This window comes from Pteronotus mesoamericanus, unplaced genomic scaffold, assembly GCF_021234165.1.
Source record: "Pteronotus mesoamericanus isolate MK-2021 breed Mesoamerican mustached bat unplaced genomic scaffold, CSHL_Meso_final contig_78, whole genome shotgun sequence".
Lineage (NCBI taxonomy): Eukaryota > Metazoa > Chordata > Mammalia > Chiroptera > Mormoopidae > Pteronotus > Pteronotus mesoamericanus.
In genome coordinates, this window is record NW_026555258.1 from 18,696,882 (window position 1) to 18,841,060 (window position 144,179).

The following is a 144,179-nucleotide window of genomic DNA, read 5'->3' on the forward strand; positions in this document are numbered from 1 at the left end:
ATCCTGTCATACACTACAAGAATAACTTGCGGACATCGGTTATTTACCTAAAAGAACTGAATGCAGGGACTCAAACATATTTGTACACCACTGTTCACAGCAGTGTTATTTACAGCCCAAATGGTGGAAATGACTTAAATGCCTATCAACAGGGGAAAGGGTGAACAAAATGTAATATATACATTCAATAGAATGCTATTCGGTCTTAAAAAAGAATGAAATTCTGACACATATTACATGAACCTTAAAAACATTATGTTAAGTGAAACAAACCAGGAATAAAAGGACAAATATTAAATTAATCCATTTACGTGAGGTACCTAGAAGAGTCAAATTCATAAGAAACAGAAAGGTAGTGGTTGGTTATCAGAAGCTCAGGGGAGGAAAGAGCGGGGAGTTACTGGTAAATGAGTAGGGTTTCAGTTTGGGACGACCGAGAAAGTTCTGGAGATGAATGTGGTGACGATGGCACAGTAACGAGAATGTCTTTAATGCCACTGAAGTGTACACCCAGAAAGGGTTAAAAAGGTCAGTTTCACATTATATATTTTTATCGTATTAAGAAAAGAATTCTAAAACAAGGAAATTCGTCCTGTGGTGTGACTTGAAATGAATTTCTTCAACAGAAATTCATTAGAAAACAGTTTTTAAAGCAAGGACATCATTTTAAAGTAAACATCCTGGAATAAGCTTCAAGAATTTTATAGATTTAATTATTTCTATAAATTACATCTTTTCAGAAAAAAAAACAAACTAAGGTTTAGATCTCAGAGAAAAACAAACCAGGATTTATATCTTTAAAAAAAAAAACAAAACTTAAATCAGGATGAATAGTTCTCATAAGCCATAGTTCCTTATGGCTAAATGTCTCTAGATGGTCTATTTAGCAATAACTGTGCAGATCAATTTATCACACAGCAATACTTGAACTACAGGCTATGGGGGAGTGAGGGCACAAGGAAGAAACTGAAAACATTATCCAGAGGTAGCAATGCAAATCTAAACCCACTAAATCACAGCAAATATTGCTGTGTCTCAGATGTGCATTATGGATCTCTTCGTTTCGATAAGCCAAGTGTTTTTTGCTCTTTTTATACACACTGCCTCAAATTTGAACTTTAGGAACTCCGTACTGCTGTTGAGTCAGTGGGGCTCCTCCAGAACCCTGTCACCTGAGTCCCAAATCAGACTGACTCAGGGTTTTTAGTTCCTTTTTCACTTAGGAACTATTATTCAGACTCCACCAATGAAATCAGTAAGGGATAATTCACCAGAATCTGTATCCTCTATTCCTTTGAGGTCTGATCTCACAACAGAAAACTTAAGTGAAAATTTATTGTTATCATTTTTAATTCCTTTTCCTGAATTGTACTTACTATCAATAGGGCACCTTTAGATTTTAGAGTATGTATTCTCCAGATGGTAGGGGATCAGAATGTCCAATTCTTACAGTGGGCAAGTCAGGTTACGTAATTGAGAGAACTTGGCAAGTAGTAGATTCCCCATCTAAAGGTAGCAGCTGCTGTCCCAAGCCACCTGGCTGTGCCACTGAAATATGGGCCTACTGTTGTCATCACTTTTATTTTTCAGGACAAGCTTTTTTTTTTTTTGGTATGAAATTTCCTATCTTTTAAATGGTGGCTACTAATTACACACACACACACACACACACACACATACGTACATACATACATACATACATACAACCTTACCCTGCAGACCAACTAAAACACATCAAAGGGCCCAACTTTATCTTGTGGCCTTTGCCATACAGGTTTACACTCCAGTTACTGGAAGCCACACTTAGTATAGGCAAAATTTTAAAAAAATAAAATTCTATATTGCAAAAGGCAACCCATCCAGAATAGCTGTTTCAGCATCCGTTTCTTCCCACCACCCCACCCCTACCCCCACCCCCAATCTATTTTCCTAGGACTGTAACTCTCTTGTCCGAGATGGCTGGGGTGCACACCCTCTAGAATCTCAATCTTCTTAGCCAACGGCCCAAAGGAAAAACAGGTTAGGGTGCTCGGTCCAGTTAAAACATTCCCTGAAGGCAATTGTTTCAGCTTCACTGACTTGTTCCTGTTAATAGTATTCTAGCATCAAGTATTCAAGTATTCAAGGCATCCAGTATTCAGAAAGGATACTACAGTCTCACGAAGCCAGAAGTTCAGTATCCTAAATAAGTAATTTTCTACTATAGAAACTTGAAAATTCCAATGAATCAAAAATGTTTAACTTATTTCCATAGCTTTGGAAAATGAGGTACAAAAAAAACAAAACAAAACAAAAACCGACAAACTTAGAAATTATCAGTCCCAACCCTTCGTTCTACCAGTTCAGAAATGGAAATTCAGAAAGGTCAAACTTGCCCCAGGTTATATAGTGGATTGGTCAGCAAACTGGGACAGAATGCAGGTGATATAAATCCAATCAGGTTCTCTCTTGCACTACATGGTAGTGGAAGGGGAAGCTGGAAGAGAGGGAAATCTTCTGAAGAGGTTAAAAAGGTAGGTCCTGGGCATACCTCCCTGCTTTTTAAATTCACATTTGGCCTTTTACAGTCATTTCACATTTCATACTATTTTGATGTTCCATGTGACTTTACCAGCCCTAACTACAATCTTCCAAAGTTAACATACTTGCAAAGAAAGGTGAATGGGGAAGAGTCTGTTTTTCCTGGCTGACAACCCATCAAAGTTGCAGCTACTCATCAATGTGGTGGTAATTTACATCCAGGTCCCTCGTAAGGGGCAATTTTGATTCAATTCCCCCCCACCTCACTGTAGCCTAAGAATTAATCTCCAGAGTGAAATCCCCGATGTCTGAGGAGGCCCGAATTACTTTTAAATGTCTTCTCACATTCTTTACATTCATATTCTTTTCTTCCAGTATGAATTTTTAGATGCTCTACAAGGATTGAGCTTCGACTAAAGGTTGCTCCACAATAGTCACATTCATAGGGTTTCTCTCCAGTATGGATTCGATGATGTTCATTAAGAGATGAGCTCTGACTGAAGGATTTTCCACATTCCTTACATTTATAAGGTTTCACACCAGTATGAATTCTCTGATGACGACTAAGGAGTGAATGGGTAGGGAAGGCTTTCTCACACTGACTACATTTGTAGGGTTTTTCTCCTGAATGAAGTCTCTGATGATAAATTACAGATGTAAAATGGCTAAAAGTCATTCCACAATCATTACATAAATATGGTTTTTCTCCAGTGTGAATTCTCTGATGTCGAGTAAGGCAAGAATTCTGTCTAAAGGCTTTCCCACATTCGCCACATTTATAGGGTTTCTCTCCAGTATGAATTCTCTGATGCTTGGAAAGGGATGAGCTATGACTAAAGGACTTCCCACAATTGTTACAAGTGTAGGGTTTTTCTCCAGTATGAATTCGCTGATGTTGAATAAGAGATGAACTGTCACTGAAGGGTCTCCCACATTCTTTACATTTATAGGGCTTTTCTCCAGTATGAATTCTCTGATGTTTAATGAGGTGGGCAGTTAGGGTGAAAGTTTTTCCACAATCATCACACTTGAAGGGTTTCTCACCACTATGAGTCCTGTGATGTGGTGTGAGGGATGAACTGTCACTGAAGGCTTTTCCACATTCATTGCACAGATAGGGCTTTTCCCCAGTGTGAATTCTCTGATGTTTGGTCAGTGAGGCACTATAGCCAAAGGCTTTTCCACATTTGCTACATTTATGGGTTTTTTCTCCAGTCTCTACTCCTTCATCTTTCTTTGAGGTTTCATCCTGACATTCATTTTCCCGACATTCATTTTTTCGACATTTCTCACATATAGGAGTTTTTCTTCTCTTAACAAGGGATAAGCTTTGAGTAAAGTCTATCCCACAGTTAGTGCACTTCTGTGGCTTTGTCCCCATATAAATTTTCTGATGTTTCTGATGTTCAGGACGAGATGAAGAGTGACTTAAAACTTTCCTGCCTTCCTTACGTTTCCGTGGCTTTTCTCCAATGTGCTCTTTGCGGTTCATAATAAGGTCTGAATGAAAACTAAAGCGTTTCTTGCTTTCATTATACTTCCGAGACTTCTTCTTTAAGTAGCCTCTCACCTGTTTAATTATATCTGAAGTTTCCTTGAAATTACTTCCAAAGGGGCCCTTTTCTGGGTCAGATTCCTCACCCTTACTGCCTCTCCTATGAGTTTTCTTTTGTGTGCCTGCTACTTGTGAACATTCCCTATTGCTATGATTTTCCTCTAACCTACCATGTTTCGAAGATTCTCCCATCAAGCCATCATCGCCACCCATTAGGTACCTTTCTATTATTTTATCTAAAGTCGATTCATCCATAAGAACATCTTGATTTTGAACAGATTTCTTCAATTCACCTCTAGGTTCACACTCTAAAAAAAAAACAACACAGAATATTTCCTGTTTGTAATAAAGGAAGGTACTGTATTTGGGACTAAAATAGGAATAGGAACAGTAATACCTATAAGGATTATGACTTGGACAGTTCACAAATAGTCTTATAAAACAAGGAAGAAAAAAATGATACAGAGAAAATGATATGATGTAGGTCAGCATAGGGGTTAGGAAAAATATTGAGGAAGATGAAACGTTTATACTTTATAGTTAGAAATACAAGTTCTCACCCTCAGTTCAAATTTCTGTAATAGGTTCAAACAACAATAATAGTACAATCATTTATTGAATACTTACCAAATGCCAGGCCAAACAGCAAACACTTTACTTGTATTTCACTTAATTTCCCAACAACTCTATGAAGTAGGCCCTATTATTATCCCTGTTTTACAGATGTGACAAGCAGGCACAGAAAATCTCAGTAGCTTACCCAAAGTCACATGTATTATAGTTGCAGTGCCAGATTTTGAACCTAGTCTGACCCTAAAGCCCAAGCTTTTGATCCCTATACTATATTACCTTTCCTGAGAGCAGTCCAATAGCACTGTTTATAGATATCATTGCATCGTAGGTACGCAATAACATCTATGCCAGACTTTCAAAGGTTACCACGATCTGGCCCTAATAATCTACTCAGGCATCCATTTACTGTTCCTAATATACTACAGCATTTTCAATCCTATTGTTTTAGTCCTGATACTTCATACAATCTAGAGTGAAATCTCACAGTACCTTCACCATCTCAAACATATAAATTTGACAGGGCCTAGGGTTTAAGTCCCACAATCTCCACAAGCTTTGCCCACTACTACACTATTTATGCCCTTCTGAAAATTTTGAATTCACTTATTAATCACATCATTCAACATGGCTCTTAATCATGAGATTACTTTTATAAAGTTATTTTAAAACAGATTACTTTAAAACACAAAATCTTATTGCCCAGAAATTAATTGTTAACAACTGTGTATTTTCTTCTAAAAATTTTTCTATAGTTTAGAACAGAAAAACCATGTGTAATATGTAGGGTTACTTTTCTTGTTCAAAAATTCTCTCCCATCTCAGTAATTTTTTTTAAAGATTTTATTTATTTATTTTTAGAGAGAGGGGAAGGGAGGGAGAGAGGAGGAGAAACATCTACATGAGTGAGAAACATCAACCAGTTGCCTCTCATATATGTCCTGACTGGGGACTGAACGCACAACCTAGGCATGTTCCCTGACCAGGAATCAAACCTGCATCCTTTCGCTTTGCGGGACAACACCCCAACCAACTGAACCACACCAGTCAGGGTTCACTGGTAATTCTTCATAAAGATAATTTTAATTAGTTAAATAATTCATTCTATATTATTATATTTATATATTATATAACATATATTAGTTTAATGATTCCCTTATTGAATGTTTATCAAATGATTAGTATTTCCTGCCCTGACTGGTGTAGCTCAGTAGGTTGGGCTTCATCCCAAAAAGTGAAGGGTCACCAGTTCAATTCCTGGTCAGGGGGCACAGGTCTGGGTTGTGGTTCGGTCCTGGTCAGGGTGTGTACGAGAAGCAACTGATCTATGTTTCTCTTTCACATCGATGTTTCTTTCTCTTTCTCCCTTTCTCTAAAAATAAATAAACTTTTAAAAAAATCTCCTCAAAAGAGAGTCATAAAAATGAAATTACTGAACCAATGGGTAGAAAAGTTGTATCATATGAAGAATGATGAGCAGAAGTACCTGAGTAATCATCTCTAGTCAAATGATCTTTTAAGTTTTTGTGAAGCTGACCTATAATAAATAGTACGGTTGCTTTAAATGTATATTTCATTGTTGACCAGTGACTTGGAGCTTTATTGTCACATCCACAGATATTTAAATTTCAATACTGCCAGTTATTTTTTATTTTATCAGCTGTCTGCTCAATTTCTTTTCCAATTTTTCTAATAGACTCAGTATTTCTTGTTTTACATGGGCTTTTGATAAATTATGGTTATTGACTCTGTTTTGACTGTCAAAAACTTTTTTCCCCAGTCTGTTTTCAATGACTTTTTAAACAAGTTGTGTGTCTAAATGGCTTCTTTAGTACAAGGGGGCGAGACATATATTTATACCAACACTGCTACATTTTACTCAAAACATTTTTAGAATCCATTTTTGGCAATACTCTCCCAAATGCTACTTAAATAAAAGGTAATTGCTGTTTTTTATTTGTGCAACTATACTGAAAACAGCCAATAAGTTGACCAAAATGAAGAGTTAAGAAGATGGATTAGTGTAAATTATTGTTTTTTCCTTTAAAATAAACTAAGATATTGATATATAAGTAATTATGTCTTAAATGTAAATTTTATATATCTTTTGTTAAATTTTTAAATGAGGGAAAGATAAAGAAAAAATATAATCCCCCAAAGATAACCAGTAGTAACATGAATGTTCTCCAGACATTAAAAATCCACACATATATCTATATTCAGACATATATATGTGTTATGTGCTATTCCTTTAAACAAAAATGGCATTACATTTTCTATGCTGTCCTCTGGGTAAATTCGTATTTATCCTTCAAGATTCAACTCAGATGTTAATTAAGCTCCTGCTTCTATGTTTTTCCACTGCTCCTTACACACGCCATTATCATAGCATAAATCCCATTACTAACACTTTCTGTTCTGATGTCTCTATCGATGGTGTCCACAAAAACGCACCTTTCTGAACTCTGAGGCACTTCACTGAGAGCTAACAGCACCTACTGCTGCTCTATGAATTCCCCGTGACATTCACGCCAAGGCCACCTTCCCACAGCTGGTCAGTGACAAGTATAGCAGGGATACTCAGGCAGGCCCACTTCTGTGAGACACAGGACTCTGAGAGGTGACTCTGGCTTGAGGACTCTTATGGCATTGCCAAAGCTTTTTTTTTAATCCTCACCTGAGGACATTTTTTTTTTCATTGATTTTTGCAGAGTGAGGAAGCAAGAGAGAAACATTGATGGGCAAAAGAATCATCCACGCCCTGACTGGGGATCGTACACACCCAGACTGGCAACCAAACCTGCAACCTAAGTATGTACCCTGACTGGGAATCGAACCCCAACCTTTCAGTTATAGGATGAGGCTCCAACCAACTGAGTCATACTGGCCAGGGCCCAAAACTTTCTTAAACTGCATTTTAGTCTAAGACTCTTCCTACCCACCCCTCCTTGCCTCTCATTCACAGGTGTTATACCTGCATCATGCTCCGACATCACTCCCTGCCTCTTTCAGAGCCCACCCCCTTTTCTTTCACTGGAGTTTCCCCCAGTAAGTCTCTGGCATAGATGATCATGTCTTGGCATCTACTTCTGAGAGAACCCAAACTAAGAGAGTCTCCTGTTAAAATGAACATTCCAGGAGGGCAAGCTGTATATTCTAATCATCACTCTATTTTAATTTTAGCATATGGCCCACCCAACGTTTCAAAAGCTCTTCCTAAATGGCTTGGCAAGCAACCGTTTTAATTTCCTTGTCTACCTTTCACCAACTTACCTGGTCCGGAGCCTTTTGAGACCTCTTTTTGCAGCAGCCTTGGCAGTTCAACCCACTTAAGCTGTGAAATCAAATCTAGTTTGGAAACTGGAAAGCCTGCCCATAGAGAAAAGAATAAAAAGCGGCTGTTTTCTATAGAACAAGACAATCCACATTCACACATAGCTTTGGTTTCTCCAGGGAAGAGAAGATGCTGTCAGACACAGTCATCAATACGGAAATTTGACAAGAACGTGGGGAGAGGCAAGGCCTTGATGACAGCAAAATGATGCTCAAGATTTCCAATTCAATGAAGGAAAGGCACTTTTTTTGGAGAAAACACTGCAGAAAAGTACATTCTTAGACCCATTTTTAGAATTAATCATATCACCCCTGTATGCCCAGCTAAAACAATTAATAGCGCTTATCTTTCAATAACAGCAGGCAAAAGGATACCCAGGTTAGATGCTAGATCATGAAAAGAATGTGTCTTTACCCACAAATTCTAGGTTCCTAACGTTTTCCAGTAGCACTTCCTTATACAGCTCCTTCTGAAAAGGTTCCAGCTTTCTCCACTCTCCTCTGGAAAAGCTCACAGCTATATCCTTGAATGTCACGGGTTCCTAGAACAGCAAACACAGTCTTTTTGCATTGGCTTATTCCTAAACAGATCCTAAGATTTCAGAGAACTGGTTAGGTCTGATAGTATTTAAGTTTCTAACAATTCCAAAGCAAGCTATCAATACTTACCTCATTTCTTTCTTATCTTAGTACACTGGCTAGAATATTCAGAAAAAATATTCATTAATAGCATTAAGGTTAAAATATCCTTAACTTTTCACAAGTGTTTTAAGGACTGCCTTTTCTTTAAATTTTAATTTTTTTAAATTTACTGATTTTATAGACAGGATGGCCGGGGGGAGAGAGAAACACTGATTTGTTCTTCCATTTGTTTGTGCATTTGTTGTTGATTCTTGTATGTGCCCTGACTGGGGATTAAACCCGCAATTTTGGTGTATTGGGTCGACATTCTAACCAACTGAGTACCCAGCCAGGGCCTGCTTTTTATTTTCCAACACTATCCAGCTGGGATATTTTGTTATCGTGTTAGAAAATATCATTCTGTTTTCACCTAATTTTTATCAGGAATAACTATTAAATTTTAGCAAATAATTGTTTTTGTTTTTGTTAGAGTCACTTGTGACATATTCTCCAAACTGAAATAAAACAGCACATGAAGAATAACTTTGAAGAATGTGAACAGAAGACTGTCTTAATTATCCTGTCTAGTATTGTTATACCAATCAGTAGGAGGTCAGCAAGTATTCACTTGAGAACGAAAACCAGTGAGAGGAAGCTTACCCCGGACTCAGTATTTGGAAGGACAGAAACCATTTTATCTTCTTCAGGGTTCTCCTCTTGGGAAATAGCAGCATCTTGAGAAACTGGGTCTGGGAAGGGAAGAGAAAACACTGTCCGGTCTTTGAAATGAATTCCTCAGACTAGAAATTCTTAAATATCTCTGGAGGAAATGGTTCTAAGAAATAGAAAAAAGTTTTCCCCAACTTTTTAGAACAGAAAGAACCACAGATAGAGTTCCTATTACACCCAAACTTTTTCCCCATCCCATAAAATATCCTTTGAATTCCTAAGCTCATAAAAAACTGATTTCACTCATTCCATACACCCATAGTTTAATGTATTTAATTGGCAAAATATTACTTTAAAAATATAAGATGTAGTAAAGTAAAACCACATATTTATTTAATGGTTTTTTTCCTTCATAGTCCTACCACAATGCCTTGCACAAGAATCATTCATTAAATGAAAATTACCAAACTGGTGTCAAGAACTGATTCCACCTCTGAAGTCACCAACAATTCCTAAAGACAGAAATCAGGAATCTGAACATATGAACTAAATGTGTTAAATACTCTGAGACATTAATAGCACTTCTAATAAGAGACAAGAATTTTTTTTTTAAATATTCACTTTCTTATGGAAAGAATTTTAGGCAGCTTGATTAGAGGCAAACATGGACATTAAGAATCAGAATTATGCTATCAAGTGAAAAGAGGGATCATTTTAAGGAAACTGTTCTAGCTCACAGAACGCTAAAGCAATCAATTCACGAACTTCTTGACTGCAGGAGCATCCACACAGAGGCCCCAGTTTTGCAAAAGCACCATGTTGCAGTGACAGGTAAGTTAGAGAGGAATCAGGAAGCCCGAATGCTAGATACACAACTGAGCTGTGTGACCACAAATTAAGTCTGTGGAGGTAAACACTATTTCCCCATTTATCTCAGAACTCCTAGTAGAATACAAACTGTTGCACACATGTATTGAGAGCATTAGGGTAAATAATATACAAAAATATGTGGAATATTTGTAGCATATAGAGGGATTTTATAAAAGTTGAATCACAGCTCTCAAACATCTAGCCACCCTAGAAGCCTTTTTATCAATATTTAAAAATGTTGTAATTCAGTTTATTTTTATACATTTACATATATAATGTATAATAACGTAATTATGACAATGTAAGCCAACTGTTCCCTAAGGCTAAGGAACTGCACTATCCAACAGGGTAGTTGCTGGCCACATATGGCTATTTAAATTTAAGTTTAATTAAAAATTAACTTCCTTATTTGCACTAGCCACATTTCCTATGCTTAACCTGAAATGCAAGAGTGCAGAACACATTTCCATCATCACAGACACTGGAGAGCTCTGTTCTAGGAACATGTGATTGCACACACTGGAGCAAGAGGTCACGGCCTAGCTGGATGATATGCTTGTGACTCCAAACACTTTCAGATTAATTTCTTTCTCTCCTGTGTTCTAAAGTCCCTTCTTGCTCAAGGGTAAAGAGAAAGAAATATTTTTGGAGCACCTACCATGAATGTATCATACCTTACCTTATTTAATCCTCATAACAAAACTATAGATAAGACAGGATTCCCTTTTTACAGATAAAAAAAGTAAAGTCCTGAGAGGTTACACAGCTTGCCCAAGATCACACACTAAAGAAGGCAGGGCCAATTCAAACCCAGTCTCACGTCTAAACTTAGACTTAGTTTCCTCTTTAGCAATAAATTACTGTCTTTTGGGGAGTTTACTCTCTTATGCTAAGGAGATCTTAACCACTTACTCCCTCCATCTATAAATCTCACCTTCTTTTTCTTCAAGTGTTTGGGTCAAATCCTCTATTAAGGTTACCACTTCCTCACTATTCTCAGGATGTTGTGACTTTACCCAAATCCTGATCTCCCCGGGCAAAATGGTCAGGAATTGCTCAAACACCAAAAGCTCTAAAATCTGTTCTTTCGTGTGGATGTCTGGTCTCAGCCACTGAATGCAGAGCTCCCAGAGTTGATTCAGGGCTTTTCTGGGTCCAGCCTCTTCTGAGTAACAAAACCACCTGAACCTCTGTCTAAAAGACTCTGGGTCAGTAGTGCTTCCTCTTAGGATGGCTTCTTCATTCCCACTTGTATCCATTCTTAGGACCTTATTTTGTTCATTTGAGACCAGAGTCTGAGGCTCGGGGGAGATGGCCGTCATTTTGTTCACGGGCACGGCGCTGTGGCTTGCAATGTGCGTCACCAGCAGGAATTCAGTCCCCGTTAGACTCTAGTTGAATATCAGTACAGTTCACCAACCGGCACTATGCACAACAAATATCACGATTCCACAGATTCAGTTTATGGTCTTGCAGAAACTGTTAAGAAATATAAGATATTAAATAAGTGAAACAAGTCAAAAATCCCAAAAACTTTGTTCATGGTTTGGTGTGTATGTGTGTGTGTGTGTGTGTGTACATACATGTATATAGTCAGAGGCCTAAAACAGCACTGCCCAACTACTGTATTAAAAGAATAATTTTCCTTTTTTTTTTAAAGATTTTATTTATTTATTTATTTAAAGAGAGAAGGGAGGGGAGGGAGAAAGGGAGAGAAACACCGATGTGTGAGAGATACATAGACTGGTTGCCTCTTGCACGCCCCCTACTGAGGGCCTGGCAGGTAAACGCAGGCATGTGCCCTGATGAGGAATCTAACCCCACAACCTTTTGGTTCTCAGGCCAGCACTCAATCCACTAAGCCACACCAGGCAGGGCTAAAAGAATAATTTTCTTTGCAGGTGAAAAGCCAGGGAGTTACTAAGGATAATTAAAGGTGCCCTCCAAGGAAACAGTTTCTTTAGAATTTACAGCTCCTCCTAAGCAAAAGTGATCAGAAAAGGCTCGTGGCTACAAGGAGATCCAGTCACAAAGCTATTCAACAATTCCTGCCCTCTCTCAGTGAACGGCCATACATTTCCACAAGTTGCTCAACTCAGAAGCCTGATTTCATATTTGCCTATCAAATTTCTCACATAATCAATAACCCAACAATCAATAACCCAATCCTGGAAGCTTTATTTCTTAAGATCTTCTCCATTCTATCCTACTGAAACTACCTAAGACCAGGCTTCTCTAATCCAGTATCACAAAGCAGCCTAAGGATTCCTTCTAGTATGCAAAATACGATCCCTCTCCAACTAATTCAAGGTAAAATTCAAAGGCCGGGTGTGATGATCTAGAGACCCTGCCCTGAAAACCTCACCTCTTGAGCTCTACCTGCCCCTGACAGACACTACAGCCAGAGAAAAGGACCTCCTGGTTCTCAGACACACTATCCCTCTTCCTGAAATGCTGTCTTCTTTCCCTATCGAAGCAAACGTTTTTCCATTCTTTAAAAATGTCACCTCTTGGGTGAAGCTTTCTCTGATCCCCAATTGCTTTTCTGCAAAGAGCCTGCCCTGTGTGCCATGCATTCTTTCATTCTACAAATAACCAAATATCTTCAATGAGCTGAGAACAGAGCACTAGGGAGGCAGGTCTAGGGAAGCAGGTGCAGACAGGTCAGGCAGGGTCCCTACACTTACAGAGCACCCAGGAAATGACAATGTAGCTTGAGATATACTACACTGAAGCAAGTGCCAGAACAATCTCCTATTTCAACCCTGGTACCAATTATTACCCACCTCCAAGCACAGCACTCAGCACACAGCATGCATGACGTCATTTATTCCTCTGCCAAATATTAGGTGCTTACCCCGTATCTGGCGCTTTGGTGGGCACTAGGACTCTGTAGTGACCAAGACACTCGTCTCAGTCTCCAGGAAGCTTACAGGAGGGCCCCGCGAAAATGTGACGCAGACAGAAAAAAGTTCTACAACGGGGGACAGATAGGAATTTGCCTCATAGGGGACGTTGGCAACGTCTGAACACACTTTGGTTATCACGACTGGCTTGGAGGGGTGCTATGGTACCCAGCGATTAGAGCAAAGGATGCTGCTAAGCATCCCGTAATACATGGGACAGCGCTTCTCACCCCCAATGCACACACAACAAAGACTTTTCCCGCCCAAAATGCAAAGGTACCTAAGCGGCGAGACCCCGGGAGCAAGGAGGGGATGGAGGAAAGCTCAATCATTTAGTATAGTGCCCACCTCCCACAGGAGCTGCGGCATTGGGAGCACAGCCAGGTAGGTCGGCTGCCCTTGGCCCCCACCCCGTCCCAAGTGCGTCCTCGGAGCCGGCGACCTGGCCATGGGCCCCAAACTATGGGCCCGGGAAAACCACTACCTGCATCAGAACCCGCAGCCAGGACCAACGCTACCGCAATGAGCTTCTAGAAGCTAGTCCTGCAGAAGCTGCGCGCGCAAGCCGGCTAGGAACCACTGCGCCTGCGCAATGGCGCAGAACTACGATTCCCGGAGTGCGCTCGTCTGGCTTTGCGAAAGTCCTGTGCTTTCCATAGGCTCTCATCCTCGCCTGTTGCGCCCGATCATTGGGAAGTAGCTGGTGGGCTCGGCCACAGAATTATTGCTGCGCCAGAGGCCTAAAGGCCTAGAACCTTCTGAGGTTTTCAGGTCTATGATGTTATATCTCCTTGGTAACTTCACATCATCCCGCCCCCCTCCCCTCCCTCCCCTTCCCTGAAATCGAGGCTGGAAAAACCCACCGCAGAAGCATATTACTGATGCATTCACTGCAAACCATGATTAATACTGCAACTTGAATTCAACAAACATTAATTTTATGACTTTCATCCTGCCACCATGTTCCGAACCACCATCATGCTTCCCCTGGATTATTGCAATAGCTTCTTGATTTCACTCTTCTTCACAGCACGGCCAAAGAAATGCTTTAAAAAAAAAAAAAAAGTATGTTTCTTCTCTGCTTAAAACCCTGCAAGTATGTTTTTACAGCAGTCTATAAAGCCCATGGAGTCCGGCCACCATGACTTACCGGTCCTTCCCCCACCTCCCTGCTCCGGTCACAACGGCCTCCTCGCTCGCCCTCTCCCTCCAACCTGCCTGGCCCTTCTGGCTGATGTGTTCCTCCCCGAGGAAGCCGTGTGTTTCACTCTGCCACTCCCTCATGTCTTCCAAGTGAAGCTCTCCAACCACTATATTTATATTGGAACCCATCCCCCCACCCATGCCCACTCCAGTTTTCCCTTCTAACACGTCATGTAATTTTCTTATTTGTTTACTACTCATTGCCTGTCTTCACTAGACTATCAGTTCCACAAGGATAAGCATTTTTTATCTGGTTTGTTCCATGGAAGTACAATCCCCAAGTCCTAGAACAGTGCCTGGCATATAGTAGGTGCTAAATATATATTTGTTGAATATCTAAATGGGCACTGCCTTGTCTGGATGACTAGGGACATAGCAAAAAGGGCTGTGGAGCTCCAGAAAGATTATTGGGAGGGTCCTGATAACTAGATGACTTTTGGAGGGGTGGAGTTGTGAGAGAAAGACATTCGAGGTTGAAGGAGTAGGGTGGGCCATGGCCTTGATAATTTAAATGGAAAGACCAAGCTTGACTAAATGAAGCCACTGGGTTCATCTCAAAGGCAGCAAGTCTAGCTGAAGAGATAGGGATGCCGGCAGTCAAGAAGAAGCCTATCCCAGTCATAGGTGGAAGTGCATATTCTTCTCCACCTAGCTCTGCGTGGCTGGCTGAAAATAGAGGGGACATCAAGGAGAAGGTGGGGAAAGCAGAGGAACAGGAAATGAAATTGGCTCATTTGTTTAACTGGGCAGGTCAGAGAAACTTTTAATTAGTAGTTCTCAAACTTTATTGGACCTTACAATCACATGGCATTCTTTATTTGAACACAAAGTTTGGGACTCTTCCAACACACAAGCTACTGCAGGTAATCCTTGGATTACACGTTGGGAAACACTGTGCCAGTTAAAATATTCTGTAATCAAATGACAAGTGACATATGAATGAATTACCAGGAAAGAACAACCCCTTCTTGGAACTGGTGGCCAAGCTGTACCTTTTGATTAAAAGCAACCATTGTGGTAAATTTTGGTGGACTGTGCATCAGTAAAAAAAGAGCCAGTGACAAGCCAGTTAGTTTCACTTGCAAACAAGCTGGTGGGATCTCTAACCAGGATAGGTGGATTTGGGAATACTTTAAGCAAATAAGAGGGTTTCTTGCTTGTTTGTGTTTTTAGCTATTTGGCTGCAGGATAGAGAACAGGTTGGAAAGAGGTAAGACTGGAGATAAAGTTGATGCACCATGTAGCAAATCATGTTTTGTAAAGATGGCTGCAGCAATATATACACATCCCACCTGGATATATATTCTTATGGTGTGATGTTAATGTTCTTCCATTGAGAGCCAATAGAATGCAGTGGAAGTGATGACGCCTGACTTCTAGAACTGGGTACATTGATGTAACTAGCATCCAGCATCCCAGAAGCCCCACTTCCCCTGTACTTTCTTCCAGTCACTTTCCCAAGGGTACCACTATTCTGTCTTGCAATGGAATAGAATAGTTTTATTTATTTTCATAGCCTAGAATCTGGATAACGTGAATCATATATCTCTGTATACAGCTTCTTTCATTCACGTTATGTCTGTGAAATTTATCAGGCTTGTTGCATGTGGTTATAAATCAATGAAAATAATTTGCTTTCATTGCTGCATAGTATTCCCCCTATGGCCTGTTATTTATATTAAAGTTCCCTGATTTTTACAGCTACTTGCCCAGCCTCTGATCCCCTGTGCAGAGATGGGGAGTAAGTATGAGTGTGTGAAAGGGCATGTCTGTCTGTTTTTCCTGCCTCCCTTCTAGAATCAGCCACTTTAAAGACTCTGAAGAGCCACGGTCCTGCCTGCTCCTCCCCACCCATGCTGTATAGAAAATGACACCCAGTGCAGGGAAGGGTCTTGCCCAGAAGTCACTCAGCTGGTAACTTGGCAACTAACTGGCTTGGAGCAGATGCCTTTTAGGAGGAGGAAGCACATCTTCCCCCATATCTGGAGGGAGAAGGCAGCCTAGGAGTTCAGGGTAGGAGTTTTAAAAGCTGCTGTTTAAGTGCCAAACCCCATCCAAAAGAAATGTTACAGGTGGAAGAGGTGCATTCCTGGCTGAAGCCCTGTGTTCCCCACCCAGGCAGCCTTTGAGACCTCTCCTTGGGACCCTGAAGGCCCTTAAGCTCCTTCAGCCTGAGCTGCCTCAAGGACACCAAGTCCTCATGTTCTGGTGCCTCTGGCCTTGGCTCAGCTGAGATTCCAAGAATCCCGGAGTCAGTTAAAAGCCATGATATTCTCTCTGGAGATCTGACCATCTCCTGGAAAGAAAACAACAACAACAAAAACCTCTTCCGCCTGGCTCTGTAGAGCTATAAAGGGAGAGGACAGTGGGAGTACCTTCCAGAAAGAAATAGCAAGCTAGTTAGCAAGCTAGTTAGCAAGCTACAGTACAGGAAGGATCTACCAGCGAGAAAAACGGTGAAGATGTAGAGCATAGGAGAGTTGTATAGAATAAAGATTGAGAAACTAGGAGGAAATGCACAGATGGAGAGATTAGACCTGCACCCAGAGCCAAGGTTCACAGTTCATTGTGGCAGAAGGGAAGGAGGCGAGAGAGAATGCAGATGCAGGCAGGTGCGTGACCAAGGGCATCTGAGGGAGTCAGCTGAGAGACCACCTCCTGAGACCTCAGCAGGAGAAGGGGGGTGGAAGTGGGAACTGAAGCTTGAGAGGAATAGATTAGGTTTGATATAGCTTTCTGGAGAGAATATGAGCTAACTAGGAAAACACTGAAAGATTTCCCTACAGTGTTAGATGCCACCGATTTATGTCACATCAATATGTGCATTGAATGATTTTTCTCAAGATATGCAAAATAGTCTCAGAATAGGTATAGAGAAAAGGGATGTTTGGGTTGATTCAGGAGATGGAGTTTTGTAAGGTGAGTTTGGCAGAAAGGTAATGGGACATGGAGTTGAGGATATGAACGACAGATGTTTGAAATGAAAGATGGAATCTAATTTAGATGAGGAAAATGAAGAGTTAGCTAATATAAAAGAAGGACATAGATCAAAGTATTAGAAAGCAGAGCTTAATTATCAATGTACTTATAAACATACACTTATTATGTGACCAAACAATCCCACTTCTAGATATTTGCTCACGAGAAATGAAAATACATGCTCACCTGTATGGGAATATTTATGGCTGCTTTACTAATAATTGCCAAAAACTGGGAACAACTCAAATGGGTAGCAACTAGTGAACAGATATTCACGCAATGTAAGATACCACATTCCATTACTAGTCAGCGACAGACAGGAATAAACTACTGATATGTGCAAAAAATATAGCTGAATCTCAAAATCCGTATGCTCAGTGAAAGAAGTCAGACACGAAAAGGTATATACAGTATGTGATTCCACTTATATGACAGTCTAAAAATAAAAATACAGAGCTACAGAGACAGAAATGAGATTGTGGCTGCCAGGCACTAGTAGTAGAGAAAGGGGGCTCAAGGGAAGTATTTAGGGTGATGAAAATACTCGAAAGCCTGCCTGTGGTGGCGGTTCCATGGCTGTGTATACCTGTCAACTTGTATGCTACACGCATTTGTCAAATAGAATTGTACACGTTAAAATGTGAATTTTATTATAAGTGAATTGTATTTCACTAGAAACAAAAGCATATTCATAAAGGACTGATCACAGCAGCTTTTTTTTTTTTTTTGGTAGTAGTTAAAAACTGGAAACATCTCTAATGTCCAGCAACCGATAAATGAGTAAACGGTAAACAGCAGTGGAATAGCCAGACAATAGAATGTTACCCAGCAGCAAAAAGGAGCGCTCTATGGATACTTGCCACAGCCTAGAGGAAATCTCAAAGAGGAAGAAGTCAAACAAACAAGCAAACAAAAAAGAATACATCATAGGTCATTCCATTCATATATAATTCTGGAAAATATGGACTAATCTTTAGTGACAGAAAACAGGTCAGTGGTTGCCTGGGAAGGGAGAGAGGGTCTAGGGGTAGAAAGCGAAGAATTGCGAAGGTCCATTAGGAAACTTGCGGAGGCGACAGATAGGGTTGTGATGTTGATTGTGATGATGTTTTCATGGGTGTACATGTATGTCAAAACTCATCTTTACTCTTTAAATACGTGCCGCTTATTTTTTTTTCCAATTAAACCTAGATAAAGCTTAAAAACGTGTAACTCAATACACCTAACTTTGAGTACAGAACGCATGTGTTGGAATAACTGAGCAAAAAGCGGGGTGCCAGTCGCCGGAAGGGAAAGCTCTAAGCAGTAGGACTATTGTCTAAGTGGTGACCAAGGCCAGGGTGTGCTTGGGGGACTGGGGCGCTGCAGCCGAGTGAAGGAGAAGGGGAGGGAGGAGAAACATTCAAGGAAATGAAAGGCCCACGTGTGGGATGTCTCCGTCAACGGATGTTGACATCCAAGATGCTCCAGGACTTAGGATGGAGAGGAAGACTTAGGTAGAACTGTGGTCTGGCAGTCCCAATGAGGAGCTAGGAAGAGACTGATCCTACCCTCTCGCCCAGGGGAATGTGAGAGGTGGGAGACTTGGCAGTTTGCACTGGAGAGGGCTGCAGGGGTAGAGGCATAATCAGATGAAGTGGGAAGTGAGAGTGAAATTCTGGGAAGCTGTCGAGGGCGTAGGGGCATTTGTAACCACTCAACTGGTTCCAGAGGGCTCAGTGGAGGTTTTGGGGGTGACTATGAGAGATTGGATCAGCCTGAGAGGAACGCACGAAAACATGGGGATTGTAGCGCAGGGACAGAAAGACCCCGGTGGTGGGGGAGGGGGAGGACTGAGGATTGTAAGAGAGACAAAGCATTCCTTTGCCTGGGGTAAGTTCAAATTGGGTTTCAGCCATTGTTTTCCCTTTGTCTGATAGTATTGATAATATTGTTTGCCTACAAATCTTCCTTGCCTCATTAGCTATTGGCCCCATCCAGTTCCAAAGGTAATCTGGGCAGAGGCATAGTGTGCCTATTTCCGTGGGGCTTGGATTTAAACAATTCTTCGAGCCCCTGAATACAAAGCCTGGAATCCCACGAACACATGCTGGGCACTCTTGACTCAGAAATTAGTTCTCATCCTCCGTGCTGGCTTGTTGCTTGACACTGGGTGTCAGTCTCCTCCTCAAGGCCCCTTGTGTGGGCCTCGATGCTCTTAGAGACGAGACAGAGACGGGCAGGCTGTAATGTGGCCAAATGATTTTCTGAATGTGTCTGTCTTGCCCAGTGACAGCTGATGTCCTTGCTGGCTTAGAAACGTTCACCTTTGCTTTGACCTCAGCTGGTGTGCTTCTATTTGCTTTACAACTTGGCTTTTGTCTTTATTGACAACTGTTGTTTTCTGTATCGCTCATTATAAGGCACTTCCACTACTTTTTAAAAGTAAGTAGGTGGGAAGGGAGAGATAATAAATATGTTTGCTTAGCTCAGCATATTCAAAATCCATCTTTTCCTCTAGCCTCCATTCCTCTAGGTTGGTTAGGGACATTATCTACGTTGTCACTTCTCTGAACTGGAAATCTCAGGAATGGTCCCCCTGTTCCTGAACCCCTACATCCCATCTGTCTTTGAGTTACCTCTTGAATTTGAAATTCAACTCTCCATTTCTATTAATTTTCACCTGAACTGTTGCAATAGTTGCCTTCCCTTCCTGAACATTTGTCAAACATCTGAGGATACAAATGAATTGAGTAAGGTATGAGAGTTTAATGCAGTTGGAAACTAACAATCAAGACGAAAAAAAGAATGACAATAGATTATTTAATTCCTATTGTCTCATAAAAGACAGCAGAGAAGTTTCCCTGAGATTCAAACATTTTCCTGATACCAAATTCTAGGAAAAGCTATTCCTTGGGTAAAGGATATTAGACAACATAATGCTCAATTTCTTCAAATAGGTCGTCTTTTTCAGAAATTTTAAACATGTTACTAATAAAGCAAAAATAGCTCCGTGAGCCCAAATAAAAGCCTAAGGCAGAGCACTACCTCTGGGGGAATCTGAGCTAAAGAAAACAAGGCATGTGGAAGATAGAAAAAAATTGAAAATTACCTTCCAAATTATGAGAAGATATTGCCAATTTAGGATTCTGTCTCAGGATCCTGGGGGTGTCAGTGTGCATTAGAGACATTTTCCAGCATACAAGTCCCTGGCATCTGCCTCCCGGTCTGTCTTTCTCAAAAAACTCCTGGATGAGAAATTAGCGAACTATGGCTCTTAATAAAAATCCAGCCCATTGCCTGTTTTTGTAAATAAAGTTTTATTGAAACACAGCCATGACCATTTGTTATGTTATAATTGAGTAGTTGTGGCAGAAACTGTGTGGCCCACAAAGCTTAAACTATTTACTGTCTGTTGCTTTACAGGAAAAGTTTGTGAATAAGGTGCATGAGGGAGCAGAAAAGGGAGATAATGATGGAAATGGACAGACTAGAGGGAGATAGAATAAAAATGAGTCAAGGATGGCAAGAGAGGATGAGGCTGCAAGAAATGTTTGATCTTTGAGAGTTGTTAGCAAGGCTGTCATAAAAAACAAACAAACAAACAAACAAAAAAAAAACACTGAATATTCGGTTGGCCAAAAAGTCCGTATGGTTTTGTCCATAAAATAAAAGACACATTTTTCATTTTCACCAATAACTTTATTGGTTTGGATATTTTGAGTCTGTCAGCTATCTCCTGCATGGTATAACGCTGACTGTTCTCAATTAATGTCTCAATTTGATCGCTATCAACTTCAACTGGTTTACTTGACTGTGGAGCATCGTCCAGTGAAAAATCTCCAGCATGCAATTTCGCAAACCACTTTTGACACGTTCCATCAGTCAAGGCAACTTCTTCATACACTGCACAAATCTTTTTTTGCGTTTCAGTTGTGTTTTTACCTTTCTTCAAATAATAAAATGTAGTATGCCAAAAATGTTGCATGTTTTCTTCCATCTTCAGTATTAAAAATGGCTACACAGAAATTCACCAACTTCCTTGTTTTAAAAATGCTGGCGGATGGGACAGCTCTCACAATACAATCTAACAAAACTGTTTCGAATGAAAGTTAAAGACAACTAAGTGCTACTAGAACCATCTTAGGCGGGGTGGGAGAGTGGAGGGAACAAATGAACTTTTTGGCCAACCCAGTGAGAGGGTGGGGATGGGCAAAAATGGGTGAAGATGGTTAAAAGAAAGATACAAACTTCCATTTATAAAATAAAGTCCTGGGGATGTAATGTCCCGCATGGTGACAATACAGTAATACTGTATTGTATATTTGGAAGTTGCTAAGAGAGTGGACCTTAAAAGTTCTCATCACAAGAAAAAAACTGTAACTATGGTCATGAATGTTAAATTTATTGTAACCATCTCATAATATGAACATATATATAGTATACCTAAAACTCGTACAATGTTACATGTCAGTTATATCTTTTTAAAACTTTTAAAACATTAGTTGATGAGAAAGAGAAACATGAATTTGTTGTTCCAATTATTTATGAATTCATTGGTGGGCGAGGGGGTAGAGGACAATCTTTCTATTCTTCAATATTGTATTGTTTGCAAATAGTTCAATGTACATGGACTTTGTGTCAATATCAAACAAAAGAGCCAAAGTGTCCTCAACAAAAGGGACTGGTTAACTTAATGTGCTATGAAGGCATGAACAACAACAAAAAAGTGTGATGGCGTAAAGCTTTTGAATGAACATGGAAGAATGTTTATGCGGGAAAATACTGATGGGGGATTCACAATACCTTACAGTGACTGTGGATCTCCACCCCATCCAAGTTGCATTTGGGGCTGCACATAGGTGTACGGAGACAAGGGCTTTGGAGGATATGCGCTCAGCTGTGCCTGTCTACTACAGTTTTCTCTGCAGAGTGAGACGGGGAAAGGGCTTTCACTTTTCATTTTATGATTTTCCGAATCATTTTTTTTACAGAGATCATGTGTAATTTTTGTAATAAAAGCAATAAAGGAAATAGTGTCTTTAATGTCGTGTAAGTACCTTTCCTTTTTTTTTTTTTGGCCGACGTTACACCTGGAATGACATATTCAGCTTTCTAGACATTAACTAGGGCTTTGTAGATGCCCACTTTTAGGAATAAATGCAATTTTAATACATTTAGAATCTTAATTTCTTCCTCTTATTAAAAAAAACGTATGTGATCTTTTACCTAATTTGTTAGGACAGTACCATCACCTAAAGCACAACAGTTATGCAACCCCTTAATTTGAATTCCATTTTGCAAGCTCCCCCCCGCCCCCCAAGTACATGGCCTCAAGGACAAACTGAAGGTATAAAGTTAATACCTGGTATATTCAAAGCAAATCACTAGGGGTACCAGAAGGAACGTAGGTATTAGAATAAACACATTAAAAAAATAGCTCGTATAAGTATATATACTTGAATTTGAACTTTAACACTTCTTGGTTCACTTAACTCTTAGCAGTGCTTAGTGATTTTCCTTCACTCGGTAGTCCTAGTTCCTAAGAGCATCAGAAACCTACACTGGATCGCTGTCTTTAAGGGAGAAAAGGAGCCCAAGGAGCGTGGTCCGGGGCGGCTTGCAGCGCCCGGGCTCGCCCGCCCGGGACTGAGTCAGCGCCCCGGCCGAGAAGTTCGGCGGGAGGCGCAGGGCGGGGCTTCCTCCCGCCGACTCTGAGCCCGGCTCTACTTTTCCGAGTCCACGTCCCTTCCTTTGAACAGGCGTGTTTCTTCAGGTCGGGACCAGACAACGTGACAGCCACAGACCGTTCAAAAAAGAGCTTCGGCCACGCCTCGAGGATCTCCCCCGGTCGGGGCAGTCCGGCCCAGCTCGGTTGGAGCCCCTCGCGGACCGCAGCGCGCGTCTCTTCGGAGTCGAGTCCGCCGAACGCCTGGCTTCTGGGTGCCCCCCGCGCGGCACCGAGCGCAGCATCCCCAGCATGGAGACCGGCTCGGACTCAGGTCAGAGACCCGCGCGGCCGCCACGCGCCAGGGCCGCTGCAGGCTGCGCCGGCGCGGCGGGGCGGCTAGGCCAGGTCGCCCGTGCAGGCCGCCGCGTGCCGGGTCCGCGCGGGGAGCGCTCACGGGCCGGCTCCGGCGCGCAGGGCGGGCGGCGGCAGGTGGGCAGGACGATCCGCGAGCGAGCGAGGGCGGGCGGGCGCGCGACGGGCCCGGCGGGGGGGCCGCTGGGAGGATGGCTCAGCTCTTTCTAAATATAAAACCAGCGTGAGTTGGGCGAGCGCGGCGCGGAGCCGCAGAGCCGCCGCGCGGGCCGGGCGCACCCGGACTCGGCCAACTGACGGCGGCGGCTCCGCAGAGGCGCGAGGCTGCGGGAGCGCCGGAGTCGCGACCTCGCGGGGGACGGCGAGAGCGACGCGTGCAGCGAGGAGGACGCAGGCAGCGGCGGCGGGCGGGCCTTGTGGGCGCAGCGCGGCCCGCGCGGAACGACCTGAGACGGCTCCGGGCCCCTGCCGCACCGTGAGCCGCGAGCCCCCAAGCGCCGCCGGTCCGCGCCCTCCCTCTCCGGCCCCTCCCTCCCGCCGCGGCGCAACATGGCTGCGGCCGCCGCCTCCGCCTCCCAGGACGAGCTGAGTAAGTGCCTCGGCGAGCCTGCGGCCGCGAGCCACAGAAGGCGCTGCGCAGGGCCCGGGGGCAGAGGCCGGGAGGGCCGGGGCGCGCTGCCGCCAGCGGGGCGCCGGGCCGGGTGGGCGGGCGGCGGCCCCGGCGGGCCAGGGGCTGGGGCGTTCGGGCCTGGCTGGCGGGCGGGTGGGGCGCTGGACGCCGCCGGCGGCGTTTGTAGGCCTCAGGTTTGCACCGTCACGTTGCGAAATTGAAACCGGAGCCCCAGGCGGAGCCACCTCTGTCCGCGATCCGCCCCACCTCTGGGGTGGGGGGAGCCCAGCCCCCTGCCCGTGGTGCCTGGGCTGGCGGACCGGCCCGAGCCCCAGCCCCAGGGTGGTGTTGTGTCAGCCCGTCCCGTCTGACCCCGCTATGGCCTCCCGGTCCCAACTGTTGGGCGAGTTCTAGAAATAGAGCTTTCAGGGAGAGGGAGAAGGTGCCTTTTTGTGACACCCCAGAAATCGGCGGCAAGGCCAAGAACAGGAGGTGACCGTCCCTCAGGTGGAGCAGGAAGGACGGGAGGGCAGAGAGGGTAGTGGCGCTGGCTGCAGGCGAAACCGCGGAGTGACAGCGCTGTCAGAAAGGAGAGCCAGTGCACACTCGACCTTAAACGTTGCAATTTTCCAGGGGACGGCGACCCACGTTCGGGGAGAGCGGTGGTCACCCCGAATTCCAGGCCGCCACGCCCGCTGCCCGGGTTCGCCTCGATGCTTTGTGGGAAGTGTAGTCCCAGGGCGTCTTAGGTCCACGCTGGGGTCATAAAAATTGAATTTTCCTCGGACGTGTAAGATAGTAATTTCCAATTGCGTTTGGGGTGGTTAGATGACATGCCTTCAGTTGAGTTTCTGTTGTTGTTGCCTCAGTGTCGCCCTTCAGTTTATGGCCAAAGCAGGAGAGGTGCTACTTAGGGATGCGTGTGTTTTACACGGGATGAAGCATAGGTGAGGTGTCCCAAGCTTTGTGAAGTTTCTGTTGTTACAGCCCCTTCTGAATTGTCCATATGTAAGGCGCTATAAACCTAATTTGTTTCTTTGGGGCTTGGCAGTTTAAAGGTACTTTCATGCGCATGATCTCACATTTGCCCTCGTAACAGCCTTACAAGGAAGGTAGGTATGAATTATCCTCATTTTAAAGAGGAAGCAGGTAGAGAGATTAAGTTCCTTGCTGTTTTAACCCAAGACCAGTGTGGCAGGAGTAATGTTTGCTCATATTGAAGCTGAAATAAACAATTGGTATGACCCTGGGCAGGATGAGCAGAGGAGGTGTCGTGGTTAGAGACGGACCGTGGGCTGATAACCAGGGAGCTGATTGCTTGTCTGTCATTTCCAAGGTGGAGTGTCATCAGGCCATCCAGGGAGATCCCTTCCCTGATTTATTTCTTCCTTTTTTTTTGGTTATTGCGGTGAAATACACTTAATATAAAATTTACCATCAAAACCATTTTAAAGAGTACAGGTCAGCAGTATTCAGTACATGCATGGAGTTGTGCAGCCAGCCCCACCGACTGTGTCCGGAACTCTATCATCTTGCAAAACTGAAACTCCATAGGCCTGGATCCCTGACTCCCTTACTCTTCCCTGCTCTCAGCCCCTGGCGGTCACCATTCCGCTTTCCGTCTCTCTGATTTTGGCTACCCTAGGTATCTCATGGAAGTGGAATCATGCAGGATGGGTCTTTTTGTGACTGGCTTACTTCACTTAGTATAATGTCCTCAAGTTTCATCCACGTTGTAGCATGTGACAGGATTTTCTTCCCTTTGAAGGCTGAATGATATTCCATTGTATGTCTGTATCACAGTTTCTCATCCATTTCATCTGTCAATGGAAACTTGGGTTGCTTGTACGCTTAGCTATTGTGAGTAATGCTGCTGTGAACATAGGTGTGCAGATATCTCTTTGATATCTTCCTTTTCATTCTTTTGGGTATGTACCCAAAAGTGGGGTTGTTGGATCATATAGTAATTCTATTTTTAACTTTTGAGGAACCACCACCCTGTTTGCCACAGCGGCTGTACCATTTTGTGTTCCCACCATCAGTACACAAGGGTTCCAATTTTTCCATGTCTTTACCAACAGATGTTATTTTCTGTATTTTTGATTGTAGCCATCCCAGTGGGTTTGAGGTAGTCTGACATTAAACACTTTTTAACTGTGTGACATCTGAGTTCCTACTGTACCACTAAACATGTTAAAATCTCAACTGCCAGTTGGAATGGGAAGCAAAACCAGAGGAAGAATTGGATCATTTGAAAGTGGCTGGCATATTTGTATGTCAGGTATCTGTTAAAGTGCTAAGAGTACTTCTAGTTAAGGAGTAGTTTGGCTTTAGCAGGTACTGGAAAACTATGAACAAAGAGTTGTAATCCTTTGTTTTCCAGTGTGTTGTTTGGTTGAATTATTAATCATCAACCACAGATACCTGTTGACTTGATTTTGTATTTCTTCAGGAAAGATTAAACACTTGGCAGTTGGTACCTTAGAATAATTTAACTTGAAGCTGCACGCATATACACTGTCCGTTGCAGGTAAACCACTTTTAGTTTCAGAATGACTGTAAATACAAGGGTAGACGGACAGCAAAAAGGTGCATTTTAAAATTCTGCCATAAAAAAGGAGTGAAGTATCTGAATATTTTACTGGCTATTATTTTTGACTAGTAGATGATAATAAAAGCTAACTGCTAGATAGATGCTGGCATTGTTTTTTTCCCCCAAATATTTTACTGTGGAAATCTTCAAAAATACAGGAAAGTTGAAAATGAGCATTCATAACCCACTACTTAGATTTTACATGTCATATTTTACCAGCTTATCACATCTGTCCCATCTTTTAAAATCCATGTTTTAAAATTTTATTATAATTATTTTTTTTATTCAAAGAAGACTGGTAAGATACACATAACATAACCATTTTTAGTGTGCAGTGACATTATGTACTGAATCCATTTATTGATGCATTTCAAAGTAAATTGTAGACATCAGTACCTTTCCCCCTAAACATATTGCAGCACTAGCCTTGTTTTAAGTGCTTTGTATATATTCTTTCATTTGTCAAAATAATCCTAACAGCTAGGTAAAAGTATCACTGTTTTATGGAATGGAAAACAGGCTTTTTAGGTCCCCGAGCTCCCACAGCTGGTAAGCGGCAGAGTTAGATCCCGATGTCTCAGACTCCAGTGTGCACTCGTAAGCAGTCTTTGAGTTGAATTACCTCTGTGTACCACAGTTAGAGTGTTCATGCTGATGAAAAGACGCTTTGCTAAATTCTCTGACAAATGTTACTTTAATTCAGCTACATATTTGACTGCTATTTAACATTGCTGCAGGGGACACCAAAGTATTATAATACTGTTGAGAAGAAAGAGGAGGAATACATATAAATAGATATAAGGGGCCAAAATATATGATTATATGATATAGACAATGCTAAAGTACTATTATCATTTGTAGTTCCAGGTCTGTTATTTGGAGATATATAGCTGGTAACACTGAATTTCCATAGATTGAAATAAACATTATTTACTTTTACATTTGAAATGATATACCTGTCATAAATTTAAATTAAACCTATCTCTGCTTTCAAATATATTTGTCACTGTACTTCACAGGAGCTGCTGAGAAGAATTGACTGTTCGGGTTGTCTTATTTTACTTTAATTTTTTATTTTTATGTACATACATATTGTTGAGCAGCCAGTTCCTTGCTGTTTTATTTTTTTGGAGTAGTAAGTATCACTGATGTATGAGGGTTGGAAGAAGGTAAGCAGGATAATCCTGAGTTGGGATTTGTTAGAATTTGTTTTCACAAATGTCGTGTAATTGTCACTTGGCATCATAGTGTAATAGGATAATAGTAAAGCTGATGTTAAGTCCCAACTGTGTGTTCTGATCACTTTGTACATATTGCCTAATTGAAGCCTTACAGCAGCGTTCCCTGTGAACTTGCTCCTGTTACTGCCCGGCCGTGGGGCATCCCTCCTGTTACAGAGTTACGGCTTGAACTCAGATGCTCTGATTCCTGTGTGTGCTAGTTTCTGCTCTACCCCCGTATTTATTCTCTCTGGAAGGGAACGTATACAATTTATAAGAAGATCAACATGGCTCCCTCCCTCCCCCGTCTTGCTAGCTTCTAGAAGAAATCTCCCATAGTGTATAAAATGTGGCAATATTCTGATGTATACTGAACAGAGAACATATTAGAGTTTGAGGAAAGATGGCAAAATAGAGAACATTTAGTTCTGATTGTTAAAGACAGTTCTGAAATCTAGTTTGTGAATCACTAAGGGTTATAGTGTATAGGTTTCTTTCTTTACATAATTGTTTGGAATGAAATGAAATTAAATGCAGAGCTTGTGAGCTGGTTTTTCTTCTAATATTATCCTCTGCCAGTTCATGGAAAAGGTGACATTGTAGTTATAGTTTAGCCGTGGGCAGAGAATTCTGACAGAGAGGAGGAAGCGTTTGAGACTTTTCACCTGGTCAGCTGTTTAGTGGTTTCACACTGTGGGCTCTATAATTATAAGGCATCCTTAGTATCTGATCTTCATTGGGATAAAGACAGCTTGTGAAGGAGCAACAGCCTGTAATCTTAAATCACGCTGATACTATTCAGTTTGACCGTTTGACACAGCCATGGGAAACTTCAGCTGCAGAAGTTAGCCAGATAACCAACATGTCAGGTACTTTTTGAGAGGGTTTCTCCCTGTGCCAGGAATCCTTGTGGCTTTTAGAGGACGAGTCATGGAAAGCTGTGTAGGTGATTATGATTCTGTGGGCATGCTGAGATGGTTGCTTTCATGACAGCCACACATGCAAATGAACTGTTCTTTGGCAAAAGGCTAAATCAAGCCTGTATCATTTAAATTTTGGTTACTCAACCAAATAGTAACGTTAAAATGGGAAATAATAGTATTTCTGTCTTTTTTACTTCTGATTTTTCACTTCCATACCGTTCTGTTTGGCGTATGCTTTCAGTAAACTAACACTCAATAAAGGCCAATGTCTGTGAGAATAGCCGGCACCAGGGCATTCGACCTTGTTCAGAAGATAGATGTTAAAATTGTAGGCACAGCCAGTGTGCTCAGATGGTCTGGCCCGAGTTGCTCATCTCTGGTTTCAGGCCTGGCCAGCCTCTGCCTTGATACTTGCCATCTGTATGGCTTGTTTTCCCCACACATTTATCAATTCAATAAGCAAACTTTAAAATTGAGTGACTAATTTATGGCCCTGTCTTCACAGGGCTTAGAATGCAATGTAGAGACAGATTTGTATGTAAATGTAAATAACCAATACAAAGTATGATATGAAAAATGCCTGGCACCATTCTTTAGACACATCAGAAAGTGAGACTGGCATTCTGGCCTATGGGGACAGTGGCTTGAGCTAAGATAGACCTTGGAAAGTATTTTGTGTTTACAGAGAAAGTTTCAGTATGTCTGATATGCTTTGGAACGGGGTTGCTGTGGCTGTATGAGGTACTGTGGAAGGAGGTAGGATTTGGAGTTTAAGACTTGGCCCTTTCTGCCTTTTACTATTTGGGATCTTGGGCAAATGACCTTACCTTTGTAAGTCTCAGTTTCTTTATCCTAAAACTGGGACAATAAGAGATACTCATAGTGTCATTAAGATTAATGTATGTCAAATGCACTGCACAGACAGTTAAGGTCTGTGTAGATCATTATTATTTTTAGAGGTGGGGGCAGTAGGAGAGGAGGCCGGGGAGGTAGACTGAGACCAGGAATGCCAACACAATTAGTTTGGACTCTGTCCTGCAGTCAAGAGAGGACCGTCAGAGGCTTTTAGGCGGGGGTGTAACCTGAGTAGATCTGTTTTAGAAGGATAACAGGTGGCAGTGGTGTAACATTGATTACAAGGATCCGGAGGCCGGGGGCAGCAAGACTAATTAGGAGGGTATTACAGTGGCCAGGGGAAAAGTAGTGTAGGGTCTGAATTGGCAAGGAGGTAGGTGAGGGTTATTCAGGAGAAGAAGGAGTTAGAGATGATTCCAAGAAACCTACCTGAGAGATGGGAGAGATGGAGGGTGTAGTCTCTAGACGGATGTGGGGAGGTAGAAGTGGAAGAAAGAGAGAACAGGTTTGTGTTCAACAAATAAATTATTTGTCAAGTGAGTACATCAAATTATTGAGGCACCTGTGTTGAGTTGTTTAGGGAGACTTTTGAAACAGAGGCTAAAGCCTCTGGCATGGAAGTCAGAGCTGGTTTTGAATCCTGGCCCTGCCACTTTTTATAATGTCCTAAACGAGGGACCTGACTTCTGGGTCTTGTTTTCTTACCTGTAGAATGGGATAATAACAAAACCCATTCTACAGGGTTGTTATAAGAACGGGAAGAGATAATGCATGCTAAGAACTTGGCACAGCGCTAGGCAGGTGGATAGGAGGTGTGTGAGAACTTTAGCTCTGAAGCCTGGGGGAGAGTGGGGATGAAGGCGGAGTCATGGGAATGGACAGATGGCCCAGAGGACAGCTGTCGGGGGCTGTGTGTATGCAGGAGGGAGACGACAATGGAGAAGGGCCAGGCAAGGGGACTGGGAGCGCTGAGAATGGTTCTCAAGACTGTGACTGTGAACCACTTGCATTCTCAGTTAAGCTGTGCTCATAACATGTGTACCTACCTACCAATAGTCTTCTTGTAAAACTATTGTAAAATTCAGGTACTTTCTTTGAATTTTAACACAAGGTTTCGTATGTTTATGATATATACACATGTACATATATGTAACATACATGTTGTGTTGGTAAGAGTGTTTCGGTCTTCAGTGACTAATTACCAGTCTATTTTTAAACCTATTAGTTTATTGTACATATTAAATTTTATTTATTAACCTGTTTCTTACTCTTTCTCCAATCTGGCAATCGCTATAATTTTCCCCCTCATTCTGAATTTGTGAACTGGGACATCAATGCGGAGATCTTAGTGTAGAAATGAAAAATGCCTTTTGAAAAAAAATGGTAGCAGTGAGTATAAATCTTTAATTGTTTTTTTCCTGGTGTTCTAAATAATAGATTCTTTATATAATTGCATATGTACGAGTGGATGAACATACCATTGGTGATCCAGAAGATTTTTGTCAAGGTTGGATAAGCCATGTATCACATTGATTATAGAGGTTAGTAGATTTGGTTCCTTAGGATGTGTGCATTTTTTTTTTTTTATGTTAACATTTAGAAATGCGTCGATTATCAAGCAGCAGTTTCCCCTCTAGATCTTTGTGGGCTTTTCTCCTTTTCTAGCTCTCCTGGGAGACTCAGTTTAGTGCATGTTAGTCTGTAACAACCTGAAGCCTCTCTTTTTTGTCATCACATAACCATAAATTCAAAAAGTTAACGAGAGAGAGAAAAGGATAAAATTTGAAGATGTTAGCAGTGTGCACAAGGAAAAGACTATGGCTTTTAAGTTTATGTGTAGTATTTTCTGCCACAACCGCAAAAAGTGATTTTATTTGCTCCAGGAATGTCATCATGGAGTCAATTGTTTTATTTGTGAAAAGAGGCATTGAGAGAGTCTGGTAATTGGATAGTCCTAATTCTGCCATTTTGACATGCACCGTGATGGAAAAGCCACTTGATTCTACTTCATTCTGCGACTGAACATGAGTATGGTGTCAGTTTCACTCTTGGATGATATTGGATGGTCCTTTGATTGAAACACTGTAAGTTCAGATTGTAATTTTCAGATATCATGAGCTCAATATCCAGTGAGTACCTGGGATTTTGTAGCTTTGACCCAAAGGCGCATTTTGTTGCTATCTTCTAACTTAACTATTTGGTTTGAGTTCCCCCTCCCCCAGTGCATTTTTAAAAAATCTTCACCTGAGGACATTTCTTTTTAGAAAGGAAAGGAGAGAGAGAAACATCGGTGTTAGAGAGAAGCAGCATCAATTGGTTGCCTCCCGTATGCTCCCAAGCTGGAGAATTGCATGCGCCCTGACCGGGGATTGAACCCACAACCTTTCTGTTGTGAGATAGTGCTCCAGCCAACTGAGCCACATCGGTCAGGGCCATTCTGTTTTTTAATATATATATTGCTGATGCCTTAATTCATTTAGGTGGAATTTTGAGGGATGGAATGAATGCAATATTTATAAACCAAAGTTCAGCTTTAGAACAGCTTTTGCTGTTTTACACATCTTCATTCCATCTCAGAGAGATGGAAAATTGAGAGGTTGGAGGAATTGTTTAGAATTGTTATAAGAGAAATGAGAACAGTGTTTATTCAGTCTTAGATTCTTTCTTTCTTAAAGCTTTTGGGCCTGTAATAGATGTGTTAATGTCACTTTGATAATAGTGAAGGCAAGCAGGTCAAACCACAAATGTTGGGATTTAAATGCTGTGATTTTAAATTTACACATCTAGAGTGATGTGTAAACACTCTAGAGTTTACACATCAAGATGAGCATTGTCCTAAATAATTAGCCACTTCAGGTGGATCTTACCTGTCATGCACTTGACTTTTATGCAGAGTGCACTCTTGCACAGTATATATTACCTCCTCTAAGCAGCTTTCATAAGATGGTAATCTGTCTGCTGATCAGTTCACTAACACTGATATCTAACTGGGTGTCTGCCAGTGAGTGTCCTGGGGAAAAGGGCCTCCTTGGGAGGTGGGAGTGTTTGTGGACCTCGGTGCATCTGGAGTCTGGCACTTATTCATTAAACTTGGGGTGCACACGTGGGCTGCAGCCTCCTTGTCTGGCCCAACCCTGCCAAACTAGCCCTATGACTTCTTCCCTCCCTGAGCACGCGCTTGCGCGTGCGTGCGTGTGTGTGTGTTTGTTAGGGGATGAGGGGCATTGAGGATGGATGTGTGAGCAGGGAGGAGTAGCCTTGCAGTGGGCTATGCTGGGTTGGTTGGTAGGGGACTTAAAGTAGCCTGACACCATATGCAGATGGCCAGGACTTCTGAAGTGGCAGGAGAAGAAAGACTCCTCTTTCCTGCTCAAAGAGCCTCGTCACTGGTGCATCCTGATGCAGGGGTTTCTGTCTTGGAGTATCTGCCTGGGCCCTGGGAGTAAGGCTGGCGGGCTAGGGCACAGGAAGACGGCCTGATTGCCATATTTCTGGATGGAAAGGATGCCAGCAGGGAATGCGTTGGCAGGAACCTCTTGCTCAGGACCTCATTGCCTGCAGGGGTCTTATTCTTATTTGCCACCCCCTTGAGCTGCCCTGGCTGGAAGGAGGCAGCTCCTACAGGATGGATTGTCTCTGGGAATGGATCCTCTCCCCACCTCTGACTTAATATATTTGTGTTTAGTGCTGGACTTCCTGGCATTCTCCTTTTTAAGTCCATTTGCACTTAAGGAGTTCTTTTGAAAAGGGGGAGGGGGGAGGAAACAAGCCTGTATTTTAAAACTAAGGAGTAGAGATCACAATTCTAAACATTAATTCCTAAAGGAGTATCCTGCTGACCTCATTTGGATTTTGTCAGGTGGGTTTTGTCTAATTTATTAATTAGAGGGGCTTTTAGTAAGTTGAAATGGTGTATAGGAATCAATAGATGATGTGGATTTTAACTACCAGTTAGTACCTGGTTAGATTTATAATTCACAGGATTTACCTACCAGAAAAGATTGTGTTACATACAAAATATAGATGCCAGTTAGAGCTTCCTTATTCTTCATAGTTTCATCCTCAAACTCCTAATTGCAGATATTGTGAAAATTCAGAGGTATTTATCCTTCCACCATCACATCTAATTTTTGTGAATTTCCTGTAATTTAGTTTACTTACACTTTCCTTAACTCCTGGGCTCTTATTTCTAAAAATGGTGTTTTTGGTTCTACCCAGGTCAGCTTGGACATGAAACCCCTGTTTCACGGGTATGCGCACACAGGATCCCCTTTTCCCAAGCATTTCAGGAGTTTAGTTAACTCTTGAAGCTGTGGCGAGTCATGGGGCAGGAAAGGCCTTGCAGTGGAGCCTTGGTTTTTCTCCCCTTTCACTGGCCTTTTCTTCTCTCTTCTTCTTCTCTCCTCAAGAACTACTGCACTCCTGAGTTGAAGCACAGTTTTGCCACACAGTCAGACATTATGGAATTTCTCTCTTCCTTCTCGTTCTCCTCCTTTTCTTCTTTTACTAAAAAAATCCTAAGCACTTGTCATATGTTTAAAAAACATACAGTCTCCTTTTCCAATAGGTTCTGATGTCAGGGGTTACAAGATGCCACCAACCCCCTTCATTCCCTTGCTGCAGATGTTAGCTGTATGAACTTCTAAATAGCTTTCCTAATGCAGAAGAAGCAAGGTTTCATATATTCAACAGGTATTTGAGCAGCTACTGTCTGCAAGGCACTGAGTTAAGTGCTGGAATAACCAAGGGATTTAGGTCACAGTTTCTCAGCCTGGGGAACTCTAGAGATGGCTGGAACAACTGAGGGAGTTTGGGGGAGTCGGATTCGAGGCACACCTCAAAGAGTTGTTCTGGTCCGGGGACAGGAAGATCGGGGAGTTGCATAATGGACAGCAAAAGACAACAAGTGGCAGGAGAGATGTAGAAAGGTGTGTGGGAGTTTGTAGGGCCAGGATGGGTTGTGTAAGTGCGGAGCATGTTGGATTTGAGCTGGACTTTGAATAGGGAGGATTTGGATGTGTGGAGATGAAGAAATGGTTGGGAGAGTATTTCTAGTTGAGGGACTGGTTGACAAAAAAAATTGAGCCGGGCCCTGGCTGGTGTGGCTCAGTGGGTTGAGTGCTGGCCTGCAAACCAAAAGGTCACCAGTTCAATTCCCAGTCAGGGCACATGCCTGGGTTGCGTGCCAGGTCCCTAAGTGGGGAGCGGTGAGATGCAACCATACATTAACGTTTCTCTCTATCTCTTTCTCCCTCCCTTCCCCTATCTCTAAAAATAAAAAGAAATTAAAAAAATCTTAGAAAAAAAGAATCGGGCCAGGAGAACATATGGTACATTTAATAAGGTATTGCAATTTGGATGGCAGTTGGGGAATGAATGGGATGCATGGTTGAGAAGGTCCCTTGAGGCTAGAGTCTTAGAAAGGACTTCCTCTCTGATATGATAGTCATCCTAGGCATGTGCTGTCTGCTTAATTTTTAATGTATTTTTCTAGAAGTACATCTTTTTTTTTTTTTCTTTTCTCTTGGCAAAGATCTTCCATTTGTACTTGGACCCAGTTGTGAGCTGGCTTAAGCAAAAACTGGGCACTTAACTATAAGGAATCAGGGCGTTTATGGAAACAAGAGGGTCCCGCAAGAGGGGTTTGGAGTGAAGGACTGGAGTTCTTCCAGCTTCTCTCCGTGCCTCCATGCGGTTCTTTCTGCCGCCCAGCCTCTGGTTTTGTGCTCTATGGGGCAGGCTGAAGGGCCCGTCTCAATTCTCTCCTGGCGTATCTTACAGGTTCAGGCACACAAGGGAGGGCCAACTCTTTGGTCCCGATCCTGACCCTGAAGGAGGGATGAATTGAGGGAGGGACCCGTTCTGACGACAGCGGCTCTGTGGCCAGGGTGCGAAGTCATGTTGTACCTAGTTGTGTCATAAGGCTTAGACTCATCTCCCACTTTCTTTGCTTCACCCTGTAATTTAGCATACAAGTAGGAACACTGGGTGTGGAGTTAGACTGCCTGGAGTGTGACTCCGAGCCCTGCCACTCACTACCTTTGTAATCTTGGTCAACATTTTTTTTTTTAAGATTTTATTTATTTCTTTCTAGAGAGAGGAGAAGGGAGAAAGAAAGAGGGAGAGAAAACATGGATTTGTGAGAGAAACGTCAGTTGGCTGCCTCTTGCACCCCGCTCACAGGGGACCTAGCCCCCAACCTGGGCATGTGCCCTGACTGAGATTCAAACTAGCGACCTTTTGGTTCTTGGGCTGACACTCACCCCACTGAGCCATACCAGCCAGGGCTTGGTCAACATTCTTAATGAATTCTAGACTCTGTTTCCTCATCTGTAAGTTGGAGCTAGTATTACCTACTTTAAAAATAGTACTTCAGAGGGAGGTACTATGTTCTAATGTATATTTGGAGGGTAAAGACCTTTCTAGGTTTAACTTACAAGTCTATCTCATTAGCTTGGTGACCTTAGGCAATTCAGTTAGAGGCAGAGCCCCAGTTTTTCATGCATAAATGCAGACAATAGATGCACACCTCACAACGTTTTTTTTGAGGCCATGTGAAACTGCTTTGTGACTATAATGTATTTACATATGTGTGAATCAAAAGAAAGTAAATATCATTAGGGAGACTATTTCCTTGTGAAATTGTTCTGTTATAGTCTAGTATATTCCTTTGGTAACTTGACAGATCTTTCTCAAAATATCCTGTAGCTTTAGGTTGTTAATTGATTTATGATGCGGTAGGCAGCTTTCCCTTTCAATCTCAGCTTCCCATTAAGGCCTCTAACTTGATTTGAAATTTAAAATTTACTTTCATATTAAAAAAACTCTTTGTAGAAAATTTAAGCAACTTAAAAATCTGAAACCTATCATTATGAAATATAACCATTTTCTTTTTTAAAATCAAACAAGTTATTCATGCTCATAAAGTAAATTAATGATGACATAGAATTAAACAAACAAGCCAAAAAAGAATCCTCATATTCCACCACACTGGAATACTCACTGCTTTATAGTCCTTTCCCTGTTCTTTTTGACAGTGTATACTTTTCTTGCATACTTCCCAAGGAGTGTTTTGATGTTTAAGTTGTCATGAAAAGACGACACCTCTAAGGAAACTGATTTATTGCTTTTTTTCTTTTATGATTTTTTTTTCTTAAGTGATGATGTGAGTAAAAAGCCAGTCTTTGCCTTTTGTAATCCTGTGAGAAAATAGTTTTTCCGCCTTAACTTAGAATTCAAAGTTGTACTTTTTTTGGAAATATCTGGAGAGTGAGTGATTTATGTGGACAGTTTTATTTCTCAAGAATAATTACAGGTTTTCAGAAATACCCGTGGCTGATGGGGGATGACACCGAAGTGTAGTCCTTAACCCTTTCTTGGTGATTTCTTCCTTGGGAGCGTGGGAGGAGGGAAGGCCTCTTCTTTCACTTGAGAGAACTAAAGACAGGCGAATAATATGAATTAGAGAATTATTTAATGGAAAGTGAATGAATGTATTTGTTTTTAGTAGATTTTTTTCTACATTAGTGTAATAGTTGACATAATCTAATCTGGATTTTTTTTGTTTTGTGTTGGGATTTAAGATTTTCAGTGTTCTTGATGTTTCTTTTGAGACTAACTTTTTTAAAGACTTTATTTTTTTTTAGTTCAGTTTTAGGTTGACAACGAAGTTGAGAGGAAGGCACCGCTTTCCCGTATACCTTTTGCCCCCGCCATCGCAGTAGCCTCCTGCATTGTCAGCGTCACTGTCCAGAACGGTGCCTGTCTTTTTTTAAACCAAGGATAAACGTACATTGACACATCATAATCACCCAAAGTTCAAAGTTTATATTACGGTTCACTGTAGGTGTTTTGTATTCTGTCTGTCTGGACAAATGTGTAGTGACATGCATCCACCATTGTATGGTGTGCGGTGATTTTGCTGCCCCCAGATCCTCTGTGCTCCCTCCTGCTTTTCAGGCCTCCTTCCCCCCAGCCCCTGGCAACTACTGATCTTCTCATTGTCTCCATAGCTATGCCTTTTCCAGAATGTCAAACAGTTGGAAACAGACAGCATGTGGCCTTTTTAGATTGACTTCCTTCACTTAGTAATATGCCTATAAGGGTCTTCCTTGTCTTTTCATGGCTTGATAATTCATTTCTTTTTAGCGCTGAATAATATTCTGATGTCATGCACCAATTTATCCACTCACCTACTAAAGGACATCTTGGTTGCTTCCAGCTGTTAGCAATTATGAATAAAGCTGCTATAAATATCCACGTAGAGGTCTTTGTGTGCATTTAAGTTTTTCAACTCCTTTGGGTAAATATCAAGGAGTGCAATTAATGGGTTGTATGGGAAGAGTGTGTTTAGTTTTGTGATAAACCTCCAACCTGTCTTCCAAAGAGGCTGTGCCATTTTGCATTGCCACCAGTAAATGTTCTTTTTGCTCTTCTGTGTTCTTTAGGGTTCCTTTTAAGCTTTAAAATTCTGTGATTTAAATTTATTTCCTTATCTTTGAAACATGGCTTCAAGCAAACATGGCTTCAAACAAGCAAACATTTCAAAACATTTGCTCTGTATATTATTTTTCTAAAACATGTATTTTTATTGAAGAATATTCAAAGAGTATATGAAAGTATAAAGAAGAATTGCTGATGTATTTTTCCCCTTTTTATGTAGTTGTGCCATAAAATGGAATTATTATGGTATGTATATATTTACCATATTCTTTGGTAAATTTTTATGGTATGTATATATTTACCATATTCTTTTGGTAAATTTACCATAAAAAGAATGTATATTATTTTTAAAATAATGAAATATTTCAAGTATGAAGAAAAATATAGAGAGTAATCTTAGGAACACTTATGTATGTGCCACACATCTTTGACAAGTCTTTACATTTTTTGATACTAGCTTTAGATCTATTATTTGTAAAAAATAAACGTTATAGATACAATTCAAGCTCCCTGTTACTCCTTACAAGTTTTTCTTTTCTTCCATTTCCTTTTCCCTTCTTGCCCAGAAGTTGTCATTCCTGTGATGTATGTATCATATGCAATATACATGAGTTGCATTTGAAACTTTACATGAGAGGAATCATATCCTTCTGTAACTTACTTTCTTTGTTTGCTCTTAGTGTTTTAGATATTGTCATGTTGGTCCATGTGACTTTTTAAAGAAGATTTTATTTATCTTAAAGAGAGGGGAAGGGAGGGAGAGAAAGGTTAATGTATCAGAGATACATTGATCTGTTTCCTCTTGCAGGCCCCCAGCTGGGGACCTGGCTGGCATTGTAGGCCTGTGCTCTGACTGGGAATCAAACACGCAGCCTTTTAGTTCGCAGGCCAGTACTCAGTCCACTGAGCCACGCCAGCCAGGGCTCAAAGGGAAATGTTTTGCTGATGTGGAAGAGGTGAAACAAAAAACTGGCAGAAGCACTAAAAGGCATCAAAATCGACATGTTCAAAAACTGTTTTGAGCAGTGGAAGAAAAGTCTTGATAGGTGTATTGCATCAAATGGAGAGTACTTTGAAGGTGACTGAAGTTTAAACATGTAAGAATATACACACAGTTTTTCATAAACAAATTCTGGTTTCATTTGGGTCTTCCCCTTGTGTGACTCCCTCCTCAATTTCTTTATCCAGTCTCCTGCTGAGTTAGATTGTTTCCTTTTCCTTCTTCCTCTTCTTTTTTTTTTTTTTTTTTTTTTTGCTTTTACTGACCCTGTGGCTGTGAGCAGTTCCTTACAGGTATTGTTTATTTGTCCCTTCCTTGGAAGAGTTTTTCTCCAGGACTGGGATACATGAAGTGTGGTCTGAGGACTGAAGAATTACTTCTTGTGGACAGGGAGTTTAGGACGGAATGTAAATCAGCTGCCACTGTAAACTTATTTAACGTTTCTTATCCTAGTAAAACTTTCTCAAGGAAGAAGTATTCCTTATTTCTTTGCTGACTGGTGACAGACGTTGTACTGCTAGGTTGCTGTGAATAGCGCTGCCCTGGAGTACGTTGCCTGATGTAGCATTGCCATGTGGAAGGGTATGTGCCTCATGCGCCTCTTCAACTTCTCTAGAGATTTGTTCTTCCGAGATTACATTGGGTCTACCCATCAGCAGTGAGCTCAAGTACTTCTTGTTTTGTTTCCTTTTTTTCCGTCAACATTTGGTAGTCAGTTTTGTGAAGGGTGCAAAGTTGTATCTCATCTTTGTGCTAATTTTATATATTTCTGATCAATCTGATTGAGCATCTTTTTATGTGTTACTTAGTATATGAGGCTCATCTCTGAATTGGTTGCTTATTCAGATATTATCCTTTTTCTTTTTAAAGATTTTATTTATTTTTAGAGAGATGGGAAGGAGGGAGAAAGAGAGGGAGAGAAGTATTGATGTGAGAGAGAAACATCAATCGGTTGCCTCTCATATCTGCCCTGACTGGGAATCGAACCAGTGACCTTTTGCTTTGTTGGACAGTGCCCAACCAACTAAGCCACACTGGTCAGGGCAGCTGTTATCCTTTTCCTTTCAGTGTGCAATTACCATGTACGTATGCAGTAAACCCGCACAACATCCTTGCTTCTTCCTTTACCCGTGACCACCGTGTTTGAATGAGAGTGTGAATGAGTGTATGCGTGACTTGGGTAAGGGGAGTCAGTGCTTCCCAGTGAGAGGAGGGTGCTGAGCCTTGAAGGGTTAGAGCATTTAGATGAGCAGGGAGCATTGAGGGGAGGTAGGGTGAACTGCAGTTTGACACATTTGGGGGCTCTCTTCTTATGTGTAAGTAACCAGGTTTCTCTGGTGGTGTTTTCTGATCTTTGAATTTTTTCCCCCTTCTTTTCCATAAATACCACCTGAATAAGACAAATTCTTATGACCTTTTGGAGATTCTCTCCAACTGGGCTGCCTGCGGTATTATATATATAGCACAGTTCCCCATAGAAAATCGAGTCATGGTTGTAGACATTCGCATGATGTAGGCAAGGATTTTTAGATTGAAGGTCAGAAGACCCCATTCTGTTTCTTGCTCCACTGCTGATCACCTCTGTGACCTTAGGCGAGCTTTTTCTGTTAAAACAGTTTTCCGTCCTCTCCAGCTCTGAATCCAGTAGGAATCCTTTTATGTACATATCACAATAAAATTTTTTTCTTGACTTAGGTGGTAGTTACATAGGTGTTTATAATAATTCATTAAACTATGTACTTATGTTTTATATATTTTTCTAAATGTTTAATTTCACAATAAAAAATTTTAAAAACCCACAGAAGACTAGGTTCCCTACAACCCTCCATGTGCTCCCCCCTGCCCAAATAGATAAATAAAAATTCAGCTGGATGACAGACTTGCCACGGCTGGGTAGCCCAGTTGTTTAGAGTGTCGCCCTGATGCGCCCAGGTTGTGGATTTGATCCCGGGTCAGGACACGTACAAGAATCAACCAATGAATGCATAAATAAGTGGGACAACCAATCAGTGTTTCTCTCTGTCTCTCTCAAATCAATAATAATAATAGTAATAAAAAGACTTGAATGCAGAAAGCAAAATTGTAAGAGCTAGGAGGAAACAAAGATAAATACGTGTGCCAGACGTCTCCAAGGCCACCACCAGGGTCAGTGATCTTCACAGGACTCGGCACTTATTTGTGCAGGGAAAAGAAACAAAGCAAAATCAGCAAAGGGGAAGGCACATGGGGCAAAGTCTGGAGGAAACCAGGTGCAAGCTTTCAAGTGTCCTCTACCAGTGGAGTCACCCAAGACGTGCTTGTTAATTCTGCCAGCAATGAGCTGTGGCAATGCATGTGAAATGTTGTCTACCAGAGATACTCAGTAGAGACCCTGTGCTGAGGGTTTTTACTCGGTGCTGGTCACATTGGTACTCTCTGCCTAACGTGGACCAAAACTCCAGAGTCACAGACGGAAAGCAGGTGCTCAGCATAAAGCATATTGTTTGTGTAAACAGTTTAGATACAGAGAGTCACTCTTATCAGTTCTGAAAATAGTGGGGACCCTCCTGAAATCCAAGTTCCCCGATGCCATCCAAGGGCCAGCCTTGCAAGCATAGGTTTTGAAGGGCAGCAGTCCCAGGCTTGGAAAATGTATGTCAACATTTCTCTGCAGAATATAATATGTTTTTTATAATCTTGGAGTGTTGGCATTTTTAAGCGTGACAAGAAACTCAGAAGCCATAAAAGGAAGGAAAGGTAAATTTATATTTTATACACTCAGATATGAAAAGAAAATGCTATAAAATCAAAAGACGTACTAGGAAAAAATATTTGTAATGGAAGAGAAAAGGGGGAGATTTTTCCAATATACAGGGTGGGGCAAAAGTAGTTTTACAGTTGTGAGTACATGAAACAGTTTATTCTTGTATTATTAAGTGTTGTATTATTTTCCATATGAACAGCTGTAAACCTACTTTTGCTCCACCCTGTATAAAAGCTTTTACAAGTCAGTGACTCAGGAATAATGAGTGGTTTGCTGAAGAAAACATTTCAAATGACCAGTGAATATTCAAAAAGATACTTTATCTCAGTAATAAAATAGATATAAAGCAAAAACAATAGTGTGATCTTTTTTCATCTATCATGTTCACCTAATACTGGTTACTTACAATCTTTGTAAGATTGATTACACAGTGTCGGAGTGGATATAGGGCAAATGGCACTTAAATATACTGCTTATGGTACAAATTAACACAACTTTTTTGAGGAGCATTTTTCCAAAATCTACTGAACTTCATGATATACTTGCCCTTTGACTTAGCAGTTCCATTTTAGGATTTTAGCTTACAGAAACCTGTACAAGTGCACAGGTATATGAGGATAAGAATGTTCTTTGGAGTGTTTATAGTACTATAAAACTGGTAAAATAAATAGAGGGTTAGTTAAAGAAATTATACAACTTTTACAGACAAAGTTGCATGTAACCATGATCAATTAGGTCTTCATGAAGTGCTATGGAAAGATATTTAAGATTTTGTAAATATCCAAACATTTTTTAGTGTAATTTATCTGGTATTAAAACCTAACCTGAATGGATATGAAGTTCTTTATAATCTTTGATGATCCCACTTAGTGTGAACATCCTATGCTTTATTGCAAAAATAGGAATGTATTTGATCCTAGGTTCCATCCTAGAACCCACAGGCTGCATGGGGTTATTTTAGATAAATAGCATTCAAAAACCCAAAATGATCAGAGTCAGGTATTAGTTGAATGGCTTTCAATAAAGGATTTGTGTTAGCTCAGTATGTAAAGCTCAATTGTAAAACAGTAGGTACCATGTTCCAGTTTTTAGGTTACAGTAATGTCTGTGTATGAATAGGATAAAGTAGTGGTTCAGAATATATTCCCCACATTTAACAGTGATTATCTGAGGGTAAGGCAATATTTTTAATTTTCTCATAAATGAAATTAATTTGATATGAGTTTGAATAAGATATCGTAATTGTGGAGAAGATGGAAATTACTCCTGACTCTTAGCTGCTGTTTGTGATCACCGGACAGTCTTGGTTCCTACAACTAAAACCTGAACCTCTGTGAAGCGTGAACTTGAGTTTCAGATTCCTTTTGTGTTTTTAGAAGTTCTGGTTCCATCCCTTCTTGTTTCCGAGCAGACACTTTGAGGGATCTAGGCCTAATTTGAATTGCTACTCTTAAGAGGCATAGGATACAAATTCTCTCTAAGCCTCTACCACAGGCATAGGAATCATACTGTTGCTAAATTTCTGCTCTTTGTTTTGTTAACTTGGGACAGGCTGAAAAATTTAGTAGTTGATTATATCTATATTTATTTACATTTCTTTTCATAAAGTTTGAACATGATTGATTATCTTTTATTTAAAGTGTATATATATATATATATATGTGTTTACAGAGATGGCATAACAGTGTTACATTGATCCTCTTTGGAGGGTGCAGATGGCTTTGTCTCTTCCCCAGGTGGGCTCAGGCTGTTTACAAGGACCCCACATGATGTTTGGCACCCTTTTGCTCACGTTCCCATTGTATAGTTTTGTTGCGTTTGGGATGTTTCCTTTTTCTAGTGAGGGAGAGCAGGAAGTGTTAGGTACTATACAGGGGATACACAGTTGTGAAATTGATAAATAATTTTATGAGAAATGAAAGGAACCAGATATCACTGGGATTTTTAAGTCTTTGGCCCCGACTCTCTAGATCAGTTTATTACGAAGAATTTAACTTTCTGCCCTCTTCCACAGAACAATTTCTCTACAGTTTCTGTAGCTAAAATATGTAGGCAATTGCTGTTGCCTGCGATCTGGAAGGCACTAAGGCAGAGCTGCCTTACTGTAACTTTCACAGGTGTTGTGGACTGAATTCGCTTTTCCTGAGAATGAAGAATCACTTGGTTTGGTAATCTCAGTCAGCCCAGTCACCTTTTCTCCCTTTCTTCCTTTATTATGAATTTTAAAAACTAAACTCTAGATCGTATTTGGATTTCACGAGGTTTTCTCCCCCATTAACATTCTCTTCCTGCTCTAGGATGCAGCCCTGGGCACCACGTTGTGTTTAGCTGTCGTGTCTCCTCAGTCCCCTTGTGTCTACGACAATTTTTGAGTTTTGCATTATTTCCCATGTGAAAGTCTTGAGCAGTACTAACCAGGTTACCCTTGTGGAATATCTCCAGTTTGGTTTTTCCTGTTGTTGTTCTCATGATTGGCCGGGGGTCTCGGGTTTGGGAAAGAACATCGCAGAGGTGAAGTGCACTTCTTGTCGCATCCTATCAGGGATCATGGTGGCCACCTGACCTCGCTGTTGATAACTGTCATCACTTCTTTAAGATAGTATTTGTCAGCTTTCTCCACTGTAAAGTTATTTTCCTCTTTCCCTAGTCTATTCTTGGGAAGCAGGTGACTCAATGTAGCCTACCCTAAAGGAAGGTGTGGAGGCAGGAATTAAATTCTACCTCCTGCAGAGGGAGGTATCTGTAAAAAACATTTGTCTCTTTTCCAAAATGTATTTAAACATTTATTTATATCAGTATGGGCTCATGTAGTTTTTTAAAATACTTTGGGTTATAATGCAGTACTATGTTATTTATTTTGTTCTTCGAATTGTTCTAGCGTTGGCCATAATGGAGAACTTTCAGGGGGATTCACGTACCCCCTGGATATGTTGCAGGCCCCATTTTCTTTCTGACATCACGAGATGCTTCGGGATCATTGTGGTGTTTGTTTTTCCCCTGTCTCAGCCCTAGAATCAGCCGTTGTTTCAAGGAGCCTGGTTCTTTTATCAAGATCTGGGTGTGAGGCGTGCTTGTTGCTCTTAGGGCGTCATTGCTTCAAGACTCCTTCAGGAGATTTTATATATATATATGTGTGTGTGTGTATATATATGTGTGTGTGTGTGTGTATATATATATGTGTGTGTGTGTGTGTGTGTATGTATATATAATATTATCATAGAAAATTTCAAGTGTACACGAAAGTACAAATTCTCACGATCACACGCTTGAACAGTTATTAGTTAGTGGCCAATCTTGGTTTCATTTATGTGGCCGAGACCAGCAGAGCATGGGGGGAAGAAGACAAAAGGCGAGGGAAGCTTTGCCAGTAGCCACAATGAAACCAGGGGGCCGGAAGAGACCCCAGGCTTGTGGTTGCCTGTGGTTGCCTGTGGTTGCCTGTGCTCCGCGTCCTGTGCAGAGGGCGTCTGGTCATTCTCTCACGGCACTTGTGTTCTTTCTCCTTCACATACCTAGACGACTCGATCCTTCATTGACTTTGTTTTCCTAATAGTTCCCCTGGTGACCACTTTGACCATTTTGCCTTCATTTATCTTCCTTGAACACCTCACTGTAATTATCTTTGGGGCAGAGCTATTCTGTCAAACACACAGCCAGGGAACTTGCTATGCCAGAATGCCGGTTCAGAAAATCCTCGAGAAATTCTTAAAAATTAGTCTAGAATCCGAATGCATTCCAGCCATGTCCTGTTTTTGTGTAATTAACAGTGCACTTACTGCTGTTGCTGCTTTGGCCGTGGACTTTCCACTTTTTCCCAGATTTGGCAAAACCGAGATCTGTGGGATAAGAGCAATGGATTTTGGAATAGGAGGCTTTGTTTTTGGGACTGCGATGGTTTGTCCAGAGATTAGGAGAAAATGTATGGAAGGGTCCAGATTTTATTATTTTACAAAGCGATTGTACTCGTTTGGCCATTAGTCTTCCCAAGAATAGGATGATTAATCATTAAAGAATCCATAGGCTGTGAGGAACATTTGACTGAGTATGGCGTTCACTGTAACTTTTTCTTTTTCTTCACCTTAATAGTTGTGAAATTGGTAACATTACAGTTTTTGATTTTTTCCCCCCAAACAAATCCTGGATTGTGGCTGCCAGCATTACTGCATTTTACCAGCCAGCCCTCGACCCCGTTGAAAGGCTAATTTTGTATGGTGCTGATGGCAGTGGCACGGCGTTGGCTTCTTAAATGTCAACCAGGAAAGAATAACGCCTGCCTTGGGGCATGCGGCACTACACGTAGCTGTGTGCAAGCGGGGTCATGTGTGCTTAAAAACAGCTCATCTGTCAAAGACTGAGTACAAGTGACATTGTATGCTACTGACAGCTATTAGCCTCTTTGTATTTCTTTACACGGTTCAGGTAAATGGAGAAGTAGCACCTTGAAGAATGGCCAGGTTAGCCTTTTGTATTTGGATAGTTGCTTCTAGCCTGGTCCTTCTTAGTGTTTTCTTAGTACTTTATCACTGGGTGATATAATTTTGAGTTTTGCCAAATTTCTAATTCAAGGGGCTCTAGTACTGTGTTCTTGGAAACTTATTCAGTCTCCTGCTACAAACAAAACAAACAAAACAAAACAAAACAAAACAAACTATTCAGAATCTCTGGTGTCTGAAGTTAACAGAAAGAAACCCAGTCTTTGTTTAATCACAGCTATAAACAGAAACCGGCTGATTTTATTTCTTGCTGTCAAATATAACAACTGGCTTAATCAACCTGTTGGTAGATATTTGCATGGCACCCCCAGTACCTTGTGGGCCTTATTTGTACTCAACCACTGTATGTTTACCAACTGTTTTAATTGTATGTATACTACACTTGCAAGATAAGACTAAAATTTTGGTGATGGGTAGGGGTTGGATGTGTGTGTTTGAGCTATCAATGAAGAAGAATAAATATTAAATGTGAAGAAAATGGGCTTTTCTCAATCCATTGTTACTTTTCTATATTTTATTGTAAAATTTAAAGTTTCAATTCTTTTCTATAACATTAGTGAGGCTTAATATTTTAATCTATCTCTGCACTATGTAAAACAAACAGAGAAGAAACAAAGCCTTGTGACTTGTTAGAATATTAAAGTACATATTTTAAACAAACTGTTGTGTATAGTTGACACTGGAGTATTGGAGGCTAGGGAGGGAGGTTTTTACTTTCTATCTTATATCACCTTATACCATTCTTTATTTTTTATTGTATGTATTTTATAATATTTACATTAAAACGGTGCAAATTGTGGGGGAAAAAGGATGTTATCACCAATATATATTTTCCCTGGTGTCTGATTAAAGTTCTCCTGCCTTGCTCTGCTAGATAGGTCTAGAAGATTTCTTTAACAATTTTGTATCCTTTCTTGTATTGAAATCCTTTTAAGAAAACAAAATAACTTTGTATGTAGGAGAGAATTGTGTTATTCTTGGCTTTGTTTTCCTCTCTTTCGATGTTAAATGGCCAGGACAGTTGTAAGACAGTGTAATTGGCTAGTAACCCTTTTCAGTGTTGTTCCATAGCTGTGTCAAAATCCTCTGCCTAGGGGGCTGCCCTGGTTAAAGGTCTGGCTGAAGGATCTGCAGTGCAATAAAAGGATTAAGCCATAAAAACAATTAGTCTTGGTTGTGTTTGATTTGCTGAATTCTCCTTTTTTTTCCTTTTTATATTACAGATCAGCTTGAACGGGTCTTTTTACGACTTGGCCATGCTGAAACAGATGAGCAATTACAGAATATTATATCTAAATTCCTTCCTCCCGTTTTGCTCAAGCTGTCTAGCACCCAGGAAGGAGTACGCAAAAAGGTAAGCATGTTGGGACAGTTGGGGGAAGTAAGTGGTGAATAAATAGGCATATATTATGAAGTAAATTTGCTGTTGCCATTATTGAAATCTAGGTTCATGATCTTAATTATGGCCTTTCAAAATGGAGAGAAAGCCTAGGACCAGCTTACATGATTTAAAAGTAGCTTTTGTGTGCTTAGCACAGCTGCATTCAGCACCAGCTGTGTACACTTGGCATCAGTGCTGGATGATATTAGTGAGATAATTATTCTGGAAAGTGTGGAGGCTTCATCTAAAATCCATGCCTTTGATTCCAACAGGAAAGTCAGGTGATCATGGGGCAAAAATATTCTTTAATCATTGGCTGGCTGTGAATATAACCTTAATTAAAAATAAGCAAAATAAGCCCTGGCTAGTGTTGGAGCATCATCCCATACACAAAATAGCGGGTTCAGTTCCCGGTCAGGGCACATACCTAGGTTGTGGGTTCAATCCCCTGTCGGAGCACGTATGAGAGCCAGCTAATCGGTGTTTCTCTCTTTCTCTTTCCCTTTCCTCTCTCTCTAAATGGAATGAAAAAATGTCCTTGGATGAGAATTATAAAAAGCAAAATAAAATTTTTTGAAAGCAAGCTGTTGTATAGTTCCTGTTTTAAGATTCTATAATCTTTTTGGTCCTATTACCAAAAGTTGGATAGCTGTCACATAAGGATTTTTTTTTTTCAAGCTAAATGTTTTCATGGAACGTCTGGCCCCTTTATTTTTAAAGAGTTCATTAGTCTTCCGGTCGTACTAGCCCTGCGGGCCTTCGAGCCATCATCAAGTGTCATTCCTTGGGCTTCTCTGACTGATTGGCAATGGCTCCCTGGAGGGCTGCCCTTAGAGGCATTCTGAGATCCATCCTGATTTGGGTTCATTGGAGAAAGAATATCTTTAAGAATGTCTCTTACATTTGCAGGAAGGAATAGGGCATTCTTGTTATATATGTGACATGCCTGTTGTTAATAGGGCTTTGCTGAGATAAATATGTATTTGATAATGTCACTAGTCTATTTAAAACCCTTCTGTGGCCTCCTGTTACCCTCAGCATAGCAAGGTATAAAAGGCCCTACACAGTTGGTTAGTGCTTATTTATTTACCCTGATCAGTCTTGTCATTCACTTGGCAGATATTTACTGAGTGCTTCTATATGCCAGGTGTTAGGGATATGTTAGTGAGTGAAAGAAAGATCTAGTTGGGGAGACTGGTATTAAACAATCAGGCATATAGTATCTAGCTATAAACTGTAATAAGTGCTAAAGTGGAACAGGATTCTATGAAAGAATATATTTGGGGCATAAAGGAGACATGTGTGTGTGTGTGTGTGTGTGTGTGTGTGTGTGTGTGTGTGTAAGTAGCCAGGGAGAGAGACGAGGGAGGCCATTAACGACAGAGGTGGCCCTGTGCAGAGGCTCTGAGCTGGAACACAGTGTGAAGCCTTCACAGAGCTGAAGAAGGCCAGCATGATGCACCCAGTGCATAGGGGGAAGAGTGATAAGAGGGCAGGCACGGGGCGGGGGTGGGGGGCGCAAGGAAGCAGGGATTCCGGTGGGCAGTGATTGGAGAGGTCAGGTATAAACAATTTCAACATGTGAAATTTTGAAATCAGTGAAACTAAGAATTAATTTGCATTCTTAATTGACACTCAATTATGTCATTTTGGGGTCTAATTTCATAATGCATGTTAGATTTAACCAGGGTATCCTGTAAGGTAACTGGGAATTTGTGGATAACTTGAGAAAGAGAAATAGAAATTTTAGATTTCTACTGAAGTATCATTAGAGTATATTTTCTATTTTAAGGAAAAGGAAGAGTGTTATATAGATTCTGTGTTATAGCTAACTTTGTATATTCAGATACACTGGAATAGCTAAAAACCAAAAACTGTAGCAAGTGTTTACAAGAATGTGGAGCAACTGGAGATTTCACAGACTGTTGGTAGGAGTGTAAATTAATACCGTTACCACTTTGGAAAATTGTTGGGAATATTCTCAAGCTTATCATATGCATACTCCATGACCACGCATTTTCAACCCTGAGTCAGTGTACAACAGAAAGTGCACCTATCTGCACCAGAAAGCGTATATAAGAATGTTCATAGCAGCATTATTCATAACAGCCCAAATTAGAAAGAATCTAATATCAATCACTAGGACAATAGATAAATTGTGGTGTATTTCTGCTAGAACAATGAAAGTGAACTGCTGATATGAGCAATAACATGGATGAACCTCAAATATAGTGTAGAGTGAAAAATATTCAGACACCTGAGTTCATCCTATATGTTCCATGTATATACAGGATGGGGCAGAAGCAGGTTTACAGTTTTGAGAGTACACAAAACACAAGAGTTTATTCTTATTATTGTATTTTCTTTGTTTTAAAAAAAAACATTTTATTAATTTATTTTTAGAGAGAGGGGAAGGAAGAGAGAAAGGGAGAGAAACATTAATGTGAGGGAGAAACATTGAGTGGTCGCTTCTCACATGCTTTCTGACCAACTGGGAACCAAACTCGCAACCCAGCCATGTGCCCTGACCAGGAATTGGACTGGTGACCTTTCACTTAGTGGGATGACACCTAACCAACTGAGCCACACTGGTCAGGGCTGTATTATTTTCCCACACGAACACCTGTGAAACTTTGTCCCACTTAAAAATGGTGTTAAAAATTAGCGTAGTAGTTAGCGGGTAGGACGGGAACACAGAGTGCAGGGCTTTTGTGGTTCTGGTGGTTACATAGATGGGTTTATTTTGTGAAGACTTATTAAACCACACACTCTCAGTTGTATACTTTAGCTATATGCCATGCCTTAATTAAAAGTTGTTAATAAATATGAGTGAATGAGTAGTAAGGAGAACTGATATGACCAAAATAATATATACCAGAGGTTGGTAATTCTGTAGGCTTACTGAAGAAGTTAACCGTTAACTAGTTAGTCAGAACTGGGTCAACTGATTTCTTGATTTTTATGGTCTTATAGAGGATTCTAGATAGTGGGTAACCAAATTATGAAATAAATAGTTAAGGTGATAGAATTGGTGGAAGAAAATTAAGTAGTTAATCCATTTAAAATAACAAAATGTTCTTAAAATGAGAGCATCTAATTGTGCACATGATTGTTTATCACCATCAATAACCATTTTCCATAGAGTCCTTCTAGGAATCAACTTAGATGAATTGAATTGTTGGAAGAGGGCTATTTCCTTTAATCTGGTTCCTCGTGATTCTTTTCCCTGCCATCAGCTCTATCCATAGGTCTGGACCAGGTAGGAAGTTTGGAAGGAGTATGCATAGTAATGCAAGTCCCTAGGTCTCTGTAAGGTATCAGTACTCCTAAGGATGTTTCACACTGACAGACACTTTAGTTTAGATGAATTGAACTCAACTATCAGTGTCTGAAAAGGTTAAATATATGGACCTTGAAGTCAAATCTTGACTGTGCTACTTGCTGGCCCAGTATCCTTGACTAAGTTACCTCTTCCTTGAGTTTCTGCATCCTCACCAGTAAAACAGGAACAGCAATATCACACCTCCAGCTGTAAGAATCAGATGAGATCAGGAATGCAAAATGCTGTGCACCACTTTGTAAGTGGGCCTTGTTTAGCAAGTTAATCTCACTTTCATAGTAAGATTGGGACCATTTGACATAAGCCTCTGTATCTTTCTTTTCACCTATGGGAATTGACTTCTTTTCTGCTGTCTTTCCCACTTAAAGGAGAGGAAACTTTTTATTACTTAAAGTTCTTTAGTCGAATCAGATGATCTTCAGGAAAAAAAGTAAAAATTCCTCAGCATTTTACCCAATGCCTTTTATAATTTGGGCCCTGCTTTTATCTCTTACCACTCTGTGTTTCAATTAGATGCAGTGCACAATGTGGTTTTCAACCTCTGTACACCTTACAACTGATTCTGTGCTTGGAAATTTATCGGATCTTCAGGACCTGCTGTTCCTGCCTTCTGAAGTCCTTGATCTGTCAGATACTTTCTCTTCTGGAAACCCGTTGTACATTTCTCTTGTACAGTTCACATACATTTCTCTCTCTCTCTCTCTCTCTTTTTTTTTTTTGTGTGTAGTAGTTGTGATTTGTCTTAGTTAGTTTGGGCTGCTATAACAAAATACTATAGGTTGGGTGACTTAAACAAGTATTTATTTCTCACGTTCTGGAGGATGGGAGTTTGAGGTCCGGGTGTCAGCGTGGCCAGGTTCTCTGTGCACGAACCCTTCATGGTTTGTAGAAGGTGGCCTTCTGGTTGTACCCTCACAGAGCAGAGGGAGAGAGAATTCGGATTTCTTTACCCCCTTAAAAGGACACCAATCCCATTACGGAGGCTCAATCCCCATGATCTCATCCAACCCTAATTACCTCCCCAAATCATCACACTGAGGTTTAGGCTTCAACATACGACTTTTGGGGAGACAAAACAGTCAGTTCACACATGGCGCATTTCACTCGTTTGTTCACGGGGATTCTGGGACTGTGCCTTAGTAGAGGCCTATCTCAACTTTGATTAACTAAAGGGCATTGCAAAAATAAATTCACTAGTAAAATTCTGGTACATGGATTCTTGGGGAATATTGTATATTCCCTTTCTGGGATGAAAAATTCACTTTTTTAAAGAAAACAAAGCCACTGTTTATCAAAGTAAGTAATATCTGAAAAATGAATTGGTTTTCTAACTCTCAGATAAGTAATGCCTAAAAAATGAATTGTGATCAGTTGTTTCAGTTCATATTTCTCTGCATTTTAGGTAATGGAACTCTTGGTCCATCTGAATAAGCGTATAAAAAGCCGCCCCAAAATACAACTCCCAATAGAGACGCTATTGGTTCAATACCAGGATCCTGCTGCAGTTTCCTTTGTCACAGTGAGTGTTAATCTTGAAATATTTTCTGGCTTATAGTAGTTTTCTTTCATAGCATTTATTAGATGTCATCAATATATTGGCAACTTAGAATTTTACTGCGGGCTCTTTCTAAATGAAGCATGAGGTGTTTTTCTGTAAAAGACACACTTTTACCACTGAGTACTGATTCAGGGGAACAGTTTCCATTAAGGAAATGATAGGAACAGGTTCGTGCTTGGGGTGTTTACATTGCACAAAGGAATGTTGGTGAAATGACTTGCCAGCTATTTTGATCTTTAAAAGAATGATATGCTGCTTTGTAAAAAATTATATGAGACCTATCTGAATAGAGAGAAGAGAAGGGTTATGCAGCATGGGCATGAATAAAGGATAACAGAAGAAGGCTGAATTTTAAAAAACATTCGTGTTTCTGATACATGTAATAGATTCAGAAAGGTATCCTTTAAAAAAATGGGTTAAACTGAGGCTGGTATGAAATGTGCCTCTTGAATTATCGTCTTCATGAAAATTAAATGTAAAACAATGTTGTGTGAGGACAGGTGATGTTTTCCCCCGGCCCTGTAGTTTCTGGCATTGAGGCAGAATCTCTTGGGTCTTATCTAACATCTGGACTTCAGACCTTTGGAGCCATCTACTGGTCCAGGCCTCTTGTCTGTGCCTGGTCTGGACATAGACCTCCACTGGAGATGTTCCTTTCTTTAAACACGTAGGAACATTGTGTGCTAGTAAAATTGCCAAATAGAATGGCTTTAAAGGAAAAGGATAACCTTACTGAAGGGATTTAGAACGACACATTGTCAATTACAAAATAGTCATGGGGATGTAAAGTGCAGTGGAGTCAGTAATATTGTAAGAGCTAGGTGGGTACTTAAAATATAAGGGGGACCACTTTGTAAAGTATATAATGGTCGAATTACTATAATATACACCTGAAACTAATACAAAGTAATCTTGAATGTAAACTGTAATTGAAATATAAAAATAAAAAAAGAAAGGGAGCCCTGACCAGGTGGCTCAGTCGGTTGGAGTGTTGTCCTGTAACCCAAAACGTTCCAGGTTCGATCCCTGGTCGGAGCACATATGGGAGGCAACCAGTTGATGTTTCTCTCTCACACAGATGCTTCTTTCCCTCTCTCTCCCTTTCACTCTCTCCAAAAATCAGTGAATATATTCTGTAGTGAGGATTAAAAAATAATAATAAAAGAAAAGGATAACCTTATAAAGTAGGTTCTAAAGTGAAGAATCTTTCTAAAACGCAGATCTTTATGTTATTATGTATAATGCCAGATATGCATTGATGGATTTGCTTAAAATGAGGAATTCACATGGATTATAGTGATGCAAACATACTGACAGCACTCAACTTGGTTCATCATCCATTGGTCAGTTTTTGGAGTGAGGAACCAGAGTGCTGCAATATACAAAGCTTGTTTTAGCAACAGACCAGTTGGGAAAGGGCAGCCTAGGATTTAACATGCGGTCTCCTCTTAGCTTGAAAGTTAATGTGACAAACTGGGAGATCTGATGCTAATGTGTAGTATGTAGATTTGATCAAATGATTACCCTGTTCTCCTCAGTGAAAGTAATTGCATGTATGAGTATCTCCTGCCTCAGCTTTATTGAGGCATAACTAACCAATAAAATTGTACATATTTAAAATACACAGTGTGATACTTTGATATGTGTATACATGAATGCCTGGGTTTGGTGTTGCTCCCTCACGTGAAGCCCATCCTAAAGCAAGCATTTTGAATAAGTGGGCCGGGAATTCACCCTGAAGTATAATAGCTGGTTAAACTGTAATAAACGTGGAAGGAGGATGCGATTTATTTGGAATAAGTCCGTAAGTTACCAATCATATGTTTATATTGAAATAACCTGGCGTATTTCCTTCACGCTCACTTGCTTTTCTCTCATTGCCTCAGAATTTTACTATAATTTATGTTAAGATGGGCTATCCTCGCCTACCAGTGGAAAAACAATGTGAGCTGGCGCCTACACTCCTTACGGCAATGGAAGGGAAACCTCAGCCACAGCAGGATAGGTATGCTTTCCTCTGTTACCTTATTTCCCAGCTGCCGGGAGTCAGCGGCTGCCATTCAAGAACAGGTCCACACCTTTGGTTTCACTTGGGCTGTTTCAACTGGCAAGTCATTGAATTTTCGGAGTTAACTCAACATTATTGTTTTGTTAGTACTATTCTAAAATTTCTTAATGTGAGCATACTGAAAAGTGTGTAGAGCTAACGTTTTTCTCAATCTAAATGCATTTTTTGGTCAATGATTTCAAGCAATCAGTTTTTTGTGATGGCAAAAAGTCGAGTAATAAAATACTTTTCATCAAAACATGACTATCTTGGGGGATATAAAGTTTCAGAGCAGTTTCCTTAAGGAACAGATCACTTGTCTAGGTTAGTGTGAGAATTGGCGAAGTGGACGGGGTTAGGTACCATCCTTCTAGGCTGAGCTGAGCGTCCTCTACTCTTGCTGTGTAGTGGTGAGAATCATCAGGAAGTTGTGGAGGAAAGATGGAGTTAAATAATGTTGTCAGCTCACCTTTTTAGAATACATACATTTTATAAAGAGAGGCTGTAATACAGATATTTACAAGTGAAATTAATAAACATTAACAAGCACTGTTTAAAATTGTTTTTATGTGTTTTAAGAATAGCAAAAGGTATCATAAAAGATGGAATTACTGAAGCTGTGTTTCTTAAATTCACACAGTGGAAATTTTAATCTTATATTTCAAATATTGACATAATTGATTTTTAATTTCTTTAGCTCTAGAATACTTTTAATTAACTGCAAAGGAAAAATTTTTATCAAAAGGACATGTTATAAGTTGAATTTTACTTAAGGTTTAACATAAAATCTCTTCTGCTGACAGGTATTAAAACTGAACCCATACTATGTATGTTTTTTCCTGGCGCTTCTGGTGATCAGCCAGATGGGCTAAATGCCAGCTATCACTCAATAAACTGAACTTTCAATAAGAAGGAAATCTAGGCCCATCCCTAGATTAGGACTTTGTAAGTCAGTGGTATTGAAAATGAGTGGCTCTTGCTACAATTGCCACTTCTTGTTATGTGATTTTTGTTTCGTGTATTATTTCATGTATAAAAACCATGTTTTTTAAATAGTTGCAATAAATGTAATTGTTTTTTCAGCTTAATGCATCTTTTAATACCAACCCTTTTTCACATGAAATACCCTGTTGAATCATCAAAATCAGCTTCTCCATTTAATCTTGCTGAGAAACCAAAGACTGTGCAGCTGCTTTTGGACTTCATGCTAGATGTCCTTCTGATGCCTTATGGGTAAGTTAAAGAGATGAAAACAAAACAAAACAACCTTGTTCATGACTGCTTTTAACTATGTGGAGTTAAGTACTATTTTAAATGAGTCAACTTTCACTTAAAAATGGATGAGTCCCAGACTTTTTTTGCTGTAGCCCTGACCTCTTCTGAAGTCCAGCCCCACTGCTTATTGACCTTGTAGGTGTGGAGTTGCTGTTGTGATGTCAGACTCAACCTGTCCAAGCTGACATCAGCTTTTCCCCGTAAAAATAGTCCTCTTCTTTACTTACTGTGATGATTCTGTGATATACTATGGTGATTCTCTTAGAGAAATTCAAACATTTCTCTGTATTTGTCAACTAAAAATTCAGAATGCAGTGGGTTCATAGCAGCCCTTAGAACAATAGTGTATACATTGAGAATGAACAAAATATTTATGTTTATTGTTGGTAACTATTATAGTTCATTTGTAACCAGGTTACAAATGATGTACTCTTATGTTTAATTTGCAGAAGATGCAGATACCTTTAAAATTTTTCTTTTGTGATGAAATTTTACTTTTAAGTGTCTGTTCTTCCAGGAAATTTCTGTGTGGGGAACGTATATAATTGAATGTATTATATATGTATGTGTTTTAATAGAGACAAAATAAATTTCTATTTCCTTTCCAGATATGTGTTAAATGAATCCCAGAGTCGCCAAAATTCATCTTCAGCACAGGGTTCTTCTTCAAATAGTGGGGGAAGTTCTGGAATACCACAGCCTCCCCCAGGAATGAGCTTTTATGCAGCTAAACGAGTTATTGGTGATAACCCATGGACACCTGAACAGCTGGAACAGGTATCACACACTGCTTATTCATAATGCAGCGTAACCGGTGCACGCGCCCCTCTGCAGTCCATGAAAGCACGTGTAACATAATTCCAGTGTATTCAGGCTCTCTAATGAAACACGTTTGAAAGGAGCAACCGATGTGATGTGTTCTCTTTATCGTGGCAGTTATTTGTTCAAGCCCCAGAGAGAGGGAGGAGTGGGAAATGCTTTCAGTTTTTCTAATATTGCTTACGTATTACGTATTTCAAGTTTGAAATACAACACTTATAAATGGAGTATATTTAACTTTTTTTAAATTTTAGTTTTAAATTGTGGGTTTAACAATTATTCAGCTGCTTCGGTGCAGTTAAAAAAAAATTTTTTTTAGGGTTTTTACGTTTTGTGCAACGTGAGCGGCTCCTGTACATCCAAGGGACAGTGTGGGGGAAAGCATGACTCCCTTTTATATTTCCTCCGGGGAATTTAAAAAATTGGCACTAAGAATTTTATCCTGAATTTAAACAGGACACAGATGTTCTCTGAGCAGCTTTTTAAAAAGACTGGTGCTCTCCAGAGAAGGTGCCTCACTGTCTATGTCGTCAGGCACCTCAGGGAAGAGCAGATGAGATCAGTATGTAATTATTTTGGAATTCGTGGGTCAGTCTTCCAGTCCTTCCTTTATCTCTTCATGGCAGTCTAAGTGGTTTGATCCTTTTCTTCTTGGGAATGTGAATGATCACTGGTCAAAACAGTGTTCCAAGGAGAGAGGAAAAGGCAAGTGGGACATTCTTGCCACTCATCAATTTGTAGAATGATTTGTTCAGCAAGGGCTGTGTGCAATTAGATTTACTTTTTCACGTGTTAGAGATTTTTTTTCCTCTTTAAGCCACGATGTAAGAAAGAAAGGTAAATAGTAACAGAAGCTGCTCTTTATAGAGTGTGAACTATACCGATGAGTACTTTGAATTCATTGTTTCTTTCATCTTCACAGCAACCCAATGAGGTATAGAAATTTCGACTTCCATTTTGTAAAAGGTTTTGAAATTCATCATAATCTCCCCTGTAGTATTAGGCTTTGAATCCAGGTTTGTCTGAGGGCTAAAGCTGCGTGTGCCGGAAAACATTTGTTAACATTAAATTGTAATTTGCTGTCGGTCAGTGTTCGCTCATTTCTAAGGGTCTCTGCATGCCTTTGATCAATTTCATAATCTCGTGTTGAAAAGAACAGTTTAGCTTCAAGGATGAAAGGTGTTTTCCCCTAATTTTTAAATCTCTTTTGTTTTACATTTTTGTGTCCAGATAAACAGCTTTTATTTTGCTAAAGTTAACAGTGATGTAAAGATTCAGTTAGTCCAGATCATGACAAAGAGAAGTTAAAAATACCTGGAATCCTGCCACTCTAGCTTGTCGTTCATCTATAGCCTGCTCTGTGTGTGTGGACACACAGATACAGTTTTATTCAGTACACAGGGTCTGGCACAAATAACACCCCTTTTTTATTACAAAAGCTTTTATTGGAAAATCGTAAGCATGTAATTCTGTAACATAACAATACCACACTCAAGCACACCATATGACATGTGAGGTGAAATATTCAAATTGAAACTATAAATTATTAGACCCATATTGTTATGCTACCAACCACAGTCAAGTAGGCCTTTTTTTTTTTTTTTTACATATCATGTAATGCATTATTTTTAGTTCACTTCTTTATTTAACAGTATATCAAGTTTTTAAAAAAATGTCATCCCTTGTAATGTCTGTGTCCAACTTAATTATATGTAAACCAAATAGTCTTCTGTTGATGGACATCAGTATTGTTTTCAATTTTCTTTGAACTTTTTTTTAAAGTATATTTTATTGATCATGCTATTACAGTTGTCCCATTTTTTTCTCCCCTTTATTCCCCTCTGCCCTGCATCCCCCTCCCACTAGCATCCCCCCCAACCTTAGTTCATGTCCATGGGTCGTACATATAAGTTCTTTGGCTTCTCCATTTCCTATACTACTCTTAACTACCGCCCCCCAGCCCCCCATCTATTTTGTGCCTACCAATTATGGTTTTTATTCCCTATACCTTTTTACCCCAATCTCTCTCCACCCCGTCCCCGCTGATAACCCTCCTTATGATCTCCATTTCTGTGATTCTGCCTTGTTCTAGTTATTTGCTTAGTTTGTTTTTTTATTTTTTAGGTTCAGTTGTTGGTAGTTGTGAGTTTGTTGTCATTTTACTGTTAATAGTTTTGATCTTCAGCTTTTTCTTAGATAAGTCCGTTTAACTCTTCTTATAATAAGGGCTTGGTGATGATGAACTCCTTTAACTTTAACCGTATGTGGGAAGCACTTTATCTGCCCTTCCATTCTAAATGATACTTTTGCTGGGTAGAGTAATTTAGGTTGTAGGTCCTTGCCTTTCATGATTTTGAATACTTCTTTCTAGCCCCTTCTTGCCTGTAAGGTTTCTTTTGATAAATCAGCTGATAGTCTTATGGGAACTCCTTTGTAGGTAACTGTCTCCTTTTCTCTTGCTGCTTTTAAGATTCCTTATCTTTAATCTTGGGTAATTTAATTATGATGTGTCCTGGTGTGTTCCTCTTTGGGTCCATCTTATTTGGGACTCTCTGAGCTTCCTGGACTTGCATATCTAGTTCCTTCACCAGATTGGGGAAGTTTTCCTTCATTATTTTTTCAAATAAGTTTTCAATTTCTTGTTCTTTATCTTCTCCTTCTGGCACCCCTATGATTCTGATGTTGGACCATTTAAAGCTGTCCCAGAGGTTCCTAAGCCAGTCCTCATTTTCTTGAATTGTTGTTTCTTCATGTTCTGGTTGAATGTTTATTTCTTCTTTCTGTTTCAAATCGTTGCTTTGAGTCCCAATTTCCTTCCCTTAACTGTCGGTTCCCTGTATATTTTTCTTTATTTTACTTTGCATAGCCTTCACTTCTTCCTCTATTTTGTGACCATACTCAGTGATTTCCGAGAGCGTCCTGGTTACCAGTGTTTTGAACTCTGCATCTGATAGGTTGGCTGCCTCCTCATTGCTTAGTTCTTTTTCTGGAGTTTTGATCTGTTCTTTCTTTTGGGGCATATTTCTTTGTCTCGTTGCACCTGTTACATTGTAGGGGGTGGCGCCTTAGATACTCACTAAGGTGGGACAATCCACTTCACTGTCTTGTTGCGCTGTGTGTCGGGGAGGGGTCAGAGAGGGAGCAATGCCACTTGCTTGGCTCTCGCCCTGCTTTCAGTCACTTCACTCCCTTTCCACAAGTGGATTGCACCCTTTTAGGTGCTAATTTCTGTGTGGATGGGGTTGTGTATGTTCCAGGAGCCTGTGGGCCCCTCCAACAGACTCTCATGTGAGACTGGGAGTTCTCCCACTGCTGTAACCCTCACAGATTTTTACAGCCAGAGGTTTTGAGGCTTTAGTTTCTTGCACTGGAACCCTGGGTTGAGCAGTCTGTCTTGCACCCCTGTTGTTCCTCGTGGTTTATCTGCGTGCAAATGTGGGACCGCCAGCTGCCCCCGGCCTGCCTGGTCTCCAGCGGCCACCTTGCTGCACGACCTCTCCCCCTGGGCTGCCCGTTTCCACCCCTCCTTCTGGTCTGGATGGTCTGGATGAATGTTTTTTCTTTAACTCCTTGATTGTCAGACTTCCATACGGTTCAATTTTCTGGCAGTTCTGGTTGGTTTTGTTTTTAAATTGGTTGCCTTCCTTCTTTTGGTTGTGTGAGGAAGCAAAGCATATCTGCCTATGCCTGCATCTTGGCCAGAAGCCTTCCAAACTTTTTTTTTTTGTTTGTGTCTATCTTTGTGTACTTGACTTCCATAACTGTCCTTTTTCATGGCTTAAGTAAATATTTGAGTCTTGTGACTCTCCTTACAAATAAGTTGTGTTGAACAGGAGGGAAGGTAGGCGTTTTTATGTTTGTACACCTTTTAAAATTGTATTCTTTGTCATTTAATAATTTTAAACTGTATCAAGTTCATATATATATATATATAACGACTATTATGTAACTGATTTCTTAAGGTAAATATAAGTTTTACTTTCTAGGTATATTTATTTTAGAGTTGTTTTTAGTGCAGTTCATAGCTGCTTTACATTGCACGATGTTCCGAGCCGAATGTCTCTTTAGTCTGGGTTTCATTTTAGTGAGTTAATTACATTGAATACTGTGTGATGAGAAATTCACTTGCATTGACTAGTGTTTGTTCCAAATCAGATTGTTTTCAGTGTGTGAGAATATTGAGGACAAGAATTAGTATTTTAACAATAGAGTGGAACTCCAAGGACTATACGTTGATTCCTTTTGAGCTGTCATAAAGCATGAAGTACTTCATTTCTAGTATGCCACCATTCTTTTATGGAGGCCCCAAGTTTGGACTTCACTTCAAGGTTTTGTCATTCCAGAGAAGTTGTATATCTTAAGTAGGAAGGCTGCGTATCATAATTGTCTTGGAGTCTGAGACACTTGGGTTCGAATCCTGCCTTCATCACTTGCTAACTATATGTCTTAATCTCTTAAGCCTTGTCTCACTTTCCTCATCTGAAAAATGGGTATGGTAATACCTCATATACCCTTTGCAATGGATTGGATGAACCTGGAGAACATTATGCTGAGTGAAATAAGCCAGTCAGAGAAAGACAAATACCATATGATTTCACTTATATGTGGAATCTAATGAACAAACTGAACTAACGAGGACAGGAAAATGAGGACAGATTCATAGATGGAGAGCAGATTCATAGATGGAGAGCAGATGCCAGCTAGTGGGGGAGGAGGTTTTGGGGTGGAGGGATCGCGCAGAAAGGAAAAGGGATTCATGGACGCGGACAATGGTGTGGTGATTGCTGAGGGAAGGGGAGTATGAGGGGACTAAATGGTAATGAAAAAAAATACAATAAAGATTAAATCAAAGAACAAAAAAAATACCTCATAGATTGTGAGGATTAAATGAAATCATGGCTATATATGCTTCAGTACGGTCCCTGGCACATTGTAAGCGTAAACAGGATCTGCTGCTGTTGTTACCATTAATCCTTGGTTTATGGCCATACTGATACCTTAAACAGCATTCTTGGTTGGTGGTCTTTCTCTGATCGCCGTTTCTCCTTCCCTTCATTTGTCCACAGTGCAAATTGGGTATAGTGAAATTCATAGAAGCTGAACAGGTGCCGGAACTTGAAGCTGTTCTCCACCTGGTGATTGCTTCTAGTGACACACGCCACAGTGTGGCAACGGCTGCGGACCTAGAATTGAAAAGCAAGCAAAGGTAAACTACAGCCCTTTTAAACTCTCAGCATTGGGAAGAGGCTAGATTTCTAAAAGCTTACAGTGCACATATTTGTTCTTTTAGGATTTTATGTAATGATACGTTCAGTTTATGAGATTGTGAAGTATACTTAATTTATAATGAGGACAGTTTGCTAACAAGCAGAATTTTGTATAAGAAAAAGAAGAAATGCTGTTTGGAGAAACAGTTTAAAACTGGAAGGAGTTAGGATATTACCATAAGAAAGGAGATCTTTGGCTGGGCAAATGAACTTAAAGAACTGTTAAGAAAAATGTCAAAACCCGCAGTTATTCATTTTATATTTTCCTCTATCTCAAATCATTTGAAATTGCTTTTGATAATGGATATGTAGGTATTATGGTTAATACAGCAAAACTCAGGTCCCATAAAAAGAGATGTTGAATAGATGTTAATTCACATAGGAGGAAATACAAATAGTAAATAGGGTCATAGAAAATATTTTGTATAAGAAATCAAATTGATGCAAAATAAAACAATGCTTGCAATGCCAATTTGTACACATTGGTAAATAAAATTGTGTAACAGTTGATAACTCCATTTAAGTTTCTGTTGAAAGTACTATTTTTATACCTTGTTGATTTGTGTTATTGATTGAAATAATTTTTGGAAAGCCATTTGCAGTAAGTAATGAATCTCTATAATCTCTTATCTAAATCTTCCGGTAGTTTATCTTAAGAGAATTACTTAAAAGAAAATGGTTGTTCTTAGAAAAATATTATAGATTTTGTCATTATATTATTTCCTATAATTGTGTAAAAATGCAAAAATCAAATTTTCACAATGGGGAAATAGTTAAGTAAATTAGCTCTGTGTATCTGTATGGAATATTGTATAACTGCCAAAATAATTATAAAAATAATGAAGCAATGTAAATTGCCTCCAAGCAATGGTAAATTAATAAATCAGAGTACAAAATGTTATCTGTACTGATTTTAAAAAATAACGTGCAAAGATTGAAGAGTAACATAAAAAATTAAAGACAGTTGAATGCCGATAAGGTAACAAAGCTTTGTAAAGGTTTCATGTATTGTAGTTTTTTCTCTTTCCTAAGAAACCGATACAAGTAGGTGCAACAGTATCAGGAAATCAGCTTCATTATGTCTGTGGTTTGCTTGTTGGACTGTGAGCTAACCGTATCTGGGCGGTCGCAGTGGGAACGGCTTGCCCCCTGTAGGGCGTGTGAAGTAGCACACAGGAGGAGTGCGTTTGTCATGGAGTTGATTCTGGGCATGCCTCTTGCTGATTCTCTGAATTTGGAAGGCTCACTTAACCTTGCCAAGCCTTGGAAAAAAAATAAAGTTGGACTAGAATGTACTTAACATCCCTACCCCCCTCTTCCCCCCCCCCGCCAAAGTCTAAAATTCCTTTATACTCCTTATAACTGTATCTTCCTGGTTTCCCTTTTGAGGAATTTGTTTGGTTTTGAAGTATCCAAATATTTTCCTTTAAACCTTCTCATTGTGTTTGAACTGGCTCCATTCTTTATACCATATAGTGGATTGGATTGTTGGAAATAGAAATATGGTGCTTAAGTGTTCGTTTTGGTTCTATTAAATGTATGCATTTTTCTATAAAATAATATAACATTGTTAAGAGGTAAAAAGTTGAGAACAATATGCAGATATTATCCCATTTTGTTAAAGAAAAATTCCTAAGTATCTCTTCAAGTGATACATCTACTGATCTGTTTTTAAAAAATCTACCTATGTGCCATACACATCCACCTATTTTACCTGCATAGGAAAGAAGTCTAGAAAAAGATATAAAGCAAAGTTAGTGGTATCTGAAAAGGGAATAGAGAGAGATATAGTGCAGATTGTAAGGAATTTTATTTTCTATGTTTTTGAATTTTTATAACAAACATGTAATTCAGAAAACTAAAACTAGAAAGATGGCAAGAAGAAAAGCAAAAGAAGCAGTAAAAATTATCCCTTAATGGTTAACCACTATTAAGTTCTAAGTTTTTACTTTGTTTTACTAAAGTGTTTTATCAAAAATCTCTAAACCTGCAGTATTAATAGAAGGGAAACAGTGGTGGAGCTTGAGGATTAGTTAGTAGCAATAAGCTGAGGAAAGATGTAGGCAAATAATAACTAAGCTGTAATTGCAGAATGATTTTGAAGATAGTGAAATTGTGGCTATCCAGAAAAAGAGGCCGATTGACAAGCTATTAAAGAAGAGATGGATTAGAAAACAGTCAAAGCAGCAGGATAATTTGTGTTTGCACAAATAAAGCATATCTTGAAAGCAGAACCAATGTTAAAAGACAGAAGATAGTGTGGTTAAATATTGCTAACCAAGTGAAATTCAGGATTGCATTGTTGCTAGGTTTATAAAATCACTGGGTTGGGATGGCTTCAGAGGTTGGGTGCCAGTCACCAATCACGCGATACGCTAATTCGCCTTATTGTGGGGCCCAGGTAGGAATTTGTCTTAGTGACTCATGGCAGCGTGACTGCTCTGTAGAACTGGATGCTAAAACTGCATATGTGTGCTGGTAGATAAGGAAGAGGGATGCTGGCAATTGCTGTGACATAATATTAGAAAAATGTGATGGCTGTGCGCTTCCTAGGGTTGTGTCTTTAACGGGTAAAATTTTTTTGTCACCCTCCTTATCACTTTTGAACGTCCAAGTGAGTGAATTTCCAAGTGATTAAACAGAAGATTCATGCCCCAGGGCTCTTTGAACAAGTGTAGAGTAGCTGTGCTCTGTTGGAACTGCTCCATGGCACAGGCCCTGGGAGTGGAATACAGTTGTGTTCTTGTGTGGAGCCAAGCTGGGCCCTTGGATGCAATGATCTGTTGAATCCAGGTGGGATAAGTGACTTTTTTTTTTCTGTTTAAAAACTAACTTTGATGGAAGTTAATCTCTTTCCCTTCCTTCTCTTTTATAATGTCTGTTGTGCATTTCATTTGTGTGTTTTTAACTTTTTTTTTTTTTTTTTTGGTAACAAATATTGGGGCTATGATTCTTAGAAATCGTTGAAGTGGAAGAAAAAAAATAATTTTAACAAGTTGTGTTGAAACCTTCTGTAGCTTGATTGACTGGAATAATCCTGCCATCATTAATAAGATGTACAAGGTATACCTTGGAGATATACCACTGAAGACAAAAGAGGTAGGTCGTTGTTTATTCTCACATCATCATAAAAAGCACCTTGCTGACGTCAGCTCTGTGTATTTGAACATTTTTTTTCCGTATTTGACTGAAGCTGAATCTATGCTGCAGGAAATGATAGTTTTAAACCATGCTAGTTTAGCTAGATTAAAATCTCCTGGTCGCTGAGACTCTCCTGATCTGTGTTTTCAATTCAGATGCTTAAACAATGATGATTGCCTAGATTAGGGATTGATGAGCTACTTCCTGTAACTATTTTGGGCTTTGTCGGCTGTGTGCTTATGAGGCTGCCCCTGCTCAACTCTGACCTTCTGCGACAGCAGGCCCAGGCCCCGTATAACTTAGTGAGCATGGCTGTGTCCCCGTAAAGCTTTAAGGATACTGAAATTTGGATTTCATCTAATTTTTATGTATTGTGACGTCATTATTTTAAAGAAATCATTTGAAAATGTAAAAACTGTTCTTAACTCACAGGCCTTACTATAAGATCATGGGCCAGATTCGGCCCATGGGCTGTGGGTTTTTTTTGGCCCCTGGTCGAGAATCTAGAGCAGCGATTTTCAACCATTTTTATCTTCTGGCACATGTAAACTGATTACTAAAACTCTGCGGAACACCAAAAAAATCTATCTTGTCAGTCTGACAAAAAAATAGATGTAATTTTGATTCATTCACATGGATGGCTATTGTTGTGCTGGCTGTTGTCATTTTTTTTTCTTGTTTGTTTGAAAGAGGTCAGTGCCCCTGACTAAATAGTCAGGTATTGCATGTTTTAAAAATTCACACGGCACACCAGTTGAAAATCGTTGATCTAGACCAATAGGTAAGTTCTTCTGAAGCCTTGAAGTAAAATGTTTGCTTAATAACAATGTTACTAGACGTCTAGCTCACTGTGTTTAAAAGTGTTCCAAGTTCAAACCCAGACATACAAGGAATGTTTGTTTGCTTGTTTTTAAACCATCAAGAGTTGTTTTGAAGATCATTATTAGCTCCAGTTAGATTAAATTGAGTGTGATGTAGCAGAAAGAAAAATGAATTGGGGATTGCCCCCCCACGCCCCCCGCTCCCCGCCCCTGCAGCGCTCACAGTGGCTGCCCATAGTAAGTGTCCCGTGGAGGAGATACTTGGCGAATCACAGAACTTCTCTGGGCCTCGTGTTCTGTGTGTAAAAAACAAAGGGGTTGGATTAGGTCACTGGGTCTCAGAATTTGGTCCATGGACCCTTAGTGGGTCACAGAGAGACTTTTAGGGGTCCATGAAGGCAAGCAATTATATTTGAGTTGGTGATACATAAGCAGTGGTAGGTGTACATGCTGAGTTCTGAGCATGAATCAAAGCTGTGTCACTGTATAATATTAACACTCATTCCGTTCTTCACTGTCAGCATTCATGGTAAAAAAAAGAAAAAAAAAAGAAAAAGAGAATAAAACTCAACTTTACTTAAGGATATCCTTGATATGGGTATTGAGACACACGCTTGGCAGGTGTTTCTCTAAAATGAAGAAATGAAGCTTCAAGAAAAACAATGTGATTTATTGGCAGTAATAAAAATTGAGCTTTCAAGCAAAAGCTAGAATTTTGGATAACATGTATTCATTAGAATGAGCTTGACAGCTTGTCAGTATTTCCTGACTCTTCTGATGTCATTGGTGGTAGTCTTTCCTTTTTGGGTGCATTATAATAAAACATAAACTTCAAGTCAGTGAGCCAGTATTTTCCAAATGATCAGTGATGTTACAGAAGCATACAAGGGTGCTGAGATAGACCAGCGGGATCTAGTGTAACAGTGGTATGTGAAAGTTCAAGGATTGCAAATGTAAATGGCACCTCACCTTTAACAGATGATTGTCAGATTTTGTGTGGTAACAAGAAGTATCTACAATTACCTGAAAGGCTTAAATCATCTGCACTTTTCCATCCACATATCTGTGTCAGGCTGGTAATTTTTAAAAAATATTTTTAACCAAAAGAACATATCACTGCAGATTGAATGCAGAAAAAGATAAAATAATCCAGCCCTCTTCTGTTAAGGTGGACAGTGGAGAGATTTACAGAAAATGTTAAATTATGCCACTCCCTCAGTACAGTTTTTTATTTAGGAAAAATATCGTTATTTTTCTTTAAAATGTTATTTATGAAAATATGTAATGGGTTTATTAATATGTTAAAGTGAATAAGTATTTAAAATTTCTGTTTTAACTTTAATTTAGTCAATATTGATAGACATTTCAACATAAACAAAAGCTCTTTGGAGTCTTTAGTAATTTTTAAGAGTGTAAAAGGGATTTTGAAACAGAAGTTTGAGAGACCATTGATTTAGATGTTCTCTTGCGACTTTTTCAGTTTACAATAATTTTGAATCCCTGAGTTATAATCCAAAATATTTTTGACAGGGAGCAGTTCTGAAGCCAGAGCTGAAAAGAGACCCTGTCAGTACGAGAGTGAAGTTAAAGATTGTGCCCCATCTTCTTCGTTCTAGACAAGCTGCAGAAACGTTCCCAGCTAACATTCAGGTAATTCGTTCTTTCAAGGGAGAAATGGCCTGTGTACAGCCTTTATGTTTGTTTAATTAGAGAAAGAGCTGCATTAATGGATATTCAGAAGGTAGGTTGATGTATATAACAAGATCAATGGGACTTTGTATTTTTTTTCTCTCTCAAGTTCAGCTACAGAAATGATTAAAAAAAATTTCAGCACATATACTATACAAAGTTACCATTCACCCTAAATGTGTGATGCTAATCTCTTTCAAACTAGTGTTTTTTCTGATTGGCTTTTCTCCAAAAATGGTTCCACTAGAAACTTGGTTAGTTAAGAGGAAAAATGAGTCATCCTTAACTGAAACCCCACAGGAAGGCAATGATTCTGGTTCTTGCTGCCTTCATCTCCCTGTTCCTAATACTGATACTGAGACTGTCACTTCTAGTTTTGGTTATTGCAGGAATCTTCTACCTGGTTTCCCTGCCTGGAGGCTTGCCCACAGCCAGTCTCTTTCCTGTGTTGCCTCCAGAGTTATTTCTGCAGTTAGAAACCCTTGGACTCTTAGTTAATGTGGGATACAAGCACCTCCACTAGAGCCCTTGCCTTTTATCCAGGTGATGACCAGCTCGCCTCTGGAGGCAGACAGATTTGATATGCAGCTGACCCTTGAGTAACACAGGTTTGAGTTGTGTGGGGTCCGCTTATACAACGATTTTTTTCAATAAAAACTGTAAATGTGTTTTCTCTCCCTGATGATTGTCTTAACATTTTCTTTTTTAAGCTTACTTCATTGTAATAACACAGTGCATAATACATATAGTATACAAAATATATGTTAAATGTGTATGATATTGGTTAGGGTTCTTGTCAGTAGTAGGCTATACGGTTTTGAGGAGTCAGAGCCTCACCCGAGGACATGCTTATTGATTTTAGAGAAAGGAGAAGGGAGGAAGAGAGAGAGGGAGGGAGAGAGGGAGGCAGAAAAACATCTATGTGAGAAAAACATCGCCAAACCTGCAACCTAGGTATGTGCCCTGACTGGGAATTGAACTCCCAACCTTTCGATTTACGGGACAATCCTCCAACCAACTGAACCACACAAGCCAGGCTATACATGGGTTTTCAACTGCCCTGGTGGGGAGGGTGTCCATGCCCCAACCCCCTTGGTGTTTAAGGGTCAACTATAATTTGTCATTAGTATTTGCTTTTTATCTTAAATAAGCCCCAGGGTTTTTTTCCTGCTTTTCTTTAAAACTTTATTAAATCTGTGAATGGATATAGTAATAGCAGCTCCCTCATAGCAACGTTGTAAAGACTGAATGGGATAATAGAAAGCTCAGAGCAGTGACCAGTACTTTTTCGATTATGAAGTTTTTGGTAAATGGTGACAAGTTAGCAGTGAGTTCCCTTCTGGTCTCATATCTCACCAGCCCCTTGTCCATCCTGTCCTTATGCTCCAACCAAATTGTTGCTCTTTGAATGTGCGCTTTTCATGGCTCTTTCCACTCCGGATGCTGCCTCTGCCGCACGTAGCTCCCCACCCCTTCAGCCTCCCAGACATCTGCTCCTGTTCCAGGGTTCGCCCGCTCGTGCCTTCTGTCTGAAATGTTCCTCTTTTGTGCCCCCTTCTCTTTCAGTCCCAAAGAAAGAACACTCCTGTGGGTTCGCTCTATGGTGGATGTAGACTTCTGACCATTTGGCCCTTGGAAGGCTTATTTGTTTAAATGACTGCTTCCTCCTTCTACATGATAAAACTTTTTCTAGTATCTGGTACTGTAATATTGGACTAATTTCAAGTACTCTGTTGTGTGTCTCCAGGGAACCATAAAATTACCAGAGCTTCTCCATTTCACTTTTTAAGCACTGTTTCCCAGACAGTGTTTTGATAATTTTGATTCAGAAAATTTGGTTGTGGTAACACTACATTATATAATAAACAGCTAGAATTTTGTGACAGAATATTCATAGACCTTCTGTAGGTGTACACTTTAGTTCTAGTTTTTTATGTCTTTAAAATAGACCCTAAAATTTTGTACATTTAAAGAGAAGCTCATTGATCATCACTCATAAACATTCTTCCTTTTTTTAATATTCCCATTTCTAACGATGGCATTCCTGTTCTCCTACATAGTTGGCCCTTGCCCTTTCTTCTCCACCTGCCAATCACAGAATCCGTTAAAGGTAGCTGCTTCTTGTCAGACACCGACAGTTTTAACTAAGCACGTTACCTCACCTTGATTTTGAATATAAGGAAGCAACTTGCACAATTCTTCACCTATAATGCATATACCATGAATTTTATTTTCCCCCCACAAAATAATAGTGTTCTAATTAATTGTTTCTATTATCTGACAGTATTATTCTATGTAACAGCATTTTCACCTTAATTTTCTAGAAAAAGTCTTCCAAATAATGTAGCACTTGATTATATTGGGTTGGCCCATAAGTCCGTTGAGTTTTTTCTGTACGATGGCTCTAGTAGCCATCTAAAGACAACTAAAGACTTAGTTGTCTTTAACTTCATTTGAAACAATTTTGTTAGATAGTATTGTGACAGCTGTCATGTCAGTGTGCATTTAAAAAAATCACAATTGGTGAATTTTTGTGTAGCCATTTTAATATTGAGGATGGGAGAAGATAATGCAACATTTTTGGCTTAACATGCTTTAGTATTTCAAGAAAGATAAAAATGCAACTGAAACACAAAAAACAATTTGTACAGTGTATGGAGAAGGTGCTGTGACTGAGTAAGTGAGTCAAAAGTGGTTTGAGAAGTTTCTTAGTAATATTGATACTTTGGTCAAATAATTCTTTGCTGTGGGACTCTCTTAAGCATTGAAAGATGTTTAGCAGCATCCCTGGCCTCTACCCACTGGAGCCAATAGCAGGAGACAGCCAATGTACTCAAAATACCCAAATCAGTAGTTATTGGTGAAAATGAAAAAATGTGTCTTTTATTTTATGGAAAAACCCAAACAGACTTTTGGGTCAACCGAATATATTGTTTAATATCATTTTTAATGTATGTTCTTGTCTCTCTAACAAGGTTGAGTGCCCTGATAGCAAGTGCTGCCCTGTTTTATGTCTCACGGCACCTTGTATACTGTTGATTAGAGAGCAGTTGCTCAGTGCTATGTCTAGTCTCTTGTTAAGTATTCAACAAAATCAGAATACATTTAGTAGTTTTAAGAAATGGTATGTTTTTTATTAAGTGTAAGATTCTCTTTCCTATAAAAAGTAGGAATTTGATGAATTTAGATTTCTTTGATGTCAATGTTTAATATCTGAAACTCTGGATGCTCCACAGGCCTCATCTACGCTGTGATATTTTTGCCATCTAGACATGACTGCGTAATACATGGAGCACCTATACCGCTACTGTCCGCTTTAGGATGCTTTCATTTTACCCTGGCTGGTATGGCTCAGTTGGTTGGAGCATCATCCCGTAAACCAAAGGGTTGTAGGTTTGATTCCTGGTCAGGGCACAGGCCTGGGTTGCAGGTTTGGTCCCTGGTCGTGGCGCATACAGGAGGCGCCCGATGCATGTTTGTTGCACATTGATGTGTTTCTCTCTCTTGCCCCCTTGGTCTCCCCCCGCCCCCTTACTTCCTCTCTCTCTGGTATAATAAAAAAAAAAAAAACGGGATGCTTTAATTTCTATATTTCCCATAAGGCTTTTTAAAATAACTTGCTCTGAGTGACTATGTAATTAAACCTAATTCCCCTAAAATGACCTTATCTGCTAGTGTCCTCTGGGCAGCACAGAGTGGCAGTGTAGGTGGCCCACTGCAATGTGAACTCTATGTGACTTTCTCGTGGTAGAGCCCCAGATTTTGCAGACTTGTGAGATCAGCCATTACGTTTGTCACTCCACAGACCATTGATTGGAGCTATGCGTTGGCTTCCTCAGTTTGTCAGTTAAAATGTGTGCATATATTAAGAAGAACTGCAGTAATTTTGAAGAACAAGGTGTAATGCAAAAGATGTGCTATTGAATCCTAATATTTGAGAATAATCAGTTGCTATTCTTATTAATTGGTATTCTTGACCACTGTTTTTTTTTTCATAGGTGGTATATGATGGACTTTTTGGTACAAATACAAATTCAAAGTTAAGAACATTATCTCTACAATTTGTGCATCACATTTGTATAACGTAAGTTTTTTGAACTATTTGTCAATAAAGTTTTCAAGCTGTTGGAGTGATCAAATGATTAAAATATATCTTTTCTAGAAAAAAATCATGTTTGTTTATCTTTAAAAAATCCAGATTTTAATAGATGCTTTTAATTTATTTCAATTGTTAATTATTTTAAGTAATTATCTGAAAATATATGTAATGACAAGATTCTTATCTTGCTTTGTATATATGTGCTATTTTTTTTAAGTTGTCCAGAAATCAAGATTAAGCCATTAGGTCCAATGCTTTTGAATGGCCTCACCAAGCTAATCAATGAATATAAAGAAGTAAGTGACTCTCAAATTTTGTTATCGTTTTATATTTTAAAGTATTTTCTGTCATGAACTTTTCTGGTCTACCTGTTGGTTTAGCTAGTTACAGTTCGATATTGTACCATCATTTCTTAATATTTTTACTTGAAGTGGTGCAAATTGAAATTACTGGCATTTTCTTTTGGAAATAAGTGATAAAAACTGATATGAATCTTGAGGGGTCTTATCACTTTAACATTTTAAAAAATAAATTCATTTTCTACTTTTAGGCACTGTGTAAAAAAGGAATGAAAAAATTAAATTTTATTTTATGATATATTTCTATGTGAGTCAATTTGGATTTGCTTATATTGAGAAATAGTGTTAATTCTTAGGGCCTGAGATTTAACTGATTTAGAATTCTTTCAAAACATGCATTCAGTAAATTTTTGATTCCTTAAGCTAAGTTGGATGAGGATTCTTTGGATTATAGTGTTTTGAATCCTGTTGTTTGTTCATGCTGTATCCCTCTTAATATCTCTAGTTTTTCAGGGAATTTGCGTAGAAAAGTAAGATTTTAAGAACTCTAATTAGCATGATTTTCCTAAGTCTTAGCTAAACACGAATGCATGTTTGTAATAGTATAGTGATTAAAATTTTGCCAGTTGGAGTTAGAATTGGGCTTCAGTCCTTGTGTTGCTCTTTCGTTAGTTACTTTAATTCTTTGGACCTTTTTCTTTATTAGAAAAATGAAAATAATAATATTTAATTGAATTATTGTGAACATTAAATGAGATGAACACATAAATTCAGCACAATGAAGGCACATTAGTAACTGTTGTTAGAAAAAAGCTGTTCATTTGTTGTCCATTTGTACTTCGGGGCAGTGTTAGGCCTCACCCTCCTATCTTCTACTGTATGGTGCTTGTGTGCTTTTTAAGGCCTAGAAATCAGATTATTTCTGTGCATAGATAGTCAGATGCTTTGGATGGTTGGTAGGAATAAAAATGCTTTGGGGCTTTTTGGGAGAATTTGTATATTTAAAACTAGGGTAGAGAGGCAAGATAAACCACAGGATCCAAATCCCCTTACCTCTGGATGATACCTGTATGTCTTCCCAATGATGAATCCATAAAGGCTAACCGATGAGCATGGCCATCTAGGTGCGGGAGAGAGAATCCTGTGTGAAATGTATACACTTCAGCTCACAGAGATGTTATTTTGTTCTTAGTAATCAGTCACACAATTGGTTTACGTAAAACCATGTAAAATTTGTTTGAGGAGGCAACTTCACTAACTCGCTTGATGACTATGGTCCTTTTAACTTCTTATAGTGGAAATGAGAAGTGTAGATTTTGAAAGACTCGCTCACTGTAAATTTGGGTGATAAAAGGAGGATCTTAGCTTGTTGGACGAGTGGTGAATTTTTTAATAAGCTGTCTTCCTGGTGTGTTGAAGATGAATTTTGCTGTTTGCAGGTTATGTAGTGTTGAAAATATCCTGAACTTAGCACCAGCTAAGAGAACCTTTTCATATATGACCTCCGCATTTTCCTTTTGGAGTGTGTTGGGATAAAAGGTTTTGTTTGTTTTTCCTTTTAGTAGTGTGATGAACTCTGGGCTTGGACTTTTTGCGTTTGTTTTGTTCCGATGTTAATATCATGCAGTTAGGTAGAGTGAGAATAGATCGACCAAGGAGTAAAATAATGCACATAAATGCAGCAAAAGGTTTTGCCGTTTACTGTGTTTTTTTTTTTTGTTTTGTTTTGTCTATTTTTTGTTCTTTTTTTTCTTCTTAATTTCAAGGACCCTAAGCTACTGTCAATGGCATATTCAGCTGTTGGAAAACTCTCCAGGTGAGTAAACTCTTTTTTCAGTGAGAGGTACCCTGTTGGTAAACTAAGAAATTATGTGGCATTTAGTAATGGTTGGAGAATAAGTTTGTTGTGATACCGAAAGGAAATGTATTTAATGGCCATAGATTGTTCAGAAATATCTTCCTTGTCGCAGGAAAATGATGGGGGAAATTTTAATTTACATTTGAGGATATGTTACCATATTAAATGGTAGTCTTAAAAGGAGATTTTGAACTGGATTGTGTCATAATGGGTTCCATTTTCTTGTATCCAAGAGACAGTTGATTGACCTTAAGTGTTATTGTTGCTACTTACTAGTAGTTCTTATAATCCCCACAATCAAGGTTTTGCTAGCGAGTCTCTTTTCTGATAGTGTTATATTATGATTCTGAGTGGCCCTGTTTCCAAAGATGGATATTTTTCTTCTGCTTAGCATGATTTCCTCCTTCCAGTTCCTCCTGGTTTCCTCTTCCTTCACTGCACTTCAAAGCAGAGAGAGAGGTGCAGCATCCTCAGCAGCACCAGGTGCTGCTTTTCGCTCCGGCGCAGGTTCTGTTTTGGCCTGTGTAGACTAGGTCTTGCTCTTCTGTTCTCTGCAGGGAAAGGAGCTTCGGGATGCAGCAAAAAAGCCCCCTGAGGTCAGCTGCTACAGGCAGGGTCGTCAGCAAACCTTGTCCCTTGTCTGTTGTCATGAAATAATAAAGCCCCTTATCACACTAGCCTTTAGTTTAACCAGCAGTTTGGCCTTAATTATCTATTAAAATCAGAAATGTTAACTGAATGCATGGAATATAATGAAGAGAATGTCTGGATAATATGTATATTAATCAAGGGTTACTTGGATTAGAGACAGATGAAGGATTAAATAGTTACATGGGTAGGTAATCTAATGATGGCGACATAGTGTTCAGAGATGAAATGGCAAGTTCAGGAAAATTCGTGATTAATTTTGTTTTCTTCCGTCTTGTGGAGATTTCTGATAGTAGCGATGCTCTTGTATCTCTTACAGCCGAATGCCCCACTTGTTCACAAAGGACATAGCTCTCGTGCAGCAGCTTTTTGAAGCCCTGTGTAAGGTAGGGAGACACCTGGCAAGCGCGTGCTTTCTACTTAGATGCTCATCTGGAAACCCACAGAGGAGGGAAACACTTCTTATCATCTTTGTAGGAAGAGCCTGAGACTCGACTTGCTATTCAAGAAGCATTATCTATGATGGTTGGAGCTTATAGTACTTTGGAAGGAGCACAGCGCACTCTCATGGAGGCACTTGTGGCTTCATACCTGATAAAGGTACGGCCAGTGATACAGACTCTAATGGCTGGTAAAATATGCATATTGCATTTTTAAGAACAAAGTTTTAGTTGCTTTTCTCTTTAATTATCTTGATAATTGGGAGAATTATTTGCTTTTACTTGGACTGGGATTTGAGATCTATGTCCTTTTAGCTTTTCATGACGGAGTCTGACTTCAGGGGAGGAGGAGCGGTGATAGTCCCAGAAGCTTCCTGTTTAAAGCTTTCTATGATGGACGCGGTTCTTAACGCCGAGCCCTCCAGGTTGCGGGTATTTTGTCTTAACCGGTAGCTCTGCACTGCAGTCCATGAGTGGAGTTCTCTAGGCGGTGTCAAGGGAGAAAAGCAGAGGGCAAGAAAGACAAAGTTCGCTCAGCAGAGTCAGTCGGGAGGAAGTAAGCCAGCACGGCCACACGGGCCTTCTGCCTTCTGGCCCCCCTTACCCGGTTTCCGTGGGCATTTATGGGAGAGTTCTGAATATATGTAGTTATAGACACATACATACACATATGTGTACATACTTCTTGTGTACAATATAAAATAATATGTATTTTCTTTAGTCAGTTCTTTGTCCTTCATGTCTATGGGTAGGAAATGAGGGAGATTAAAGAAGGGAATGATGTCAAAAGTATTGGCGAGTTTAATATGAATTACATTTTCTGAGATTTGGCTGGCATATTTAATACATTGAGGGAATTAGTAAAGGTTCAGAAAGGTCTCTCATTTCTGTTGAAATATGACCGGATAATTATGTACACCCAGAAAGCTTATTATATATAGAGTCCCATTGTCAAATGCTCTTGGTGTACATGGTTCATGGTCATATATCATGGAAAAAGAAGTATAGGCTTTTTTGGAAGATCAGGGTACTTAAAAGCTTTTCTAGGTAACCCTAAAAGGAGGTGTGATGTTTGTATAATCCATATGGCTGCTGTTTATATTTGTGCAGACACATCACGTAACAGTATTACCAAGCCAAAGGCAATCTGTTTTCTTAGCCTACATTTAAGGTAACCAGACCCTAGGTTAAATTATATAGACTAGCTCTTAATATCATTACTCTTTTAAATAGCTCAAGGAATACTGAAGAGCAAGAATAGCTGAATGAATGGGACAGTGTATATTTTTTAATATCTCTCATGCCACTTATGTTGTGAGTGGAGGAACGACCTAGAGAGAAGGTACATGAAAATAAAGCTTTTAGCATCATTAGATTCTACAGTTGCTTTTCTGGTTCAACTTTGTCTTCATAGATTATTAGTCTGTTTAAGTTAATGAATATATTTGTAGCTGAAACTGTGCTTTGGAGTAAATTTTAACTCCAGAGCTAATCTGAAAGAGCTGGAGGTGTTTTGCTTCAAATTTGTAGAGACTCCAAGTAAGCTCTGTTTGTGTCCTCTGCAAAGTATCTGAGTTTCACTCATGTGACTCAGAGTTTGAGAGTTGGGGAAGCAGGGGTGGTGGCCAGAAACTTCCACAGTGACCTCAGTCCCAAGGTTGGGCTGAGCATGTTCGTGTACAGAGAGAGTCTCTGGCTGTGATCTTTGTGGGTTTTCCTGCTTTCCTTGGAAGATCCTCTTAAATCCTAAAAGTACTTTTTAAGTAATATCACTATCCAAAGACATGAAAACACCGTGATTAAAGATCTTAGACAAATGCTTTGTCTTGAGTTTATTTATTTAGATGTATTTCTTGATACAGCATCCTAGATTTTGTTTACAATTAAGATGACTTATCTTGACTGAAACGAGTTGTTAATTTAAAAAAAAACTTTGTGTTTTTGTGTGTGTTTATGTGTCAAATAGCCTGAAGTTCAGGTTCGACAAGTGGCTGTGAAATTTGCGAGCACAGTGTTCCCCTCAGATCACATACCTTCCAGATATTTGCTCTTACTAGCTGCAGGAGATCCGTAAGTTTTAAAAGGTGTTAATTTGAATTTGGGTACATTTTAAATTTATTTGAAAATTACTGAAATTATGTTGTTTGTAACATTGGTCTGTGGAATTTAGAATCCATTAATTAAAGAGTTAGAAGTATTGTCCTTGGAATGATACAAACCTGTAGTCATAGCCTGTCTTGTTTTTATCTGTGGGTAAAATTCAGAGGTGCAAGCTACATGACTCTTCAGATCTCATGAAATTGCCACCAGGAAGTTATTTCTTATAATGTATCTTGTGACTCTGCTTAGATAGCCAGGAATATATGTAAGATGTTTTCTCAAAACCCCAGCTGCCAAATAAAATTACTGTTCTTCATCTTCAAATGACCATTCAGCAATTGGTGAAAATAATTTTTTATTTTTGTTTGTCTGAAAGGCGAGAAGAAGTTCATGGAGAAGCACAACGAGTGTTAAGGTGTCTTCCTGGTAAAAACAGAAAAGAAAGTGCTTCTAAGCAGATGCCTTCCTTCCCAGAAATGGTATATTATATTCAAGAAAAGGTATGGCATTTAACTTCAGAGAATTAATTTGAGTTATGTAATGGAGGATGAAAGTAAACATATATATGTTAGCTGACACATTTAAAATGTTACTACTAAGTATTGAATAGTAGTAAAGTTTCTAACAATGCCAGTATTTACAATAAGGGGGAGGTTCAAAATGAGAAGAAAAACAATTCTTAGATTGATCTGTTTTGCCCAAATCTAAATGGCTTTCAGTTCTTTTATGTTCATCACTTTGGCTGTACTTGAAATTTTTTTCCTTGGTATGACATGCTTAAAAATACATCTCCTTTTTATTTTTAATGACGTTAGTGAAGGCACCATAAGTTTAAGAATGATGCAGGGAGCGGTTCAGATTTTTTCCACCATGATCATCAGAGAACATCACATCCGCTTTTGCAAGTCTTCTATTTTTGCACAGTGTTCTCTGTTGATAGATGAGAGCGTGTTGGCAGTCCCGACCCCAGAGCCCAGCCCGGTCCTGCCCCGCTTTTTACAGCAGCGTCTCTTCGAGCTTGCTGGGGGGTACTCCAGCGTACTCTGCCTCTGCTGGTGGTCCCCGCTTTGTCTTAGACAAACATCTTGAGGGAGTTGGAAGCTCAATACTAAAGCAGCCGTGATTCTCTTCTCCATCACACAGTCATATTTGTGGTCAGAAGATGCTTTTGTGCTCATTTGTTCCTCCTGCCTCCATTAGTAATAAAAAGAGCTGGCATGCACTGACCTCAGGCGGCCATGTTAGTGGTGTGCGGAGTAGGTTTATTCTTTTTTAAATAAGCTAATAAAACCATGAGGAAGAAAATGCAGCACACCTGTCATTTAAGGTTTGAGGGATATGAAGAATCGGGGTGATTAATGGGAAAATGTTTTTACTAGAAGAAACAGTAGCAAACAATAATGTCGCTAGAAGTACTGTTGTTTTTGAATTAAAGAAGGACACACGTGCTCCTTTTCTGAGTAATCGTGTTTGTGTTTCGGGGCTTATTTTATTAGGCTTCCCATCGAATGAAAACTCCAGCCAAGTACATGACGGGGACCACTGTCCTTCCGTTTAACCCGGCAGCCTTTGGAGAGGTAGGGTTGGCATGGGAATTTTTTGTGTTCTAAATAAACTCATACTGTGGCGTCATTGTTCTTCATGGTTGTTTATTAGAAAAACAACATTAGTAATTATGACTTTAATTCATAGTGAGGTCTATAAATACTTTATCTTAGTGAGATTCTCTTTGTGAAAGAACTAGATGCTCCACATTGATTACTATTGGGATTTTCCAGCAAATTAGATTTTGAGTTTTAAAGCCAACAATATGTTGAGATTGTTTGGGTTATCTAGTTTTGAAGGTTGTAGAGTGAGATTCATTTATCACATTTACTAATGGAAATTCTGTTGTTTAGGTCATTGGCTTGCATTAATTAAATGGCAAGAGTAGGATTACTCCCAAGGAAATCGCTGCCTGTCCTATTTTAGCTATCGAGGAAGGAGCTTTCAGAGGACTGCTTCATAGCCAGTTTATATCAGAGGTTTCTGTGGTGTTATATTTACTCTTCTGTAGGTGATTGGAGCCATTCTCTCAGATGCTTGTTGTGGAGATTACATACAACCAGGGTTCCACAGGAATAGATCGTTTGCCTAGTTTGCCTCAGGTTTTTCCTCAGTCAGTCTCTGTCTCTCCTCTCTCTCTCTCTCTCTCTCTCTTTCTCCCCCCGCCCCAAATGCGTGCGTGCGCGCACATACACACAGTCCTTTTAAAATACAATGATTTACATTGTAGTTTTTTAGACTTTAAAGGTTGAGTTTGCATTTTAACTCCATTAAATGCCACTAAAGAACACTCTTGGATTTATAAACGCTTGTTAGGTAAATTTTGTTCCATTGTGGTAATTTCAGTTAATATATTAAGTCATGTTTTTCAGCTTCTTTGAAGATTGTTGAATAGCTTTATGAAGGAGGTAGGGGAGTCAAAACGGCAAGCTGTCAGTTTGAAGAATATCCTCCCACATTGGTATTTTTGAGAAACTTACCTGGTGTTCTTCTTCTTTCTGTTTTTAGATAGTTCTGTACTTACGAATGTGCCTAGCTCACAGTGCGGGAGTGGTGCCCACCTCTCAGAGTTTGGCGGATATGCAAGATCACGCCCCAGCCATAGGACGCTATATAAGGACTTTAATGTCAGGCAACCAGGCAACTTCGTCATCTTCTTCCAAGAGTGGAGAAACCAACCCTGTTCAGATCTACATTGGCCTGCTTCAGCAGCTGTTAGCAGGCGTAGGAGGTAGGAGGTCGGGATGCTGAAGACAGAGATATGCGTATATATATAGCACTTAAGAATAATCTAATTTTAAACTCAACTAAGTTTTTAGACATTTATAGCAGAAACTATTTTCTCTCTTCACTACTGTAATTGAACATTAGTCTTTGTTTCTTTTCTAAACTTAATCTGATTCATCCCTGATGCACTGTTTCTCTTTTCAGTAAGCGTAATAATAGATAATACATTTTTATTTTGGAAGTGGGTGTGAAGAACTGGGCATCTTTTTATAGATAACTAGTCTGTAAATTTGCTATATTGAATCACCCTGTATTTAGGTTGGTTTTTGTAGAACTGGAGAATGCCTCCTAAAACAGTAGCCTTACGCTTTAAAGTAGCCTTATTCTTTCTTATTTAGGGCTGCCAGTCATGTACTGTCTCTTGGAAGCTGTCTCAGTGTATCCGGAAAAGCTAGCTACCAAATTTGTAGACAAAACAGAATGGATAAAGGTATGTCCTGTGCATGTATATTTCTCTTCGAGTCTGTATGTTTTAAACATCAGTCTCACGAGTTTTGACTTGCTAACAGGTTTCCTATGACCTGTGCTGCCTTTAGGTCATTTTGAAAACTCTCTCATCATCAAACACTTACCGAGAAGCATGTAGGCCATTGCATCTCGATGATCCATCTAGTGAGAGTGGGAGATGAATTGAGTCATATGAGTAAAAAATAATTGTTTTTCTGTTTTTTAAAGTATAATAGATTTGTATAGTTTAAGTAAAAAATATGTAAAATATCTCCTTTCCATAACTGTCTCCTACCCACCCAAATTCTCCAACTTCCTTGTCTCTTCCTGAAAAATATACATAGGTCACCACTTATTTATAGGTGGTGTATGTTCTACAGTTTACTTATGCGTATGTACACAAGTAAGAATCAGTGTTTTAAATTTTTCTCCCTTCTTTTACATAAGACAGCATAGCTGTCACTTGGTTTTGCACCTTAACTGTGTTTCACTTAATGCTGGAATGTGGAGGTATTCCTAAATAGCTACAGAGGGAGCATCCTCTTTGGCAGGTTCAGTGTTTTTCCATTGTATAAATGGGCCGTATTTATTTTGGATCCTTACTGACGGCCATTTAAGGTACTTCCAGTCTGCTGCAATGAACGATCCATTATTTTGAATATGAGGAAGTATGTTTTTTAGATGGATTCCATAGAATTGGAGTTGAGGACACGTGCTTTAGCAGTTTTGATAGTGCACATCCACGGGAGTGGTACCGGTTACACTCTCACCAGCTGTGCAGGGGTATGTTCTTGTCCCACACCAACAGAATTGCCAGATTTAGAAATAAAAATACGAGATGCTCAGTTAAATTTGAATTTCAGTTAAACATGAATAATTTTCTCAGTACAGCTATGGCTCCTATATTTTACGTACTTCTTGGGCTACATAATGCAGTTCTTTTTGGAAATTGAGGCTTGAATTATGGTAAAATGTACAGATTATCTCTTTATGTGAAAGCATGAACAGACCTCACCGAGAGGTGTGAGTTTTATACTTTTCTGGAAAATATGCTCTCGTGAAATTTCTTCTAGTGTGGAAGGTTTTTGTTCTTTGTGTATATTTGTGGATTTTAAACTGATGTTAGAGTGTTTGACTTTTGATCTTATAGATCAGGGCTCATCAAACTCCAGCCCATGTGCCTAATCTGGCCGGTTTTTATGCAGCCTGCAGCCTGAGCATCGTTTTTACATTTTTAAATGGCTGGAAGATAATCAAAAGATGAGTAACATTTCCTGACATGTGAGACTGGAGTGCCCATAAAGTTCTTTGGAACACAGAGGCACCTGTTTATGTTCTGTCCGTTGCTGCCTTTGCACCACAGTGGCAGAAAGGAGTGTGACAGGGGCCATGTGGCCCACGCAGCCTATTTGGCCCTTTACAGAAAACATTTGTTGACTCCTGTGTAAGATCTTCTGTGTATTACTTTCACCTGTTTCATTCTTTGCATCTGTGATGGAAATGCACGGGTTTTGGTATATAATTCAACTTTTATTTTGAATTAATAGTTTGTGTTTTTTTTTCTCATGGATGCCAATAGCTTGAACAATATAATGTATCATTCATTCTTTTAATCTGAAATGTTAGATGCTATCAGAAGGAAGATGAATATATAGCATTTATATGTATGTATCTTTTCTACACTGCTCAGAGCCTGATGAATAGCAGCAAAGAAGAGATGCGTGAACTGGCGGCGTTGTTTTATTCTGTGGTGGCGTCCACGGTGTCGGGGAACGAGTTGAAGTCAATGATAGAACAGCTTATAAAGACTGCAAAAGATAATCATGTATGTTACCAGTGTGATCTTCATTCTTTCTTGTGGGAGATAGTAGAATTTTACAAAAGCATCTAATATATTTTTAGTTCTTGTGTTCTCATTTGTAAAATTAACTTTTATGATTGTGAAGATTAAGTGAGGTAGATAATACATTGATCGAGTCAGTTCATTCCATAAATTTTGAGTGCCCTGTTCTCCGATAGGCGCTGTTTTCGGTGCTAGGGATGTGATGGGGAGGAAGCACGTGCTGCTGCCTGTCATTGTGCCTGGCCTGTCGGAAAACACTGTCAGAACCGTGTGCTTTCACACATGTTATTGCCTACCTTGTGTTGGGAAGTTTTAGCAATTAGAAATAGTATCTGTTTACTGTACTTGGTTGGCAGTAGGGAGAAATTATGCTTGTAAATTATGATAGTATAATTACATAAGTTACATAAGCTATGAGCTAGAAGAAAGTTTGGGTGCTGTAGGAACATGCAAGAGAGTCACCTCACCCAGAGTTGGAGTGGGAGGGGATTAGGGAATCTAAATCTTGAAGTGAATCAAGACTCACCTTATCTTCTTGGAATTATCTGTGTTAGAAGCTCCAAGTTTCTCTTGTTCCCTAAACCTGATTCATTAGCATCCCATAGAACCTTAAAAGATCACGTTATTTTTTTGGCCTTATGTCTTGTTGGAGAGATGACTAATAAACACAGTTATTTCAATGCATTCTTGCATATGTGAGAGAGAGACAGAGACATATGCTATTGTGTTGTTAACCTCAGAGCCCCGAGATACAACACGGATCCTTGCTCGCGTTGGGATTCACAGTAGGAAGATATTTGGCTAAAAAGAAAATGAAAATGGCAGAGCAGCAAGACCTGCAGACGAATGCCGATTACCTGCCCGAGCAAGAGGAGCTCATTCAAAGCGCCACAGAAACAATAGGTAATTAATGCGTTCATGCTGACTTGGAGTTCACAGTTTTTTTAATTAGGTTAAAATTTAAGGTAGCCTTTTGATTTCTTTTTACAGCCGTGAACCTGAAAGGCATAAATATTTGCACAAACCTTACTTGATGCTTAAAAATTTCTGTGTTTTCAATAACGATAAAAGTACTCTTCTGTACTTTTTTTCCTGTATGCTTTTATATAACAGATAATTCTGTTATGGGAAAATCTTTAAACATTAGAAAAGGATACTACTCTATGTCCTGTTCCATGGTTTTTATTACTGAGTAAACATTAACAAATTATCAACTAGAAAATACTGTTGACTTCGATTTTGTTTTAATGTCTTTTTTAATATATATATTTCATTGATTATGCTATTACATTTCTCTCAATTTTTCCGCCTTTGCTCCTTTCCACTTGGTACCCCCCATTCCCTCCGGCAGTCCCCTCCCCCTTAGTTTATGTCCATGGGTCATGCATATAAGTTCTTTGCTTTCTCCATTTTCTATACTGTTCTTAACACCCCTCTGTCTATGTTGAACCTACCAATTTGTACTTCTTAATCCCTGCACTAATGACCCTTGAAATGATCTCCATATCTATGATTCTGTGTCTGTTCTGTTTGTTTGTTCAGTTTGTTTTTTAGGTTCAATTGTTGATAGTTGTGAATTTATTGCCATTTTAATGTTCATAGTTTTGATCTTCTTCTTTTTCTTATATAAGTCCCTTTACCATTTCATGTAATAATGGCCGGGTGATAATGAACTCCTTTAGCTTTATCTTGTCTAGGAAGTACTTTATTTGCCCTTCAATTCTAAATGATAGCTTTGCTGGATAGAGTGATCTAGGTTGTAGGTCCTAGTTTTTCATCACTTTGAATACTTCTTGCCAGTCCTTTCTAGCCTGCCAAGTTTCTTTAGAGAAATCAGTTGACAGTCTTATGGGAACTCCTTTGTAGGTAACTCATCTTTTCTCTGGGTGCTTTTAAGAGTCTCTCTTTATGTTTAACTTTTGACATTTAATTATGATGTGTCTTGGTGTGGTCCTCTTTGGGTCCAGCTTGTTTGGGATTTTCTGTGCTTTAGGGACATTTTCTTTCATTATTTTTTCAAATAAGTTTTCAATTTCTTGCTCTTTCTCTTCTCCTTTTGGTACTCCTATAATTGAAATGTTGGCATATTTAAAGTTGTCCCAAAGGCTCCTTAGTCTATTCTCATTTTTTTGAATTCTTTTTTCTTTTTCTTGTTCTGATTGGATGTTTTTTCTTCTTTATGTTCCAAATCATTGATTTGATTCTTGGCTTCATCCACTCCCTTGTGGATTACCTGTAAATTTTTCTTTATTTCACTTAGTGAAACCCTCATTTCTGCCTGGGTCTTTTTTATGCTGTTGAAGTATCCGGTGAGTTCCTTGAATATCCTGATAACCACTGTTTTGAACTTGGCATCTGATAGGTTGCTTATCTCCATTTTGTTTTGTTCTGTTCTTTCATTTGGGCTATGCTCTTTGTCTCATTTTGTCAGCCTCCCTGTGTGTGTTTCTATGTATTAGGTAGAGCTACATTGACTCCCTCTCTTAGTAGGGTGGCCTATTATAGAAAACACACCTGTAAGGTGGAGGGGGTGGAGCCTTAGGTAATCACCAGGGCAGGGCAACCCATGTGAACCAGGTTGATGGAGTCCCAGACAGGGTGTCTCCGCTCTGTGACTCTGTGTGGGGGAGGACTCAGGAAAAGGACTGTGGCTTTTGCTTGGCCTCTGGGGTTTTGTCCAGGAGGAGGCTGTCCTCCAGCCCCCCCCTGATGCCCGGCACTTCTGTTTCTTCCCCTGTGCCGCTGGTGCCCTTCCCGCTGCTGCCCCGGTGCTAGAGCCCCCAGGGAGTGAGTCTGTGTAAGTTCTAAGTCCATGTTGGGCCCTTTAAGAGGAGACACCCAAGAATCCCACAGTTTCTTCGTCCACTTCAACCCCTACTGTCTTTTGCAGCCAAAGTTATCTGGGCACTGGAACCCCAGGCTGGGTGGCTTAATGCGGGGCTGGGACTCCTCGCTCCCAAGATATTCCTCCTCATTTTTATCCATGACATGTGGGTGGGGGACCACCAGATCCACGTCTCTGCATCTCTGTCCCTCCTACTTATCTGGATGAATGTGACTTCTTTAATTCCTCGGTTGTCGAACTTCCATACAACTTAATTTTCTGAGGATTCTGGGTGATAGTTGTTTTGTATTTTAGTTGTAATTTTTGCTATGGTTGTGTGTGGAGGTGAGCTGTGTTTACCTACGCCTTCATCTTGACCAGAAGTCCTTATTCACGGCATTTTCTCCTTTGTTATGACTCTGTTTCTCATGAGAACACTGTTCAATATGCACAGGAAGGATCCCACCAGTCCATTTAACAGCAGCGGCTAACAGAAGCGCTGGGATTTGCTCAAGATCCCATAGCACAGCTGGGCCCAGAGTTTTCCATTTTCCTTAGAAGAGGGCTTGAGTGCTCAGTCTCCGTGGCTGCAGGGCCCTCGTTCTCCGTGTTTTCCTCTCTTTAAAAATGCCTTGAGTACATTGCTTTGGCTCACAAGGATAATAATGTTTTATTCTCAGTTCTGTCTAAATGTGCTTGCAGGGTCATTTTTGGACAGTACATCGCCTCTCCTGGCAATCGCTGCCTGTACAGCCCTGGGTGAAATTGGCAGAAATGGTCCTCTCCCAATCCCCAGCGAGGGATCCGGCTTTACCAAGTTACATCTTGTGGAGAGCTTGCTAAATAGAATACCCTCCAGTAAAGAAACAAATAAGGCAAGTCTTTTCCTGTTTTCCTCCCCCTCTGGAATTTTTATTCAGGTATAACATGCAAAAACACAATTGTAATGATAGGTGGCATTGCAGGCAGAAGAAGGCTTTAATGTGGAAAGAATGGTAAAGAGGAAGGTCCAGGCGACCATTTAATTTTGAGTTAGGGATGATTTGTGCAAAACCGTTGTGTGTGCGCGCCGTTTGACCTGGTTACTCCAGGGTCGGCAGTAACTGTTAAGACTTGGGTAAAGCGTTGAATGCATCAGATTGTTCTTTTGTCATGCAAAAGGTGGATAATAAAATGATAAACAGTCACTGATTGTTGATTTTTGTTATTTCAGACCAAATCTAAGTCTTAACCTCCTGCAGCCAGTTTGGTTTTAAGATGTCTAGACATTAGTAAGAAGTGTGTGTAATCTGTGAGGGAAAGGACATTTATTGTTTTTAGTTTTAGGTGGACATTTTCATAGACTTTAAAACATTTCCTTTGTGGTCAAAGCACCGCAGTGTTGAAGTATAGGATGACTCTAATGGGCAGACAACTCAGTTTACTATGAGTTTAGTAAGGATGTCATCTTATTCTTGGTGTAACTACTGTTTAAGTCGTTCTGAGAAGATCACAAAGTGTAGTTTTTATTTGTCATAAGTAACTAATCATTGCCAACTATTGTTGGACACTTCTCATGTGCCAGGCACATGCTGAGTGCTCCACATTCATTCATTCATTGAATCCTCTGAAAGGTCTAGTGAGGCAGGTACAGTTGTCATCTGTGTTTTCCAGAAGGAGAAATAGAGACACAGAATTGAAATAATCTGCCTAAGGTCACATGCCTATAAAGGCTATGAAAATGGTGAGGTGTGTGATTTGATCTTAGGTCCTTTGGGCCCAGAACCTGCATTTATAACTGTTACAGTTTGAAGGATAATAAACCTAGTTAAAAGCTTTCTTCTTTTGCAGCTGTGGACCCTTAATGGATTCTCTTTTTTGTATTTCTCCTTCCAATGTCTTACAGACATAAGTCTGTAAAATTGGATACCTTAAAAAAAATAGACCAACCTTATGCACTGCAGCACTGTTAGACTGCCTCCCTTCTGCCATCTCGTTTTGGAAACATTCTTCTGGGATAAAGCTGTTACTAAAAATAATTCTTTCTTCTTCTAGATGAAAGAGCGAGCAATCCAAACACTGGGATATTTTCCAGTTGGGGATGGAGATTTTCCTCACCAGAAACTCCTCTTGCAAGGTCTGATGGATTCTGTGGAGGTATTTATATTACTATCTGATTATTAGTCATTCAGACAAAAGGCATTCTTTTTAGTTGGAATATTACATGCTGTGAGATTTTAAATTTTAAATAAATTTTATTTATTTGTTCCACCAAATATTTATAGAGTGCCAGCCTTGGGCTCATCGCTGTTGCTGGCATAGCACTGACTAAATCACTTGTGTGGGTAAGCACAGTGCAGTGTGGGTAGGAGGGGAAACCTACCCAGCCAGCCGGGGGCTGGGGGCGCGTTAGTGCTGATATTCCAGTTGCTCTTGCTTGGAACAACTTAGCTCTGGCCTCCAGCGTAGTGAAGACCTGCCATTTGACAGCTGCCGACCCAGTGTAGTAAGTGTCTTCGCACAGCCTGATCTGGCCCCTGATCCAGCATTGATTCTTGTCACCCACTCACCTTATTGTACACCAGCCTCTGTGTCCTTTGCTCTAAGCCTTTGAAAGACCCATACTTCCTTCTCTCTTGGGTCATTGCTGTGCCCCTTGAAAAGCCTGCCCTGACCCTTCAAACTAGAATAGATTCTTTAGTTACCTGTGCTATCGTGGCTCTCCGTACTTTTTCTTCATAGCATTTATCAGAGTGTCTAATTGCCACTGAGACTGAAGGCGAAGCGGTTTTGCTCCTTGTGGTAAAACAGGCGCCTAGCAGTGTGATTGTTCATAGTAGGTCCTCAGTAAATATTGGTAGACTGACCAAACCTGGTGAGATGCCTATATATAGGGCAGTAGACTCACAAAGGAGGGTGTGGGCACTTCTGTTTGAGAGACTTGCTGCAGGTGGTGTCAAGGTGAGGTTGCTGCTGGGCTGTGAAGGATGCGAGGGAGGGGAGAGGAGGGTTGGGGCTGAGGGCTAAGGCGGCTGAGTGATAGAGCCGGTATTAAAGTTCAGGTCTCTGGATTCTCAACTTCATGTTTTATGGTGAACTTCTTTGATAGTGAATTATGCCCCTATCAGGTCCGTGGATGTTACTGACATTTTAACCGCTTGGGGGAAAGCTTATGATGTCTGCCTTTTCATCTTTTTATTTTTCTTAAATCTGTGAAAAAGAATGGTTTCTTCTTGTTCTTTAAAAAATGAAAGTTTATTTGGGTTCTTAATTTGCTATTGAAGCCATTATTTTAAGAGTTTAGAAGTACAGAAATATATGAAAAGCTGGAAACATGATGGAGAGATTGAAGGATAAGATTGAAAATAAACATCAATCAGAGAAGCAAATACTTCCACAGTAAACTAGGAAATAGTTCTAAAGTTTTTAAAAAAGAAAACCCTTTTTATTATGGAAAATTTCAAACAACACGAAAGTAAAGAGATAATATAACGAAGACCTATGTGCCTATTTTTATTTCATTTATTTCTTTACTTCTTGAATACTTAGAGTATGTATTATTCTAGATAATGTATCATTCATAAATGGAGTTGGGTTTTTTTTGTTTATAATGCCAACTTCATTGTGATTAACAACAGGAAACATGTAAAACATAGGCACATAAAACAAATCCCTAATCTAGGATTCTCTGGGTTGAAATATCTTTTTCTCAGTTTAGAGTTGCCAAGAAAAGCTTTTGGCCAGGGAAGCTAGGATTGAAGTCTTTAAATTCTTTTTTCTCAGAATAGGAAGCATGTGATATCAGCATTTGACACCTCCTCAAGACTAGAGCATTTGGTTGGTTGAGCTTAGGAAAGGCTGAACTGTTGTCTGTAAGCCTTGTAGAGTTCTCCCCAAAGGTCAGTACCCCCCTATTCCCCATGCTTCCTCTTCTTTGTTATCTTCTTATTCCCCCATTTTTAGAATTTTTTCCAATTCACAGTAGACAAAAATGCCAAAGGGAACTAAGATATAATTCTGTTTTGAGTCAGTGATTTGTAATCCTGAAGCATGTTGAATTTCAAAATAAAATTTTTGAAAATTTGACTATTTTTGTATGATTTTTCTAACATTTGATTTTTAAAGCAGTTTCAATCTTACAGTGCTGTTGTAAGAATAGTATGAAACATTCCTTTGTACCCTCTATCCAGAGCTACCAAATTTTAACATGTTACTACATATGCTTTATTATTCTCTGTTCTTTCTGGAACCATTGGTGAATAACTTGTAGATATCATCTAATTTAAGATTGCAAAGAGGAGCTGTTAATAAAGTATAATGGCTGCTCTTTATAATGGCTACTACAAATCAGGTATCCACTAGAAGCTTCCTGTACATTCCCCTCATTTAATTATTCCTTATTCCAGCCCGATGAACTATGGTGGTGGTACTAGGCTCATGTTGCATATGAGGATCTTGAGACTCAGAGTTTAAATAAGGGTGAGAGACAGAGCTAGAATTTGCATCGAGATGCCCTGGCCCCAGATAAATGACATTGGGCTTCCAGAGATTAAACATCATTGTGTCGTGGTTCTCAACATCATATTGTGTCAAGACGTGCAGCATGGGCTTGGAAAAAGACCACCAAGTCACCTTACCTTCTCCACTGCCTTGTCCTACCTCACTTTTGAGCCACCCGGGTTAGCCAAAAGCAATCTAGGCAAAAGAGTGGAAACAAAACCTGCTGAGAAACAGGATGTTAAGCAGCCTTCCCATAAAGTAGATGTCGTCGGGAAATGTTCTCTCTGACTCATGGAATTTGTTTCCTTCGTCGCAGGCCAAGCAGATAGAACTTCAGTTCACTATTGGTGAAGCCATTACCAGTGCGGCGGTGGGGACGAGCTCCGTGGCTGCCCGGGACGCGTGGCTAGTGACTGAAGAAGAATACACTCCCCCTGCTGGTACCAAATATTCCACAGCTGATTTATAATCCTCTAGTGACCCTTCTCTGTTTTCTTAGCAACACTTCAAGCAAAAGAAAAATTTATACATTTCATTTTAATTCTTTTTCAGATTCTTATGTCTGTCTCAGTTTGGGTCAGTCAAGAAAAACAGTTTTTTAAAGGAGAGAGAGCACGTCAGGAATGAGAACTTTTTTTTAATCCTTTGGCAAGTGCTCAGGGGAGTCAGCTATGGGTCACCTCGCATTTGTGCTATTTCCGTGAGGATTGGTGCACTTAGCCAAGTTTGTCAGTGTAGGGATGGCAGTTTCCAGCTGATGTGCCCCTGGTTCTTTACCACACAGTGATGCCTCAGTGTCTTCTGCTCGCCCCCAGGGTGCATCTGGACTAAAGGTGTCCTGCTTTTAGTGACTACTTAAAACTCCATAGTTGAGGGAGCATGTAGTTGCTGATTATATGTTATAGATACTATGATTTCAAAGATCTTACGGTTTGATCTGAATTTGAAATTGAAAATATTCTTTAATATTTAAACCAGAAGTTATTTTCTGTCTTTAAAACAAAAAGAAAGTCACCAAGTTTTTATGTTATCTTCTCCGTTCAGAAAATTAAAGAGTGTGCTCATGGTAATGATTCCGTTATGAATTATATTCCATCGTGAGTACATTAATTTTTAGTTATTGTACTTAGTGTTAACCATGAATATAGATAGTTATTTGGAAGCATTTTAATGTAAAGCAGCGGTTCTGGACTAGGAGAGGGAGACCTGGCCCCGCAGGAGGCGTTTGGTAGCGTTGAACACTGCAGAGGGCCAGCGTCTCCAGCGGGCGAGGGCCCCGGATGCTGCTCAGTGTTACAATGCGCAGGACAGTGCCCACAGCAAACTTACCTAGCCAAAAATGGCAGTAGTGTTCTGGTTGAAGAACCCTGAAATAATAAAGGAAAGGAGAGAAACGGCAACATAGGTGGAGAGGAAAGTGAAGTCAAAAGAGGTTCGTTTGTGTGTTACTTTTAGATGAGGGATGGGAATGATATAATATAGAAAGAAAAAAATGCTGAGGCTACAGAGAGTAGGGATATTTTTCGAAATACATATATTTTTTAAAGAGAAGTTTTAGGTTCACAGCAAAATCAATAGGAAGGTATAGAGGTTTCCCCATGTAACTTCTGTCCCTACACATGCATAGCTTCCCCCATTACGCGATAATTTTTCATTCTAGGGAACTAAACTTACCTGAACCTTTGAATGGTTATTTAGCTTATGCTAGCTTCTGACATGAATGATTATCGGTTCCTTCAGCAATTTATTTAAACACTTTATAGTCATTTCGATTTTTAATGTTATAGGATTGTTGTATTGAGTGTTGATTAAAATTTAGTTTTTTCAGGAAACTCTATATAGTTATTTTAATGTCTTCTTACCATTCTTTGCTTTTCCCCAGGAGCCAAAGTGAATGACGTGGTCCCCTGGGTGTTGGATGTGATTTTAAATAAACATATCAGCAGCCCCAACCCACACGTGAGGCAGGCAGCCTGCATCTGGCTCCTTTCCCTTGTGAGGAAGCTAAGTACCCATAAAGAGGTGAAGGTAAGCCTTGCTGTAAACGTGCCCAGCTCTGTAGGAGATGCTGCTTATGAAATACTAATAATTGATAGGTGGTAGGAAGGAAAAGTCTGTGAAGGTGAGGGCCAATCTGAGGTGAGGGCTATTAGCCAGTAATCGATATTTTGAAATATGCTGTACATGAAAGAATGAGGCATGGCAGCCAGATACATGTTGGCTGGAAGGTAATTCTAAACTTGAGGGTATAGAACCGGAACGGTGGTGAGGAAGGGGAGGCTCAGACTGTGCGCAAAAGCTACTCGAAGGCGGTCCAGCCCGCAGTGGTTTGGCCGCCCGCATCGATGAGCGTACTGCAGGGTTGACAACTGCTCTGGGTCCTAGGATTTTACAGGTGTTGCGTATCCTGAGAGCGAGATTCTTTCTCTCCCAAAGACGTAGAGTTTCAGTTTTCTCAGTGCCTTTTTTCTTCTTTCAGTCTCATCTTAAAGAAATTCAGAGCGCATTTGTGTCCGTTTTGTCAGAAAATGATGGTAGGTTATTGATTTCCAAACTTAATTAAACATAATTCAAATTTTGAAAAAAAATAGATTAATGAACATGAAAGAAGGGTACAGAAAACTTGATTTTTATTTATTTATTTTCTAAATAAATCATCTTATTCAGTTTTGCATTTAAAAATGGAGCTGAAGCCCTGGCTGGTGGCTCAGTTAGCTGGGGTGTTGTCTTGTGCGCCAGAAGTTTGCCGGTTCAGTCCCCAGTCCAGGCGCGTATGGGAGGAAAGCAGTCAATGTTTCTCTCTCACATGTCTCTCTCTCTCTCTCTCCCCCCCCCCCCGTCCCTCCCTTCCTCTCTAAAATCAATAATAAAAAAATATAATTGGGTGAGGATTAAAAAAAAATTAAAAATTGGAGCTGAAGCCGCCTTTGACCTTAGTCCTTCTACTAAATTATAGCTTTCTTCTACTTCTGATTCCTTTCCTCTTTATGATCTAAGCCAGGAGAGAGAGAATGTATGTAGCTCTATTTTATAAATTGTTTTAAACATATGGTCTTGTGCTGACTTTTCATTTAAAAAAAATTGAATGTGTGTATATATTGAAATTCCATGAGCTGTCTGCTTCTCCTGTGTGTGACAAGGGTCCACTGAGCCTCTGTCACCACGTTCTGCACCCTGGGGTCCAGCAGTGTGGGCTTCTTGGATTGTGCATTGGATCTTCTGTGAATGTAGACTTCATTTACAGGGACTTTTTGGGGCCATGTCCACTGACATGATTTAGTATATTTTTAACAGAATAGACAGATTGATTATGTTTTCATATCTTTATTTCTATATCATTTTGGGTTAATGTTCCAGGTTTTTAAAAATTTCAACTTGATGGCCAGCAGGCAAATTTTTCTTAAAGTAATATTATTTTCTTTGACTTCTGTGTAGAACTCAGCCAAGATGTTGCTTCAAAAGGCCTTGGGTTGGTGTATGAATTGGGAAATGAACAAGATCAACAGGAATTGGTTTCAACGCTTGTAGAAACACTTATGACTGGTAAAAGGTACAGTGAACCTGAAATTTTTAGATTTGAACACATTGGACAAGTTTTGCACATACTGAGATTATGCATATGAGGTTAAAGAAGGAAAATTCAACTCTTTATATTCCTGTTCATTAAGTCTTTTCTAAATTGCAAGGCAATGATTGCTGTGCTGTGGATAGACACTGAATTATCCAGTGTATATGGTTTACAAAGTAAGGTAAACTATTATTTAGAAGCATGCCAGTAGGTCAGATTTAAAAAAATGAATGATCTCAGAACAGTTTAAGCATCGGATTGCAAAAAATATTATAATTCCTGTTGATTAAATGAAAATGAAGACATGGTGAGGAAGCTGCATATCATTTGCAGTCTGACCTGTGAAGCGTATGAAAGAGGGTATCATTCTTGTAATTTAACTGGTGGCTGTTTTATGTTGCCTTCCTTGTAGCAGGGATAGTTTTTAATGTGAGCCCACATGTAATTCAGTGTAACTTGACACGGGGTGTTCTTTATTTTGGGGTCTATTTGTTTATTCCAGACTTTATTTTACAAAATTCTCAGGCTGATGGAAAGGAATAGTTGAGACTTTCACATCTTGCACTTGGTAGCTACTTGACAGGGAATTTGATTTTATGGGTTTGGAAATGAAATGTATCATTTAGTTGAATGCTGGTATGAAAAATATAAGTGTAATTTAAATTCTTAATGTTGTTTTGGTTTAGAACTAAACATGAAGTTTCTGGAGAGACAGTGGTATTTCAAGGTGGAGGTCTTGGCAAAACACCCGATGGGTAAGTGTCAAATCCATTGAGGACTCATTGTAGACATCCCTAGTCCGGTGAATAGAGCACTCACGAAATTGATTTCCACTGCAGCCTAGCGTTGTAGATTGGGTTTCCTGGGAAACAGCCTGAGACGAGGATTTGCATGCTGGAAGCTGATGGAGGAGTACCCTGGGATCCTCTCCCGGTGGTGGGAGAGGGGAGTGAGGAATCAGGATAGGGCCGGTGGCCCAAGGGGGAGCTGCCTGTGGTCTGTACTTAGCCAGATACTGACCTTGCGAGGAGCTCTGGAGCTGGCCTTTCATGGCCCCTTAGCGTTTTCCTGCTTTGAGGGGCCAGGCCTTTACGTCCCTTCATTGGGCCTGGCCACTGGCGGTGGGCTGCTCTGGGGGAGGACCGACCTTGGGCTGAGGGAGGCTCTGTCAGCCCCAGCCAGTGCATCCTGGGGGTGGGGGGACTCTGACGACACAGCCGATACCCACTGCACCGAGCCTGAGTGGGGACTGGGGGGCTCCATTGGGTGTCTCAGAGTCTACCAGTTTAGCACTTCAAATTGATTCCTAGAGCCTTACCTCCTGTATCTTGTCATTACTCCATTGTGTGTACGCTGTTGCTTTTCCTGTAAACATCCTCAGGTAAAGCTGCAGCTTGCCGGGCCTGGCTCTAGCGTCAGGCAGAGCCCTGCTTCAGTGTTGTCGGCGACGTTAGTGTTCTCCCCTTAGCTCACTGGTTTCATCAAAAGTTGTTGTCCTTTACTTACTCTGCCTGTAGACTCCTGAGTTTTTAATAAAAGATGCTCACTTTTGCCCTGGCTAGTGTGGCTCAGTGGACTGGCTGTCGTCTTGCAAACTGAAAGGTTGCCAGCACGATTCCTGGTCAAGGCTCATGCCTGGGTCATGGGTATCATCTCCTGTCTGGGCACATATGAGAGGCAGCTGATTGATGTTTCTCCCTCGCATCAACGTTTCTCTCCCTCTTTCTCCCTCCCTTCCCCTTTCTCTAAAAAATAAATAATAAATTTTCATAAAATAAGTAATGCGAATGATGAGGTATTTGAACAGATGTTATATGTTCAGAGGAAAATTGACAGGACTCAAATATGTTATTACCAAGGTTGGTGTGCTCTAGCTAGGAAAGACTCAGGGAGGACGGAAGCTGTCTTCAAGTCAGCCTCATGACAGAGAGGGGGTCGTGCACAGAATAAGGAAGAGTTACTGAGCCGCCTCCCGAGGTGGTGAGGGCGCTACCTCCATGAGAGTTGCAGGTGTGTTTGGGACATTTACCAGCTATTGTTGATTATTGAATTACGTGCCTCTTTATATTTTTCTCAGTCTTGTTCTCTGCCTCTCTGGTAATAAGATAACTCAATATTGGAAATTCAATGAAAACATAATTTTAGGATGTCCTAGTAATATTTGTGACATAATTTTGATTAGGCCAGAGACAGAGAAATACATTATTGTTTACCTTTTGTCTGTTTCCAAGGCAGGGCCTCTCTACTTACAAGGAGCTTTGTTCTCTGGCCAGTGATCTTAGTCAGCCAGATCTGGTGTATAAATTTATGAATTTAGCCAACCATCATGCAATGTGGAACTCTAGGAAGGTAAGTTATGATTCCTAGACAGTTTTTATTTTTTACTTCCCTCCAAAACCAAATCTGTTACCGTGGGTGGACTTTGGCAGTTGGTGTGCAGCATGTTTTATAAAAGTCTATGATTAGAGAGAGCCAGACCTCCATGTGGTGAAGCTCAGATACCGCCTAAGTCAGGCTCAATTCAGGGACAAGTTTGGGAGGGAGAGTTTTGTGACCTTCATAGATTGAATATGTTAATATTTTACTAACAAAGATGTATCCGATCCACTTCATCTTATTTTTTTAGGGTGCTGCTTTTGGTTTTAACGTAATCGCTACCAGAGCTGGAGAACAGCTGGCCCCTTTTTTGCCTCAGCTCGTTCCTCGTCTCTATCGTTATCAGTTTGACCCCAACCTTGGCATTAGACAGGCCATGACAAGTATTTGGAATGCGTTGGTCACTGACAAATCAACGGCAAGTATTTGTGAACCCTTGTCTAAGTTTGTGTACAGGATTTAAACCCAGTGCCCATTTTCCTTTCTTCCCTTGTATACTTACTGTTCAAACAAATAAAAGTTGTTTTAGTTCTTGCTTGCTTTCTTCTTTCAAACTATCAAATATGCTCATGGCAACATTTGTTTAAATCTCAGAAATGGGTACAATCGAGATGTCCATTGGGTGACTGGGTAAGGAAGTGGCAGTATATTCACACAAGTGGCATACTTGTATGTTGTTAGGTAATATCGATGCGTGGAGGATAGGTCATGGTCCCTGCCTTCAAGGAGCTGACTTAATTGAGGAGAGAGACCAGGAAGCCAGCAATTACCATGTAGGTTTCTGTCATCTGGCCGCTTCTCATACTCTCTTCCACTCTTAGATATTAGGACTTCTCCACTCCAGGCTTGCCTCTGAGTACCTTTTACTCTCTCAGCTTTATCATTATGAGTGAGCTCATGAGTTTCAGGGCAGTTACTCTGATGGTTCCTGATCTTAGTTTTTGGCCCAGACAAGACTTGTGCTTCTGATTTGCATATCTAACTGCTGCTTGTCATCTTAACTTGAATGCTTTTTTCAAGATAACTTAGACTTAACATGTCTAGAATAGGACTTAAAAAAAAAAAAAAGACCTTCCCTCTCTATTCTCAGTATACATCCATTTTCGCAAGCCAGGAGACTTGGTTTCATCTTTAATTTTGTCTGTCTAACCCTCACCCTCAATGGAATCCAGTGGCTCATTGTGATGATTCTGCTTCCAAAGTGTTTCTTGAATCCATTCTTTTCTTTATTTTCCCTTGATGAACAGGTTGCCATCTTACTCTTCACCTTCCTTCATTCAATTATCAGCAGTAAAAGTGATTTTTTAAAAAAATGCAAATTGGATTATGCCTTTTTGGGTTAAAACCCTTTAGTGGTTTCATAGTTCACTTTAAATAAATTCCATTGATCCTTATTGTACCTTTTTAGTCCCTGTGCATGGTATGTGGCCCTTACCTTTCTCTTCAGTCTGATAATAGGCTGAGAGGGTTCTTGTTCATGGAGATAGGCACTTAGGGGTCAGCCTGAAGGGGTGGTGAGTTTCGTTTGCTCCAGGAGATCATTTGGTACCACCGGGTCAGTCAAAATCTAATGGGCCAGTTGGCTTTATAGATCTGAGTTCAGGGCACACAGCCTAAATTCGCAAGTGGTTGTCATCTCTGTATTAGTGACAGGGGAAGCCACAGTGTGGATGAGGTCACTGTGGGGAAAGTTTAGAGAAGTAGACATAGAAAAACATCCCTTTGTTAAATGTTAGGTGAGTTATTTACCTCTGTCTTGGTTTTCTTACCTGAAAGTGAAGATAACAAAACATCTATAAGAGTACAGGTGGAAAAGCCATACATTTTGAGGTTCTCTGGATCAGTATTGAAACGGAGTCTGCCATCAGTTTGTTATTACCAAGTCGATACATGTATATCAAAACAGAGGCTTAAAAGATTAAATGCATCTGTGATTCTGAGCAATTATAATACTTCTTTATGTGCTAGACTATGCAAGGTACCAGGGAGACCAGCGAGACTCTGTCCCTGCTCGTGAGGCCTCAGTGTGACGGAGCAGCACAGTGGTTGTGAGGACTCACACGTGCTTCAGGAGGTGCTGTGGGAACACAGAGGACAGTGGGTCACTCTTTTCTGTGAAGGAGGTGCCTGATTTGAGGATCAAGTTTGCATTTTAGAATGGTCAGTCTGACAGCTTTTAGTGACCAAAGTGGGAAGAGAGTAGTGGGACGAGAAGTCTAGAGAGAGACATAGGCTGTTACAGACAGAAACATGGTCAGGTGGTTAAGAGATGAATAAATTGATTATTGATAGATGTCACATTTTAAATTTTATCATTTTTCTTTTATTAGGTGGATAAGTATTTGAAGGAAATTCTTCAAGATTTGATAAAGAACCTTACCAGTAATATGTGGCGAGTTCGAGAATCCAGGTACTATTTCAGGAATTACAAGACTAGTTAAATGCAACAGAATTTTTTTTTCTTCAGGTTTCCAAGTTTTATACTTTGTGCCAAAGGTAAATTATAGCTACTAAAAAGCATATTTCAGGATGGGTTAGACAGTTATTGTTATCTAAATATCCGAACTCTAGTCAATGGTTTTCCTAAGATATCTTAGTTTTTTTATGTATGAAATTAAAGAAGTAGAAGATCATTTGTTAAATTGGTAGACACCAAGATTATATACTCTCATGACTTTGCTAGGGGAGGATTTTTGTACACACATATAATTTGTATTTATTTAGTGCCTGCAATGTGCTTGGCAGAGCGCTAAGCCCCGGGGGTACACTGGTAAGGGAAAATGATGCATCATCTCTTAGAGATTGTATTATAGTTGTGGGAAACAGACGTGATGACTGTAAAGGCCGTATGTCTGTGGTATATTTGAGGCACCAGGAGGGACTAGTCATGGTTGTCTTGGGGTGGGGTTATAGGGCTGGAAATAGAGGCAGAGTCCAAGTTCTTGTTTTACATGAATGTTTTAGAGTAAAATATTGAGCTTTCTTGATCATACTTAAAACCAAATTGTTTATTTTCAGCTGCTTAGCTCTGAATGACTTATTGAGAGGAAGACCCCTAGATGACATCATTGATACACTTCCAGAAATTTGGGAAACTCTTTTTAGAGTACAAGATGATATAAAGGTAAAATCTGCATTTATTTATAGAGTAGCTTAAATTGAAATTGTTAAAATATGTATGGTAATATATTTTAAAATTCAGTATCCAGAAGATTTTTAAAGACTGCAAGTTCTCCCCAGAGTTTCAGTCTTTTTTTTAATACTATTTTTCTAATCCATTTTTCCATAGCATTATTTTTTAAAGATTTTATTAATTCATTTTTTAGAGAGGGGAGGGGAGGGAGAAAGAGAGGGAGAGAAATATCAATGTGTGGTTGCCTCTCGAGCGCCCCCTACTGGGGAATCTGGTCACAACCTGGGCAGGTGCCCTGTCTGGGACTCGTAACTGGTGACCCTTTGGTTCACAGGCTGGCACTCAATCCACCGAGCCACACCAGCCAGGGCTAAAATTTCAGTTTTGCTGTGCCTGTGAATTTGTAGGGTTGGGTATCTTTAGATCTAAATTGAAATGACTTTTTTTTAAGGTGGTTACGGCCTGCCTTTCTTTCAGTAGAGATCTCAGGTTGCTATTGATTAGGGACAAATACAGTTTAGAAATAATCCAGAATAAGTTTCATAAATTGGATCAGTCATTCCTAAATAATGTGACCAATTCCTTTGAATTTTTCCTGGACAATCTAAATTTTAGATATTTTGATATATTACCATTAAAATTAGGCATTTCAGTTTTGCCCTTTTTGTTTATTCATTAGAAGTTTCTTTTAAAGTCTGTTAGAATTAGAATCCTCACAAAACCTTTACATTTGTTCCTATAATACATTTAGTTTCTAAACTATTTATTTAATAGCCATGTTTTTCTAAGGTCAAAATAGGTCATACCTAGTTTATTTTATATATATGGCATGTTGCTATGGGCAAAAGAGCCTGATGAGATGCTAGTTTTTTGCTTAGTATTAAGCAGGACTTTGCACTAATTCGTGTGGAGGCAGAGGCAGTTGTTATGCATTGTGGAAGGAACTGTTATGATGCCATACTCTTCTTGTTTTTAGGAGTCTGTACGAAAAGCAGCTGAACTAGCTCTGAAAACTCTGAGCAAGGTGAATACTCTTATCTTGTACTGGAGGTGAAGGGGGACAGGGTTCTAAGTGACCATGCTGATCACTTAGTTTTTACCATATAACATTTAGTTGCAGTGTGATTGGTATCATGTTATAGCTCATCATCCTTACAATGAATGAAAGCTAGGAGCTGTAACACTAGACTACCTATTAGTACTTTTTAGCAATGTGTATCTCTGTTTTTTTAAAAATGGTCAGCTGTTTTGAGTCTTTATATAAGGTATGACGTTTATTTGACCCTGAAATACACATTACTCATTTAGATTAAGCACTATCTATCCTTTTCTCTTTATTATTGCTATGTTTATGTGTTACTCTGCCTTTCACATTTATGAGGCTGGCAAGCTTTTTGAAACTGGTTTTCTCCTTGAACTTGATTTTGTGATACAGTCTAGGTCATGTTGTCAAATACTTTCTTACTCATTTTCTCATTTCATCTTCAGTGGTTTCCTATTTCTCCAATTCAAAGTCCAAAGCTTCGACTTTGGTAGAGCGCGTTACCAAATTTTCCATTTAGTCATTGGTAGACATAGGATTCAATCCCAGATCTCATTCTTCTGTTTCTTTCTGTAGTGTCATAGAAAGTGGATTCACTCATCCTTTTCTATGGATATGGGAAGTAGGAAGTGTTGGGTGAGAGGTCAGTTTCACTAATTTCCATACTCTTTGTGTGTGAGGTTTGTGTGAAAATGTGTGACCCTGCCAAAGGAGCAGCTGGCCAGAGAACCATCGCTGCCCTTCTGCCTTGCCTTCTGGACAAAGGAATGATGAGTCCTGTGACAGAAGTTCGATCCCTCAGGTGTGAACCAGCTGATGAAATGAATATGCCGGCTCTAGTCACTTCCTAGCCATTTAGCTGAATTGCATTTTTTTTGAATGTTAGATTTGAAAGTGTGGAAAATCAGTTGAGGAGAACTCACAGTAACCCAAGAAAGTGCATTATTAAAAGGCCTAGAACATTTTCACAAAAACATTCCCATGGGAACCTTGCTTTTGACCAGCATTTTGCCATTTGGCCTCAACCCCTTGAGTAGAGTGTGTTAAAAAATTTGTTATTGGCCTCTGTGCCCAGAAAGCAAATTTTCCTATTATGCCATAGGTCGTTGGGAGTTTGCTTTTTGGTTGTACCTTTTAGTAATATTGTCGCACTTACTAGTTTTAAAATGAACTGTTTACCACCTGCAATAATTAAATATTTAAAGACTACGCTCACACATTTAGATATATAGGGCCTTTTTTAGTTCAAATCAACCGAGAAGGATTCTAGTTTGCATTTTTTTGTTTTTAAACTAGGATACTATCTAGGAAGTTTATTCAATTTTTATTTCACTCTTAAAAGTAGATCAAATTGATAGTACCAACAGTATTTCATAGTAATTAATAAGTACTTGATGAGTCAAAGTTCTTTTTAGAAGGACTGACCTAACAAATGCCAAGGAATGATAAAATCAGGATGTCATCATTTTGCTGTCCTCAGTAGAATAGTCTAGGTAATGATTAGTAGTGGCTCCTAAACCCACTGGTAAGAGGCTGATGGGGAACTTTATAATGCATGGTTCAGGGAATCCACTGGTCACTCTCAACAGCAAAAAAGAGGAGCAGTCATTATGTGCATTCTGGTGGGACGAAGCAGGGCACACACGGCACCCCCTATGACAGGTTCTTGTTTTTAAAAAATTGAACCTGAACTTGATTTAGCCTGCAGATCTGTACAAGAGACAAAGGAGGAACTCGTTAGGTGAAACCGTGTATCCTCATGTCCTGAAGAGGACAAATAAATGATAAGAAGAAAGTTTCAAGAAATGTAGTAAATTGCCACGTGTGGATGGACCCTGGATTCAATTACAACAACCACTTAAACACGGTTGTGAAGCAGGGAATTTTAGATATTAGGTGGTATGAAAAAAATTATTAATATTTTTAGGTGTGAACTGGCATTTTGATTATGATAAATTGTCCTTGCCTTTTACTGATACATACTGAAGTTTAGTTAGAGGATATGCTTCAAAATAATACAATGGCAGGAGAAAAAATATGACTATGTGTATTATGGCAGAGGTATAAATGAAATAAAATTGGTCAAAGGTTGCTAATTGTTGAACTGGTGGAGAATACATAGAATTTAACAGGATTTTCTCTACATTCATGTTTGTGTGAAAATTTCTCTAATACAGAGTAAAAAAAAATAATACTCAGTCCAGACTCTATAACCAATTGAGTATATTCCGGCATGCAGTAAACTGCAAGACATCTTCATGATTAGATTTGTCAGGCTTGTTAGTATTGTTAAAAGGTCTCTGTGTTTCCTGTGTCTGTAGCATTAACACCCTTGTGAAGATCAGCAAAAGTGCAGGAGCCATGTTGAAGCCACATGCACCAAAACTCATCCCGGCTCTGCTAGAATCCCTGAGTGTATTGGAACCGCAAGTTCTCAATTACTTGAGTCTCCGGGCCACAGAGCAGGAAAAGGTGAGTTGACAAGACAGGCATTTTGGCAGGTATGAAGGAGGAGCCCTGTTAAGGTGCTGGGGCCCATCCGAACCGTCCTTCCATTGTCCTTAGACAAGCCGCATGATCGAATGATGCTTTCGCCACTCTTGAAACAGCTCAGTTACTGTGACCACTTGGATTGTTCTTCTGCAGGGGTGGGGAGAGAGGGCTCATACACCACTCTGTGAATCAGAAAAAATGACACCTTCATACGGAAAATGCACTAACAATTATTTAACACAGTTTTTTTGTAGACGCTTATTTTTTAGGGCTTGGGTCTATATTCTCAAGAGTCTGTTTATGGACCACTCCTACCCTACAAGTAAAGAAGATTCGTATCTAGATTTTGGCATAATCTAAAATGTTTCTGCTTTTTAGATATGTTGTAGGTTTGTTTTTTTTTAATTAGCGTTTTAAAAACATTACAGATGAAACATATTTATTGTGAAAGATTAAAACAACACAGTAGAAAGTAACTCCCTGGGAACCCTCGCCCCCCCGCCAGCACAGTAGTCCCTCCCGAGGACCCACTGTCCCCCATGTCCTGTGTCTGTGTCCAAAGTCTTTTGTAGCCTTAAGCTACAAAACTAAACAAACATGCTAATCTTAAAATAGACTCAGCCTGTGAAAGTTGTTCTGCAACTCACTTTTTGTCATTAACAATGTATCGTGTCAATATACATCTATTTTCATTCTTTTTCATGCATGCCTAGTAATGCACAGTGAGGTGATTTAGAATTTTTGTAGGAGAGATTTTATGGCATCAAAGGTTTTGAGTATTCTGTTTTCTCCATATCTTAAAGCCAACATTGAATAATATCAATCTGATAGGCAAGAATCATTGTTCTAATTTTCGCTTTCCTGTTGCTAGTGTTGTCCATTGTTGTTTAATACTGAATTAGCCATTTTTATTTTATCTCTGAATTGTGTTTATATTCCATGCCTGTTTTTGTACTTATTTATGTTTTTATATTCGTCTTTGTTTATTAGGACTATCAAACCTTTGTCATATAGATTGTACATTTTTTTAATTATTTGACTATTTGATTTTTAACTTGCCTCTGCTATTCTAATAACTTATTCTCTTTTCCCTTTGTCTCTAATGTTGCTGTTTCTTCTCCATTCTCTTAGCAGTAATCTTGCCCCTTCCTAGGTTCCCCAGCCTTCTAGGTGTTGAGAATTAGGAAATGTAAATGCTAGTCAAGATTTTGCAGCCCTGGGCAAGTCACTTCTCTGTGCCTTTCCTTATTTACAATGTTGGGTAGCGTTGACCTCTCTCCTGCAGCACAGATAGTAGACTGAAATACCATTGTCAATGTGAGGGCCCTTTATGAAGTTCAAGCAATGAAATGGATGGAATTTTTTTTTGTTGCTTACACACATTTTTTAAACACCTTAGATAGAAATTTGTTTAGTCTCGTCCTTTATTTAGTGGATGGAGAACCTAACGCTCAGGAAGGCTCAATGAATTGCTCAGAGCCATGCGATGTTAATTTCTGATGACAGTTAATTTCTAACTGTCTGAATTTCTTACCTGTAGTGAGATGCTGCCTCTGCAGGCAAATGGTTGAGTGTCAAAAAGAAATTAGAGTTAGACTTACGTTTGACTGAGTTATATATGTTATTGTAAAAAAAGAGTCTTCAGTTGGGCATAAAGCCTTTTTATGGGAGTGTGTGGACGTGGTTCTTAGTTAATTGAATGTACTGAGTGACTTCAATCTGTGTTCACAGGCTGCGATGGACAGTGCTCGACTCAGCGCTGCCAGGTCCTCCCCCATGATGGAAACAATCAACATGGTCAGTGCCTAATGTGATGAGAAAGCTCATGTTTGTTGGCTTACCTTAGAGTGTAATTGTTCAAAGTCTTCAGGTTACATTGAATGAAATGGAAATTTAAGAGATGAGTCAGCGGCTATTGTGACTTCAGTTTTTTCTTAGTATAATCGCTGTTACTAAATGGAAAAAACAATTTTTCAAATAATAGAATCCATTAGTCCAGAGTTGTGTTCTAGGAGAACATATATTACAAGATTTCTGTATAGATATAAATATCTTTTGGCCTATTTAGCAAGATTCAGACTTTTGTCTCTGCCTGAGCATTGTCTTTGGGAGGGCCTAAGACAGTGTAGGCTGGACTTCAGGAGGGCAGGCAGCGTAAAGGTAAGGGAAGGGAATTGAGCAGTCCTCATTTTTTTTTTTTTTTTTTTTTTTTTAGTCATAGGAAGGGATTTTCAGAAAGGAGATGCTTAGCACCGAGATTCCTAAATTCCTGGACTCTTGGATTAGGGGCTGCTAACGTCGCTAAAGTTGACTCAGCTCTGCCTGCCCTGGAGTGGTTAACCCAGAGCTTCTGAGCCACTGGAAATTGTTTTACTAAGCAGATTGCTGGGCTGGAGCAAAGAAGTACATATTTTTTACTGCTTTCCTGGGAGACTGCTACCAAAGTTTGGTCTAAGAATGTTATGTCTTAGTTGGATTATTGGGGGGAAAAGAAAGCTTACAGAAATAGAAATAGTTAGCAGACACCTTGTAGATGTGCTCATTGATAGTACAGTTCATTGCATTTTTCAAAACTAGAGTATAGCAATTTCTGCTAAGAAATTGACTTTACTAAAGATGGTTTGGTTGGGCAGGCCTACTGAAGGTGTTTAATGTAGGTCTTTTATACTAACAGTGGATTGATAGAGGAAGTAGGCCCAGAGAGAACCTTTTTTCTTGGGTAATCATATATTTTCTCCTTTAGAAAGTCAGCATTTTTCCTTATTTTTGTTTTGTTTTTAATGTTGAACCACTGGTGAATGATTTTTGTTTCTAAGTATAGTAGTGGTTTTAACATTGAAATTAGAGCAAAATCAAACCAGAGATTTTTTCAACTTCATGTCGAATCCAGTGGATACATATCTGACATGGGCGGTTTTTAATTGAAGATGTGGTATGGACTTAATTATTTGCTAAGGTTAACTTTGTATTTATTCTTTTCCAAAAGTGCCTGCAATACCTTGATGTATCCGTGCTGGGCGAGCTAGTTCCCAGATTATGTGAACTAATCAGAAGCGGTGTAGGTCTGGGGACTAAGGTAAGTATTTTTCACAAGTGTAATTTCCACGTGTTTAGGCTGCAAAAGTATAATAGTCATCATGTTGGAAATGCATATTTTTAAAAGTAAAACCTAATACTTTAAGTTAACCAGTTTGTTTTTATGGTTGCACTAATAAATTAAACATGTAACTCATTCAGGAAATGAAGCATGTGACTTAATAAATACTATCTTACTTTTTTAGTAGAATCATTTCTGTCCCTTGTACATGCCTCTGGGTGCTTGTTCATGATCAGTTATTAATGGAAATGCTCATCCAGTTATCAGGGTGTGGTTTTTAGGTGGTGATTAGCCTTTTTCATAGAGGGCTCAGCAGGTGTGTGGATAGGAAAAGTATCTTTCCAAGATTTTTCAAGGATCAGACCCTCCCCCCACACTTTAAAAATGAACAGCTCACTTTTTATTCTCCTGACAAAATTAACACCTGATTGTATATTAAAACTTCAGCATTTATAGATCAGGGGAAAGTTAAAAATTGTCCTAAGTTTACTACCCAGAGATAATTGCTGTTAAAGATTTTGAAGTGTTTTCTTCCAGTCTCTTATTTGTGTCTGTGTCTTCTGCAGTGTCTTCTTTAATGGCCGTATGATAATCTGTTGTGTGGCTGTAACATTATTTATTTTAATCCATCAAGGAACACCCTGTTTGTTTTTGGCTTTTTTGATACTAAACAAGGTGCTGTGATGAATGTCTTGGGACACATTGGAAGCTCTTTCTTTTGGTTAAATTTCTAGAACTGGAAATGTTAGAGCAAGGATGGACAAGATGACATGTTGCCCTCCCAAAAGACTGAACCAATTTTCTTGCTTAGTTGCAGTGTAAGAGAGGGCCCATCTTCCTGCTGGCTTTTGAAAAAAGTCTCTGCTTGGCTCATTTAAAAGCGGAGTTTTCCCCTTTCTAGATTGAATCCTGGAGAGGCTCTTAGGCTTTGTGTATATCTTGTCTTTAATCTTTGTCACCCACCTAAAACAAAGGGTGTAATAGAGCACTGTGATCATCAGATTTAGACCTTTGCCTTTGTAACCCTGTAGGGCGGCTGTGCCAGTGTCATTGTGTCATTAACTACTCAGTGTCCCCAGGACCTAACACCTTACTCAGGTGAGTTTGTCAAAAACTTGTGTGATGGTGCTTTTATATGGCCATGTCTTGTTTGATAAGGTTGTCAAAAGAAGAAGAATTATCACTCTGACATGCTTGCGATACTGTATACTTTTTGTCACTCAAAGGTAGTACCTTTATCTTTTTGTACGTAAGAGGTAAAGGATGATCCAGTTTAGCAAACTGTTTCATAAGAGTTTGATTATTTCGTAGTGGGACAGAAGGTGAAAGTATCTGCCATCATGTAGGATATTTTTACTATATAGCTACTTTTACATCAGCATTTTTCTCTTCTTAGATTGGCTCCCAGATGGGCCTAATGAACTTTGTATACCTAGTTTTCATTTTTTTTCAACTTTCTTAACAATTTTCTAGACAGAGTTTACTTTTTAATTTTGTATCAGGCAAAAGGAAGCAAATGGGTAGTGCAACTATAGCGTACAAGGGCTCTACATCACCATGGCATAAATCAGGTACTAATTGCAGGGTTAAGTTTGTTTTGGCTCTGGGAACAGAGCAAAACATGCGGTCAACCAAGTATCAGATTTTTCTCCTTTATTTCCGATAGGTAAACTCATGAGTGCTTTGCTTAGTGGCCTGACAGATCGGAACAGTGTAATTCAGAAATCCTGTGCTTTTGCCATGGGCCATTTAGTTCGGGTGAGTTGAATTTCTTATTTAATTAAGTACTTATACTTAGATAATTATAAAGAAATGACAGGATTGTTTGTGTTTTTTCAGACCTCACGGGATAGCAGCACTGAGAAACTCTTGCAGAAGCTCAATGGCTGGTATATGGAGAAAGATGGTACCTTTCTTATGTTTATATTTAGATGTTAACAACCTAATAAAACAATACACATCAGGTCTTTCTGTGATTTTATGTGCTTTGCTAGGAACACTTCTAGGTGATTTTACTGTTTTGTTGGGGTGCAAATTGAGCAATAATAGCCTGTTTATAGATCAGTTACCGCTAAAAACAGTAAGTATCATAAAGATTGTGTTTTTTTCCTGCTTCTCCTCAGAACCCATCTACAAGACCTCCTGTGCTTTGACTATTCATGCTATTGGACGATACAGCCCTGACGTATTGAAGAACCATGCCAAAGAAGTTCTGCCATTGGCATTTCTAGGCATGCATGAAGTTGCTGATGAGGAGAAATCAGAAAAGGAAGAGTGTAACCTATGGACTGAAGTGTGGCAGGAGAATGTACCTGGTTAGTAAACAGTGCCTGTAAACTAAATCTGTTTCTTAAGAATCCCAACTGTGGAGTTTTTTACTCACAATTTTTATTCATAAGCTCCTATAGTTACTTTCCGGGGACCTTAACAGCATGTGTCCTATTTCGTTTTGAGCCCACATCACCATTGCCGAATTCTAAAGGTCGGCCCTTGGAGCCTGGTCCCTTTCTTCCCTCCCTGCCGCCTGTGCGAGAGGAGAAACTCTGCCCCAGCCGAGTCCAGTTTCACTTACGTCAGCTGAGTGAATAGTGATTTTATAATATGTTGCCTTAGGGTATTATTTAGAGTAGTGTTTCTCAGCTCCTTTTTTTTTTCCACCTTGATGCGTGTCAGTGGATGAGGACTGTTGGCGCAATACCTTCGCCGACATACCCAAGTTCAGAAAGTCCTGTTGTGAAGATTGCACAGCACCCGCTTCCTCTCCCTTTTAAAGAGTGGTGTAATGTGACTTTTGAGAATCGCTGCTTTTGATTGACAGTCACTGACTTTTTTTCAGACTTATAAAAGAAAAATCAGGGTTGGTTGGTTTGGTTTTTTTGTCATGTAAAAGTTGCTTTAATTTTCCTTCTTATAACCTAGGTTCCTTTGGTGGCATTCGGCTATACCTGCAGGAGTTGATTACTATTACCCAGAAGGCTTTACAGTCTCAGTCCTGGAAAATGAAAGCCCAGGGTGCAATTGCCATGGCATCTATTGCAAAACAAACCAGCTCCCTAGTACCTCCATATCTGGGAATGATACTGACCGCATTACTGCAAGGCCTGGCTGGAAGAACATGGGCAGGAAAGGTAAAGGAACCATTCGTGCCCAGTTAAATTTAAGGTATCCTGAAAGGATTATGACTTCCCCTTTCATTTCCTGTAAAAATTAGAATCTGGTTTTGTGGGACATCAGATGGATTGATTTTTATAGCCAGTGGGAAAAGGGTGAGCTTAGCATGATTAAATATGATATTTCATTAAAGTGCAACCCATGTGTCCTGAATATTGCACAGTAATGCTGGAAATTTGATTTTTATTTTTCACGTTCAGCTATTTAAATCTGTAGATACCCTTTTGTACCTGGTGACCTGATGCAGAGATCAGGATTGGGGATATGTGAAACTGAGTAACAAGGCCGGCTGTCTAAACCTGGACCCGAGAGCGCCCATCTCTGGGGCCTGTGCATTAGTAACAATCATGTTTTACACACGAACAATGGCAGGATACAGCCTGCCGTTGTGAAGTCAGTGGTAGCCAGCGCGGCGCTGTTGAGGAAGGGCTGGGCTAAGAGCCAGAGGTAGCTGTAATTCCACAGGTGACACTTCTGCCTGTGTGACCTTGGGCAGGTCAATTCTCTAGGCTTTATGAAATGGAAATAAAGGCAGCTATTCTGCTTCTGTAGATGTGCTTATCAAACAGTAAAGAGCTTAAAGATGACTCTAGCGAATTTTATTGTTGTAGTTATTAAATTGTAGGTAATTGTAGTCATAGTACAGAGAACATAAATGACATATGTGCTTAATAGCATTCTCTCATTTTTCATCCCTTTAGGAAGAACTGTTGAAAGCCATCGCCTGTGTCGTGACAGCTTGCAGGTAAATGTTCTTTCAGTGCAGGTGCCATTTCTGAAACTGAACCCGAAAGCTGCAGCTCTTGTTAACTGTTGATGCTTTTGTATGGATCCCATAGTGCAGAGCTGGAAAAGCCTGTGCCCAATCAGCCCAGCACAAATGAAATTGTCCAAGCTGTCCTGAAGGAGTGTTGCAAAGAGAATCCCAAATACAAGATCGTAGCCATCAGCTCTGCAGCGGATGTCTTGAAGGCCACCAAAGAAGACAGATTCCGGGAGTTTTCTGACATTGTCATACCTCTCATCAAAAAGGTAATGACTACCTCTGTCTCTCCTCTTAGGTGTCTTTTATAGTTTAAAAAACTAAGAAGAAGAGAAAAGATTTTTTGTGTCCTGTTTGCATATTTTATGTTAGGATTAGTGTAGCTGCAAATAGCAGAAAGTCATTGTCCTCAGGGTCTACGGTACATCTGCATTCCAGGCAGGTGATGGCAGAAGAGATGAAGAAAGGATGAAGGGTCAGAGTAGGCATGTCAGTTCTTCTTAAGGAGCGTTCCTGGAAGCTGCTGCCTGGCACTTCCACTTCTATTTCGTTGGCCAGTACTTAACCAGATACCTGGATGCAGATTTGTTCTGGGTGTCCATTAGCCCTCCATGGGAGAAGGGAAGAGTGGAGTTGTTTTATTTTATAGCAGTGGTTTCAGCCTGCAAGCCCGGAAACGCTAGACTTACGGGACCAGTGAATTCTTGAGAGTGGATTCGGGCAAAAGTAGGTTTATAGTTGTTTGTATGGCAAATAAGATAATAACTCATAAATAATTATACAAAACTAAACTCTGTTTCACATACGTACAACTGTAAACTTACTTGTGCCTCACCCTGTAGCTGTAATAAGCTTTGCTTTATGAACCTGAGCAGAAGCCACCCCAGGCGTCCTGGAGTGAAGACAGTGCGCCACTGTTAACCGCCTCTGCCATACCGGCAGGGGGTTTTGATCCAAAAAAGGCCAGTTTCATTTGGAAAATGACATACTTGTTTTTTTAAAGAAAGAGGGGTATAGTTTACCTATTTTTTGTGAAACGTGAAATAGTTCAAATAGCACTTATTTCTTGTGTTGCGGCTAATTTTTAGTTGTTTTCTCTGAGTAAAAAGGCTGTTTAAATAACTTTTACATACATAATGGATTTGGGAGATTTATATTTTAAATTGGTGATATCACCAGCTCGCTGGATGAGTCACTCTCAACCCGTTTACCTGTCTTAGAAGTTTGAATTGCGATTATTATCAAGTTATTTTCATCTTTAATTCCATGATTCTAATGCAAGTATTTTTATGTTGTGCTCCAAATACTACATATACAGTATTTTTTTCACCTTTGCATACAGATTTCTTATAAAGGATTTCCTATATTTATTAGAGAGGTGTAGTGTTCTGTTACAAACCCAGGTTAGAGTATTTAGCATTTAATTCGTGGTTAGCATCTTCTGCTTTGGTACCTTGATTGTTTTAATAGTATAACTGTAACTGGGAAAAAAAAACATTTTGCTTTCCTTTTTTTTTTTTTTTTTTTTTTTTTTTTGACATATTCTAGAATTCACTTGAAAGCATTGGAGTCCGGACAACCAAAAACGAAGATGAGAATGAGAAGGAAAAGGAGCTCCAGCTGGAATCTCTGCTGGTGGCCTTTGAGAGCCTGGGCAAAGCCTGGCCCCGGAAGGCGGAGACTCAGCGTGAGCACCAGGGTTTACTTAATGGGAGCAAAGATGTGCTGTGTGGCAAATGAGAGCAGCTGTTTCTTGTACAGCCTGACTGGTTAATAGTGAGAGTTATCCAACGTAAATTTTACTCCTCCATGGGCAAGTGACCTCATAGACTATTGTATTAGTTTGCTGGCTTTGCTATAACAAGTGCCACAGACTGGGTGGCTTATCCAAAAGAAATTCATTTTCTCACAATTTTTTTTTTTTTTTTTTTTTTGAGATCAAGATGTCAGCAGTGTTGGTTTCTTTGAGACCTCTCTCCTTGGCCTGCTAATATCTGAGTCTGTGTGTCCTAATCTCTTCTTCTTGTAAGGACACCAGCCATCCTGGACTAGGGTCCACCTGTATGACCTTTAAAGACTCTGTCTCCCAACAGAATCACATTCTGAGGTTTCTGGGGTTAGGACTTCAACACGTGGATTTGGGACACAATGCAGCTCTTAACAACCATGATATACTTTACATAGACAGGCTGTAAAAGGAAATGTTACTCTTCTTTGTGATCCTGTTGTCTGAGGAATCCACAGAATGTATTTGTGGGGTCTCTTCATCTTGAAATTACTGGCCTTGTAAGTAAACAGATCTCCTCCAATAAGCACATGAACTCTCTGTTTCACTGAGAACCTGGAAACTTTTTGAGAGATTTTCAGAATTGGATATGTATTTCCAAAGGTAGATTAAGTAAATAAACAGTAAACTTTTATTGTTGGATTAGGTTGCAGTTAGTTAGGAGTCCTTTGACAGGGCCTTGAACTTGGGACCATGTTCCTCAGAAGTTTGCCTTGTGTTAGTTCCTGCATTGTGACCCACCAGACGTCTTTAATATGTTTGAATGTTATTAAAAGTCTGTTGATTATTTGTGACTGGACATGTCTAAAATCAGATCTGAGCCTTGCCATTTTTGGTGAATTTTAAAAAGTATATTTGCTATGTATACGTATGTATACATTATCTTTTTCCAAATGATACCTATTTGTAAATGGTCTTATGTGTTAGTGTTATGTTATGGACTTCAGTGGAAGTCTCCTTTTTTGATGCCATTAGGACTGCTGACTTTTTCTTGAAAGGGGTAGAAAATGTTAAAGTAGGGAATTATATAAAAATGATTCACACACAAAGCAGTTTATTTTAGTGTAAGGCGTAGAGATATACATTTATTTGCCAGTTATTAAGGGAAAGGCCAAGGCCTTTGGGAATTCAGCTGGTACACATTGGTTTCTCATACACATCGTACTCATATCATCTGTCATTTCTGAATTTTATTTCTTTATAGCAGAGAAAGAAGTTAGTCTCTTACGAAGTGATCAAGCGCCCCCATCTGTCTTTACCTGTGTGAACTGAACTAAATTTTACAGCATTTAGAAAAAATAACTGCTTTGTTGAGCTTTATACGCCTTTCATCAGTTAGTGTGCTGTTAATTACATAATTGTAACTATGAGTGCAGTTGGCATGACAGGTTTGGGATAGAGCACTGTTGTCTGTTGGTAGCCCTACAACACGCGGAAGCTCCCGAGTGTCCAGAGGAGCTCCCAGCCGCTCGAGTTCTGCCTTCTTGGGCTGTCATTCAGGATGTTTTACAGGGGGAGGGGGTGGTGTTAAGATTCTGTGTCAGTTCCTTGGAGGATATTGCTTTAAAAACGAGCATCTATGAACAGTTATATAGGACCTTCATGGGAGAAGTTCTGACCAGGGAAATTTGCTTGGGAATTGGACACAAAGTCACACTGAAGGTTTTTTTTTTGTTTCTTATGGTTTTCTTTTGTTTGTTTGTTTTTGTTTTTAAATTTCATAGCTTTGACTAAAGGCATTGTTGTTTTATTTTTTGCTCCCTCCCTCTCCTCTCTCCCCCTCTCTGTCTCTCTGTCTTTCTCTCTCCCCCGCTTCTCTGTCCCGTTATCCCTGTCTGTTCCTGTCTCTGTCCTTCTGTCTGTCCCTCGCTTGCTCTCTCTTTTTTCCCTTTACACTGCCTGTCCTGCTCTGTCCCATTCTGTCTCTTTCTCCAGGCTGTTACCGTCAGGAACTGTGCAAACTGATGTGTGAACGGCTAAAACTCAGCACATGGAAAGTGCAGCTGGGAGTCCTACAGTCGATGAATGCCTTTTTTCAGGGGTAATTTGCTTCATGGTTCAGTCATTTATCTTTTTTCCCCTTGGAAATACACATATATTTATGCATAATCAATGAAATTCTTTTAAAATTTAAAAGTAAATGCTACAATGACATCACAAAGTGATACATGCAGAATAGAAATTGTGTCAGAAAGGTTTTGGGATACGTCTTCTTTTGTTCTGCTTTTTTAAAGATCTTATTTTTTACAGAGAGGGGAAGGGAGGGAGAGAGAGAGGGACAGAAACATTGATGTGTGAGAGAAAACATTGATTGGTTGCCTCTTGCACGCCCCAGGGGCACCTGGCCGGCAGCCCAGGCATATGCCCTGATTGGGATTCGAACAGGTGACCTTTCGGTTCGCAGGCTGGTGCTCAAGCCACTGAACCACACCAAAACTGGCATTTGTGTCTTGCCTCCTGAATTTTATAGGTTAATGCTTTTGGAAGAAGAACACGCGGATCCTGAGGCTTTGGCTGAAATTCTCCTTGAAACTTGTAAATCAATCACATACTCTTTAGGTGAGTGTGGTAAACTGACCTTGATAAGGAGTCCTAATTTCAAAGATCAAGGAGCTAAGCTTCAACTGTTTCCTGCCTTGTGCTAGAACTAAGTTTATGGAACTACTGAACTGTTCTATTTAATGTAATCAGTATATATGCCCAAACTGGAATATATTAATATGGAACTATAGTTTAGGATTTTATCACCTACATTAGAAAAACCTTTGTGATAAGTATTTTCAAAATAGCTTTTATTTGAAAATAATTTCAAACTTACAGAAAAGTTGCAATAATAGTACATATATCCCACACATGAGTGAAATCATATGGTTCTTGACTTTTTCTGTATGATTTTCACTAAGCCTGGTATTCTCAAGGTCCATCCATGGTATTGCAAATGGCAGTGTTTCATCTTTCCTTATGGCTGAGCAGTATTCCGTTGTGTATATGTACCACGTCTTTATCCAGTCCTCTGTCGAGGGACACTTCCATTATTCCCATGTCTTGGCCATCATGAACAATGCTGCAAAGAACATAGTGGTGCATGCATCATGTGAATAAATGTTCTCAAATTTTCCAGGTAGATACCCAGAGGAGGGGTTGCTGGGTCATACAGTAACTCTATTCCTAATTTTTTGAGCAACTGCCATACTGTTCTCCTTAATGGCTCTACCAGTTTACATTCCCACCAGCAGTGGAGGAGGGTTCCTCTTTCTCCACAACCTCTTCAACACTTATTACCTGTCTTGTTGCTAAGAACTATTCTTACAGGTGTGAGGTGGTATCTCATTGTAGTTTTGACTTGCACATCCCTCATAGCTAGTGAAGTCAAACATCTTTTCATATATCTGTTGGCCATTTGTATGTCTTCTTGGGAAAGGTGTCTGTTCAGGTTCTCTCCCTGTTTTTAAATTGGGTTGTTTGTTCAGTTGTTGAGTTGTATGATATAAAACTGAGCAACAAATGAACAGACAAGACAAACAAGAACGCATAGACATAGACAACAGGATGGTGGTTACCTGAGGGAAAGGATGGTGGGGGAGAGAGAGTGAAGGGTAAAGGTGACTGAAGGAGATTTGACCTCGGGTGGTAAATGCAGTGCAATATACAGAGGATGTATTATAGAATTGTATACTGGAAAAACATATACAATTTTATTCACTAATGTCACCCAAATAAATTTACCATATTTTGCTTTGTATAATGTGCCCTTTTTTTGCCTAAATTTTTGAGGGAAAAATAAGGATGCACATTATGCATGGTCAGTATTAATTCTGTATCTTATAAAAAAGATAAATTTATATAATGTTTTTAATTCTTTCACTTATGCCTATGCATTAAAAACATAACTCCAGAAAGCAATAACGATATCTATATGAAAAATAATACCAGATAATTGTTTCTAAGTAAATAAATACAAAATTGAATTAAAAATTTAAAATGAAAGGATTTTTTCCCCTGAAAGTTTGGGCCCAAAACATGGGTGCGCATTATACATGGAAAAATATGGGAATTAAAAAAGCCAGGAAAAACAAACAAAACAAAGACCTGAGCCCGGGGACTTGCCGTGGACAACACTGTCCCTCAGGGCAGGACGGTTGGGGTGCTCTGGAGGGGGTGCCTTTCCCATTAGCCTGTGCCTCGTTTTTCCTCCCGTCCCCTGCTGAGGGGCCCAGTCAAGGCATTAAAAAAAAACAGTACATCGAAGGCCTGTATATCCTTTAACCAAAGTTGACTGTTAACATTTTGCCCCATTCACTTTACCATTTGCACTTCTGTGTACATATTTTTCCAGAGCCACTTGAAAGTATTTGCTTACATCATGCCCCTTTACTCCTAAGTTCTTCCATGGCGCACTCCTGCGTGAGCACGGGACAGTTACCGACTTTGGGCAGTATAACATTGAGGCAGTTTTTTAAATCAAATTCTTACCATTCATATTCGAGGTGTTTTCTTGACTCAATAACTTTTCCCCTCCCCTCCATTAAGAAATTTAATTCAATCATTTATTGAATTTAGTTGTCATATCTTTTTATTCTCTTTTAATCTGGAACTCTTCCTCAGCCTTTCTTTGTCTTATGTGACATTGACTATTTTGAAGAAAAGTCTCCCTCCCCCCGTTTTTAACTAGAGTGTTTTTCATTTGGTGTTTGTCTGATGTTTCCTCATGATTAGATCCAGGTCATGATTTCCCCGTTGGGATACTCCCTCCGTAAGGGACGTGCCTCACATCAGGAGGCACGGGTGTCCATCTGCCCTCATTGACGATGTCAATTTTGATTACCTGGTCAAGGTACTACTCAATTTTCTGTGCTGTATAGTTACCTTTTTTCCCCCCTGTGTCTGATAAGCAGCCTATGGGAACATACTTTTAGACCCATACTTTTACATCCAATAACCTGCTCTTCTTCAAAACTGCAACTAACAAAGCAGTCTGGGAAGAGACACTCTAAGACCATGCACATATGCTTCTTCTCTTCAGAACGTCTTCTAGACCTAGCATGCATGGATGGTTTTCCCTGAATCAGTTTTTACTAAGATGATTTCTAACTCAGCACTCTCTTCCATGTTTACCATTTGGCAGTTGGCGAGCTCTCGTAAACAAGATCCCTCCCTCTCCCTACCTCTTTATTATTGGTACTGATACATGGATTCCTTTTCCCCTAATTGGTTTATAATTAATTATTTTTCTTAATTAACTCATTGCTCACATTGTCCCAGATTTGGCCAGTGGAAGCGCCTTCAAGCTGACCCCTGGGTCCTATTGGCAGGTCACCATCATCCTTGTGAGCACTTCTGTACTTTGTAGCATAACAGGATGTTAGAAGGTCCTCTCGTGCTTTTCTTGCTGAGGGCTTGATTGAGTGTTAACTTTTTAGGTAGACAATTTCACTGTGAACTAGACACCAAGGAAGCATGTTTCATTTGTAATTCTTGGAAGTAGTATGCTTTTGGATAAAGAACTGGCAGTTAAGAAACTAGTCTTTACAGGATCCTAGGCAGGTGTCCCTAATTTGGCCGTAACCCTGAATTGCATAATGTTCTTTGTTAAAATGAGGAGGTTGTGCAAACCTAAAAACCTTTCTAAGGTATCATGAGAAGATGACTATGTGTTTGAGACAGTGTCTTTTGAATTCCCACTTCTAAAATAGATCCTTTAAATATTGCCATTTGTTGTGGTGATTAATGTATTTGGCTGACATTTTTCTTTTAATGTAACAGATGTGGACATGTGGCACATTTAAAATATTTAATAATAGATAACACGCAAAGGGAAACTTACATAAGAAAAGGTGTGTCTTTCCCTGAATTTATAATTTATGAACATCTTTCAGTAACACTAACTTAATCTTGGAGCTTTTGTTTATAAGACATATAAAACAAATAATGTGCATTATGTGATTTTCTTCTTAGAAAATAAGACCTACTCATCTGTGAGAACAGAAGCTTTATCTGTGATAGAATTACTGCTTAAAAAACTTGAAGGTGAGTTCTTGATAGTTCTGACTAGAAGACCAGAGAGCCAGGATATTATATGGCATATGTTTTAGAAATTGTTTTATTTTTTGTTTTTGTTTTTAAATAAGCATTTACTCTAAAATACAAACACACACATATGCACACATCCAAGTGAGATAGACAAAACTAAAACCTTTAATTTGTATTGTGTTTAAATTTTATTTTATGTACTTTTTGTGTATTATGAAGCTATAGTTATCTTCGAATCACAGTTTTTGGGTCCAGTATGAGTCCTGATTTAATCCTGGTTCATTAACGCACATGCTTGACAGCGGCTAGCAGAGCTCACTGCACACGTGTAAATAAACAGGACGGCACACTGAAGAGTGGGGTTGGGAAAGCATTTTAACAGTGATCCACCCAAGTCATCTAATTTGAAAGAAGTTTTCTCAATCCTGTTTTTTATTTTTCGTTTTTCTTTTTGTAACCTTCTAATCAGGAAGATTTCTTCTAACGATCTGTGGTAATAGAGAACATTTCCTCTAGTGCTGTGTCTGTTACTGATTTAAAGAGGAGGCTTCTTTCCTTTTTCTTTTTCCTCCTCTTTTTTTTCTTATTTTAACCACATGGACTGAGAATGGGGAAGAAGGAGCAGTTTTCTCCAGATCCTATTTATTTGCAATTTCTACTTTTCTGTTTTTGCTCAGCAGTTAAAGCGCCTCTCCTAGGGCTCCAAAAACAGGCTTTTTAGACTCAGTAACACTGCACATCTTGAAATCCCTTTTTTCTTATTTCTGTAACTAGACACCAAGTTATATCATTGAATTCTCACTGTTTGCCAAATGTGTATGAATATATTCTAGATGAATAAAATGAATAAAACGGTGAAACAACTTTCTTGAAACCACATCACTAGAAAGTGGCTGAACCTCATAAACAAGATACAGGATCTTTACTTCCTGAGTTTCTCTGTTACTTCCCTGAAAGAAAGGAGTAGTAAAAAGCCGTGTGTTGAAACTGACTTTTTAATTATAAAATTTATTCAAGACTTTTTTTTAAATGAGCACATAAAGAGGCTTTTTGTGTTGTGGAAATGGCTTTTTCGTTACTGTGTCTTGCCTCATGCTCCGCACTTCGCACGTTGCTTCAGCATCCCTAGATGCCCTATGTCCCACCAGTACTGGGGGCAGAGGACGAGACTCTCTGACATGCTCTCAGGTTATTGCCAGTAATTAGGGTTTGAGACAACTATTGAATCTCTGATCATTATATACTGAATAGTTACCAAGGGGTTTCTTTGTGTTTCTTTTGGGAGTATGATATATGGAGGAAAAGCAGAAAGACTGGTTTGGTTTTTTTGCTTGCTTGTTCTATGAGGAACTTTTTTTCTTCTTTCTCTTTCCATCCAGAATCTAAACAGTGGGAAAGTTTGACATCTGAATGCAGACTGCTCCTGATTGAGTCCTTAGCAACTATGGAGACAGACAGCAGACCTGAACTACAGGAGAAAGCATCGTTACTGAAGAAAACACTTGAAAATCTGGAATAAATTAGAAGGGGAAAAAACAAACAAGTGCCATGTTTATTGGGGTTGAAATGGTGGTATTATTTGAAAAACCAAGTGGGAAAAGTAAAGATTAATCTGTAGCATGCATCATTCCTTGGCTGAAATAAAAAAAAATGCCTTAAATTTTGTTCCTTATTAGCTTTATTTTATTTGATGTTTTTAAATTATCTGGGCTGAGTGAGCTTAATGGAACATGGGTGTTTGAGAGGTGGTTGTAAGTAAAAGTGATGGAAATAGTTATTAGAAGACTAAAGCTGTTATTAAAAGAATAGACAAAGTTGTAGAGCAAGCTGGATGAAACTCTTAGAACTGCATCCAAATTAGAAATTTATTTCAGAAAGGGAGTCTATGAATCACTTAATTTAACGCCCTTGCTTTACACCGGAAGAAATAGGCTATGTGATGACATAGCTTCTTTTGCTGGCTAAGGCCAGAATCCAGGTGCTGGATAACCTGCCCGCTTTATAGGCCGCTGCCCAACAGCACTAACCCTGGCCTACCCGAGAAACTCCGACGATGAGGTGCGTACAGCAGTCCTTCAACCAGAACTGAACTGACATCATTGGATTCTTGAAATTCAGAAGCTGAACGTTGTTGTTGTCATTTGTTTAGATATCAGTCTTTAGAAAGTAATTGTTTAGCATCTTTACAGGTTGTGAGGGAGAATCCAGCCTCCGTGTGATCGTCCTGATTGCCCTCCTTTTATAGGCAGATGCATGTGGGTCAGGACAAGAGAGCTCTTGCCTGCCTGTGGTCGCTTCTTTTGCAAAACCCAAACCAGCAATGAAATCATGACTGTTTTGATCTAGACTATTGATAATCTAAAAACGGTAAAGACAACTTAAAATTTTATACCCACTTTTATGTTAATAGTATGACTTTAGGATTGAAAGGAAAGCATTTTAATTCACCATCTGGGAAAAATGTGGTAACCTCAAAGTAAATAATTACAGTCAGGGTTTCTTCTTTTCCTTATATTGCTCATTTCCTTACACTTCTGCCTAAGAATATGGGGTAAGGAGAAAAATAAAGTTAGTTAATATAAGTATTTATGGTAAACTGAACACCGTAGCTCACCTTGGATTCCAGGCACAAAATTCGTTTACACTCAATCTTGACCCCTTACTGACATTGACACCAGGCTTAAAACTTCATTATTTTTGGTGGTCTCTATTCAGCAATGTATTTCAAACTTCCTTGATTGTGACTCATAGTAAAAATAATTTTTCACATTTGACCCATAACAGTGTGTGTGTGTGTGTGTGTGAGAGAGAGAGAGAGAGAGAATGAATATAAAATCATTAACTGAAATAAATGTTTTGTGAAATAATTCCGACTCTTACTATGTGTGATATACTTTGATCCCTTCTGCATCTTTGCTATTTTAAATACTCACTGAATTTATTTCCTAACTCATAAATGGGTTGCTATTCCCAGTTTGAAAAACACTGCCATAGTAGTACCTAATATTGGCTATATATGCTATGTTCTGGGGTTGCTTCTGATTGGGAAGGGGGTTTACAAATGATAATGTAAGTGTTTATTACCAAAACATCTGCTTAGCTGATATTAAATAACAATTGTGAGTTTTAGCAGCATCATGATTTTTAAGGAACCTGCCATGGACTTCCACTAGAGAGGCTTTTGCTTGAGGAAAAAAATCCACTTTGGATGTTTCTCGGAAAGCTTAGCCTCACAGTGTTTTCCTGATCAGTACTTCCCCCTCCACCAAGTGCCCTCTGACTTTTATTTGCAGTACCTGGGATGCTCGTCCTAGGCAAGGATCCAGGGTAGGTCAGGTATTACCAGGAACTAAGAGTGTAAGGGCAAGAATTGTGCTCTTTGCTCATATGAAATGTTAAATAAAGCCTCATCAAATTTTATGCTTTTTAAACTTTTTGTTATTTAATAATGGGAATTTCCCATGGTGCTGAGAGAGGTGCTGAGATACTTGAACCTTAGTGCTTAGTGCTAGTGAATTAATTTCTTTTAGCTGTCTAAGCACATTCCTAATTTATACACTTAATGCCTTCATCTTGACCAGCCACGTCATTTGCACAACGAATAATGCTAACTCATGGTCTCCCAATGCAGCTTGTGTGTGCATGTGTGTGCACATATTTATTTAAAAGGGTTAAAAACAGTTTGTAATTGTGGAATGTTGATACTGGTGAACAAATGGAAGAAGACCATGCATGTTTCTATCTTCTGCCTTCATTTTCCAAAGCTATCTGGAACAGATTTTTATGATTTTTCCCCCCTGGGAATATTCAGTGCTCCTTGTCATACAAGCAACTGATGGGGAGAGTCTTAGTTGCTAAATTCCTTATTCGTGGAATACATACACTAGAGACAGCTCCATAAATTTATTGATACATGGAAAAGAGGTACCTGAAGTTTAACAATTGGTCAAAACAATGAAAGTAGTATAAAATTGTCTTTATGGTGACAAAAAGCGGCAGTTTCTTTAATGTTTGTGTCCAATTTATAATTGCCCGTGTGTCTGCCTGTGATACAGTTTACCTGCACAGTGAAATGCGACCGCACCAAATCCCCATTGCGTTCCCCTTCCATGTTTTACTTGTGTATTCACTAACAAGAAAAAGAAAAGAAAAAAGATGTGACTGTGTGGATCTGTGCTCCAGTAGCAATTACACTGTGTGAACACTGTCTGCCCATTGCGGGGTGTTTCTGCCGGCCGCTGCCACAATACATTCATGCTGCTTGTTAAATACAGGGAGTTATTTTGACACTCATTGTAATGTACAAACTGTTGTTAATGGATGTATATGTAACAGATTTTTGTATTTTATATGCAAAGTCTTCATAGAATCTTCTGCAGTATGTACTCAGCTAGTGAAGCATGTGATAGTCTTATTTGAAAGGAAAACCCAAGAAGATAAGAAGTGGTAAATAAAGGCTGCATGACCAGTTCTTCTGAAGTAGTGCATTAATTTTTACTGGGTCTCTAGAAAAATAGTTTAGCTTCTGAGGCATTGACTAGTACTTATACTTTAAAAACAAAAACAGGCCCAGCAGCCTGCCACACTCTTAGCTACCTACCTTTGCTGGTTCCAGTGTGAGTTTGGAATCTTGGGTCCTTTGGAGAGAAGCTGCCATGGGCCCTCTGTGTGTGTGCTCACTCCATCATGAAATACATAGTCTGAGGGCTTATAGGTGTTCTTTTTATATGTAACTCCCAATATTAGACTGTAAATTCCCTGATAAAATAACTTTGAATCAATTCCTAGAGAATAGACACAGAATATATCCTGCCTTTTAATTAATTTTACTGAGCCTTTTAATTCTGAGAGGATCAGCCTATTCATCCTGACCCCAGCTCGTACCAACTTCTGCCCAAAGGAAAAAAAATCTCTAATCCAAAAATTCTTGCCAAGTTCACACTATACATTCTTCAACTAACATTACCCTAAAGTAGTCTGAATTCTGAACCAAAAACACTAGCCACTGAAGGTGACAAATATATCACTTACTGTTTTTACTCCTAAGTATCCACTCGAGGTTTGTGCACTTACATGTATCAAAAGAAATACACCTGAAGTTTTATAACATTTGGAATAGCCAAAAAATGGAGACAATTCAAATGTCACAACAGAACAGTGGATAAATAAAGTGTTATAAAGTGGACAATCGTACAGCAATGAAAAATGGACAAACTGCAATCATGCATATCAACGTGGACCGTGCAAGCGTGCTGTGGAGGGAAGGAATCCAAACACTATAATGTATATTTTATGATGGCACAAAGGCAGCTAATACTCTATGTGCACTTGTGAAGGCATGCACATGTGTGTTGTTGGGTGGGGTGTTCTATAGTTGGTGTTAAGTCTAGTTGATTTATGGCGGTGGTTCAGCCTTCTATATCCTTGTTGATACCACTTTCTAGTTCTACCAATTATTGAGAGTATTAACATCTTCAACTATTATTGTTGAATTGTCTATTTCTCCCTCTACTTCTGTCAGTTTCTATTTCAAATATTTTGGGGCTCTTTTTTAGGTCTCATGTATTTATAGTGGCTATGTCCTCTTGATGGATTGACCCTTTTATCATTAAATACAGGTCATACTTTCCTGTTTTCTTTGCATGCCTCATAATTTTGTTGTTGGAAACTGGACATTTAATATGTGGCAACTCTGGAAATCATACTCCCCTTCCATTCCAGAGTTTGTTGTGACTGTTTTCTTCTTTAGTGACTTCCTGAACTAATTCTGTAAATTCTCAATTCTTTATTGTATGTACCCACTGAAGTGTCTGCTCAGTTAGCCAAGTGGTCAGCTCATGATTTGACAGATTCCCTTCAATTCCTGGAACCCATAATTTTCCATTCTGATAGCTACTCCTGTTCCTCTATTACCCAAAGCTCCATTAGGCAAGAGTTGTGTTTATATGATTTTAAATGAATTTTGGGGAGTAATAGTGGGGGAGACAATACCTAAGACCAGCCAACAACCTAAAATCTGGTATGAGATGTTGCTATTTTTGTGAATCCTTAGCATTCCCTGCTACTAGGTATTTCTCATTGGCTATTTTCTCTGTATTCCTTTTAGTCCTTGAGATTTGCGAGCTTTCTCCTGTCTACCTAATACATGCTTCGACCTCCTGTCTCCCAGTGTTCCAAACCCTTTTAAAGGAGCTAGGATTGAACTTTAAAATCCTATAACTTCATTAATAAATAGAATTATTTTGTTATCTTTATTATAATCTGGAAAAGATTGGAAACATTTGAATGAGCCCAGGCTCTCTGCTCTCACAATGAAACAGACCCCTTGAGGTGTTTTTCTAAACAGAGGCCACAGAACCAGGAAATGAGATAATTACGCCACTCTCTGAAAGGTGAAGTGGCTGAAGTTCGATTATTTTGTTTGGATTTGTGAGAAATTGTTCTGAGAGGCTTCTTTATCTCTACAATCTTTTATGGAAAGAGCTCTTGCTTCACTTTTGAAGGTTTCATTTTAATATCAATTTTTTTATGTTAAAAATCTTCATTGATCAAAATACATGTTTTGATGTGCACTCTAGATTTTACTTCAGGATTCATTTAGTTTATTGGTTATGACATTATTATTAGAACTTTATTGTTTCCTTCATATTCTAATACCTCATAATTTTAATATAACATAATGGAATCATTTTCTGGTTACTATCAACTGGCTGTAAGAAAGTGATTGATTTTTATCTTTTATTAGGTGACTTTACTAAACTATTATTGGGAAAGAGTTTTAATTCTCTTTGGATATAAAATCATAGTTTGCAAGGGATAGTTGTATTTCCTTTTCTTCTATATCAATGTCTATTATTTCTATTTAATAGCTTACCATCTTCTAGAAAAATTCTTGTTGCCTTGTTGCCTAGTGATGGGAGAAATTTATTCTGAGCACTGACCTTTAGGAAAATAGAGTTTCAAGATTAATTTTAAAACTGTGACGTCATTAACAATGACGTTACCTTTGACAATCCAGCCCACTGGGTAGAGCAGGTTTAGCTAGTTCGAGCTCACTTTAACCCATTATCCCCAAAATATTCTTCTAAGACTTACTCGCTCTTTTGTTAATTCTTATTTATTCAATCTAGCTGCTACTCCGTACTTTTCTTCAGGAGGAAAAATAATCTGCTTATTCCTGCCGTGCGACCAACTCCTCCCACTGGTTCTCCGTCGGGAGCTCCCACTCAGCCAGGTGGTCCAGAGTAAGCTCACAGGAAAGATGGACACTGCATCTCCCGCAAAAACAGTGTGGTAATAAATACACTTGCTCTCCACACACAACCAGAGTAAACTTCTTTTGGTCAGGATCTGGTTTATTCCGCTTTGGGAGGAGGCTGGTCCTGGGAGTGGCGACCGTCCCCCTGTCCCAGGCGGAGGTGGGAGGCAACCCTTGGGACGCGGTGAGGCCTGGGCGCATGCCCCTGCTGCCCGGGCTGGAAGGCACCGGGCTGGGACCTGGCCGTGGCTATCGGGCCTTGGACCCAGGCGACGCAGTCACAGGGTCCCATGGCAGTACATGAAACACAAGCTCAGGACTCACGAGTAAGCACGAGTGCAGTGTGCACAAATCGATAGGCCGGAGGGACACCCAGCCTCCATGGACACAAAGCGGTGGTGTCATGCAGACCACAGCAGACACATGGCACTCTGGGACACATGGATGGCCGCAGGGGCAGAGCCAGGGCGCGGGTGCGGGGGGACTGGGGAAGGGGGCCTTTTAGCATGACTGTACTGCAACGCTGAAAGGACGGGGTTGGGGGGCCTGGTCTGGAGGCGCCTGGGGGCGTCTGTGTTCCGCACTTTGCGGAGTAGCTTCCCCATCTCATCGCGATGAGAAACACAGCGGCCACGTCCTCGCGAACCCGGCCCAGGCTGGGATCAGTGCCCGAGCAGGCCTGGAGGCCCTCATGGCTCAGGGTCCGCCAGCCGGCCCACGGGTTCTGTATCTGCGCCCCGCCGGGCCCCGCATCGCAGGCTCCCCGCGCCCACTGCCGGAGTTGGGTTCTCGCCGCTGTGCCCGCGATAGATCCCAACACTCGCGACCAAGAAGCGGGAGGCCCTGGGACGTCCCCTTTGGCCCCGTTCTTGCACAATCTCCCTGACCCCGCGCAAGAAGGCTCTGTGCTTGGAGCTGGGGGAGCTCTGGTGGTGGATGAATTTCACCTCGACGGTCTCCACGGGGAACGCCGGCGCCCAGGCCGCCTCGCAGCCCGCGCGTGCTGCCCCGCGCCCCTGGGCGCCCCGCAAGCTGCCACGGCCGCCTTGGGGACCGAGCGGTGGATCAGGCCCCGGACGCCAGGTACCGCGGCGGGTGCGACGCTCGCCGAGCTGCAGCCGCGTCTGCGGCCTCGATGCGGAAAGTGATGCGCTCGGCGAGGCTGCCCGCCACGATGCGGACGGGGACCGGGGACCGCCCGGTTTCCCGCCAGTTTCAGGTGGAGGGCTCTGGACTTTGTCTGCATCGGTGCCCCGGGGAGGCCCGGCCGGGTCCCCAGCGCCCCCCCCCCCCGCCCGCCCACCTCCCTTGTCCTGGCGAGGCGCGGAGGGGCCACGCGCGGGGCGAGTCCCCACATGCCTGCCGGGGATCACGGCTGCTACGCCCTCACCCCTAGAACTTTTAGAAAGCATATTTTTTAATGAACCATTTAAAGGTAAGTTGGAGACATTTTGCCCTGTTAACAGTAAATACTATAGTATTTAAGAACAAGGACCTTCTCGCTTAAAAAAAAAATTCTTTTATTCATTCATTCATTCATTCATTTTTAGAGAGGGGGAAGGAGGGATAAGGAGAGGGAGAGAAACATGGATTGGTTGCTTCTCTCACATCCCCCCGACTGGGCGCCTGGTGTACAACCCAGGCATGTGCCCCAACCGGGAATCCAATCAGCAACCTTGGGCTTCGCAGGCGGGCGCTCCATCCACTGAGCCGCACCAGCCAGGGCAGAACAAGGCCGTTCTCTCACACGACCACAATACAATGAAGACTCTCAGGAAATTCAACTTAGATACGGTATTACTGTGTAATCCACAGCCCATATTCATATTTTGTCTATTTTCCTAATAATATCCCATATTTGATTTTTGTCTTTTGTCCTGATAATGTCCTCTAAAGCTCATTTTTCCCTGGTGTAATAATATTCAATGCTGGGTCATATGTGGCAGGTAGCTGTCATGTCTCTAATCTCCTGGAACAATTCCTTAGTCTTTTTGTTCATTTGTTTCCTGACTTTGACATGCTTTTGAACATATAGGCTGGATATTTTGCACAATATTCCTCAATTTAATTTTGTCTGGTTTTCCTTCAGGATCAGATTCAGGTAATGTATTTTTGATAGGGATACCACAGAAGTGATGTCATGTCTTCAGTGTGTTATAGCAGAGGGCGCAGGGAGTCAGGTTATGCCGTTCTTGGTGATGTTATGGTGGTTATCCCGCAGCCAGGTCTTCCTGCTTAAAGCTACTGTTGTCTTGTTTGGGAAATTAGTAAGGAGTTTGTGGTGGGATACTTTGACATAATGTAAACATCCTGCCTCTCATCCAGCGTTTTCACCTGTGACAACTGTAATGCTTTTATTATCTACGATAACACTTTACTTATGATAATCTATTACTACGACAATGTTTAATCTTGATTATTAATTTTTAAATACATCATTCTTCTATATTTCTTTTTTGGCATACTACTGTAAGGAAGAACCAACCTTCCTTCCTTCGTTCCAAAGTTCATGCATTTTTATTTTATTCTATGGATTATAATTCATTTTTACCATTATTTATTTTGATGCTCAAAGTAATCAGTCCCAGATTTGGCCGATGGAAGCTTCATCGAGGAGGAATCTATGGCCTTTTGAAATATTCCTGTCATTCTTTGCATACTTCCTTACGTTCTAGTGTGGTAAGGTACTCCAAGTTAATCTTGATCTTTTTCTTCTCCAACCTTGGTATCAGCCATTTCCTGAAGGAGCTGGGTTTTCTTTTGGTTGAGAATTGTATTGAGAAACCAGTATCTGGGTGCTAGGTGTATCTGTTGCTACTGGGTATTCATTGCTTTAAGGTCCTCTTGATAGGTGCATATTGGATGAAATTTCTGATCATTTGTTAGTTTAAAGAGTAAATTTTCATTAGTTGTGGTTTAAAAAGTAAATTTTCTTCCCTTAATCTCTGAAAACTAGGGAGTAGTTTAAAAAATGAAAAAAAATATGTATCTTAGAATTCTAGGACTATCTTTTCCTTTATATACTGTTCAATATTCTACACTGTAATCATTCAAGGAAAAATCTTGATACAGCTAGGATGAACAGGGAAGAATAGAAGACTTTGTTTTTCTTTAAAATCATTTTGGGGTAACTGGTTCACTCTCTGTCTCAATTTTTAGTATAAAAATAGGAATTCTTCACGAATTTGCACGTCATCCTTGCGCAGTCTGTCTCAACTTTTAAAAGTTTGATATAATTGGATCTTTGGGACATTATCCCTGAAGGATCTGAAGTTTCAAGCCTCTGTAATATATAGCTGCAGAACTTTTAAATTGTTCAGGGACAATAGGTATTCCCACAAACAACAGAGGATTTTAATTTACATAGTATATTAGTTGCTTCCTTCAGCATTGGCTTCCTTTGGAGGTAACAATCAATACTTTTGAAAGAAATGAATTGCACTGTTGATCTTTTATGTAATACGTTTAACATTTTTAACATGGATGAACTTATTCTTTCTTGCACTTAGCTAACTTTATAAAGTACACCATAAAACAGTATTTGGAGCTGGTGACAGAGAATTCAGGTGAGACAACCAATTTTTCTTGGCTACTATTTTTAAACAATAGAAAATATCAAGTCCCAGCCAACTGGGCTGATTTTTCATTCTTAAAAAAAAAAAAAAAGTTTTCTTTGCTAATCTTAAGAGTAGCACAAAAACGTTAAGTTTCTTTAAAATAATTTACTACACTATTATAAGATTTTTGTAGAGAATTTGTTAAATACAAAATTTGGCAGAGAAATCCCTAAGGAATAATCTAACAAATGAATAGGAACTACTGGGAAGTAGGAAAAATGGAGCTCTTAGGAGGAAAAGCAAAAACTGCATGCCCAAGTACCACAGAGGGCAGTAATACTGACAAGTATTCCGGGGAACACTAAATGTGGTATTCAGTGTTACTGATGATGTTTGGGCCTACAATGTAAGCTGCTTAGGGACTGATGACTACGACAAACAAAAAAAATGAAAGGATTTGCTAATAGGCTAGATATGAGCTGTAGTAGAAAAGTCAAAGATGTTACAGTAATGTAATATAATGAGAACTATTTGAAAAATATTATGTCCCTTTATAGGGGCATGATATAAAATGCTGCATGCAGCATTATTATTTCTACCATCACCATCTATGCTACTTTTAAAATATGGAGACCTGGGAGACAAATGATAGCATTGATTGAAATTGAGAAACTGGGAAAGAACGTGATGAGGAACTGAAGACTGAAATATTAAGATACAACATAAAATTGAGGAATTTGTCTATGAAAGGAAGAGCAAAAATAAGATGGCAGTTTGTGTATGGAGCATGACAATCAAGGCAATTTTTAAGAATAATTGAAGCTAGAAAGGAAAGAACTTGTGGGGAAAGAAAAAGATTGAAGGTGAAAAACGGAAATGTTAGTGCAGAAGCAAGGTAAGTTTTAGTAACTTGTTTTGGTTAAAATGTGAAATGTAAAAAGAAACAACCTTAAGTGTCTTGTTTATAATTAGATGAGCTTTAATCTTCTTTTCAAAGAGGTTTGAAGATAATTTAAACAGGGAGTTTAATTTCTACATTTCTTGGGTCTTCATGAATTATAATGTATAAGTATTGCCTGGGCCTATAGACCTATTTACATTCTCATGAAAGTATGGTTCTCAATAAAGAATAAAACTGTAGAGTGGATGTATCAGTATTTAAATGGGGTAGGCTATTTTGTGTGATTTGTAAACTGCCTTTTAAATATAATCAAAATGGGCATCAACAATGCTTCAAACGTTGTCTACATTTTTGAACAAGCCTATAGACCTCTGAGCTGTTAGTTGGAAAGGACAGTTAATTTAGACCCAGAGCTTCATAGATGTTAGTGTAAAATTCATTTATTTGTTTCTTTCAACATTCCTCTTCCTCTTCCAGTGAAGATCATTGCTAGTTTTACTGTGCAAATGTGCTTTGTTCTGCTCACTTATCTGGCTTACTTTTCTAGTTTGTGCTCAATAATTTAGTCAATGTCCAATCATATTTTCCAGCATTCAGTACTTTCAAATATTTACTGAAAACCTACTGTGTGTCCAGCATAGGATTATGAGCGGAGATTAAATATTAAATATTTATTCTCTTTTTCAATTTCACCCTTAATTTTATCATGGAAAAATCAACTTTTGTGTAAATCATGTTATTCTTCCTTAGAACAACAGATATATTTATCTTGTGATATTTTTGTGGTAAAATTGTGCTTATAATAGGGCACATAAATTTGAAAGTATTTTCCTAACTAAACGAACATTATATCTCATCCACCTCTTTATGTTCTCAGGTGTAATGAAGAGAATAAGCCTAGAGTAACTACAGGTGAAAGAAAGAAAATGCAAGGAGAAAACCTCACCATTTGGAACTTTTTTTTCTTGAAGGGTTTTTCTAGATACCCAAAGTTAGAGATTGTTCTCTTCTTCTTCAGCCTCGTAATGTACCTGATAACGCTCTTGGGAAACAGTACTCTCATTTTGATCACTACCTTAGATTCACACCTTCGAACCCCCATGTACTTTTTCCTCAGAAATCTCTCTTTCATGGATATTTGTTACACATCTGCTTCTATTCCCACTTTGCTGGTGAACTTGCTCTCATCGCAGAAAACCATCGTCTTTCCTGGATGTGCTGTACAGATGTATCTGTCCCTTTCCATGGGCTCCACGGAGTGTGTGCTCCTGGCTGTGATGGCGTACGACCGTTACGTGGCCATTTGCAACCCGCTGAGATACCCCATCATCATGAACAGGCAGGTCTGTGTGCAGATGGCCACCGCCTCCTGGGTGACAGGCTGTCTGACCGCCCTGCTGGAAACCAGCCTGGCTCTGCAGCTCCCCCTCTGTGGGAATCTCATCGACCACTTCACGTGTGAAATTCTGGCCGTGCTGAAGTTAGCCTGCGCGAGTTCCCTGCCCATGGACATGACGCTGCTGGTGGTCGGTGTGCTCCTCCTGCCCATTCCAATGCTCTTTATTTGCGTCTCTTATGTCTTCATCCTGTCCGCCATCCTGAGGATCAGCTCAGCAGAGGGAAGAAACAAAGCTTTTTCTACCTGTGGTGCCCACTTGACTGTGGTGATCTTGTATTATGGGGCTGCTCTGTCCATGTACCTGAAGCCTCCGTTAAGCTCACAAGAAATAGATAAAATCATCTCTTTGCTTTATGGCGTGCTTACCCCTATGTTGAACCCCATAATTTACAGTTTAAGAAACAAGGAAGTCAAAGATGCTCTTAAAAAACTACTGGGCAAGGTATCATTGCATCAAACGCATGGGAGTCTCTGACGGGGTGCCTGGGGTTCACCAAGGGTGTGCCTCTGGCGGAACTCTGCAGGGAAATTCAGGACAATATGCTCACCCTTAATACACTGACTTGAACCTTAGCTCTGTAATTTTACAGTTGTGAGATACAAGGGGGACCCCAAACCCCCCCCCCCAGAATTTATTTATAAGAAATTGTGCATTTATTCTTACACGTTTAAACTTTAGTCACCTTCAAAGTACTCTCCCTTGGATTCAATACACGTATTGAGACATTTTTTTCACTGCTCAAAACAGTTTTGAACTCGTTGATTTTGATGCCTTTTAGTGCTTCTGCCATTTATTTGTTTCACCTCTTCCACATTGGCAAAATGTTTCCCTTTGAGGACTTTTTTCATCCAGGAAACAAACAACAAGTTGCTTGGGAAGAGATCTGGTGAATAGGGAGGGAGGGGCGTTTTTGGTCAAAACCTGCTGAACACTGAGTGCAGTGAGGGCAGGTGCGCTTTAAATCACCCATGATGAAATGGGCAAACACGTTGAAAGAGTCTTCAAAAAAAAAAAATTCACCGAAGACACAGCCTCTCACCACAAGGCAAGCACACTGATACAGATGGCTTCCTAGAACACCCACATAGTGGGGGAAGCCTGTACTACAAGGGCCTGCCCTCCAGAAGATAATTCCAGATTTTTGGGGGGTCCCCCATTGTATGTGTTCACAGAGTGATTTCCTATGGGCAATAGTAGATTCCAATTTGCATTTAGTAATACTTTCTTTATTTGTGTTTCATAGTTGAGAGAGGTTTTGGGCTATAAAGTCATCACACATTTGTTCCAGAAAGAAACTTGGATACGTTTAGAGTCAGTGAATGTTAGTGCCAGAGGAAACTTGGACATCTTCTCTGCCTTAAATCCTCTCTCAGATGAGGTGGGAACAGAAAGAGACAAAGAACAGATTATACAGCGAGAAAACAGAACCAAAGAAAGATTAAAGACTTGCTCCCTATCACTCAGTTGCCAAACTGGAACTGCAACCCTTGCTCATCCTCTTGTCTTCTCCTCCAGGCCTTATTCTGCCACACCTGGTGGCTCCCTAATTGCCCTTCCTTTTCCAAACCTCCTGATTAGAACTCTTTGACTTCCTAAGTGAGGCATCCAATGCCTGCCTGATTTACTCATCGGCCAACCTTGCTATTTGAGTACACGGATGCTAGAGCAAATGGTATCCGTTTCTGTGCCAGGGTACTACCCATATGCTAATTAAGTCTTTATGTGTGTTTGTGGGTTTTTTTTTTCCTTCATTGGATGATTGACTTCAGAAGGGCAAGGATTCCTATAATTTTGTACCTTTTATGTTTATAGCAGTGTTTCAGTAAGCTAATAAATGCAACATCTTTCAAGTAATCACTTTGTGACGTAAGTACCACTTGTGAAAATTAAGAAGAAACAACAGGAGCAATGAGGTCTATTGCGTTATAAATAGCTAACAATTACAGAGACAATTTACATTAGTCACTTTAAATATTTTACTTGTATAAAAATGCTGCTTGTTTAAAATGCTGAGTGGGGCCTTGACTGGTGTGGCTCAGCGGGTTGGGCATCATTCCACAAACTAAAAAAAAGGTCGCTGGTTTGATTCTTGGTCAAAGCACATGGCTGGGTTGTGGGCCAGGTCCCCGGTTAGGGGCATGAGAGGCAATGGATCAACATTTCTCTCACACATTGATGTTTCTCTCCCTCTCTTTCTCCCTCCCTTCCTCTTCTCTAAAAAGAAATAAATAAAATCTTTTAAAAAAATAAAACACAGAATGGGTCGTCTAGTCCCACATGCTGCTTCAGTGGCTTTGGGGTGGGGTCCTGACAATCGCATTTATAATAGGGCCCTGAGCAATTCTGACAAAGGTCGTAGGATGGCCATTCTTTGGGAGACATTGTTTTCAACAAAAATCTAATCCCAAAAGAAAAGTGGGGGTTGTCCTTATTTCGTTTCTCCTTTTAATTTTAGTTTTTCTCCCATTTTTTCTGCCTCCATATGCCCCTTCTCACTTGCCTATCTCCACTTCTAGAGTAGGGAAGAGGAGAGGGTTTGGAGTGGAGGGAAGTTAACTTATTTGGCAAAATTTGAAATATGAAAGCTCTAAGAAGCATTAGTATTGGAGGTTGAATTCTGGATTGTTTAACCCTTAGACCTTTCCCTTAGACCTGGGGCTCCCATTACGTGTTCCTGGATGTGTAACCTACATTTAAAGAGACTTGCAATAACCGCACCGCAAAATTCTGGTGACGGAGCAAGGGGGCAAGTTTGATGCCAGGTGTAGCTGCCAAGAGATGTGTGATTGTGGGGGGTGGAAACAAGCCCTCAGCCCTACTGGTGTGGCTCAGGCGGTTGGGCATCGTCCTGCGAAGTGAAAGGTCGCTGGTTAGATTCCCAGCCAGGGCACATACCTGGGTTGCGGTTTGGTCCCCAGTTGGGGGCAAGTGTGAGAGGCAGCTGATCATGTTTCTCTTCCTCTCATTCTTCCTCCCTCCCCTCTCTCTCAAATTAAGTAAATAAAATCTTAAAAAAAAAAAAAAAAAAGACAAGAAACAAGCCCTGAGTTTCAGGGAAGCAGGGGAGGGCTGACCAAGAAGCCTTCATAGCTGCAAGAAGTAATTCTTTTTCTTACTTAGATACCTCAACCGTTGCAACCCAAATACCACATTCATTTCCTGACAACTTCAGAATTATTTTCAAGTGACATTTTATAGTAGTCTTTCATTAGAGTAGAGCTGGTTCTTTGGTTAGGGCAGAACTAATTACATGCCTCCCGGACTTAGCTATAACGTGTGCGGTACCTTATATAGACAGGAATAACCAGAGTTATGGAAATAGCTGAAGTCTTTACTTCAAAGAGTGAACTATGAGAACTGGAAGGGTGCGAACACACTCTGTAGTAGGTACATCAGCTTTCACACAAGGAACAGAGCAGATTATTTCAGAATGGGATGTGGAGCAGCACAGGTCACTGAAACAGGCTAGAAATGACCCAGCTGTCAGACCTCGGGTGGCACCTGGGCAGATACCTTCCTAGCAGCGAGATAGGAGTTGCAGTGGTCACAGTGAGTACGTTACATAAAGTTGCTGTGAAAAAGAGCAAGCAGATGTAAGTATAAATGTGTTTTATATATTATAGGCAATACCGAAGTTAGTTATCTGTAAGTGGTATATTCCTCCATTTGGATTAGCTTGCACCTCAGCCAGTATGAATTACAATCATTACTTTCATAGTCCCAGGTAAGGGATACTTTTCAGGTATTGTTAAAAAGAAGAATATATTGGACAGAGAAGGTAAAACCACCTTTGACAAAGCCAGTTCCTGAGTACATGATAATAGGACCAATATCTGATTTTAGGAAAATCTGATCATGTCATGTCCCTGCTTAAAAATCCCATTGGGGCTTTTTATTACCCCAAAGCCCAAATTCTTAAGATAATATGCAAGGACTTTCCTAATCTTATTACTCACCATTCACTTTTTTTACTCTAGGAACACAAAATTTACTTAATAATGATGGGCTCTGTCTTGCTGGTCCCTTTATTAGGAGCATATATCACAATTTGTAATTTGAGGGTTTACTTGTTTAATGTCTCTCGCTCGTCTGTGGGTCCACTGAGGCAAGGACTGCATCGATTTCGTTCGCCAAGGGGCCTGCCACGGAAGGCGGTCAGTGCGTGCTTCTGTGAAGGGCCAAGTGCTCACTGAACATATGCGGAACAGACACACGCACGCAATAAACTTTTGAGGGCTATTCAATTAGGTCCTTGACCATCCCTGTACTGAGAAGAGATGAAGATGTCAAAGGTGACTTCTTCGTGCCAAAGAAGGCTGACGGTGTCATTACCTGACACAGGAAATACTTGAAAAGGACCAAATCTGGGGGTTGAAGGGTGAATCATGAGATGTACTTTAGACGTGTTGAAATTGTCATGATTTTGAGATAAGTAGAGATATCAAGAATCAGTCAAGGAGAAAGATAAGCCTGGAGATATAAACTTGTGACATATTTGCATATATCTAATAACTTAGGTAATGAACATGATTGACATTAGCTACAGAGAGAGTACAGCGTGAGAAAATTGCGTAACGTGAAACTAGAGGAACACTAATGTTTAAATCCATAAAATAGGAGATGCCAACAAAGGATGTTGAAAAGAAGCAACCCTTAAACTAGGGACAGAGCAAAAGTTAGGGGACGGATTCCAGTGGTGGTCCAGATGAGGTAAGCACTCCATCCCGCTTCTCCCGCTGAACGCAGTTAAAAAACTCTAACGTGGGTGCAAAGAGCAGCGATCTGATTTTGCAAACTACATGGTAGCGGGTAGACCCGGGAAGGAAACTGGGATGCGAGGTATGGACAGATGCTTGGTGAACTTTCTGGGGGTTTTCCTTTTCCTTCCCTCCTTCCCATACCCCTCAGGGACCCCCTGAACCCCAAGCCTGCATGCTAGGTTCAGACAGAAAGACAGATCAGAAAAGCTCCAAGAGAAGCTTTACTATGGTCTGAAAAGAGAGGAATGGGGTCCCTCTGCATCAGAGAGAGTGAAATAAATTCCCTGACTTTTTTCTATTATCACTTGCCCTTCCCCCCTCAGACAAACCCGTGGTGACAATGGCAGCACCAGCCGAGGTGGCTGGGCAGGCATCTAAAATTATGAGGAAGGAGAAGCCTTCTTCCTGACTTGGGGAATTCTGGTTCCAAGAGCATCGGGGGAGAGTCTCTGTTGCTTTTTATGTCTCTCTCTCTCTTCCTCCCATTTGGTTCCCGAGGCAGAGCCTTCAGCCTCCAGAACTGTGAGAAGTAAGTTGCAGTTGTTTCGGCCACCCGGTCTGTGGCACTGTGACGCCAGCCCGAGCAAACTAGTACATGGCCCCTTCTTCCACCTCCACAGCCAGCAGAGACGAATCAAGTCTTCCTCACATCACATCTCTCTGACCCTGCTTCTGCCATTACATCTCTTTCTCTAACACTCTCTTCTGTCTCCTCCTTCCACTTTTAAGGACCCTTGTGAGTCCATGGGGCCAAGACAGATAATCCCTCTATTTTAAGGTCAGCTGATCAGCAACCTTAATTTCACCTGCAACATTAATCCCTGCTGCCATGCAACCTCACATCATATTCATAGGTGTGGATTATTAGGATGTGGACATCTTGGGGTCACTATTTTTCCTACCACACCTTGATCTCCAAGTCACTGTACTGAGAAATGGAAACACTCAGAACTTTTGGAGTCCTGGACATTGATACTGAATTTACTCCAATTCCTAAAGGCCCAGAATGACACCGCACTATCTGTGTCAGTGAGTGTGCTTATGGATCTCAAGTGATTCAGATTCATTTTAAGTTCACTTCCTGGAAACTCTGAACATATCCCATGGTTATTGCCTCAGTTTGCAAGTAATGTTTGGAATTGTTGTCACCGACAACAGCCACATCCCCACGTTGACTCTATGAAATATGGATTAAGGACATTACACCAGGAAAGTCCAAGCCGAAGCCCTTGGAACTTCCCTTTCCTACCAGTCAGTTATAACATTAAAAGGCACTCCCTGGGGGAATCATAGAAAGGAAAACTGTCATCAAAGGCTTGGAAGACTCAAGGAGTGATTCAAATTGGTGGGTGCAGAGGATGACAGGTTTTGGGGAATGAGAATGAATTGACTACACTTCCTTTTAGAGTGGTTTTAATTGCAGAGCTTTTCTAGTTAAGGTTTTCTTACTGGGCAGAGAGGGACTGCTTTTTTTGTTTCCTTATTGCAACAATGTTGAAACAGTGAGCCACCTGCCTTCACTTGGCAGAGCCAGCAGTGCACCAGGGTCCCTCCAGACTCTTGCTGGATTCTCCAGGTCTGCTTCACAAATAGGCATTGGCATATTGATCTGCAGGTTTTTTTTCAAATGATTTAAAATATACTAATGCATTATCTGTCTATCTATCTATCTATCTATTGATTCAGTAGATACTTCCTCAATAGCTTATGAGTGTGAGGTACTTGTTTGGTGTTATAGGGGCTGCAGCCATACACAAAACATGAATTTTTGTTCTTACAGAGTCCAAAATCTAATAGGAAAGACATGCATGAGAATATTTAAAAACTTAAGGCAGAACAATCACATCACATTGTAAATAATGCTTTTATATTATCCTACATCATCATCATAACACATCTTCAAGTGATTTCTTTGCCTGGCTTTGGGGTGAGGGAAATGCTGGCCTCAGAATGACTTAGGAAGTCCTTCCTTCTCTTCTCTTTTTTGAAGGAGTATGAGGGGGCTGGTGTTAATTCTTCTTTAAATGCTCAGCAGAATTCACCAGTAAAGCTATCTGGTCCTGGGCTTTTCTTTGACATGAGATTATGGATTCAATATTCTTACTAGTTATAAACAGTGTTAATTTTCTATTCCTTCTTGAGTCAGATTTGGTAGTGTTTCCAAATTGGAAAGGAAGAAGTAAATTACCTTTGTTTGTAGATGATATGTTCTTGTGTATAGAACATCCTAAACAATTGACAAAAGTAGCCAACTGATAGAGCTAATTAACAAGTTCATCAAAGTTTCAGAATACAAGATCAATACAAATAAAACCCCAGTGATATTTGCATATAAGAGCAGTAATTTAAATAAGAAACTAAGAAGAAAATTCCACGTACATTGCATCAAAAAGAATAAAATCACTTAGGAACAAATTTGACTTCAGTGTTTCAAGACTTGTACAGTAAAAACTTCCAAATTGTTGAAAGAAAGATATTCAGAAATGTCTATCCAAGTATTTTGCCTATTTTATTTTATTTTATTTTATTGTTTCTGTTGTGTCCTTGATTAAATGGTAAAATCTTTAATATGTGTATTGAGGCTCTCTTTCACTTTTTTTCATTAATGCTTTTTTTGTGGGGGGGACTTTTATGCTCACAGCAAAATTGAAGGGAAGGTACAGAGATTTCCCATGTAACTCCCTGTTCCTGCCCCCACCACATCCACCAGTATCACCACCCCCACTGGGGTGGTATATTTGTTACAACTGATGAACCTACACTGACACATCACAATCACTCCCAAATCCATAGTTTACATTAGGGCTCACTGTTGCTGTTGTATATTCTGTGGGTTTGGACAAGTGTATAATGGCTGTCTCCATCATTGTGGTATCACATGGAGTATGAGACTCTGCTGTATTTGCAGTATACAGATAGAGTAACTTTCTTAAATGTGAGACTAATACTATTCTGCGGACCCTTTTATGAGTACTTGGAACCACTCCTACTCTCAGTATTTCACTGTGACTCATAAGTAGAGATCATTTCACTTTGAAGGCACTTTGATTTCCCCTTTGGAAACTTTCTGAGAAGAAAACTCCCCTTCCTAACAAATCTCAGTTGGATTATCCCAAGCTTGTTTCTAACCAATTGCTCAGCCAGGGGACCGAGTCCCCTGGTATCTTATTTAACCTGTGTGCATTCCAGGGCAGCAGCGCCACTTAGGTTCTAAACTGTAATGAAACCCTGCGAGACCAGTTCCCTCCCGGACAGTGAGAACTAGTCCGTGATTTGCACTGGTGTAGTGGGAATAGTATCTTAATGAGGAACTGAGGTACTTCAGAGAAAGGAAAGAATTATGACGGTCTTGGCTAGGTCTATTTTGTCAACAAAGGTGTGCTTTTGTGCTATTTGGAGAGCTAAAAAGTAGCTGCTTTTTCCCCACAGGGAAGTGGGGGGATCTTCTCTGAGGGGTGACGGAGCACCTGGAGTGAGAGAAGGACTAGGTGGGTGTGCGTGTGTCTTACTGCCCCCTGAGCAAAGAAGTAGCTTCCCAGTGTGACTCGTCCCTCATCTTCCATTTTGTCACCCCAGATGGGCCTGCAGATTCATCAGTACATTACCCTATTTCTCATCTTCTTGACGTATCTTAAGGGCAGAACGTTTCCTTAACATTGGTGTTAATGGCAGCATAGTGGCCAGAACGAATTAAGAGTTGGTCCCATGCGACTCTGCATGGGTCAGAGCGGCGTCTGCAATGTCTAAGTTCCTAAGGAATGGACCCCTTACTTCAGCAATTACTCTGAGCATTCTTGGTCCACAGGAAGCTACTTCTGTTACCAGAATGCCTACCATCTAGCGGTGTTTCAAGGAGAAGAACGTAAGCAGCTCGTCAAAATTCTTTCTAATTTCCGTCTAGCATTTGTTGTCTTTCAGCCACAGGCGAACGTCAGCACCGAATAGAATTTGCACCTGCAGAAGCATTCCAGCTTAAGAGAGACACTGACAATTAGGGTCTGTGTCATATTTTATGCAAGTATTTCTCAACTACATTATTCTTGAAAAAATTATTTTACTTTCTGTGGTATTTTTTAAAAGTGGACAATGGACAAATATATTCTTGTAAAAACATGAAAGGAAAATGCTTTAGCAGAATTCTCCTTTGAACACATTCACACCCTCTCCCAGGCCCACCCCAGAGTTAATTCTCTACTCATATCATAATCATACTCGTGTATATTCACACACATATATAATGCTACAGACTGCGTGTTCGTGTCTCTCTAAATTCATGTTAAATTCGTGTTAAAACCTGCCCTCCATTGTGATGGCATCAGGAGACGGGGCCTTTGGCAGGTGATTAGGTAAGAGGACAGAGGCTTTATGAATAGGATGAGAGCCCTTATGAGGGGCTGAAAAGGTCAGAGTTCGTCCCTTCTGACTTGTGTGACGCAGTGAGAAGAAGATACCTGTTGATGAACCTGAACCAGGAGGAGGTGTCTTGCTAGATGCCTAAACTGCCAATGCTTTGCTCTTGTACAGTTAGCCTCCAAGCTGTGAGAAATAAATTTCTGTTTTTTTAGTAAGCCATCCAGTTTGTGATATTTTGTTATAGCATCCCGAATGGGCTACAGTAATACATAACTTGTTATAGATATGTAGATTAGATGTGGATAGTTTGTTAAATATCTTACACATTTCTGTCCTTATGTATACTTTATGTTCTTGTCTGTTTATTTCTGAAAAAAAGGTGAGAAAGTCTCCTACTATGATTGCATATTAATAATTTCTCTTTAGTTCTATTAGATTTGATTTATATACTTCAAAGTTGGTAAGTCTATAAAAATGGACGACTATTGTGTCTTCTTTTTTTATTGTATCTTCTCGATGTATCAAAATGTGGTTTCACAATTATTAATATATTAAATCTTATTAGTTTCTTCTAATAATTTTTAGTTTATATTCAATTTGATATTCATATTGCTACAGTTTGATTTTCTTTAAGCATTTTCCTGATATGTCTTTTCTCATTTCTTGATTTCAACACTGCATTGTTATTTAAACCTGTCTCTATAAAATAGCTTAAAGTTTAATTTTATCTCCCCATCTGCAAGTCTGTCCTCTAATATTAATTTTACTTATTTATATTTATTGTTACTTATGTTTTATTTGGACTTGTTTCTACTCTTTATGCATTTATTTGCTTATTGTTGCTTTTTAATTTTATTTATCTCCCCTCCCCATTCTATTCTTTATTGAATTATTTCTCCATTTTTTCTTGCTTATGTAGTAGAAGAAATAATACCATACACATATTTAAGCTTCCAGTTTCTAACAATGTCTACCAATTAATATCTATATCTGTATCTGTAGGCTATTGCTATAATGATTTTTTAAAAATAACAAACTATCCCCAAACTAAACTCAAACTCAGTCACAGTCTTTTGCTGTTCATGCATCTGTGGAATGGCAGAGGTTTGGTTGGTGTAGGCTGGGCTTGGGACAGAGCTCTGTCACGGTAGCTCCGTGGGTTTACCAAAGTAGCTCTGCCATAGGCTGTAGAGGTTGGGTGACTCTCTCCCATGTGTCTTGCATCGTTTCCTGGGAACAGCAGGTTGGTTGGGTCGTGTTCTTCCAATAGAGATGCTAGTGCCACAAGAGAGTAAGCTCAACTGTGCAAGTCTGTTTCAAGTCTCTGGTTGATTTGTTGTTGCTGACAAGTTACATGTTCTAGCAGAGAGTCAAGGGGTGAGAAACTGTATTCCAAAACATCAAAAGGGCAATATTACTTAATGAAGAGTGTGGGTGAATACTCTTATAACTAAGGAAAGACAGAGAACACTTAGAATAAGGATCCAGTCTACCAGGACATTCTTCCCTTTAACAAGATGATTTAAAAAAACAAAACAAAAACTTACACAATCCCTCTCTTTCTTCTCTATTATTTCTCACATTGATATTTGAGGGTTTTTTTTTTGTTTCAAATTACTGTTTTTAGTTTAAAAATATATACTTATTGAGACAAGGACATACAGGGCACTGCATGGATCTCAGTTTTTGTGGTGGATGCTATGATATGCTCATCAGAACCCCCATCGGGAAAGAAGGACGCTCAGCTGTAGGTAACGGTGCCAACAGTTCTCAGCTCTCAGGTGCATTCAGGGCTTGTCTTCCTGAATACAGCTGCCTTGCCAAGGTTGTGCTCTCTTCCCAGGTGGGTGGTCACGCCCAAGGACTGTTTGGTATGAGAGTATAAAAGCTCAGCCCTCGTGCTCCAATTTAGGATGGTTCTAATCCAGTTTTTGGGACTCCTTAGAGAACCAGCTAAGGTTTCTGTTGCTATTGCATCACGGCTCAGCTTATGCCAAATCTTGTTCCCTTACGGTCATTCCCTTACCCAGGTGTTGATCCTCAGAGCACTTCTGAATAAACTTGCTTACGTACTAATCTCCACCTCAGAGGTGACTTGCTGGGACCCCCATCCATGACAGTGTGGACAGTCCAAAAGCACCCAAATGAAAAGTACTTGCTGAGATAGGATTATGGAGCTGAATCACCCATTACCTGGCTGGCAAAGAGGACTGTTGGTAGGTGGAGCACAGAAAGCCCCTGGCAAAAATTAGCAGTTTAATTGTTGCAACATCCACTGTTGCGTAAATGGGAGGTCATTAGCTAGTGCAGTGTGTCAAGTGTTTAATGGAAAATAAGGGGAAAAGCCACTATTATAAGAACAATGAAGTTGAATGTCTATTCAGTAAACTCAATTGACACTTAGAGAAAGATAATGCAAAATTAAGAAAGAGTAATAAGAAATTACCAGCTACATGTGAAAGCCAGAGTTCCTCCTTGGTGTCATATACACAGTTTCTCATTGATACCTGGAAGGGAGAGAAAGCCAAGGACCAGAGTCACCAGTTAATTGTCATAGAAGCTGAGCTCTCAATCAAGACAGGCCTACAATGCCACAGCTGGGGAAAATAAAAGGGACCCTGATATCTTGGCTAGGGACAGTGATATTGGTGCCCCTAAAAATCTTGACTCCTCAGACTTCCCTGAGGCCTCTGAGCTTGCAGAAGGAGCCCACTTTACCTATGAGGCTAGAACCCCTTCCTGCTTGAAGAGCATGCAAGGGCCTCTCTCCCTCCCTCGCATCATGATGGGTTTCTTCCCCTTCTTGACTCAAAGCCAATACCTAGGGTTAAATTATAACACTACCCGGCAGATGCGCTGCGCCTGGGAGGCAGGGAAAGAACACTACCTCAAAGGAGCTGTGGGATTCAGCTGCCGTGTTCCAGCGGAAGCCAGCACGAACATGGGGCTGGATTCTGAGAGGCCCTGATTGAGGTGAGAAGTTTGTTAACTTGAGAGCGCTCTTTCAGGAACAGGATATAGAAAAATAATATAAATGTTTCATACGTAAATATATTTTTTGCCTTTTCACATGCATAACTTTTCCCCAATTGAATAAGTATAGACCTCCAGCTGGCTTTGTGATAATTTTAATATCACTTTGTGTGTCTTTGATCGCACACTGCTCTCCTTTCATGAGTAATTTCATTTTGTCTATTGGTCCAAGAACAAGCTCTGTCCTATAATTCTATTACTCAGTCTTGCAGTGTTGTTTTCAATTCAATTTGGATGACATTCACAATTTAAAAAAAAAAAAAATCAGCTCTGTCCTTTTTGTTTAGAATTGCCACACATCTGTTTACTTTAATGGAACAAAAAGAAAGTGTTAATTCTCAGTGGTGTTGCTTTTACTAAAGACAGTCCTGAAACAGCAGTTTTAAATAAGCCTATTTACTCAAAACATGCAGACTCTTTTAATAAGAGTTTTGTGGTTTGAAAACTGCTAAAGGTCTTTCAATATTGTGCCTCATGGTTTTATGACACCGAGTATATACATGCAGGTAAGAATTAATTCCATACAACAGGTAGGTCTGCTTACCTGTTCCCCCGCCCCCATTTTGTAAAATGGACTGTTAAATGCAATAGTAAAATGTGATTGACCTCGTCAAAACAGATTTCCAAAGCAGTATATGGAGGGAATCTTTACTTTGAACCCATTGAAAACATAATCTGCTAACTAGTCAATATAAGAATTATATACAATGAACATATGCATATACAGTGGGGTTCTGATATTAATTTACAACTGGTTATAATTCAGAGAGTTTTCCTTATTCTGTCAGACCAAGATTCTCAAGGAATTTAAGTTCCATTAATGCTCCGTAGAGTAGTCACGCTTAAACCTAATTTGCATAACATTTTGAGGATCTTGAGCTAGAGTACCAGCCAAGGTCTTCTTCACACCCCAAGTGAAGAGAATGTTGCGGACGATAAGATTCAAACAAACGGGATAAAAACTGTACATAAATTCTTGGTGAAACAATGAGAGAATGAGGACAATGTAGAAATACTTCATCCTGGGATATCAATTGGGTCCGGCAAAGGGGGATCCTCCGGAGCAGGCCATTCTAGGGTTGTTAGCCAAACGCCTTTGGCTCAGCTGAGCCCCTTCCTGCTGGATTTCATAGCATTATTTATGTATTTGTTTTATGATAAAAAAGAAAAAAACTGTTGTAAACCCTCAGAGAGCAGAAACTTCTGAAAAGAGCTGTGATCCTATAAACAGAGTGAACTAATTTCCAACTTCGGGGGCATGGGTAGAGAAAGCACCAACAGTCACACAGAAGTGTGGAGAGCACTGGGGGCCAGAGGTGACCGTGCTTGCAGGTGGCCAAGAACAACATTGATGACATGATTTCTCTGATGAGGAAACTAGCAAAGGTGGGTATTGGCTCAGAGCAAAATGCCATATCATCATTACCCAAGTTTTTGATGTTCCTTCTACCTGCTTTGTTGTGTGGGCAGTTAGAATCTATTTGTCTTTCTATCCCTGCTCCTCTTCTCCTTCTCCTCATCTTACCTCTCTTTCTTTCAAGTGCCATAGTTGTATTTTGCATTCTCTTTCCACATGTCTTAGACCATATCTTTCCACCTGAATCTGATCTTTCTTAATGTCCTATTATCAGTTGCAAGTGATATATGTATATTGTTAAAGTGAATAGGCTCACCTCAAAAGACAAGTTTTTTGATAGTTTAAGAAGATACATTCATTAATATTTTCTAATTTACTTTTCCAACGTGGTTTTTTTGGATCTTGGGCTCATGCTAATTTTTATAGTTGCACTAGGGGGCACTGTTGAGTTATAAACGTCCCAATTGCGTTTGCTTGGTTTATAGTAATGCTGAACTTGCAATTCCTTTCTTCTGTCAGTATTTCACCTTCTGTGCTAACAGTAGGATATGAAAAAGAAGTGTGGATTTGCTCCCAGTGCAGAAAAATAATTTCACTTAAAACAGTGTTTGTTGAAAGCTGGGGGGAAAAAATGCATATTTGTGAAGGAGTACTGATTCCTTTTCTTTTGGCTTTTTGGGTTATACATTCACATTAGTGATACAGCCAATAGACAAACCACAGTTGTAGCAACCAGAGGAAGAAACAGGATATGACCCCCTTTGTAA

General features: G+C 39.9%; 3 protein-coding genes across 5 annotated transcripts; 2 read left to right on the forward strand and 1 right to left on the reverse strand.

Moving 5' to 3' along the window:
• Positions 1-2,800: 2,800 nt before the first annotated feature.
• ZNF483 (zinc finger protein 483) lies at positions 2,801-13,494 on the reverse strand. The gene is made up of 6 exons (XM_054584740.1): positions 13,393-13,494; positions 11,073-11,529; positions 9,260-9,348; positions 8,394-8,520; positions 7,919-8,014; positions 2,801-4,383 (listed from the first exon to the last, which is right to left on the reverse strand). Exons 1-6 carry the CDS (start codon positions 13,492-13,494, stop codon positions 2,801-2,803), a joined length of 2,454 nt encoding a protein of 817 aa, XP_054440715.1.
• A 9,476-nt stretch (positions 13,495-22,970) lies between these two features.
• Positions 22,971-118,457, forward strand: ECPAS (Ecm29 proteasome adaptor and scaffold). Of its 3 annotated transcripts, none has more exons than XM_054584530.1 (49): positions 22,971-23,207; positions 47,351-47,481; positions 52,251-52,367; positions 54,293-54,411; positions 55,537-55,686; positions 56,337-56,505; positions 61,614-61,753; positions 64,832-64,913; positions 67,307-67,426; positions 71,464-71,549; positions 71,782-71,860; positions 73,630-73,679; positions 74,689-74,755; positions 74,847-74,969; positions 76,776-76,879; positions 77,286-77,409; positions 78,406-78,486; positions 79,463-79,685; positions 80,080-80,171; positions 81,879-82,013; positions 82,772-82,934; positions 85,558-85,730; positions 86,890-86,991; positions 89,651-89,774; positions 91,217-91,362; positions 91,814-91,868; positions 92,770-92,884; positions 93,589-93,657; positions 95,134-95,251; positions 95,529-95,696; positions 97,609-97,688; positions 98,297-98,402; positions 99,388-99,435; positions 100,134-100,255; positions 101,775-101,925; positions 103,678-103,743; positions 104,933-105,022; positions 106,075-106,141; positions 106,710-106,801; positions 106,883-106,949; positions 107,167-107,358; positions 107,963-108,171; positions 108,916-108,959; positions 109,054-109,246; positions 110,526-110,664; positions 112,699-112,804; positions 113,234-113,322; positions 116,719-116,790; positions 118,173-118,457. In XM_054584530.1, exons 1-49 carry the CDS (start codon positions 23,186-23,188, stop codon positions 118,310-118,312), a joined length of 5,520 nt encoding a protein of 1,839 aa, XP_054440505.1. In that variant the 5' UTR covers positions 22,971-23,185; the 3' UTR covers positions 118,313-118,457. The 3 variants fall into 3 exon arrangements, with proteins under 3 accessions (XP_054440505.1, XP_054440503.1, XP_054440504.1); XM_054584528.1 differs by lacking the exon at positions 22,971-23,207 and adding an exon at positions 23,475-23,837 and having other exon boundaries at positions 118,173-118,456; XM_054584529.1 differs by lacking the exon at positions 22,971-23,207 and adding an exon at positions 28,331-28,540 and having other exon boundaries at positions 118,173-118,456.
• Positions 118,458-129,357: 10,900 nt separating this feature from the next.
• Positions 129,358-130,383, forward strand: LOC129079643 (olfactory receptor 2K2). Its single transcript, XM_054584929.1, has one exon. It carries the CDS (start codon positions 129,436-129,438, stop codon positions 130,381-130,383), a length of 948 nt encoding a protein of 315 aa, XP_054440904.1. The 5' UTR covers positions 129,358-129,435.
• The last annotated feature ends 13,796 nt before the right edge of the window (positions 130,384-144,179 follow it).

Excerpts from the sequence above, each read along its gene's own strand:
- ECPAS (XM_054584528.1), top strand. The coding sequence starts at position 23,798 with ATGGCTGCGGCCGCCGCCTCCGCCTCCCAGGACGAGCTGA. Across the intron at positions 86,992-89,650 it reads GTCTGATGGATTCTGTGGAG|GCCAAGCAGATAGAACTTCA; the intron begins GTATTTATATTA and ends CCTTCGTCGCAG. Across the intron at positions 116,791-118,172 it reads ACTGCTTAAAAAACTTGAAG|AATCTAAACAGTGGGAAAGT; the intron begins GTGAGTTCTTGA and ends CTTTCCATCCAG.
- LOC129079643 (XM_054584929.1), top strand. The coding sequence starts at position 129,436 with ATGCAAGGAGAAAACCTCACCATTTGGAACTTTTTTTTCTTGAAGGGT.
- ZNF483 (XM_054584740.1), bottom strand. The coding sequence starts at position 13,494 with ATGGCCAGGTCGCCGGCTCCGAGGACGCACTTGGGACGGGGTGGGGGC. Across the intron at positions 8,521-9,259 it reads TTCCAAATACTGAGTCCGGG|GAACCCGTGACATTCAAGGA; the intron begins GTAAGCTTCCTC and ends TTGCTGTTCTAG. Across the intron at positions 8,015-8,393 it reads TAGGAACCTAGAATTTGTGG|GCTTTCCAGTTTCCAAACTA; the intron begins GTAAAGACACAT and ends CTCTATGGGCAG.